We start from the raw sequence: 143,548 nt of genomic DNA, 5'->3' as shown, positions 1-143,548 counted from the left end.
CACTTGCATGTTTCAAAACACGCATATCAGACCAAAGGACAGCACACTCTGCAGGACAGATTTATATAACATTTGTAAGATATGGCGGTCAACATTAAAATGGTTCAGTTTGCTTTAAAAAAACATTCTCTGTTGCAATTTCTTTATCTTTGCAAAGGCACTGTCATTGAATTCCAGTTTATTTCAATTCCCAGTTACATATGTGTTCAGAAGTGAAGCCAAATCCAAACTGGCTTCCCTTGACACTTTTTTTTGGTGTGCCAAGACCATTCACAGTTGAGCTCACTAAGTTTAGCTCAATGCTGATTGGATATTATTTTATATATTTGTTTAAATCAAGGGAGCAGTGTTGCCAGGTCAAGCAAACATTTCTAGCCCAATGACTACTCAAAACCCGCCCACAAAGCCTGAAAACTAGCCCAATTTTTTTTTCTGCAGCAAGAGAGGAGTTGACACATTTAGCTAATAAACCCTTTTTCCATAAGGTTATGAAGCAAATTATGAAGGAATATCAACGTCACTTGTGAAGATGTGTCACGCCCTGACTCTGGGGACTCGTATTTGTTGAGTCAGGGTGTGTATTTTCTGTGTGGTATGTTCTATGTTGTATTTTCTAGGTTTAGATCTAGATCGTCTAGATCTATGTTGGCTGGTGTGGTTCCCAATCAGAGGCAGCTGTCGCTCGTTGTGTCTGATTGGGGCCAATACTTAGGTAGCCTATTGGCACTAGTGGGTTGTGGGATCTTGTTCCGTGTTAAGGTATGTTGTGTTGTGCTGCCTTGGACTTCACGTTTCGTTTTGTTTGTTATTTTGTCGTTGTGTTTAATATTTAATAAACATGTACGCATATCATGCTGCGCCTTGGTCCGTCCCGTTCATGAACGAGCGTGACAGAAGATCCCACCAAACGAGGACCAAGCAGCGTGCCCAGGAGGAGTCCTCACGGGAAGAGGAGTGCCGACGACGGAGACCCGAGAGGCAACCCCAATAATGTTTTTTTGGGGGGGGGCACACTGGGTGGATGACGAGGCTACAGGAGGCTAAAAGGGAGAAGGAAAGTGTAGAGGCATGGCGAGAGGAGCTGGTTAGGCAGCAGAAGGAGCGGGGGGTTAATAAAGGAACCCAGTCCCGCTCCTCGCACCAAGCAAGTGGTGCGTGTCGCCAGTCCGGTCCGGCCCGTTCCTGCTCCCGCACTAAGCCAGTGGTGCGCGTCGCCAGCCCGGTCCGGCCTGTTCCTGTCCCTCGCACCAAGCCAGTGGTGCGCGTCGCTAGCCCGGCCCGGCCTGTTCCTGCCCCTCGCACCAAGCCAGTGGTGCGTGTCGCCAGCCCGGTCCGGCCTGTTCCTGTCCCTCGCACCAAGCCAGTGGTGCGCGTCGCCAGCCCGGCCCGGCCTGTTCCTGTCCCTCGCACCAAGCCAGTGGTGCGCGTCGCCAGCCCGGTCTGGCCTGTTCCTCGCACCAAGCCAGTGGTGCGCGTTGCCAGCCCGGCCCGGCCTGTTCCTGCCCCTCGCACCAAGCCAGTGGTGCGCGTCGCCAGCCCGGCCCGGCCTGTTCCTGTCCCTCGCACCAAGCCAGTGGTGCACGTCGACCAGCCCGGCCCGGCCTGTTCCTGCCCCTCGCACCAAGCCAGTGGTGCGCGTCACCAGCCCGGTCCGGCCTGTTCCTGCCCCTCGCACCAAGCCAGTGGTGCGCGTCGCCAGCCCGGCCCGGCCTGTTCCTGCCCCTCGCACCAAGCCAGTGGTGCGCGTCGCCAGCCCGGCCCGGCCTGTTCCTGCCCCTCGCACCAAGCCAGTGGTGCGCGTCGCCAGCCCGGCCCGGCCTGTTCCTGCCCCTCGCACCAAGACAGTGGTGCGCGTCGCCAGAACCAAGCCAGTGGTGCGTGTGTCCAGTCCGGCACGGCCCGTGCCTGTTCCACCAGTGCCTGGTCCGGCACCGGTCAGCTGCTCCACTCCGGAGCCAGAGCAGTCCGCTCCACCGGTGCCCAGTTCAGCTCCGGTCAGCTGCTCCACTCCGGAGCCAGAGCAATCCACTTCACCGGGGTCCAGTCCAGCTCCGGTTAGCAGCTCCACTCCGGAGCCAGAGCAGTCCGTTCCACCGGTGCTTGATCCAGCTCCGGTCAGCTGCTCCACTCCGGAGCCAGAGCAGTCCGCTCCACCGGGGTCCAGTCCAGATCCGGTCAGCGGCTCCACTCCGGAGCCAGAGCAGTCCGCTCCACCGGTGCCTAGTCCAGCTTCGGTCAGCGGCTCCAGTCCGGAGCCTGTGCAGTCCGCTCCACCGGTGCCCGGTCCAGCTCCGGGCTCCGGGCACCTGACTCTGGGGACTCGTATTTGGGGACTCGTATTTGTTGAGTCAGGGTGTGTATTTTCTGTGTGGTATGTTCTATGTTGTATTTTCTAGGTTTAGATCGTCTAGATCTATGTTGGCCGGTGTGGTTCCCAATCAGAGGCAGCTGTCACTCGTTGTCTCCGATTGGGGACCATACTTAGGTAGCCTATTGGCACTAGTGGGTTGTGGGATTTTGTTCCGTGTTAAGGTATGTTGTGTTGTGCTGCCTTGGACTTCACGTTTCATTTTGTTTGTCGTTGTGTTTAATATTTAATAAACATGTACGCATATCACGCTGCGCCTTGGTCCGTCCCGTTCATGAACGAACGTGACAAGATGTAAGAAGCAACAACATGAAAGTAAAATTCGGTTTTCCATTAAAAAAAAATGTATTGTGCACTAACTTGACTAATAAAGGAATTTGAATATGTTGCAAGAGAAAAGCTAATTTGCCCTAATTAAACTCGCCAGATGATTTTCCATCTATGGATGTCGATTTCACTTGTTTGACTGCTATGATTGTAAATAAATCCCTTATGCGCATAACTATAAATAAATCCAACAGGAGAGTTTGAGGGATGAAAGTTGGACATAGGATCTCAATCTCTGTGTAAGAAACGTTTGGACGAATTAGAAAATAATGTGAGGCTATTTTCTGGCAGTTGTGCCATTATTGTGTGGCAGATGTTAAAACTACAAACCGTTATAAATGGCCTATTTACGAGATTGACTTCAATAGGCATAGGCTAGGCCTACTGACTAAAATCTGGGTTTATGATTGTAATTAAACTTTGCCATGATTTGATTAGCTAGATGCAGGTAGCCTATAGCCCCTGATAGCCTACAGTAGCCTAGGTAAGAAGTCAAAAGAACGAGGCGATTTCGAGGTAAGAAGTGCTTCTGTTGCCCATTAGCCTGCTGGAATAGGCTACTGAGGATGTGGCGTAATTTTTTTTATATGAACTGAAAAGGCCTATGCTTGTCAACAACAGCCAGTGTTTTTTTTTTACCCGTAGCCTAATCTGATTGACTGTTACCTTCAATCTAATGCATTCTAACAACAGCTGATCGGCAATTGAGATAGAACTGTGACCATGTTCACAATTGATAGCTTCCAATTTCATTAACTAAACATGGCCATTAATAATTGCATAATAACACAAGGCTACAACAACAATAAACTGAAGTTATAGGCTATTTATTAAATCCGTCTGCCAGCCCCAGGTAGGCTACACAAGTGGCACAAATTGATTTGCAATGACTCCAGTGATAAAATCAATTCAACATATTTATTGTATCAAATGGTGGGCTACAGTAGCATACATAGGCATATAAATTAATAGGCTACTTAATGGCCAACAGATGTATCACTCTCCATATTACATTTCAGTTTCATTGTGGACTTTTCCCCATATCAGAAGCATGCAAGGGAGTTCCATAATTTCCATTTGAAATTTCCATTTGAGCAGTGCTCGAGACCTAAGAACTGAGCATGCGTAAAACTCTCCGCTTGATATGGTTTTCCATAAGCAAAGTCGACATTAGAAATCAGTTTAAACCACCCCCGAGCAAATTTATCTCATGCGCTCTAGAGCGCCTAAAGTCGTTTTTCTGTGCATTGTCGCCTTATTTCTTGATGTGCATCAGTTCTAGGGCGTTAATACGTTTTATGGAAAAAGGGTTGGAAATAGGTGTCTCCATAATGACAATCTAAATAGCCTACCTACAACTGGTAAAAAGTTATCATGACTTGCGCTCGTACTGGGGGTACCTCAATTACCTCGACTAACCGGTGCCCCGCACATTGACTCGGTACCGGTACCCCCTGTATATAGCCTCGCTATTGTTATTTTTACTGCTGCTCTTTAATTATTTGTTACTTTTATTTCGTATTATTTTATATTGGATGTTTTCTTTTCTTTTTTTCTTTTAAATTATTTCTTAAAACTGCATTGTTGGTTAAGGGCTTGTAAGTAAACATTTCACTGTAAGGTCTACACCTGTTGTATTCGGCGCATGTGACAAATACAATTTGATTTGATTTACTGCTACATCTCCTCTCACTCACATGACTCAGAAGTCTGCTGCAGTGCTGTCTTAACACACACACACACACCTATGGGAAGTGTTCAGGCCACAATTCAGCCTAGCCTAACATCTTCCTAGGGCCATAAGATACCGCCATGAATTAACATGGACTGTCAATGGAGACATGTTTTTTTTTAATGCCTCAAACTGCCAACACGTCACGTTCATGTCACGTGAGACGTACGTCATGTAATATCTTACGTTTCACCGAGTCGTGGCTGAACGTAGACATTAATAACATACAGCTGGCGGGTTATACACTGTATCGGCAGGATAGAACAGCAGCCTCTGGTAAGACAAGGGGTGGCGGTCTATGTATATTTGTAAACAACAGCTGGTGCACGATATCTAAGGAAGTGTCGAGGTTTTGCTCGCCTGAGGTAGAGTATCTCATGATAACCTGTAGATCACACTATCTACCAAGAGAGATTTCATCTACAGTGAGGGAAAAAAGTATTTGATCCCCTGCTGATTTTGTACGTTTGCCCACTGACAAAGAAATTATCAGTCTATAATTTTAATGGTAGGTTTATTTGAACAGTGAGAGACAGAATAAAAACAACAAAATCCCGGCCCGGCCTATTCCTGCCCCTCGCACCAAGCCAGTGGTGCGCGTCGCCAGCCCGGCCCGGCCTGTTCCTGCCCCTCGCACCAAGACAGTGGTGCGCGTCGCCAGAACCAAGCCAGTTGTGAGTGTGCCCAGTCCGGCACGGCCCGTGCCTGTTCCACCAGTGCCTGGTCCGGCACCGGTCAGCTGCTCCACTCCGGCGCCAGAGCAGTCCGCTCCACCGGTGCCCAGTTCAGCTCCGGTCAGCTGCTCCACTCCGGAGCCAGAGCAATCCACTTCACCGGGGTCCAGTCCAGCTCCGGTTAGCAGCTCCACTCCGGAGCCAGAGCAGTCCGTTCCACCGGTGCTTGATCCAGCTCCGGTCAGCTGCTCCACTCCGGAGCCAGAGCAGTCCGCTCCACCGGGGTCCAGTCCAGATCCGGTCAGCGGCTCCACTCCGGAGCCAGAGCAGTCCGCTCCACCGGTGCCTAGTCCAGCTTCGGTCAGCGGCTCCAGTCCGGAGCCTGTGCAGTCCGCTCCACCGGTGCCCGGTCCAGCTCCGGTCAGCGGCTCCAGTCCAGACCCAGACGTCAGCCCCTCTCCAGGTTCGGGGTCTCCCACACCAGGGTCCAGACAGGGCTTGGTACTTCGTGGGAGGAAGGAGAGGGAAAGCAGCACGCCGAGGTCCAGACCAGACCAGGGGCGCAACAGGGAGGCGGAGAGTATCAGTCTATAATTTTAATGGTAGGTTTATTTGAACAGTGAGAGACAGAATAAAAACAACAAAATCCATGTCAAAAATGTTATAAATTGATTTAAATTTTAATGAGGAAAATAAGTATTTAACCCCCTCTCAATCAGAAAGATTTCTGGCTCCCAAGTGTCTTTTATACAGGTAACGAGCTGAGATTAGGAGCACACTCTTAAAGGGAGTGCTCCTAATCTCAGCTTGTTACCTGTATAAAAGACACCTGTCCACAGAAGCAATCAATCAATCAGATTCCAAACTCTCCACCATGGCCAAGAGCAAAGAGCTCTCCAAGGATGTCAGGGACAAGATTGTAGACCTACACAAGGCTGGAATGGGCTACAAGACCATCGCCAAGCATCTTGGTGAGAAGGTGACAACAGTTGGTGCGATTATTCGCAAATGGAAGAAACACAAAATAACTGTCAATCTCCCTCGGCCTGGGGCTCCATGCAAGATCTCACCTCGTGGAGTTGCAATGATCATGAGAACGGTAAGGAATCAGCCCAGAACTACACAGGAGGATCTTGTCAATGATCTCAAGGCAGCTGGGACCATAGTCACCAAGAAAACAATTGGTAACACACTACGCCGTGAAGGACTGAAATCCTGCAGCGCCCGCAAGGTCCCCCTGCTCAAGAAAGCACATATACAGGCCCGTCTGAAGCTTGCCAATGAACATCTGAATGATTCAGAGGAGAACTGGGTGAAAGTGTTGTGGTCAGATGAGACCAAAATCGAGCTCTTTGGCATCAACTCAACTCGCCGTGTTTGGAGGAGGAGGAATGCTGCCTATGACCTCAAGAACACCATCCCCACCGTCAAACATGGAGGTGGAAACATTATGCTTTGGGGGTGTTTTTCTGCTAAGGGGACAGGACAACTTCACCGCATCAAAGGGACGATGGACGGGGCCATGTACCATCAAATCTTGGGTGAGAACCTCCTTCCCTCAGCCAGGGCATTGAAAATGGGTCGTGGATGGGTATTCCAGCATGACAATGACCCAAAACACACGGCCAAGGCAACAAAGGAGTGGCTCAAGAAGAAGCACATTAAGGTCCTGGAGTGGCCTAGCCAGTCTCCAGACCTTAATCCCATAGAAAATCTGTGGAGGGAGCTGAAGGTTTGAGTTGCCAAACGTCAGCCTCGAAACCTTAATGACTTGGAGAAGATCTGCAAAGAGGAGTGGGAAAGAATCCCTCCTGAGATGTGTGCAAACCTGGTGGCCAACTACAAGAAACGTCTGACCTCTGTGATTGCCAACAAGTCATGTTTTGCAGAGGGGTCAAATACTTATTTCCCTCATTAAAATGCAAATCAATTTATAACATTTTTGACATGCGTTTTTCTGGATTTTTGTTGTTGTTATTCTGTCTCTCACTGTTCAAATAAACCTACCATTAAAATTATAGACTGATAATTTCTTTGTCAGTGGGCAAACGTACAAAATCAGCAGGGGATCAAATACTTTTTTCCCTCACTGTATATTCTTCGTAGCTGTCTATTTACCACCACAAACCGATGTAGGCACTAAGACCGCACTCAATGAACTGTAAACGGCTATAAGCAAACAGGAAAACGCTCATCCAGAGGCAGTTCTCCTAGTGGCCGGGGACTTTAATGCAGGGAAACTTCAATCCGTTTTACCTCATTTCTACCAGAGTGTTAAATGTGCAACCAGAGGGAAAAAAACTATAGACTACCTTTACTCCACACACAGAGACGCATACAAAGCCCTCCCTCGCCCTCCATTTGGCAAATATGACCATAATTATATTCTCCTGATTCCTGCTTACAAGCAAAAACTAAAGCAGGAAGCACCAGTGACTCGGTCAATAAAAAAGTGGTCAGATGAAGCAGATGCTAAGCTACAGGACTGTTTTGCTAGCACAGACTGGAATATGTTCCGGGATTCTTCCGATGGCATTGTGGAGTACACCACATCAGTCACTGGCTTCATCAATAAGTGCATCAATGACGTCGTCCCCACACTGACTGTACGTACATACCCCAACCAGAAGCCATGGATTACAGGCTTCAGCCGCACTGAGCTAAAGGCTAGAGCTGCCGCTTTCAAGGAGCGGGACTAACCCGGAAGCTTATAAGAAATCCTGCTATGCCCTCCGACAAACCATCAAACATGCAAAGCGTCAATACAGGACTAAGATCGAATCGTATTACACCGGCTCCGATGCTCGTCGGATGTGGCAGGGCTTGCAAACTATTACAGACTACAAAGAAAAGCACAGCCGCGAGCTGCCCAGTGACACGAGCCTACCAGACGAGCTAAATTACTTCTACCCTAGACCCAATTAAAATGTGCATACCGCCCCAATAGATCCACAGATGATGCAATCTCTATTGCGCTCCACTCTTCCCTTTCACACGTGGACAAAAGGAACACCTATGTGAGAATGCTATTCATTGACTACAGCTCAGTGTTCAACACCATAGTGCCCTCAAAGCTCATCAATAAGCTAAGGACACTGGGACTAAACACCTCCCTCTGCAACTGGATCCTGGACTTCCTGACGGGCCGCCCCCAGGTGGTGAGGGTAAGTAACAACACATCCGCCACGCTGATCCTCAACACGGGGGCCCCTCAGGGGTGTGTGCTCAGTCCCCTCCTGTACTCCCTGTTCACTCATGACTGCATGGCCAGGAACAACTCCAACACGATCATTAAGTTTGTCGATGACACAACAGTGGTAGGCCTGATCACCGACAACGACGAGACAGCCTATAGGAAGGAGGTAAGAGACATGGCCGTGTGGTGCCAGGACAACAACCTCTCCCTCAACGTGATCAAGACAAAGGAGATGATTGCGGACTACAGGAAAAAGAAGAGGACGAGCACACCCCCATTCTCATCGACGGGGCTGTAGTGGAGCAGGTTGAGAGCTTCAAGTTCCTTGGTGTCCATATCACCAACAAACTAACATGGTCCAAGCACACCAAGACAGTCGTGAAGAGGGCACAACAAAACCTATTCCCCATAAGGAGACTTAAAAGATTTGGCATGGGTCCCCAGATCCTCAAAAGGTTCTACAGCTGCACCATCGAGAGCATCCTGACTGGTTGCATCACTATTCAGCCTCCGACCGCAAGGCACTACAGAGGGTAGTGCGTACGGCCCAGTACATCACTGAGGCCAAGCTTCCTGCCATCCAGGACCTCTATAGCAGATGGTGTCAGAGGAAGGCCCTAAAAATTGTCAAAGACTCCAGCCACCCTAGTCATAGACTGTTCTCTGCCACCGCATGGCAAGTGGTACCGGAGCGCCAAGTCTAGGTCCAAGAGGCTTCTAAACAACTTCTACCCCCAAGCCATAAGACTCCTGAACATCTAATCAAATGACTACCCAGACTATTTGCATTGCTGAGACGTCACGTGTCAGTTTGTTGTAAGTTTATTATGAAAGATCTCACCATGAACGCCTTAAAAACGTCTACATGACATCTAGTGTACATGATTTTGTACAAAATATTTTTCATTGCCAGAGTAATCTAAACAATTTAATTTATCGATTTAGCTAATATCGGCATATCACCTCAATAAGAGCACCTCCTCCCAGCTGGCCACTGCACTGAGGCTAGGAAACACTGTCACCACCGATAAATCTACGATAATCGAGAGCATTTTGCTATGGCTGGCCATGCTTTCCACCTGGCTACCCCTACCCCACCAGCTCTGCACCCTCCACCAGCTCTGCACCCTCCGCTGCAACTTGCCCATGCCCCCCGCTTCTCCTTCACCCAAATTCAGACAGCTGATGTTCTGAAAGAGCTGCAAAATCTGGATCCCTAGAAATCAGCTGGGCTAGACAATCTGGACCCTTTCTTTCTAAAATTAGCCACCGAAATTGTCGCAACCCCTATTACTAGCCTGTTCAACCTCTCTTTCGTATCGTCTGAGATCCCCAGAGATTGGAAAGCTGCCGCAGTCATCCCCCTCTTCAAAGGGGGTGACACTCTAGATTCAAACTGTTACAGGCCTATATCCATCCTGCCTTTCGAAAGTATTTGAAAGCCAAGTTAACAAACAGCTCACCGACTATTTCGAATCCCACCGTACCTTCTCCGCTATGCAATCTGGTTTCCGAGCTGGTCATGGGTGCACCTCAGCCACGCTCAAGGTCCTAAACGATATTATAACCGCGATCGATAAAAGACTGTGCAGCCGTCTTCATCGACCTGGCCAAGGCTTTCGACTCTGTCAATCACCGCATTCTTATTGGCAGACTAAATAGCCTTGGTTTCGCAAATGACTGCCTCGCCTGGTTCACCAACTACTTCTCAGATAGAGTTCAATGTGTCAAGTCGGAGGGCCTGTTGTCTGGACCTCTGGCAGTCTCTATGGGGGTGCCACAGGGTTCAATTCTCGGGCCGACTCTATTCTCTGTGTATATCAATGATGTCGCTCTTGCTGCTGGTGACTCTCAGATCCACCTCTACGCAGACGACACCATTTTGTATACATCTGGCCCTTCATTAGACACTGTGTTAACAAATCTCCAAACGAGCTTCAATGCCATACAACACTCCTTCCGTAGCCTCCAACTGCTCTTAAACACTAGTAAAACTAAATGCATGCTCTTCAATCGAACGCTGCTTGCACCAGCCTGCCAGACTAGAATCACTACTCTCGGTGGGTCTGACTTAGAATATGTGGACAACTATAAATACCTAGGTGTCTGGTTAGACCGTAAACTCTCCTTCCAGACTCACATTAAGCATCTCCAATCCAAAGTTAAATCTAGAATCGGCTTCCTATTTCACAACAAAGCCTCCTTCACTCTTCACACTGCTGCCAAACATGCCCTCGTAAAACTGACTATCCTACCGATCCTTGACTTCGGCGATGTCATTTACAAAATAGCCTCCAACACTCTACTCAGCAAATTGGATGTAGTCTATCACAGTGCCATCCGTTTTGTCACCAAAGCCCCATATACTACCCACCATTGTGACCTGTACGCTCTCGTTGGCTGGCCCTCACTACATATTCGTCGCCAAACCCACTGGCTCCAGGTCATCTATAAATCACTGCTAGGCAAATCCCTGCCTTATCTTTGTTCATTGGTCACCATAGCAACACCCACCCATAGTATGCGCTCCAGCAGGTATATCTCACTGGTCATCCCCAAAGCCAACACCTCCTTTGGCCGGCATTCCTTCCAGTTCTCTGCTGCCAATGACTGGAACAAACTGCAAAAATCTCTGAAGCTGGAGACACTTATCTCCCTCACTAACTTTAAGCATCAGTTGTCAGAGCAGCTTACCGATCACTGCACCTGTACACAGCCCATCTGTAATTAGCCCACCGAACTACCTCATCCCCATATTGTTATTTATTTTGCTAATTTGCACCCCAGTTTCTCTATTTGCACATCATCTTCTGCACATCTATCACTCCAGTGTTAATACTAAATTGTAATTATTTTGCACTATGGCCTATTTATTGCCTTACCTCCATAACTTACTACATTTGCACACACTGTATATAGATTTTCTATTGTGTTTTTGACTGTACGTTTTGTTTATTCCATATGTAACTCTGTGTTGTTTTTATCGCACTGCTTTGCTTTATCTTGGCCAGGTCGCAGTTGTAAATGAGAACTTGTTCTCAACTGGCTTACCTGGTTAAATAAAGGTGAAAAATAAATAAAATAAAAAATAAATAAATATCCGGCTAGTTGATTTGCAGCCAGCCACCATTACTGTGTAGATATGCCTATTTCTCAAATCAATATGGACACAAGGGCTTCTTTGTTGGAGGGAGCCCTATTCGGGGATAAGAGATAGCCTAGGTCTCTTTTGATCACAGATCATGACAAAGTCTGAACATTTAAGCTATATTTTTAATTGATTTAGCCCTTTAAAAAAAAAAGATTTTTATATATTCTCTTTCTTTTTAAAATCTTTTTTTAAACCTTTATTTAACTAGGCAAGTCAGTTAAGAACAAATTCTTATTTAAAATGACGGCCTACACCGGCCAAACCCGGACGATGCTGGGTCAATTGTGCGCTGCCCTATGGGACTCCCAATCACGGCCGGTTGTAATACAGCCTGAAATCGAACCAGGGGGTCTGTAGTGACGCCTCAAGCACTGAGATGCAGTGCCTTAGACCGCTGCGCCACTCGGGAGCCCAATATTTAGCCCAATATTGCCTACAGATTTGATACACATGTAGCCCTATATTTAATCTGGATTTGACAAACAATAGCCTGACTAGGATCCTTTGACTTCTCCCCGCGCCATATGTGTTCCCAATCAGGCTAAATGTAGTCCTATTTGTATTTTTATTTGTATTTATTACGGATCCCCATTAGCGGCTGCCAAGGCAGCAGCTACTCTTCCTGGGGTTCAACCACAATTTACATACAATAAAACAATACATAACACAACACCTTATTAAACACTACTCTACCATAACATATTTACAATACAAAATCAATAATACAGCAAAATAACAATATTAAAATGTGTGTGTGTGTAGAGTGTGTGTGTTAGCATGTGTTTGCGAATGCTGTGTGTGTGCCTGTGTGTGTGTGTGTCTCTTCACAGTCCGCGCTGTTCCATAAAGTGTTGTTTAATTAGTTTTTTAAATCTTATTTTACTGCTTGACTGAGTTACATGATGTGGAATAGAGTTCCATGTAGTCATGGCTCTATGTAGTACTACTTCTAAATGACTAAAATGTAAAAATGGTTGGTAACAGGTTAATTGGTCGGCTATTTGAGCCAGTAAAGGGGGCTTTACTATTCTTGGGTAGCGGAATGACTTTTGCTTCCCTCCAAGCATGGGGTAACACACATTCTAGTAGGCTTAAATTGAAAATATGGCAAATAGGAGTGGCAATATCGTCCGCTATTATGCTCAGTAATTTTCCATCCAAGTTGTCAGACCCCAGTGGCTTGTCATTGTTAATAGACAATAATTTATTCACCTCTTCCACACTCACTTTACGGAATTCAAAATTACAATGCTTGTCTTTCATAATTTGGTCAGATATACTTGGATGTGTAGTGTCAGCAATTGTTGCTGGCATTTCATGCCTAAGTTTGCTAATATTGTGAATGAAAAAAAATACACTGCTCAAAAAAATAAAGGGAACACTTAAACAACACAATGTAACTCCAAGTCAATCACACTTCTGTGAAATCAAACTGTCCACTTAGGAAGCAACACTGATCGACAATAAATTTCACATGCTGTTGTGCAAATGGAATAGACAACAGGTGGAAATTATAGGCAATTAGCAAGACACCCCCAATAAAGGACTGGTTTTGCAGTTGGTGACCACAGACCACTTCTCAGTTCCTATGCTTCCTGGCTGATGTTTTGGTCACTTTTGAATGCTGGTGGTGCTTTTACTCTAGTGGTAGCATGAGACAGAGTCTACAACCCACCCAAGTGGCTCAGATAGTGCAGCTCATCCAGGATGGCACATCAATGCGAGCTGTGGCAAGAAGGTTTGCTGTGTCTGTCAGCGTAGTGTCCAGAGCATGGAGGCGCTACCAGGAGACAGGCCAGTACATCAGGAGATGTGGAGGAGGCCGTAGGAGGGCAACAACCCAGCAGCAGGACTGCTACCTCCGCCTTTGTGCAAGGAGGAGCAGGAGGAGCACTGCCAGAGCCCTGCAAAATGACCTCCAGCAGGCCACAAATGTGCATGTGTCTGCTCAAACGGTCAGAAACAGACTCCATGAGGGTGGTATGAGGGCCCGACGTCCACAGGTGGGGGTTGTGCTTACAGCCCAACACCGTGCAGGACGTTTGGCATTTGCCAGAGAACACCAAGATTGGAAAATTCGCCACTGGCGCCCTGTGCTCTTCACAGATGAAAGCAGGTTCACACTGAGCACGTGACAGACGTGACAGAGTCTGGAGACGCCGTGGAGAACGTTCTGCTGCCTGCAACATCCTCCAGCATGACCGGTTTGGTGGTGGGTCAGTCATGGTGTGGGGTGGCATTTCTTTGGGGGGCCGCACAGCCCTCCATGTGCTCGCCAGAGGTAGCCTGACTACCATTAGGTAACGAGATGAGATCCTCAGACCCCTTGTGAGACCATATGCTGGTGCGGTTGGCCCTGGGTTCCTCCTAATGCAAGACAATGCTAGACCTCATGTGGCTGGAGTGTGTCAGCAGTTCCTGCAAGAGGAAGGCATTGATGCTATGGACTGGCCCGCCCGTTCCCCAGACCTGAATCCAATTGAGCACATCTGGGACATCAAGTCTCGCTCCATCCACCAACGTCACGTTGCACCACAGACTGTCCAGGAGTTGGTGGATGCTTTAGTCCAGGTCTGGGAGGAGATCCCTCAGGAGACCATCCGCCACCTCATCAGGAGCATGCCCAGGCGTTGTAGGGAGGTCATACAGGCACGTGGAGGCCACACACACTACTGAGCCTCATTTTGACTTGTTTTAAGGACATTACATCAAAGTTGGATCAGCCTGTAGTGTGGTTTTCCACTTTAATTTTGAGGGTGACTCCAAATCCAGACCTCCATGGGTTGATACATTTGATTTCCATTGATCATTTTTGTGTGATTTTGTTGTCAGCACATTCAACTATGTAAAGAAAAAAGTATTTAATAAGATTATTTCATTCATTCAGATCTAGGATGTGTTATTTTAGTGTTCCCTTAATTTTTTTGAGCAGTGTATTAAAGTAGTTGGCAATACCAGTTGGTTTTGTGATGAATGAGCCATCTGATTCAATGGATGATGGAGCTGAGTTTGTATTTTTTCCCAAAATGTCATTTAAGGTGCTCCAAAGCTTTTTACTATCATTCTTTATGTAATTTATCCTTGTTTCATAGTGTTGTTTCTTCTTCTTTTTATTCAGTTTAGTCACATGATTTCTCAATTTGCAATACGTTTGCCAATCGGTTGTGCAACCAGACTTATTTGCCTTTCCTTTTGCCTCATCCCTATCAACCATACAATTTTTCAATTCCTCACCAATCCACAGGGATTATTATTTGCACTATACACATAGCATATTCTTGGGTACCACCTTGACATTTCTGATCTGCTTGCCTCAATAAATGAATGCTAGAACATTGGTTGCCAGGATTAGCTATTTGTATTTAGTCTCTTAATAATTGTTCATTATAGTCATACTGAGTCCGTGATGCAATGATTCGCTATCTTGCTAGATCCTCCAGAGACGCACATGGCCTGTTGCATTTATTCACATAATAATGGAGTCAGATTGATAAATGTAGTTTATTATTATATTTAACATAATTTCTACATAATGGTTGGATATTTTCCATCAAACTATTGGGATTTCCACCAATGTACACTACTGCTTTATACCTGACCACATTTTTAAGGTTACGCCTAGGCCTATTCCTTGTAAAGATTAGCACGCATAGAAGGCTACTTTGCCTGCTTGCAAATGTGTGCTAAAAGTGGGGATGTTTCATAGTATTTCTGATTATCTTAACTCACCACCACCAACAAGCAATTTTTTTTTTTACAGAAAACCATGGAACCACCCTTGCAATATAGGCCTAAAAGGATTCTTCTGCTGTCCCTTAAGGAGAACCCTTTTTGGTTCCAGGTAGAACCGCTTCTGTGCCTAGGTAGAACCCTTTAAGGGTTCCATTCCACAGAGGGTTTTACATGGAACCCAAAAGGGTTCTTACTGGAACCAAAAATGGTTCTCATTTGGTGACAGCCAAATAACCTTTTGTACTTGTTGAGCTGAATCTCAGGAGTGAGTCAAAGAACTACACTTCCCAGAGTGCACCAGCAGCAGCAAACCGGCTGCTTGTCACCTGATCAATCATTTTCACTGATTTGGGGCACCTGTGAAGGCATGGCAGGGCTCAGTCATTCAGAAGAACAAACTTCAGAGAGAAGACTCCAAGTTAACTCACAGGTTCAGTCCAAAGACGCCAATGGTAAAAGGCTTAAATGGTTAATTCATTTAAGTTATTTAAATGTTTAAACTAATTTAAGTTCATTAAAATGTTTAATTAAAATGGTAACTTTTTGTTCTGTCTTTAAAGGTTTACAACCTAATTTACTGGCTAATTTACTGGACAGACCAATCAACTGAAAGCAAACTAAAAATAAAAAAGATTGAGTCAGAAATTTGAGTTGTCCCTGTGTCCTTTGGATGGTGAACAAGAGGAGGACATGACAGTTGTAAACAACGCGGAGTGGCCTGGCCCTGAGGATAAACGGCTTCAGATCCAGAAATAAGCTGTTGACGCAGAGGAAGTCAAGATGGCGGAAGATGTCCTGGGGAAGTCGGTCCAGCAGCTCAAAAAGGAGAGGACCACTGCAAAAAGCAGCTTCACCAGACAAGCCAACTTCATTTCAAGAGGAGCAAGCAGCATGCTTCAAGTGGAGTTAAAGGAGGAATTCGCTAAGCTTTCAGATTGTTTCAGAAAGATGTTCGATGCCAACGATGACTACAGGATTGGACTGGAGGCTGACATGACTGAGGATAAGGAACCAGGTCTTAATAAACAGCAAGAGTCTGACATTGATAGATCTGTAAATGAAGGTGAAACAAAGTTGGCGGAGATAAGAGACATTGTTCAAACAAACCTGTGGTCGAGGTATGGAAGGAGTGAACTTCTTGTGGCAATCCTGGAAGCAGAAAAAGCCAATGATAAAGCGGCTGATGTACCTGTGGAAAGTGCCAATTTGGAGGGCTATGAAGTGCACCTCGCTCTCTTGGACAAGAGAATAAAAGAGGCCATCTCAGCAATGTCAACATGGGAGCGATGGATCCCTGTAGAATTAAAGGACGAATTAGATGGAAGAGTCGAGGACGTAAGAGCATTCTACTACAGGCTTGAGTTAAGGAGACCTGAATTTGCCACTGCACGGACGATCAATGAGCAAGGCACAGGAGGGAAACTACTACCCCAACCGGCAACATCCACACCAATAGTGAGAATCAAGCCAATCTCTCTACCTATCTTCAATGGAAGCAAGAGAGAATATCACAGATGGAGGAAAGACTGGGAAAGGCTGCAAAAGCAGGGAGAGCCATCCGGATCAACTGAAGTTAAGAAAATTCAACTCCTGGAGAGTGTGGATGACAAAATCTCAAAAGACCTCAGACTTTCAACCTACCCCACTGCCGATGACATGTTCAGAGTCCTGGAGAACAGGTATGGCAACAAGTCAACCATCATAGTGGAAATCCTGGAAGAGCTGGAGAAGATGCCACATGTGAAAGGGAACCAACCAAGAAAGGTAATTGATCTCATACAGTCAGTGGAGAAGGCTCTAGCAGATCTCACAGAGTTAGGAAACTCTGGAGCCATAAATAACCCACTGGTAATTAGATCCATTGAAAGCAAGTTGCCTGACTTCATTAAAAGAGACTGGGTGATGTTCATGGTTGAACCCAGAAACAATGTCACATCAGACAACCACTTTGTCATGCTCTTGAAGTTCCTGAAAAGTCAAGAAGAAATACTAGAGAGACTCGAACAGCTCAGAACTGTGGAGAAGGTGGAAAAATCAGATCGTTTGGACAAGAAGTATGACAGAAAGATTGCCTCAACAAAAACCACAAAGAAAGAAGAGCTTGATGAGGTATGTGGTGATAGTGGGCACAACAACAAAATCTTCTTCTGTAGAAAGTTCAAAAGACTTAAGCTACCTGAAAAGAAAACTGTATTGAGAAAGCTGGGAGCATGCAGAAAATGTCTCGGATGCCATGATGAAGATGGATACTGCAGAGACACTTTCCTATGCAGAAACAAAGACTGTAAAAGGGAAGGTGGTGCCCCAGACCCCATTTTTTCCTCTGCCCAAAAGGAGAAGTCAAAAGAGGGGAAGAGAGAAAGAGTGGAAAAGACGGCAAAGGTGAAAGCAAGCTAACGGAGGAACAAGAGGAGATCTTGTCTGAACTTTCCAAGGAAATGGCAGATCGATGCAGAAAGGCTTTCACCAACACCAACAAAACCGCAGTGACACTCGATGCTTCAGGCCAGTCTGAGCTACCGCAGAGAAATGGGCTCTCTGAACTTCCTGTCATCATGATGTTGATGCAAGTCACGGCAAACTCAGGGCAGAAGATTGGGACTTTAATTGACCTTGCTTCAGACACAAACTACATTACCCATAAGGCTGCTGAAAGACTGAGGTTAAGACATGAGAAGATAACTTTAGTTGTGCATGGGGTTGGTGGTATGACCATGGAGGTGAACACACAAAGGTATCTCCTCAAAGTCAGAGTCAAGACACCTAAAGGGACAGAGAGAGCTCATGAAATGGTCTGCTACGGCTTGGATGAAATCGCCAGAGTGCATCAAGTAATTGAACCTGAGAAGTTGAAAAAATTATTCCCAGAAGTCAAACTTACAGAATTGGAAAGGCCAGAAGAGGTTGAACTTCTCATTAGCCACCGAGAGGGAAGACTCGCTCCCCAGAGGGTAAAAATCATCGGAGATCTTGTCTTGTGGGAGGGTCCATTGGGGAAAACAGTGGGTGGAGCACATCCCGACTTATTTGAAGAAGTGGAGGTTGCAGCATATGAGTCTAAAACACACTTCGCTTGCTCCATGAGGACAGCAGCTGTCAAATATCAAGAAATCACAAGTCCAACAACTGACACAGCCCAGCTACAGCAGGAGGATGTGACTCAGACCAAATTTACAGCTGCCAGTAACCGTGAGTTCCTTGAATGGTGGCACTGGGACAGCATCGGAGCTGCATGTGAGCCAAGATGTGGAGGATGCCGATGTGGAAACTGTCCACCAGGAGGAAAGGAAATGACCCTGGCAGAGGAGAGGGAACTGGAGATCATTAAAGAAGGCCTCACCTACAAGAAGGGGGATGCTCACACACCGGCTCCACATTGGGATGCAAAGTATCCTTGGATGGTAGATCAGTCGCATATGCTACCCAGATCCATGAAATGGTCGAGCGAGGCGCAGCCATAAAACTCACCAACAAAATCATGGACGGGTGGAACGGACCAGTGTGGTACGTAAGCCACCTGGTGGCACCAAACCCTCATTCGGTGACAACACCGGTTCGTATTGTATGGAATAGTAGCCAGAAATACAAAGGCGTGGGTATGAATGATCTTCTTCTGAAGGGACCAGACGTTCTCAACCCTATAAGAGCTGTCTTGCTGAGGTTCAGAGAAGGGATGTATGCATCTCTAGGAGACATCAAAAAGATATACAACTCTGTATGGCTGGAGGAGCGTGAGATGCATCTTCACAGGTTCCTCTGGAGGGACAGCCCAGATGAAGAGATAAGTGAATATGCAATAACCAGAGTCAACATTGGGGACAGACCTGCTGGTTGCATTGCTCAGTTGGCTATGAGGGAAACAGCACGCCTGCCCAAATTTCTTCACTTGGAGGATGAGCGCAGAGTCATTGAAGAGGACAGTTATGTGGATGACCTCTTAACCTCCCAAAATGACCTGAATAAACTTGACAAAATCACAGCAAATGTCGAAGAGATCTTGAAAGCTGGAGGGTTCTTCCTCAAACCATGGGTCCGGTCAGGGCAAAGTGGGAGGCAAGGAATGGAGATGGAGGTTCTAACAAAGACACAAAGTAAAACCTTAATTCTTCCAAATCAAATGAGGGACGAAGACAACAAAGCCTTGGGTATCGGCTACCAAATGGATGAAGACAAGCTCTACATGTTAACCTCAGTTAACTTTTCCAAAAGGAAAAAGAAGATGAGAGTTGGAAAAAATCTTCTCAAGGAGGAGGTGAGAACTGAGACACCTAACCCACTGACTAGGAGGGCTCTCTTAAGCCAAGTGGCTGGACTGTACGACCCAATTGGCTTAGTTACACCTGCCAAACAGAAGGGAGCAATTCTTGTTCGAAAAGCATTCCAAGAGGGAGGGGGTGGGAAACTAACCCAACAAACCTGGGACCAACCTCTCTCAGAAAGCCTCAGAGAAGAAGCCATCCAGCTTTTTGAAGAATATGTGCAGCTTGGAGAGGTGAAATTCCACAGGAGCCTCACACCAGCTGGCTGGGAAGGGAAACCTTGGGGCATCACATTCTCTGATGGAAGTGTCAAAACCTATGGAGCTGTGATGTACTTAAGATGGGAGACAAGTCAAGGCACTAAAGTTCGATTCGTTGTATCAAAAGCCAAGCTGACACCCCTGCATCAGAAGGGAGAAGCTGTAAAAGCTGAGATCTGTGGTGCTGTCTTCGCAGCCAGGATCAGGAAGTATGTGGAAAAGCATGCTCGAATGAAGATCGAGAGATGGTTCCATCTACTTGACAGTCAAACGGACTTGGGAGCCATTCAAAAAGTCAGTTATGGGTACAAAACCTTCTTTGCAAATAGAGTGGGTGAAATCCAGAAGGCTGGACAAGTGCAAGACTGGTGGTGGATCCGTGGGGATCTAAACATAGCTGACATCATAACAAGAGGGGGTGCTCCTGAAGATTTTAAGGAGAATTCCACATGGCAAAATGGACCAGAGTTCCTAAAATGGCCAGTGGAGGAGTGGCCTATAAAATCAGCTGGAGAGGTTGCAGCTCATGCCAGGGAGAGTGTAAACAAGCTCCAGAGGAAGGCATTCTCATGTGCATTAACAAGAGCTCAAGCAAGAAGTAGTCAGCAGAAAGAAGACCTACAAGGCACTCAGGAAAGTCCAAAGAGTGAAACTCAAGAGGGAATACCTGTGGTAAACACAACTCTTCTTTGAAGGAAGCCCACTGGCTGGGTTAAAGATCTTGTGGAAGTAAGAAGATTCAGTAGCCTGTCCAAACTGGTGAGAGTCGTTGCCTGGGTTTGTCTAGCAGCCAAGCAGTGGCTGAAGAGGAAGGGCCGGGCCCCTAAACAGGCAAAGAGGGAGGTAAGATCACCCAAGCAAGCTGTGCTGACTGTCAAAGAACATGAAGATGCACTCAAATACCTTTTCCTCGCAGCTCAAGAAGGTACATATTTTTCAGACACAACTCTAAGCAGACTGACAGTGTACAAAGATGTGAACTCTGGGCTGCTAGTTTGTGGAGGCAGAATTCAGACATTCAACGAAGATAAGACAGCAGTGCCAGTTTTACCCTTTAAAGCATGGGTGTCTACACTGCTGGCACAAGAATCCCACAAAGCAAACCACGAGGGAGTGGCGGGTACCCTTCTCCGGATGAGGAAGAAAGCCTGGGTAATAAAAGGCCGTAGACTTGCCAAGAAAATGGTTGACAGCTGTGTGGTCTGCAGGAAAAACAAGGCAAAACAGTGTCAACAAATCATGGCTGACCTGCCTCTAGAGCGAACAGGCCCAGCTGCACCTTTTGAATTCACCACCATGGACCTGTTCGGCCCTTATGAAGTGAAAGATGAGGTCAAGAAGAGAACTAGACTCAAAGTATGGGGAATAGTCTTCTGCTGCATGGCTTCCCGAGCCATACACACTGAAGTGGTGAGTGACATGTCATCTGAAGGATTCCTGCTAGCCTATCAAAGGTTCACTTCACTGAGAGGACACCCCAGGAAACTCTGGTCAGACCCTGGCACTAACTTTGTGGGAGCCAAACCTGCACTTAAAAAATTCCTTAACCAACTAAACAAGTCTGAACTTGAAAACACAGCTGCCAAGCATGGTACAGAATGGTCATGGAAGATCCACCCTGCAGACTCTCCCCATAGGAATGGTGCCGCAGAGGCAGCTGTCAAAGTAGTGAAGTGGGCGTTGAGCAACCTTGGTGGAGATGGTGTTTTCACGTGGGGAGAATTCCAAACTTTTCTCTTCATGGCAGCCAACCTTGCTAATGAGAGACCCATCGATGCAAGAACTCAAAGCAGAGAAGACTGTGTAGAGTACATCACCCCGAATTCTCTGCTTTTAGGACGTACCAATCCAAAGGGAGACCCTGGAGATTTCCAGTTTGATGGCTACCCTTACAAAATACTTAAACATATTCAAGCAGAGTTAAGCCATTTCTGGAAGAAGTGGAGCCAATTGGCTGGACCTAATCTGTTCATAAGGAACAAATGGCACACCAAAGAGCGAAATGTTGCTGTTGGAGATGTGGTCTGGTTGGCTGACCAAAACGCCCTAAGAGGACAGTACAAGCTGGCTAGAGTGGTCGGTGTCAATGCTGACAGCAAAGGCATCGTAAGAGATGTGCTTGTGAAGACTTTTCCCAGCTATCCTGTTCACATCACAAAGTCAAACAGCAAAAAAGGGCCCACAGGAGCAAACGGTGAAAGAACGAAGAGACTTCAAAACTAAAATCCCAGCCACAATTCTTCATAGAGATGTCAGACGCCTTGTCATTCTACTTCCCATTGAAGAACAAACAGAGGTGTGAAGGGCTTGTGTGACCTCTCTGGATTTGAAAAAACCAGGAGCTCAAGTGGGAGGTGTTGAGCTGAATCTCAGGAGTGAGTCAAAGAACTACACTTCCCAGAGTGCACCAGCAGCAGCAAACCGGCTGCTTGTCACCTGATCAATCATTTTCACTGATTTGGGGCACATGTGAAGGCATGGCAGGGCTCAGTCATTCAGAAGAACAAACTTCAGAGAGAAGACTCCAAGTTAACTCACAGGTTTAGTCCAAAGACACCAATGGTAAAAGGCTTAAATGGTTAATTCATTTAAATTATTTAGAATGTTTATTTAAAATTGTAACTTTTTGTTCTGTCTTTAAAGGTTTACAACCTAATTTACTGGCTAATTTACTGGACAGACCAATCAACTGAAAGCAAACTAAAAATAAAAAAGATTGAGTCAGAAATTTGAGTTGTTCCTGTGTCCTTTGGATGGTGAACAAGAGGAGGACTTGACAGTACTCAAATTCAACCTTTTCAGTTTACACCATTTCATTCTGTACTCAAACATCTGCCTGGTATTCAAGATATTATTGAAGATAACACGCAACATAGCACCATCACCTTTGAATGGTTTCGTCAACCTCTGATCAGACTTAAATAGCAGTGTTCCAAGAACCTCCACCAGGGGTGACTGTAGCATCCTCAAACAGACAAAAAAAAGAGACAAGAGGGCACCCCACACTCATTTTAGATCCCAAGGGGTCTTTATTTTCATATGCTCTCACTCACATCACTATCTCTGCCATCTTCCATTTATGGCATTTCAACATTGACAGAGAGGGGCACATAATAATAATATAATCACACTCATGTCTTTTCTTCAAGCTCCATTCACACACACACACACACACCTGTAGTATCTTATTTACATTCCTCACATTTTAGGGGTCCAGCTGAGGCCTTGGATGGATCATGTTGCAATGAGATGGGCACAGGGGTATGCATGTACAGTCCTTTTCAGTGTGGTGGCAAATTAGTTGAACAGGAGAAGAGGATGTGGTTGCTTGTGGAGGGAGAGCAGTGGGGGTGGTGGGTTGAACAGCTGCAGTGAAGCTGATTGGTTGCTCTGGTTCATCACATCTTCTTGACCAAAAGTAAGATAGATTTAGAAATTAGTTAGACATTGCCATAGTTCAACAGCTGAAAAGCATTCAATCCCACGCAGTTTCTGTCTTTGGGCTACCATAATATATATATGGTATCGTCTTGTCATGACTTCTAAAAACATCCTCTTACTGTATGTTCCCAGAGACAGCAAGACATTCAGTATTCACTGAATTAAGTAACCTACCTATCCCCATTTACAATTTAATTAATTCATGAAATAAATTATTCTATAGCACATTCAATAACGTTATTATTGTAGACTATAGGCTACTCTTGTATGTACCTAATACAATACCGTAATCATTGAATATAGTAGCGTACCCATCCACATTTACAATATCATTTGTCAATTAGATAAATAATACTAGCACATAGTTACATTATTCTAGAATAGGCTACTCCTGTATCCACACTATAATAGGATACAGTTATGATTTCATTGGTCTTGTCAGGCATGATTTTCGGTCTTAAATCGAAGTTGTATGTTTTGCCTCGTTTCCCTTCTTCAGGGAAAATAAGTTATCCATCCCTCATTCAATTCAGTTCGGGTGTGAATGTGTAGGCCTACTGACAGTGGGAAAATAAACCCATAGCTCCAGCACACAATGGCATATAGGGGTAGTGTATTACAATGTAGAATATTGTATACAGTGCCTTCGGAAAGTATTCAGACCCCTTGACTTTTTCCACATTTTGTTACGTTACAGCCTTATTCTAAATTGGATTAAATAAAACAAATTCCTCAATCTACACTCAATACACCATAATTACAAAGCGAAAACAGGTTTTTTTTAGACATTTTTTGACATTTATTAAAAAGAAAAAACAGAAACCTTATTTACAGAAGTATTCAGAGCCTTTGCTATGAGACTCGAAAAATGTAGCTCAGGTCCATTCTGTTTCCATTGATCATCCTTGAGATGTTTCTACAACTTGATTGGAGTCCACCTGTGGTAAATTCAATTGATTGGACATACACCTGTCTATATAAGGTCCCACAGTTGACAGTGCATGTCAGAGCAAAAACCAAGCCATGAGGTCGAAGGAATTGTCCGTAGAGCTCCGAGACAAGATTGTGTCGAGGCACAGATCTGGGGAAGGTACCAAAAAATGTCTGCAGCATTGAAGGTCCGACTGCGTCATTGTGCAAAATAGTATGCAGCATCATCTAGATATGTGTGCAACAAAAGTTAAACATTCACCTTCTGCTACCATTTCTGTCAACCCATTTACGCATACAGTTTGACACATACGTTCGATAAATCCAACGTATGCACCACACAGAACGCACTGCAACTGCCTCTGCAATGCAATGCTGCAAGACAAACGCAGCGTTCCATTGGAAATGAATGTACTTCTGGTGTAGCAAAACGCAATGACACAGTTGGTGTGTTCAAAGCGTAAGGCGTTGGTATTACATCATGTCAGTCAGACGTTCAATGGTAGGCGACAGCTACTATTGCCTAGGCTGAATTCTGGCCTGAATAACTCCCCATACACACCCCTCCCCCTCCCAGTGTTGCCATGTTCATGGTTTTCCTTCCAAATTGGGCTACTTTGAAAACGATGTCGCGGGTGAAAATGTATTGGCCGTGGGTGGCGGGGTTTTGGGCTACTTCTAAATTGCACCTCGGCCGCCATGGCATTTCTCTTTAAAAAAAAAATATATATATTGCACAGTGACCTGCTGCTGCTGACTATCAGGCAGTGAGCAGGCTGTTACTGAGTGAGTGAGTGAGTGAGTGAATGAGTGAGTGAGTGAGTGAGTGAACGGTGGAGAGCTGGAGGGGTGTGTGTGCATTGAGACCACTGGTTGAGAGTGCTGCAGCAGAGGCAGCTGAGTCACAGAGACAGAGCAGCACGCGCACACGTCGTGACAACTTTTTACCAGTCGTAGGTAGGCTCAGTGGTTATTTTGGCATTAATATGTGTCACATATCAGTTTACAAACAACGTAAAAAAATTAATGAATCATTTAGTTAATAAAGCCGCATACAAACATGGTCTCTTTTTTGCTTTCTTGAGTAAGGCAGCTCCAAAATGCAGGTGCTTCAGCCTCGCTCAGTGTTTTCTGTGGTGGTGGGGCAGCCAGCGGAAAATACTGAGCGTAGGTGTTGGTAATCTTCTCTAGTTGTGCCGTGATTGGCACAGTGTTCAGTCACTCATGGGGACACTACGTCACCGCCAAGTCTAAGGGTAGAGCTAAAAAATTCAAGCCCCTTGGGTGCTGCCATAGAGTTACATTAGAAGCGCCCATCCAAGAAGGCTCAAGGTCATTGGCCACAGATAAAATGACGTCAAATCACGTTATATCTCCAGTAGCTTTGATTGGACTTTCAAAATCTTAGCTGGCAGTCATCATCATGAATCAAGTCAACAATCTACTGGCAAATCCTTTTTAATCCTGGTCATATGAAGAGAAATAATGAAGAGAAATAATAGATAAAACGTATCGATGCTCATCGGCCATTGGACATAAACATTACACAACAAGTTGGAAATTGAAAATTCAACAATGAGTGGTTTAGAAGAAATCAGTGGCTAACTGCAAGCACTGCAAAGCAATCACTAGCCTGCTATTCAGTGGAGTGGCTGTGTGGTCCCAAATCAGGGATTAAGGGTCTCTTTTCCAAGTTTAAAATGATAAACATTCAACATTGGCCATGCTGTCAATGAAGCATGATTTGTGCCGCGCTCAAAACAACTGTTAATTCGGGACTGCGAAAACTTGACTTCAGTGAGTTCAAGACAACTGGGAACTCGGGAAAAACGAGCTCCGACTGGGAAAATATGTTTTGAACGGTCATCCAACTCGGAATTGTAAATCTGTAACTCGGGCCTCTTTCTAGAGCTACGACCTGAAGATCACTGACGTCATCATGATTCAACCTTGTTTTTTTCAGAGTTCTCAGTTTATATTTACACTTTAGACATTTAGCAGACACTCTTATCCAGAGCGACTTACAGTTAGTTGTCTTGAAAGCACCATAAAATCAGAGAATGCCAGACTTTGATGACAAAATTTGCCCACGAAGGACCGCCGTACCACCTTCATGTTCAAGTGAGCACAGCACAACAAGGTCCAAAAATTTCTTGTATGCTGCTGCATAAATTATGTAATATGCCAGGAAGATATGTACAGTGAAGGGAAAAAAGTATTTGATCCCCTGCTGATTTTGTACGTTTGCCCACTGACAAAGAAATGATCAGTCTATAATTTTAATGGTAGGTTTATTTGAACAGTGAGAGACAGAATAACAACAACAAAATCCAGAAAAACATGTCAAAAATGTTATAAATTGATTTGCATTTTAATGAGGGAAATAAGTATTTGACCCCCTCTCAATCAGAAAAATTTCTGGCTCCCAGGTGTCTTTTATACAGGTAACGAGCTGAGATTAGGAGCACACTCTTAAAGGGAGTGCTCCTAATCTCAGCTTGTTACCTGTATAAAATACACCTGTCCACAGAAGCAATCAATCAATCAGAGTCCAAACTCTCCACCATGGCCAAGACCAAAGAGCTCTCCAAGGATGTCAGGGACAAAATTGTAGACCTACACAAGGCTGGAATGGGCTACAAGACCATCGCCAAGCAGCTTGGTGAGAAGGTGACAACAGTTGGTGCGATTATTCGCAAATGGAAGAAACACAAAATAACTGTCAATCTCCCTCGGCTCGGGGCTCCATGCAAGATCTCACCTCGTGGAGTTGCAATGATCATGAGAACGGTGAGGAATCAGCCCAGAACTACACGGGAGGATCTTGTCAATGATCTCAAGGCAGCTGGGACCATAGTCACCAAGAAAACTACGCCGTGAAGGACTGAAATCCTGCAGCGCCCGCAAGGTCCCCCTGCTCAAGAAAGCACATATACAGGCCCGTCTGAAGCTTGCCAATGAACATCTGAATGATTCAGAGGAGAACTGGGTGAAAGTGTTGTGGTCAGATGAGACCAAAATCGAGCTCTTTGGCATCAACTTAACTCGCCGTGTTTGGAGGAGGAGGAATGCTGCCTATGACCCCAAGAACACCATCCGCACCGTCAAACATGGAGGTGGAAACATTATGCTTTGGGGGTGTTTTTCTGCTAAGGGGACAGGACAACTTCACCGCATCAAAAGGGACAATGGACGGGGCCATGTACCATCAAATCTTGGGTGAGAACCTCCTTCCCTCAGCCAGGGCATTGAAAATGGGTCGTGGATGGGTATTCCAGCATGACAATGACCCAAAACACACGGCCAAGGCAACAAAGGAGTGGCTCAAGAAGAAGCACATTAAGGTCCTGGAGTGGCCTAGCCAGTCTCCAGACCTTAATCCCATAGAAAATCTGTGGAGGGAGCTGAAGGTTCGAGTTGCCAAACGTCAGCCTCGAAACCTTAATGACTTGGAGAAGATCTGCAAAGAGGAGTGGGACAAAATCCCTCCTGAGATGTGTGCAAACCTGGTGGCCAACTACAAGAAACGTCTGACCTCGGTGATTGCCAACAAGGGTTTTGCCACCAAGTACTAAGTCATGTTTTGCAGAGGGGTCAAATACTTATTTCCCTCATTAAAATGCAAATAAATGTATAACATTTTTGACATGCGTTTTTCTGGATTTTTGTTGTTATTCTGTCTCTCACTGTTCAAATAAACCTACCATTAAAATTAGACTGATCATGTCTTTGTCAGTGGGCAAACGTACAAAATCAGCATGGGATCAAATACTTTCTTCCCTCACTGTATACTGTAACTAAGAAAGTAATACTACGTGTATGTTGTTTAGTAAGCTGTTAGTAGCCCATGTGCCTCACCCTAATCATTTGGTCTATTTTCCCCTCTTAATTTCGCCTACTGTTCTGACTTGGTGGTGCACATGTAGCCTATAACCTGTTTTAGAGAAATGTAATCATCAAATATTGTAAGAGCTTTCATTGTCTGCTTGTATGCCCCCTTTATTTATCCTACGGTTCTGACTTGGTGTACAGGGAGAACACTGTAAGAACGGCCCATGTTCTGAATTCTGTCACTGTACATTTCAAAAGTGATAAACAAATAGTTATATTGACTACGTCCGTCCTGGCTCGCTCATTAATGTCTTAATCGAAATTACGGATTGCCTCTTATCCGCTTGTCTTCCCCTTATGCCATAGTTTGTACATCTCAATTGTCAGTAGAAACCACATTTGTTTAAGCAAGTCAGCCATATCAGCTATGTTTTTTTTAAAGGCAGTAAATGAGGCTGAATGAACTGTTTCGCTGCCAGACAAGGCTCCGCTGATAGCCAGGTGTAGCAGTGGTAAGGTGTTGGGACTGCTGTTGGGAAAGCTTTATGTAGGCCCTTACAGTTTGTGGGCACCGTTTGTCACTGTTATAGTGGAATTAATGTATTGTTTAGTGTTGTGTTGTGTAGTGGCTTTGCTGGCATGCATCCCACAGTTTTTGTTTTTTTGTTTGCCCCACCAAGATTTACACGCTAAAATCACCACTGGGTAGGCTATTTAGATTAGTCATTATGGAGACACCCTTTTTCCATAAAACATATTAATGTGCTAGAACTGATAACAGCGACAAAGCATTGGAAAACGACTTCAGGCGCACTAGAGGTCTTTAGATACATTCGCTCAGAGGTGGTTTAAAGTAAACTGCATTCTAATGTTGACTTTCCTTATGGATAACCATGCTCAGTTCTAGGGTCTGGGGCGCTGCGCGAGTGGAAATTTGAAATGGAAGTTATAGAACTCCCTCGCGTGCTTGTGTTATGGGAAAATGTCCACAATGAAAAGCACATTAAATGTGGAGACTGATATGCTTTTCGAGATCCCCTGCCTAACTTTCATCACTCAAACTCTCCTGACGGATTTATCTATAGTTATGCACATGCGCAAACTGGCTTTATTTACAATTATAAACTGGGTGGTTTGAGCCCTGAATGCTGATTGGTTGAAAGCCTTGGTATATCAGACGTGTACCAACGAAATGACAAAAACATACTTTTTACTGTTCTAATTATGTTGGTAACCAGTTTATAATGGCAATAAGGCAACTCAGGGGTTTGTGGTATATGGCCAATATACCACGGCTAAGGGCTGTTCTTTGTGGTATATGGCCAATATACCACGGCTAAGGGCTGTTCTTTGTGGTATATGGTCAACGTACCACGACTAAGGGCTATGTCCTAAGAACAGCCCTTAGCCGTGGTATATTGGCCATATACCACACCTCCTCGGGCCTTATTGCTTAATCATAGCAGTCAAAACAAGTTAAATCGACATCCATTGCTGGAAAATTATCTGGAGAGTTTAAATAAGGGTGATTTATCTTTTCTCTTGCGACATTCTTAAACTTGCAAGAATTGTTATTTTGATAGAAAACCGAATTTTGCTTCTTAGCCTACGTCGTCAAAAATGATGGCGATATTCCTTCTTAATTCGCTTGATAACGTTATGGAAAAAGGGTTTATTGGATAAATGTGATAACTCTTGCTGCGCAAAACTTATGGGCAGGGTTTTCAGAGGTCATTGAGGCTAAACATTTTTGCTAGACCTGGCCACCCTGCCCCCACTCTCACTCACTCAGCAACTGGCTGCCTCACTGCCTGATAGTCAGCAGCAGGTCACAGTGAAATATATATTTTAAGGAAAATGCCATGGCGGCCGTGGTGCAATTTAGAAGTAGCCCAAAAACCTGCAACCAATACAAATGCCTGGCTTCAAACTGAAGCTGGAATGACAGCAAACTAGCTGCATTTCATGTTTATCTAATGACATTTTTCTTTGTATATTTCCATAAAAATTATGCTGATTCATGATTTCAACTGGCTGAGAAAAGCTGCCAGCCTGTCTCTCTCGTCCCGACTCGTTCATTACCATAGGACAGCTGGAGATCGAATTTCAATATTGAAACAATGTTGCAAATGTTGGAGAGACAGACAGCAAGGTTATTACAAATCTCCGCTATTGAAAACCAAATGCTAGTCTTAAAAAAATGGGAGATAATGTCTAGTTGCTTTTTACAGTGTAGATCTGGTATATAAATTGTCTGGATGAACAGATGAGACATTGGATTACCCAGTCAGATGCAACAGAGTAAATAGGCATTTCAACGTCATAGATTTAGCCGGTGGTAACTTGTGGATTATAAACTGGGTGGTTCGAGCCCTGAATGTCTCATCGGGCTCGTGCAGTGGAGGAGAACTTTGTGGGCTATACTCAGCCTTGTCTCAGGGTAGTAGGTTGGTGGTCTGTTGATATCCCTCTGGTGGTGTGGGGGCTGTGCTTTGGCAAAGTGGGTGGGGTTATATCCTGCCTGGTTGGCCCTGTACGGGGGTATCGTCGGATGGGGCCACAGTGTCTCCCGACCCCACTGTCTCAGCCTCCAGTATCTATGCTGCAACAGTCTATGTGCCGGGGGGCTAGGGTCAGTCTGTTATATCTGGTGTTATTCTCTCGTCTTATCCGGTGTCCTGTGTGAATTTAAGTATGCTCCCTCTAATTCTCTCTCACTCTCTCCCTCCCCTCCCGGAGGACCTGAGCCCTCAGGACTACCTGGCCTCAGAACTACCTGGCCTGAGGAGTAAATGTCATTTGGCTTTTCATAGCCGGACATTTAGAGGTTGAAATAGCAGGTGCGGTAGAGAGAGTTGAAAACAGCAGGTCTGGGACAAGGTAGCACGTCCGGTGAACAGGTCAGGGTTCCATAGCCACAGGCAGAAGAGTGGAAACTGGAGCAGCAGCACGACCAGGTGGACTGGGGACAGCAAGGAGTCAGGTACCTGGCTCTGGCTATGGAACCCTGACCTGTTTACCGGACGTGCTACCTTGTCCCAGACCTGCTGTTTTCAACTCTCTCTCTCTACCACACCTGCTATTTCAACCTCTAAATGTCCGGTTCTGAAAAGCCAAGTGACATTTACTCCTGATGTACTGACCTGTTGCAACCTCTACAACAACTGTGATTATTATTTGACCCTGCTGGTCATCTATGAAGGTTTGAACATCTTGGAGAAAAATCTGGCCTTAATGGCCATGTACTGTTATAATCTCCACCCGGGACACAGCCAGAAGGGGACTGGCCACCCCTCAGAGCCTGGTTCCTCTCTAGGTTTCTTCCTAGGTTTTTGCCTTTCTAGAGAGTTTTTCCTAGCCACTGTGCTTCTACATCTGCATTGCTTGCTCTTTGGGTTTTTAGGCTGGGTTTCTGTATAGCACTTTGTGACATCTGCTGATGTAAAAAGGGCTTTATAAATACATTTGATTGATTGATTTGATTGAATGCTGATTGGCTGAAAGCCGTGGTATATCAGACCGTATAACTCAGGTATGACAAAGCATTTATTTTTACTGCTCTAATTACATTGGTAACCAGTTTATAATAGCAATAAGGCACCTCGTGGATTTGTGGTATATGGCCAATATACCATGGCTAAGGGCTGTATCCAGGCACTCTGCGTTGCGTCGTGCTTAAGAACAACCCTTAGCCGTAGCATATTGGCCATATACCACACATTTACATTTACATTTTAGTCATTTAGCAGACGCTCTTATCCAGAGCGACTTACAGTTAGTGAATGCATTCATGTTTTTTTGTAGTTTTTTTCATACTGGCCCCCCGTGGGAAACGAACCCACATCCCTGCCGGCCAAACCCTCCCCTACCTTGGACGACGCTGGACCAATTGTGCGTCGCCCATGGGTCTCCCGGTCGCGGCCGGCTGCGACAGAGCCTGGACTCGAACCAGGATCTCTAGTGGCACAGCTAGCACACACCTAGGGCAGTGGCAGTCATTACATTTTGTCAGCTGGTGATTGTCAAGCGAATAACTGCCGGTCTCACGGAAATTGACAGTTAATTAACAAACAGATTTAGCATCTCCTGGCTTCCACGCATAGCCTACAATTAATATGGCTGTGGGCTACACTAGTTCATTTGCTTAGAATTCCGTGGCATTATTTTATAGTATGAAGAATACAACATAGCTGAATAAAATAGAAAGGATATTTTCTCCAAACGATTTGAGTGAATCACACATGCGGCTAACCTGTGTGGAGCGGTTAACAAAGAAACAGGTACTCCTATATGCTTAATTTAGTTATATATGTAATTTTAGTTGTGATACAAAAATTGGCCTATATGTATAGATTTTTTATACATTCTAAGGCTGCATGATGCGACTAATGTTGCATGAAAGGCATGGGCTCTGCTTTGTTTTTTTGCACAGGCTGCACATACTTCATCAGTCTCTAATTCACAATTTGACAAGCACTTGATAATGCCTCAAATTTCCCGGCGGCATCCCCTTTGTGTGGCCGTAATGCCCCCTAAAATAATCCATGCCTTTAGTGGCCAGTGGCCGTTGTGCCCTTGGGCTGAATATAATAATTATAATTCCTTTCTCCCGGCTGCGTGCTCCGAAGCATCTCTCACTCACATGGCTCCCTCAGATATCTAAATTCTTATTAGCCAAAGCCCGTCACTTGATCGGGTCCTTCTCACAGGCTACAAGTGAAGACAGACACATCGGGGACGCAACTGCGCGCGTCCTTATCGAATTCCGAGGCGCATATTGAAGATGTTGGAAGAACTGTCCATATTTACTTTTCGTCAGCCAACAAGATGAGTAGGCCTAACGAACTGCAAAAGAACTAGCCTATGTCAGTCTACTATCCCCCATAGTACAAAAGTTGACCTATTCTGTGTGAGAAACAAATATTACAAACATAGTCTGGGACAGTTGTGGGATGCGATAGATCCCAAATTAATACAACCACTAGCTTCAAAAAACTGATGCAACAGATCAGAACATTTAGCTTAAAATGTTGATAAACTATTAGGCTTTTTATTCACATTATAAGCGCAGCAATGAGCACACGGCAGTAGGCTTTAATCGCGAATGATCCAAAATACAATCAATTAGCGGGAAAATACTATTCTCAAAAGTGACCACAAATGCGATTATGCATGTAATGCTTTATATTATCAAATCAAATTTGATTTGTCACATGCGCCAAATACAACAGGTGTAGACCTTACCGTGAATTGCTTACTTACAAGCCCTTAACCAACAATGCAGTTAAATAGAGTTAAGAAAATATTTACTAAATAAAATAAAGTAAAAAATAACAATAAAATAACAATAACAAGGCTATATACAGGGGGTACCGGTACAGAGTCATTGTGAGGGGGTACAGGTTAGTCGAGGTCATTTGTAGGTAGGGGTAAAGTGACTATGCATAGTTAATAAACAACGAGTAGCAGCAGTGTAAAAACAAAGGGGGGGGGGGGTGTCAATGTAAATAGTCCGGGTGGCCATTTGATTAATTGTTCAGCAGTCTTATGGCTTGGGGGTAGAAGCTGTTAAGGAGCCTTTTGGACTTGTCGCTCCGGTACCGCTTGCCGTGACTGGAGTCTTTGACAATTTTTTGGGCCTCTCTCTGACACCGCCTAATATATAGGTCTTGGATGGCAGGAAGCTTGGCCCCAGTGATGTACTGGGCCATACGCACTACACTCTGTAGCACCTTACGGTCGGATGCCGAGCAGTTGCCATACCAGGTGGTGATGCATCCGGTCAGGATGCTCTCGATGGTGCAGCTGTAGAACTTTTTGAGGATCTGGGGACCCATGCCAAATCTTTTCAGTCTCCTGAGGAGGAAAAGGTGTTGTCGTGCCCTCTTCACGACTGTCTTGGTGTGTTTGGACCATGATAGTTTGTTGGTGATGTTGACACCAAGGAACTTGAAGCTCGCAACCTGCTCCACTACAGCCCCGTCGATGTGAATGGGGTTGTGTTCGGCCCTCCTTTTCCTGTAGTCCACGATCAGCTCCTTTGTCTTGCTCACGTTAAGGGAGAGGTTGTTGTCCTGGCACCACACTCCCTATAGGCTGTCTCATCGTTGTCGGTGATCAGGCCTACCACTGTTGTGTCGTGAGCAAACTTAATGATGGTGTTGGAGTCGTGCTTGGCTACGCAGTCGTGAGTGAACAGGGAGTACAGGAGGGGACTAAGCACGCACCCCTGAGGGCCCCCCGTGTTGAGGAGCTTTCTCACAAAGGTGTTCCTTTTGTCCAGATGGGAAAGGGCAGTGTGGAGTGTGATTAAGATTGCGTCATCTGTGGATCTGTTGGGGTGGTATGGGAATTGGAGTGGGCCTACGGTTTCTGGGATGATGGCGTTGATGTGAGCCATGACCAGCCTTTCAAAGCACTTCATGGCTACAGACATGAATGCTACGGGGCGGTAGACATTTTGGTTACCTTCGCTTAATTGGGCACAGGGACTATGGTGGTCTGCTTGAAACATGTAGGTATTACTGAATCAGTCAGGGAGAGGTTGAAAATGTCAGTGAAGACGCATGCTCTGAGTACACGTCCTGGTAATCCTTCTGGCCCCGTGGCCTTGTGAATGTTGACCTGTTTAAAAGGTCTTGCTCACATCGGCTATGGAGAGCGTGATCACACAGTCGTCCAGAACAGCTGGTGCTCTCATGCATGCTTCAGTGTTGCTTTCCTCGAAGCGAGCATAAAAGGCATTTAGCTCGTCTGGTAGGCTCGCATCACTGGGCAGCTCGCAGCTGGGTTTCCCTTTGTAGTCCAACTTCAGACGGGCCTGTATATGTGCTTTCTTGAGCAGGGGGACCTTGCGGGCGCTGCAGGATTTCAGTCCTTCACGGCGTAGTGTGTTACCAATTGTTTTCTTGGTGACTATGGTCCCAGCTGCCTTGAGCCTTCTTCACCGTTCTCATGATCATTGCAACTCCACGAGGTGAGATCTTGCATGGAGCCCCAGGCCGAGGGAGATTGACAGTTATTTTGTGTTTCTTCCATTTGCGAATAATCGCACCAACTGTTGTCACCTTCTCACCAAGCTGCTTGGCGATTGTCTTGTAGCCCATTCCAGCCTTGTGTAGGTCTACAATCTTGTCCCTGACATCCTTGGAGAGCTCTTTGGTCTTGGCCATGGTGGAGAGTTTGGAATCTGATTGATTGATTGCTTCTGTGGACAGGTGTCTTTTATACAGGTAACAAGCTGAGATTAGGAGCACTCCCTTTAAGAGTGTGCTCCTAATCTCAGCTCGTTACCTGTATAAAAGACACCTGGGAGCCAGAAATCTTTCTGATTGAGAGGGGGTGAAATACTTATTTCCCTCACTGTAAGTGATAAGCTAATATTGTCACCCACCAGACTATTCTTGATTTAATCTTGTGTTTACATATACTAAATTATATATATATTGTGATGTCACGAGAGGCTGTGTCCTGGAGGGACGTTACATCCCCCTGAGGTGGCTGCAAACCCAGACAGCTATGGCTCCATCTGCTGGTATGGTCGGGAACTCCACCCCTCTATGGCCAATCTTCCCACGCAGCTGAAACAAATGAGGAGCTGATGAGCTGAAGGTTGGGGAAGGGAAGAGACACAGTCTCCAACCTGGGCTCTCTGGAGGACAAGAGTGCTGCACGTCCACTTCCATGAGGAATATACGGATTTGGAGATACTTACCTTTGGGAAATACTCACCTTTGGATATATGCACCTGTGGAAATACGTGAGAGACATTTGGAAGGACTTTTTGCTGGGTTGGCCACTAGCTGCAACGTGGACTACAGTAAGGCTGGGGAAAAGTTATCTGAGCGAGTGAGAATTATGACTTTGGATGTGGAAGAGACATCCCTGAACTGTTAACCCTTAAAGAGCCACAAGAGAACAGAATTTTGTTATATTTTCGTTAATTTCCCAAGACCTATAATAAAATCCTTGTTTTGTTTGAACCTTGTCTCCTTGCACTACTTGAGCAACCCCGCTGAAAGCTGTGTAGCCTCTCGTGACGTCACAGATGGTGGAGAATACAGGCACGCTCAAGCGTTAATAGTGCATGTCAGAGGAGGATACCGAAGGTTTGATCACCCAGTTTTCCAAGTTGGCCGTAGGCTCCCCGCCGACTGAAATGGAGGACATATTGAAAGCCCTTGTTGCTGGCCAGCAAGCCAAGATGCAAGCAAACGTGGCTCTCTTGGAGGAGCAAAAGAAAGCCAACCTTCTGAAGGCAGAGGAATTGCAGTTGCAGAGACAGAGGGTGGTCCAAAATACCCGCCCAATAAAGGCAAGTGACTTTATATCTAAGATGGGAGCTACCGATGACATTGAGGCATACCTGCATGCATTTGAGGCCACGGCCACTAGGGAAGCCTGGCCCAAGCAACAGTGGGTTGGTCTGTTAGCCCCCTTTCTAACCGGGGAATCGCTGAATGCTGTCCGGGACCTGGGCCCTGACCAGGTTACTGACTATGATGCCCTGAAGTCTGAGATCCTCAGCAGATATGGACTCACAAAGTTTGGTATGGCCCAGCGCTTTCACAGCTGGACCTTCCAACCAGACCAACCTCCTCGGGCGCAGATGCATGAACTTGTCCGAATCGCAAGGAAATGGCTGGATCCGCAGAGGAATACAGCAGCGGCGGTGGTGGAGGCCGTTGTGGTGGATCGTTACCTACGCGCCCCTGCCTTATGAGGCAAAACGGTTCATCAGTCAACAGGCCTTGACCACGGCTGATCTGACCGTGGAAGCTGTGGAAAAGTACCAGGCCACAGCGGAGATGCTGAATGCTTCCCGAAAAGACCCCAGGAGTGCGGCCCCACCACAAATGGGAAGAACCCGTCCAAAGGACCCCAAGGTCTCGAACCCAGCCACGTCAGGACTTATCCCGGCTCCAGGGGAGCCAGAAACCAGGCGGGTCCAAGAAGAGTACACCAGGAGGGGGAAACTCGACAGTGTTACCGGTGTGGGGAGATGGGACATATCTCCTGGCAGTGTGGGAAACCAGCCGATGAACCTATGCCCCCTGCGGAGTCCTCCAGCTCAGCACCCACACACCGTTTTGCCTCGCTCTTGGGAGTCGTAGATGGCGGCCCAGATCGACCCCCCCACCTGCCCGGTAACTGTGAATCACCATGATGTGGAGGCCTTACTGGATTCTGGTAGCCGGGCCACCCTGGTGCGTAAGGATTTGGTGGGCCCAACGTGTCTGACCCCGGGGAAAGTCCTCCCAGTTTCCTGTGTCCATGGGGACACCAGAGAATACCCCATTACTGAACTTACAATGACCAGCACACGGGGAACCATACACACGACGGCGGGGGTGGTTGATTCCCTCCCCGTCCCTGTCCTAATTGGACGAGACTGCCCAGCCTTTTACCCACTCTGGAGAGAGTCTCAGGAGAGGATAACCCGAGTACCTCGGAAACGGAGAGGCAAGACTCATCCTGGGAAGGCTCCGGTGCAATCCTCCGAGTTACTCACTCCCGCCCGGGCTCTGATAGGGATGGCAGGTGCCCCGACCGACACCGAGACTGGTCCGGATACGGGAGAAGAGAACGCAGCCCAGGAAAGTGCTCCGTTCTCCAGTGAAGAAGACGTCCCAGGCACCCAAGAGCTTCCCCCTCTCACAGGCCAGTATGGTACGGCTCAATTACAAGATCCTACTCTTGCAAATGCCTTAAGAAATGTGCAGGTATTAGAAGGTGTAGTGTTAGGTGATAAGACAAACCCTACTTACCCCCATTTCGCAGTAAACCGGGGGTTAGTATATCAGATAGTCAAGAAAAATGATGAAGTGCATGAACAGCTCCTCGTGCCACAGCCCTATCGGGCCACAGTACTCAACCTAGCACACACACACCCGCTAGGGGCCCACTTGGGGGTAGAGAAGACTAAGGAAAGAATCATGCAACGTTTCTTTTGGCCAGGAGTACACAAAGAGATAGAGAACTACTGCCGTAGTTGCCCTGAGTGTCAGCAGGTTGCGCCAAAGCCCACATATAGAAACCCGCTCATTCCCTTGCCCATTATCGAAACTCCTTTTGAGAGGATTGGATTAGACATAGTCGGGCCCTTACCGAAAAGTTCCAGGGGACATCAATACATTCTGGTCATTCTGGACTATGCATCCCGGTACCCGGAGGCCATTCCGCTGAGGAAGGCTACATCCAGACAAATCGCCAAGGAGCTGTTCCGTCTCTCAACTAGTCTGGGAATCCCAAAAGAGATATTGACGGACCAAGGGACTCCATTCATGTCCAGGGTGATGAAAGAACTCTGTGCTTTACTGAAAATCAAACAGCTGAGAACCTCGGTCTACCACCCCCAGACAGATGGCCTAGTCGAACGTTTTAACAAAACACTAAAATCCATGCTGCGGAAAGCGGTAGGGGAAGATGGGCGCAACTGGGATCAGCTGTTACCCTACATATTATTTGCGGTGAGAGAGGTACCTCAGTCTTCTACTGGTTTTTCACCCTTTGAGCTCTTGCTTTCCTACAGACCCAGAGGACTGCTCGACATCGCCAAGGAGGCCTGGGAGGAGCAGCCATGCCAACAGCGGACACTGATCGACCATGTCGGGGCTATGAGGGAGAGAATGAAGGCCATCTATCCCATGATGCGGGAACACCTGGAGGCCAGTCAGCGGCAACAGCAAGCCTCCTACAACAGATCTGCTCAACCCAGGGAGTTTAAGCCGGGGGACAGAGTGCTGGTCCTGGTGCCAACCGTTGAGTGTAAATTCCTGGCAACCTGGCAAGGACCATATGAGGTCATTGAACGCATGGGAGAAGTAAACTACAAGGTGAGGCAACCAGATAAAAGAAAAACTGAGCAGATTTATCATGTTAACCTTTTAAAGAAGTGGCACGCCAGAGAGGCGCTGTTCAGCTGTCTACCCCCCACAGAGACCAAGGAACCGGCGCGAGAAGAGGTTCAGCTGGGTCCAAATCTGTCCCCACATCAACGACAGATGGCCCTGGAACTCGTGGAGCAGAACCAGGATGTCTTCTCCTCCCTTCCCGGTCACACAGAGGTGGTCCAACATGAGATCCGCACCATGCCTGGCCAAACGGTAAACCAGCGCCCGTACCGCGTGCCAGAGGCTCGTAAAGTGGTTATACAGAAGGAGGTAAGGAAGATGCGGGAGTTGGGAGTAATCGAAGAGTCCCACAGTGCCTGGGCAAGTCCCATCGTACTAGTTCCCAAGCCAGACGGTTCAGTACGATTTTGTAATGACTATCGAAAGTTGAATGAAGTGTCTGAATTTGATGCATACCCAATGCCTCGTGTCGATGATTTAATAGACTCCTTGGGGCATGCTCGTTTCCTAACCACTCTTGATCTCACAAAAGGCTACTGGCAGGTGCCCCTGACCCCGGCGTCTAAGGAGAAGACAGCCTTTGCCACCCCGGAGGGGCTCTACCAGTATACCCGACTTCCGTTTGGTCTCCACGGGGCACCTGCCACGTTCCAACGCCTGATGGATCGAGTCCTTGCGCCCCACAAGAGTGCACGCAGCGGCTTATTTGGATGATGTTGTTATACAAAGTCCGGATTGGGCCAGCCACATACCCCGGGTACAAGCGGTGCTGGATTCGCTCAGGGAAGCAGGGCTCACGGCAAACCCGAAGAAGTGCAAGCTGGCCTTCAGTGAGACAAACTACCTGGGGTACACCATTGGGCGGGGGTTGGTCAAACCACAGGAAGCCAAACTGCGGGCCATACAGGACTGGCCGCAGCCCATCACCAAGAAGCAAGTAAGGTCATTTTTGGGCCTCGCTGGCTACTATAGACGCTTTATTGCAGATTTTGCTACCATAGCTGCACCGTTGACGGAGCTGACGACCAAACGCCACTCACGAATGGTGAAGTGGAACCCTGCGGCGGAGGCGGCTTTCCTCAACCTGAAGCGAGCACTCTGCTCCAGTCCGATCCTGGTGGCACCAGACTTCAAGAAGGAATTCATTGTCCAAGCGGATGCTTCGGAGGTGGGACTGGGTGCTGTCCTCACCCAGGCACATGACGGTGAAGAACATCCCATTCTCTACCTAAGCAGAAAGTTACTTCCAAGAGAGAAGAACTATTCAACGGTGGAGAAAGAATGTCTGGCTGTAGTCTGGGCCCTGGAGTCCCTTCGGTTCTATCTCCTGGGCCGACGTTTCATGGTGGTATCTGATCACGCCCCTCTGCAGTGGATGGCCAAGAACAAGGAATCAAACAGTAGAGTAACCAGATGGTTTTTGAGCTTGCAACCGTTTAACTTTTCTGTTGTCCACAGGGCTGGCAAGCACCACGGCAATGCGGACGCCCTCTCCCGGCGTGATGCCTTCTTCGCTGCCTTTACCCACCGAGGACGTCGGTCCCGAGGAGGGGGATGTGTGATGTCACGAGAGGCTGTGTCCTGGAGGGACGTTACATCCCCCTGAGGTGGCTGCAAACCCAGACAGCTATGGCTCCATCTGCTGGTATGGTCGGGGAACTCCACCCCTCTATGGCCAATCTTCCCACGCAGCTGAAACAAATGAGGAGCTGATGAGCTGAAGGTTGGGGAAGGGAAGAGACACAGTCTCCAACCTGGGCTCTCTGGAGGACAAGAGTGCTGCACGTCCACTTCCATGAGGAATATACGGATTTGGAGATACTTACCTTTGGGAAATACTCACCTTTGGATATATGCACCTGTGGAAATACGTGAGAGACATTTGGAAGGACTTTTTGCTGGGTTGGCCACTAGCTGCAACGTGGACTACAGTAAGGCTGGGGAAAAGTTATCTGAGCGAGTGAGAATTATGACTTTGGATGTGGAAGAGACATCCCTGAACTGTTAACCCTTAAAGAGCCACAAGAGAACAGAATTTTGTTATATTTTCGTTAATTTCCCAAGACCTATAATAAAATCCTTGTTTTGTTTGAACCTTGTCTCCTTGCACTACTTGAGCAACCCCGCTGAAAGCTGTGTAGCCTCTCGTGACGTCACAATATATATATATATATATATATATATATTGTGATGTCACGAGAGGCTGTGTCCTGGAGGGACGTTACATCCCCCTGAGATGGCTGCAAACCCAGACAGCTATGGCTCCATCTGCTGGTATGGTCGGGAACTCCAACCCTCTATGGCCAATCTTCCCACGCAGCTGAAACCAATCAGGAGCTGATGAGCTGAAGGTTTGGTTGAAGGGAAGAGACACACTGGGGGTGAGTGGGTGGAAGAGAAGAGACACGGTCTCGAGGTTGGGTCTGGGAGAGACAGAATGGTGTTATAATTTCGTTAGTTGCCGAAGACCTTGAATAAAAATCCTTGTTTTGGTTGAACCTGGACTCCTTGCACTACTTGGGCAACCCCGCTGGAAGCGGTAGCCTCTCGTGGCATCACAGATGGTGGAGAATACGGGCAGTCTCAAGCGTTAATAGTGCATGTCAGAGGAGGATACCGAAGGTTTGATCACCCAGTTTTCCAAGTTGGCCGTAGGCTCCCCGCCGACTGAAATGGAGGACATATTGAAAGCCCTTGTTGCTGGCCAGCACGCCCAGATGCAAGCAAACGTGGCTCTCTTGGAGGAGCAAAAGGAAGCCAACCTTCTGAAGGCAGAGGAATTGCAGTTGCAGAGACAGAGGGTGGTCCAAAATACCCGCCCAATAAAGGCAAGTGACTTTATATCTAAGATGGGAGCTACCGATGACATTGAGGCATACCTGCATGCATTTGAGGCCACGGCCACTAGGGAAGCCTGGCCCAAGCAACAGTGGGTTGGTCTGTTAGCCCCCTTTCTAACCGGGGAAGCGCTGAATGCTGTCCGGGACCTGGGCCCCTGACCAGGTTACTGACTATGATGCCCTGAAGTCTGAGATCCTCAGCAGATATGGACTCACAAAGTTTGGTATGGCCCAGCGCTTTCACAGTTGGACCTTCCAACCAGACCAACCTCCTCGGGCGCAGATGCATGAACTTGTCCGAATCGCAAGGAAATGGCTGGATCCGCAGAGGAATACAGCAGCGGCGGTGGTGGAGGCCGTTGTGGTGGATCGTTACCTACGCGCCCTGCCTTATGAGGCAAAACGGTTCATCAGTCAACAGGCCTTGACCACGGCTGATCTGACCGTGGAAGCTGTGGAAAAGTACCAGGCCACAGCGGAGATGCTGAATGCTTCCCGAAAAGACCCCAGGAGTGCGGCCCCACCACAAATGGGAAGAACCCGTCCAAAGGACCCCAAGGTCTCGAACCCAGCCACGTCAGGACTTATCCCGGCTCCAGGGGGAGCCAGAAACCAGGCGGGTCCAAGAAGAGTACACCAGGAGGGGGAAACTCGACAGTGTTACCGGTGTGGGGGAGATGGGACATATCTCCTGGCAGTGTGGGAAACCAGCCGATGAACCTATGCCCACTGCGGAGTCCTCCAGCTCAGCACCCACACACCGTTTTGCCTCGCTCTTGGGAGTCGTAGATGGCGGCCCAGATCGACCCCCACCTGCCCGGTAACTGTGAATCACCATGATGTGGAGGCCTTACTGGATTCTGGTAGCCGGGCCACCCTGGTGCGTAAGGATTTGGTGGGCCCAACGTGTCTGACCCCGGGGAAAGTCCTCCCAGTTTCCTGTGTCCATGGGGACACCAGAGAATACCCCATTACTGAACTTACAATGACCAGCACACGGGGAACCATACACACGACGGCGGGGGTGGTTGATTCCCTCCCGTCCCTGTCCTAATTGGACGAGACTGCCCAGCCTTTTACCCACTCTGGAGAGAGTCTCAGGAGAGGATAACCCGAGTACCTCGGAAACGGAGAGGCAAGACTCATCCTGGGAAGGCTCCGGTGCAATCCTCCGAATTACTCACTCCCGCCCGGGCTCTGATAGGGATGGCAGGTGCCCAGACCGACACAGAGACGGAGCTACAGAATCTGGACAAAGAACTGTCTGGTCTGAAGGGGACCGCTGAGAGGTATCGTTTGTTAAAGCAACAGTTAGACATGAAGACAGAAGAGTTAGATATCCTCCAGGCTAAACTCCAACAGAGCTCCTTCCCTAAGCAACCGGAGGAGCTGGAGAGGCTGCGCAGGACCATCGAGGAGTGTGAGGAGACCCTGCGCAGTAGTAAGGAGGTCCAAAAGAAGGCAGAGGAGAAGTACAAGGTGTTGGAGAACAAGATGAAGAATGCGGAGGCAGAGAGAGAGAAGGAACTGAAAGCTGCTCAACAGAAGCTAAACTCTGCTAAAACCAAGGCTGATGCGTTCAGTAAGAAACTCAAGGAGAGACAACAGGAGGCTGAGTCCCTGGTCCTAGAGGTGGAGGAGTTGAAGAGAGAGCAGGCTGGCAAGCAACACGGCAATGCGGACGCCCTCTCCCGGCGTGATGCCTTCTTCGCTGCCTTTACCCGACGAGGACGTCGGTCCCGAGGAGGGGATGTGTGATGTCACGAGAGGCTGTGTCCTGGAGGGACGTTACATCCCCTGAGATGGCTGCAAACCCAGACAGCTATGGCTCCATCTGCTGGTATGGTCGGGAACTCCAACCCTCTATGGCCAATCTTCCCACGCAGCTGAAACCAATCAGGAGCTGATGAGCTGAAGGTTTGGTTGAAGGGAAGAGACACACTGGGGGTGAGTGGGTGGAAGAGAAGAGACACGGTCTCGAGGTTGGGTCTGGGAGAGACAGAATGGTGTTATAATTTCGTTAGTTGCCGAAGACCTTGAATAAAAATCCTTGTTTTGGTTGAACCTGGACTCCTTGCACTACTTGGGCAACCCCGCTGGAAGCGGTAGCCTCTCGTGGCATCACAATATATATATATATATATCAAAACTCTGTTTTCTCACGCAATTGCATAGCCTATAGAAATGTTGCGCAACATGAGCTCATGGGCTTTCATGAAGTGTTTGATTACATTTGCACTGATGTCAGCGTGATTAGATGGGTTTTGGGCTCCCGAGTGGCGCAGCGGTCTAAGGCACTGCATCTCAGTGCTTGAGGCATCACTACAGACCCCCTGGTTCGATTCCAGGCTGTATCACAACCGGCCGTGATTGGGAGTCCCATAGGGCGGCGCACAATTGGCCCAGCGTCGTCCGGGTTTGGCCGGTGTAGGCCATCCTTGTAAATAAGAATTTGTTCTTAACTGACTTGCCTAGTTAAATAAAGGTAAAATAAAATAAAAATAAAAAGATGGACAATAGAGTGCTGAGTACCAGGCAGATAGCAAGTTTGATAGGCTACTAATGACCATCAGCAGCATCATTGCTTGGAGAAGCCTAATTAACGTGACTAAATAGTCACGTGGAATTTGACTGCGGTCATCACTCGTAACTTCCGGTGTGGCGGTAATACGGTCGCCCTAACCACGCCCCCTCTGGCTTTATTGCTTAAATAGACACTGGCTGGAATGAGGTTTTAAGCAATCAGCATCCAGGATTATACCCACCCCCATTGTATAATTCAAATTATTTTCTCCGAGGCCAATTTTTTTTCCAGCCATTTATGTTAACATTTTATATTCACGCTCTGAGGTCATGACCCCAGCTAGCCAGGGGAAGCAAAGACAGGCTAAAACTGCTTCTCCAATAGAAATCCCCGATCACACTTGTAGGCGATGTCATGGAGAAGTTGGCTAGCTAAGCTCATGCGTAGAAACAGGTGATCGGGTCTAACGGTTGTCTCGCATGGAACTGCGCATGTGCAGGCCATCAAATCAAAGGCACTCCTTCGATATGAAGTTATTTTTGCCGAACATGAAAACGTGTCAGTGTCACTCTCACGAGGTTGGAGTGATAAGTTCAACTACTTAAGATATTGGATCAAATCTAGGTTGTTCATATAGATTGAGAAAATTAACTAAGGAAGAATTTTTCACTTCTCTTACTAACTTTTCAAACCCCAAACCCCGGGACAGTTAGTTTGGTCTGCTTCACAAGGGTTCCCGGGAAATCTTGCGATGTTGCGCCTCTGGGTTTAGAAACTCTGTGGGGTAAGTGCCGGTTGGCTTGTTTAGCTGTCCACGTGCTCTGACAGAGTTCCTGGAGCATTTTCGCGTGACACTGCGGTCTGTCAAGTGCGCACTGAGTCCCAGTAAGAAAGATGTGTGTGAGTAGATTTTGTTGAAAACAAAGGTTGGCCATTTTGGAGGCAGTCTCTAGTTCTTATTAGAAACTGGGTGGTTCGAACCCTGAATGCTGATTGGTTGACATCCGTGGTATATCAGACCATATACCATGGGTATGACAAAACATGTATTTTTACTGCTCTAATTACATTGGTAACCAGTTAATAAACAGCAATAAGGCACCTCTGGGTTTGTGGTATACTCCACATTGCGTCGTGCATAAGAACAGTCCTTAGCCATGGTATATTGGCCATATAATCTGGAGGCGAAAGAAATGCACACCTGTTTAGGCGATGTGCTGGCTAGCGGAGTAGAACACTTGAAAAAGAAAAAGGAGAGCCGCACACTCTAGCAGCTTAGATACAATAATTTAATAACTAAATGTTTCGACAGACAAGCGGTCTTCATTGGCCATATAACCACACCCCCTCCGACCTTGTTGCTTAAATCATACCTCAGTGATTGTTGTGTTCGTAACCAAGTGGGAAGTGGGAATTTACCACCATAGAGTTCGATTAGACTCTAGACGGATTAAACCCATTTTGGGACCACCCATACGTAAAAATGTATGCACACATGACTAAGCCGCTTTGGATAAAACCGTCTGCTAAATGGCATATTATATTATTATATTATTGCGGGCTTCACCATTTTAAAGAGCCACTGAACACGTCGATTGGCACGTGTGTTGTTCTGTTGCTCATTAGAAAAACAAGATTTCAGTCTTGGAGGTGTGTTTCCTGACCGATTCCGCACCTGGTTAATTATGCTTGTAACCCATGAAGCAATGTAGACGAGGAAGCCTATTTCACTTCCTCAAAATCCCCAGAATAAATCAAAGAAATCTGTAATTAATTTTGCAGTTTTTGCCGAGGATGTTTTAGTTGCACAATTTTACATCTAACTAAGGTGTTTGTTGCAGTATTTCTCAAGTTCAAAAACGCGCAACAAAGTCGGAGCTGCTGAGCAGGTCTGTCTCAATGTCTATGCTATTGGATAAAGCGCAATCAACGCAGCTCTTCACCCCATGTTTGTGGGCAAATGGACATAGTAATTTCAAAATCCAAACTTAATTTATCCGTTGTGATGCACGAATGTTCCAAACTCAGTTTTAGACTTGACTGACTTTATGACCAAAATTATCCTATTTACACTTTGTAGTCAATTTTGACACTAGAATCTAGAATGCCACATAGGAAGTTTTAAAATAGATTTGTTGCTTTTTAAAGTAGTCAACTGGGTGGGATTTCCTATGGGTGAAGGAAGTATCACGATTCCATCCGGGTCATCAGGAGAGATCAGCCAATTGATTTATATTCTTGAGCAAACATTCCATAACTGTATGTGGCAGTAAATCGCCATTCCTTGGCTCTATACCTGTTCAAACAACACAATCTAGATGGCAGTGTGCAACCTTTCAGTTTGTTTCCCAACTCATAGAAGTAGTAGAAGAAGAAAATGTACTACTTCAAAATGGAGATCGCCTCAATGGTGATTCCCGTTCGCGCACAGATTCCATAATGGGACATACAGTACCAGTCAAAAGTTTGGACACACCTACTCATTCAAGGGATTTTCTTTATTTTTACTATTTTCTACATTGTAGTGAAGACACCAAAACTATGAAATAACACACATGGAATCATGTAGTAACCCAAAAAGTGTTAAACAAATCCAAATATATTATAATGTTAGATTTCTCAAAGTAACCACCCTTTGCCTTGATGACAGCTTTGCACACTCTTGGCATTCTCTCAACCAGCTTCATGAGGAATGATTTTCCAACAGTCTTGAAGGAGTTCCCACATATGATGAGCACTTGTTGGCTGCTTTTCCTTCACTCTGCGGTCCAACTCATCCCAAACCATCTCAATTGGGTTGATTGTGGAGGCCAGGTCATCTGATGCAGCACTCCATCACTCTCCTTCTTGGTCAAATAGCCATTACAAAGCCTGGAGGTGTGTTTCAGGTCATTGTCCTGTTGAAAAACAAATGATAGTCCCACTAAGCACAAACCAGATGGGATGGCTATCGTTGCAGAATGCTGTGGCAGCCATGCTGGTTAAGTGCGCCTTGAATTCTAAATAAATCACAGACAGTGTCACCAGCAAAGCACCCCCACAGCATCACACCTCCTCCATGCTTCACTGTGGGAACCACACATGCGGAGATCATCCGTTCACCTACTCCGCGTCTCACAAAGACACGGCGGTTGGAACCAAAAATCTCAAATGTGGACTCATCAGACCAAAGGACAGATTTCCACCGGTCTAATGTCCATTGCTCGTGTTACTTGGCCCAAGCAAGTCCCTTCTTCTTATTGGTGTCCTTTAGTAGTGGTTTCTTTGCAGCAATTCGACCATGAAGGCCTGATTCACGCAGTCTCCTCTGAACAGTTGATGTTGAGATGTGTCTGTTACTTGAACTCTTTTTTTGGGCTGCAATCTGAGGTGCAGTTAACTCTAATGAACTTATCCTCTGCAGCAGAGGTAACTCTGGGTCTTCCTTTCCTGTAGCGGTCCTCATGAGAGCCAGTTTCATCATAGCGCTTGATGATTTTTGAGACTGCACTTGAAGAAACTTTCAAAGTTCTTGACATTTTCCGGATTGACTGACCTTCATGTCTTAAAGTAATGACGGACTGTCGTTTCTCTTTGCTTATTTGAGCTGTTCTTGCCATAATATGGACTTGGTCTTTTACCAAATGGGGCTATCTTCTGTATACCACCCCTACCTTGTCACAACACAACTGATTGGCTCAAACGCATTAATTCCACAAATTAACTTTTAACAAGGCACACCTGCATTCCAGGTGACTACCTCATGAAGCTGGTTGAGAGAATGACAAGATTGTGCAAAGCTTGTAATCCATGATAGTTCGCAAGCCCTGCCACATACGACGAGCGTCAGAGCCGGTGTAGTAGGATTCGATCTTAGTCCTGTATTGACGCTTTGCCTGTTTGATGGTTCGTCTGAGGGCGTAGCGGGATTTCTTATAATTGTCCGGATTAGTGTACCACTCCTTGAAAGCAGCAGCTCTAGCCTTTAGCTCAGTGCGGCTGTTGCCTGTTATCCATGGCTTCTGGTTGGGATATGTACGTACAGTCACTGTGGGGACAATGTCGTCGATGCACTTATTAATGAAGCCGGTGACTGATGTGGTATACTCCTCAATGCCATCGGATGAATCCCGGAACATATTCCAGTCTGTGCTAGCAAAACAGTCCTGTAGCTTAGCATCCGCTTCATTGGACCACTTCCATATTCAGCGCGTCACTGGTACTTCCTGTTTGAGTTTGTGCTTGTAAGCAGGAATCAGGAGGATAGTTATGGTCAAATTTGCCAAATGGAGGGCGAGGGAGAGCTTTGTACGCGTCTCTGTGTGTGGAGTAAAGCTGATCTAGAGTTTTTTTCCTCTAGTTGCACATGTGACATACTGGTCGAAATTAGGTAAAATGGATTTCAGTTGTCCTGCATTTAAGTCCCCGGCCACTAGGAGCGGTACCTCTGGATAAGCATTTTCTTGTTTGCTTATGGCTTTATACAGCTCGTTGAGTGCGGTCTTAGTGCCAGGATCGGTTTGTGGTGGTAAATAGACAGCTACGAAGAATATACAGTATCTCACAAATGTGAGTATACCCCTCACATTTTTGTCAATATTTGAGTATATCTTTTCATGTGACAACACTGAAGAAATGACACGTTGCTACAATGTAAAGTAGTGAGTGTACAGCTTGTATAACAGTGTAAATTTGCTGTCCCCTCAAAATAACAACACACAGCCATTAATGTCTAAACCGCTGGCAACAAAAGTGAGAACACCCCTAAGTGAACATTTCCAAATTGGGCCCAATTAGCCATTTTCCCTCCATGGTGTCATGTGACTCGTTAGTGTTACAAGGTCTCAGGTGTGAATGGGGAGCAGGTGTGTTCAACTTGGTGTCATCGCTCTCACACTCCCTCATACTGGTCACTGGAAGTTCAACATGGCACCTCATGGCAAAGAACTCTCTGAGGATCTGAAAAAAAGAATTGTTGCTCTACATAAAGATGGCCTGGGCTATAAGAAGATTGCCAAGATCCTGAAACTGAGCTGCAGCACGGTGGCCAAGACCATACAGCGGTTTAACAGGACAGGTTCCACTCAGAACAGGCCTCGCCATGGTCGACCAAAGAAGTTGAGTGCACGTGCTCAGCATCATATCCAGAGGTTGTCTTTGGGAAATAGACGTATGAGTGCTACCAGCATTGCTGCAGAGGTTGAAGGGGTGGGGGGTCAGCCTGTCAGTGCTCAGACCATACGCTGCACACTGCATCAAATTGGTCTGCATGGCTGTCGTCCCAGAAAGAAGCCTCTTCTAAAGATGATGCACAAGAAAGCCCGCAAACAGTTTGCTGAAGACAAGCAGACTAAGGACATGGATTACTGGAACCATGTCCTGTGGTCTGATGAGACCAAGATAAACTTATTTGGTTCAGATGGTGTCAAGCGTGTGTGGCGGCAACCAGGTGAGGAGTACAAAGACAAGTGTGTCTTGCCTACAGTCAAGCATGGTGGTGGGAGTGTCATGGTCTGGGGCTGCATGAGTGCTGCCGGCACTGCGGAGCTACAGTTCATTGAGGGAACCATGAATGCCAACATGTACTGTGACATACTGAAGCAGAGCATGATCCCCTCCCTTCGGAGACTGGGCCGCAGGGCAGTATTCCAACATGATAACGACCCCAAACACACATCCAAGACGACCACTGCCTTGCTAAAGAACCTGAGGGTAAAGGTGATGGACTAGCCAAGCATGTCTCCAGACTTAAACCCTATTGAGCATCTGTGGGGCATCCTCAAACGGAAGGTGGAGGAGTGCAAGGTCTCTAACATCCACCAGCTCCGTGATGTCGTCATGGAGGAGTGGAAGAGGACTCCAGTGGCAACCTGTGAAGCTCTGGTGAACTCCATGCCCAAGAGGGTTAAGGCAGTGCTGGAAAATGATGGTGGCCACACAAAATATTGACACTTCGGGCCCAATTTGGACATTTTCACTTAGGGGTGTACTCACTTTTGTTGCCAGCGGTTTAGACATTAATGGCTGTGTGTTGTGTTATTTTGAGGGGACAGCAAATGTACACTGTTATACAAGCTGTACACTCACTACTTTACATTCTAGCAAAGTGTCATTTCTTCAGTGTTGTCACATGAAACGATATACTCAAATATTTAAAAAAATGTGAAATATGAAACTCTTGGTAAATAGTTTGGTCTACAGCTTACCATGAGGTACTCTAACTCAGGCGTGCAAAACCTCGATACTTCCATAATATTAAAGATTGCGCACCAGCTGTTGTTGACAAAGAGACACACACCACCCCCCCGATCTTACCGGAGGCTGCTGTTCTGTCTTGCCGATGCACTGAAAACCCAGCAACTGTATATTATAGATGTCCTTGTTCAGCCACAACTCTGTGAAACATAGGATATTACGGTTTTTAATGTCCCGTTGATAGGATAGTTTCAAATGTGATTGCACGTTCGCCAGTAGAACGGAGGGTAAAGGTGGATTATCCACTCACCAACGCAGGCTTGCCATGCATCCGGCTCTTCGACCTCTGCAACGTTGTCTCCTCTTCATACAAATGACGGGGATTTGGGCCTGGTCCGGGAGGAGCAGTATATCCTTTGTGTCAGACTCATTAAAGAAAACATCCTTGTCCAGTTCGAGGTGAGTAATCGCTGTTCTGATGTCCAGAAGCTCTTTTCGGTCATAAGAAACGATGGCAGAAACATTATGTACAAAAAAAGTAACAAAGAGAGCAAGAAAACACAAAATAGCACAATTGGTAAGGAGCCCGTAAAATGGCTGCCGTCCCCTCCGGCGCCATACGAGGATGTAAAGGCGTTTTTTCCCAAAGTTGACGAAATACCATGTGCGTCCACTTATATCAGTGCATTCGTAACAACCTAAGCATCACTAAACTAAGATTAGATCAAATAAACCTCATGTAGAAAATTAACAATTAGATTTATTTCGACACTCATTTACCTCCATACAAAAATTGCTCAATTCGTGGGTTTATTTTTTTGTGGACAGATTTTGGGCAGAGTAAAACCTCTCGCTTCGCCTCTTCCTCTCTGATACGACAGAGGTGTGCAAGACATGTGGGGGAAGGTGTAGTGGGAGATGACTGGTTGGTAGATTAAGCCGATTAAGCCAATGCCTATCGCGCCGGGAGTTTCACGTCTTTGTTATTGGCTAACGAAGGCCTAATTTGATGCATTGGTCCACCAGACCTTCCGTGCATTTGGGTGGAAGTGTCAGGGAACGAGATTATTTATATAGTGCACTACTTTTGACCAGGGTGCTATTTGGGATGCGACCTTAGTGAATCATACCATAAGTCACATTGCACCACTAGAGGGTGCTTGAATAACAATGTACCTTGACTAAAATAGTTTCACAAACCTGTGGAATTGATCTATATAATTACTTTGCTCAACTACATTATGGCCAACACAAGGCCTGTCATATAGGGGAGTTTTCCCAGACACAGATTATGCCTAATCCTGGAATCAAAAGCATTTTCAATAGAAATTCTTGCTTGATCTTGAATTTTAGACCATCACTAGGCTTCCCCTGTGTCAGAGAAACTGCCCTATATTTAGTACTTCTTTGGTGGTGTTAAACGTTTTATTACCGTGGTTAGTGGACATTGAGGAGATAACATCAGTCCTTGTTGTATTGTCTGTCACTCACGCCAGCAGTTTCCCACTCCTCGCACAGGTCACCATATCACAGAGTCATCCAGGTTACTGTTAACAGAAGGAGAAAGGAAGGATGGAAAGAAAATAGATATTAGAACAGAGTAAGATACGGTGAAGGAAATCAATCAATAAAGCAACTAAAATGGAACCTTTCTTCATAAATTAGGCTAACCATTATCCTTGTAGGGGTAATGCACAGAGATCAGCGTTAGAGGTCACTTCACAGTTGTTTTATGAAAACAAAATCCCACAAGTTTTACACCTTTTAACACAATCTGTAGGGCTACCTACTCTATTGTTTTAGTTTTTACGTCACATGAGACCTTGTAAAATAAATGGTAGACTATAGCTGCAAGCCATGTTTTATTTTTAAAGTAATTTTGCTCTCATGGAATGTCCTGCACTACACAGGTATTTGCACATGAAAACGTCAGGGGGATGCATTTGCTCCTTTGTTTACATTTTTGTTATTTGATGGTATGCACACTTACAGTGTGGCTATAATATTCAAAGAACAATTTCTTTACTTCATGTTGACATTTTTTTAACTGTCATTTTCGATTCAACATTCGTTAAAACGTCACAATTTGTAGGATATTAGCCTGTGACCTATATTTCTCATCTGTTTGTGCATCAGTCCCTTTCCTGAATGTGTCTGCACATGGCCACGTTCAGTTGCAAAACGTTCTCGAACGTTGCAGATAGAAACTCAATGAATAGGGCCGATGTGATTCCTTATTCTACATGTCGGATTATAGGCATGTTTGTTCTACATACCATATTTCTATCTGAACGTTCCAAACGTTGCGCCCTGCTGAACACAAACCTGGCTTTCACACTGCACAGTTCGAAAACGCGCACTTGGGAAAGAGCCTGGCCAAACATGGGGCCACGGAGCTGTTTTTTTATGTACGATTCCGGGCACTGATTGGCCACAACTTAACCCTCCCGTTGTCCTAGGGTCAAAATGACCCGCCACTGTGTTGAATCAACTTTATTTAATTTTTATATTTTTTGGATCATTTGTGAGAAGGAGGCAGTGATACTTTCTTTAAAGTCTCACTGCCTCCTTCTCACAAATGATCCCCAAAATATAAAAATTAAATAAAGTTGGTTCAACACAGTGGCGGGTCATTTTGACCCTAGGACAACGGGAGGGTTAAAACATTGGTCAAGACCTTAAAATGCGGGACTCTTAAGATGGGTGGGGAAACGTCCAACGCTCTCGCCAGGCGAAGCGGCACGGTCCTTGTGAATAGGCAACAGTGCGATACTTTACTTGTGTCTCAAAACATTGCTCAGTCAGATGTTATCCGCCGGTTCTTTCGATTAACGTATGTTCTTACTGGGATACAAATGCCTATTAGAGTCTTTACTGACATCTAGCGACCGAATACGGAACATTGCCCACGTTTGTATGTGTGCAAAATGCACACATCTACAGTACGTCAAATATTACCCTACACGAAAGTTTCGATTTTCTTTTTATATAGGCCTATGTGATCGCCATTAGTACTTACAGCGAACGGAGTTTTTTTTAAAAACAGTTTCTAATCATAGCGGTCAGGGTCGACACACTGGGATGCATTTTGCAATATGTAAAATAATCACCTATATTTCGTTTTTTTTTAATGTGTAGCTCACAAGCACTTTTCCCATTACTGAAAAAGCCACAAAATGCTACAATGATCTTGTCTATTTTCAATTAAACTCAATAAACACTTCAATGACATTTCAATAAACAGTCATTCTTACAGATTATTCCCTCAGTACTTATTCAAAGCCTACTTTGAGACATATTTGCTCTGGCAGCATTTAAGTATTTGGTTTATTTTTCTTATTCTAGTATTGTTAGTATTGTAAAGAATCACAGAGAATGGATTATATGGAAGTCATGGTCAAGGCCATAATTTTATCAATTTATCAGTTCTGCAATTAAATTAATTGCAGAACTGGCTGCAATTAATTTAAACTTCAACATTTATCAAAGCTCATCTTTTTAGTAAAGCATAAGAGCACCACAACATTACTGAGGATCTGGGCCTGTATTCATAAAGCGTGTTAGAGTAGTGGTGCTAATCTTGGATCAGTTACCCCCGGTCCATTTTGTGATCTAAAAGGCAAAACTGATCCTAAGCACACCTACTCTGGGTAAGTTGATACATGCACTAGATGTCCAAAAGTACGTGGACACCCCTTCAAATTAGTGGATTCAGCTATTTCAACCACACCAGTTGCTGACAGGTGTATTAAATCGAGCACACAGCCATGCAATCTCCATAAACAAAACATTGGCATTAGAATGTCCCACACTCAAGAGCTCAGTGACTTTCAACGTGGCAGCGTCATAGGATGCCACCTTTCCAACAAGTCAGTCCGTCAAATTTCTGCCCTTCTAGAGCTGCTCCGGTCAACTTTAAGTGCTGTTATTGTGAAGCGGAAACGTCTAGGAGCAACAACGGCTCAGTGGTACCACCGAATGCTGAATCGCGTAAATATCGTCTGTCCTCGATTGCAACACTCACTACCGAGTTCCAAACTGCCTCTGGAAGCAACGTCAGCACAATAACTAACTGTTCGTCGGGAGCTTCATGAAATGGGTTTCCATGGCCGAGCAGCCACACACAAGCCTAAGATCACCATGCGCAATGCCAAGCGTCGGCTGGAGTGGTGTAAACATCACCGCCATTGGACTCTGGAGAATTGGAAATGTGTTCTCTGGAGTGATGAATCACGCTTCATCTTGCAGTCAGACGGACAAATCTGGGTTTGGCGGATGCCAGGAGAACGCTACCTGCCCGAATGCATAGTGCCCCAACTGTAAAGTTTGGTGGATGAGGCATAAATGGTCTGGGGCTGTAATTCATGGTTCGGGCTAGGCCCCTTAGTTCCAGTGAAGGGAAATCTTAACGCTACAGCATACAATGACATTCTAGACAATTCTGTGCTTCCAACTTTGTGGCAACAGGTTGGGGAAGGCCCTTTCCTGTTTCAGCATGACAATGTCCCCGTGCACAAAGCAAGGTCCATACAGAAATGTTTTGTCAAGATCGAAGAACTTGACTGGCTTGCACAGAGCCCTGACCTCAACCCCATCGAACACCTTTGGGATTAATTGGAACGCCGACTACAAGCCAGGCCTAAACGCCCAACATCAGTGCCCGACCTCACTAATGCTCGTGGCTGAATGGAAGCATGTCCCCGCAGCAATGTTGCAATATCTAGCGGAAAGCCTTCCCAGAAGAGTGGAGGCTGTTATAGCACCAAAGGGGGGACCAACTCTATATTAATGGCCATGATTTTGGAATGAGATGTTCGACCAGCAGGTATCCACATACTTTTGGTCATGCAGTGTATGACCCCATGCCTATAGGTACTGTTTTTCTACAACTGAAGGTCGAAAGTATTTTCATGGAAGCATAGTGATGCAGGCTATGGTGATATACATCATCTCTAATAGTGAGCACTGGCAGCTAAAACTTTGACTTAAGGCCGGGCATAGTCTAGTCCTAATGTTTAGGTAACCTTAATTGAGGTCCTTCACTAAACATTCATTATTTAACATAGGCTATTGTTCACAAAAGTCTATCAACAGCAGATCCAGCTGTTTTTGCATGTACTTTTACTGTCTAAATTGATTGACAGACCATTCAGTTTAATTTAACCTGGGGCCATATGTATCAAGAGTCTGAGTCTCCTACTCTGAGATGCTTTATAAGGCCCCTGATCTAAAAGCCCATTAACCTGTCAATCTAACCATCATGTAAATAATGTACTAGCATTCATTATCGTTTGTTGTTTTATATCTTAGTTACAGGTCAGTGGAGGTTTGCACTGTCGTCACAGAATACTTAGTCTTCTACAGTGTTTCAAAACCATTTTGTAACAGGCACCAGCGGGCTATGGTCCTCCCCATTGAAACTAGTAGTTGAGAATATCAGTCATTAACTATCTGACGAAACGGTTGGCAACATCGTATGAACCTGTGCCGGTATTCATGAAGCTTCTCAGAGTATGAGTGTTGAAAATGGATCCTACATCAGCACACCTACTCAGACGCTTTATGAATACAGGCCCTAGTCTGAAATAACAAGGTCCTGCATGCAGAATAAATGCCTTGCAAAAACATGCCAGGTCTGACAAAAGTTTCATAATAGCGTTTTATTCTTTGGTGTTTACTGTTGTAATGCAATGATATGCTAATTCTTGCAACGTAAGATGTAGGCCCCAAGTGTTTCTAAGCTGACCTACAAGGTATGACCATGTTGGCTGAAGTTATACATGGTCACGAGCTAATCAAATCTAATTTCTAAACCGCCCATTCTAAGTAAATTAATTATGCAGCAGGTTGCATGGCAACAGATGTGAATCACTTAGGCTATTTGCTTCCTACAGTACAACAGGTGACTGAGCACACTGTTAGATTTTCGTTTAGTGCATGGGCATCAGGGTTGGGGTCAATTAGAATTTTAGTCAGTGAATCCAGGAAATTATTTGAATTTAAAATCCCACATTTGTTTTGTAACGTAAATACCATCTCCCTTTCAACTTATTGAGAAGTAATTGAAAATAGATCTCAATAATGCCATTAAAAAAAAAATATTATTGAATTGGAACTTCAGTTTACATCTTGAATTGACTGCCTTAAATTCAAATTGACCACAACCCCGATGGGCATCAACGTTATTGTGGAAGAGGTGATGATGGGAAAGAATCATGGTGGAAGAAGTAAAGGCAAACATGACTCAGGCAGCTGTGAGAGGCACCTTTATTACAGTCAGTACAAGTAAAAAGGTAGTTGAAGGCGGAAAGTGGAGTTTCTTGATCCAATTCCAAAATTAACTTATTTTCTTCTTTGTTGTTTAGGGGCAAAAAAAATACCCCCAAGCCCTGTTTTATTCCAATATTACCCCTGTGCTGGTCTCATCTTTCTCTGAGAAATTAGAAAAGTGATGACACAGCCAGTAAAGGGTTAAATCTTTCGCACTATGTACACTGAACAAAGTGTTGCTTAACAAATATAACATTCAAAATCATAACATTTATGGAATGTATCATCAGTTTCCCCCAGCTACACAAACGGATATTGTACTGTCGTGGTCAAAAGGTTTCAGAATGACACAAGTATTGGTCTTCACAAAGTTCGCTGCTTCAGTGTTACGAGATATTTTTGTCAGATATTACTGTGGTATACTGAAGTATAATTACAAGCATTCCATAAGTGTCAAAGGCTTTTATTGACAATGACATTAAGTTTATGCAAAGAGTCAATATTTGCAGTGTTGACCCTTCTTTTTCAAGACCTCTGCAATCCGCCCTGGCATGCTGTCAATTAACTTCTGGGCCACATCCTGACTGATGGCAGCCCATTCTTGCATAATCAATGCTTGGAGTTTGTCAGAATTTGTGGGTTTTTGTTTGTCCACCCGCCTCTTGAGGATCGACCACAAGTTCTCAATGGGATTAAGGTCTGGGGAGTTTCCTGGCCATGGACCCGAAATTTCAATGTTTTGTTCCCCGAGCCACTTAGTTATCACTTTTGCCTTATGGCAAGGTGCTCCATCATGCTGGAAAAGGCATTGGTCGTCACCAAACTGTTCTTGGATGGTTGGGAGAAGTTGCTCTCGGAGGATGTGTTGGTACCATTCTTTATTCATGGCTGTGTTCTTAGGCAAAATTGTGAGTGAGCCCACTCCCTTGGCTGAGAAGCAACCCCACACATGAATGGTCTCAGGATGCTTTACTGTTGGCATGACACAGGACTGATGGTAGCGCGCTCACCTTGACTTCTCCGGACAAGGCGTTTTCCGGATGCCCCAAACAATCGGAAAGGGGATTCATCAGAAAAAATGACTTTACCCCAGTCCTCAGCAGTCCAATCCCTGTACCTTTTGCAGAATATCAGTCTGTCCCTGATGTTTTTCCTGGAGAGAAGTGGCTTCTTCGCTGCCCTTCTTGACACCAGGCCATCCTCCAAAAGTCTTCGCCTCACTGTGCGTGCAGATGCAGTCAAACCTGCCTGCTGCCATTCCTGAGCAAGCTCTGCACTGGTGGTGCCCCGATCCCGCAGCTGAATCAACTTTAGGAGACGGTCCTGGCGCTTGCTGGACTTTCTTGGGCGCCCTGAAGCCTTCTTCACAACAATTGAACCTCTCTCCTTGAAGTTCTTGATGATCCGATAAATGGTTGATTTAGGTGCAATCTTACTAGCAGCAATATCCTTGCCTGTGAAGCCCTTTTTGTGCAAAGCAATGATGACGGCACGTGATTCCTTGCAGGTAACCATGGTTAACAGAGGAAGAACAATGATTTCAAGCACCACCCTCCTTTTAAAGCTTCCAGTCTGTTATTCTAACTCAATCAGCATGACAGAGTGATCTCTAGCTTTGTCCTCGTCAACACTCTCACCCGTGTTAACGAGAGAATCACTGACATGATGGCAGCAGGTCCTTTTGTGGCAGGGCTGAAATGCAGTGGAAATATTTTGGGGGGGGATTACGTTTATTTTCATGGCAAAGAGGGACTTTGCAATTAATTGCAATTCATCTGATCACGCTTCATGACATTCTGGAGTATATGCAAATGGCCATCATCAAAACTGAGGCAGCAGACTTTGTGAAAATTAGTATTTGTGTCATTCTCAAAACTTTTGACCATGACTGTAGAAGGAAATTACATAATATGAAGTTTGCATTCTCTTTGCGTCTACGTACATGAAATGTAGTGTACACAAAAAGAGACGACGTAGAAGTAATTATCCTGGCTAATGGGATTATGGTTAGGTCTTTTCAGTGTGAAAGTGGGCCTCAACTTTAATTGAAAAATGACAAGAGAAACATAGCAGTAACTACCCTTCTCTGACACTTAGGCCTACTTTGCAAAAGAATAACGTCTTAAAATGCAGTTTAAATAATGAACAGTAGTCTTCGATTTAGCTCACTCATTCTAACGCATGCACACAAGCATATTGCACGCTTAGAGCTAATTCTGGGGGGAAGATGAATTAAAGACTTAATGTTTTATATGAGAACAAATATGAGAACAAAAATCAAACTGAATTATATATCCACCTCATATTTTCTTTTATTCCGCTGTGTCTCCGTTGTTCAGGCCGACCTCTCCCTTCCCTCTTTCTCCAGATCCATGTCTTCACTAATCCTCTCTTTTACTCCTCCAATTGTACTCGTCTATTCCCCTCTTCCTCTCAGGCCTCTTAAACCTGCTTCTTTCCCAACTCATCTCTCCTCCACTTCTACCCTCCATGTGGCCCCCTGCCACAATTACATTCCGGTAGCCTAAAAACTGTAATTTGATGTCACCCAAGTCAGTTAACAAGTCAGAAGCGCGGAGGTAGGTGTGGTCTTTTGGGGGGAAAGAACGGACCACCTGGTCCCCCTCTGGGGTGTCCACCAAAAGGAGGACCTGGCCGTTTCCCCCTGAGCATGGGGCCGCAGAGGGTTGGGCGTGGGGGACCCCACGGGAGGCCTCTCAGGTGTGGATGGTGAGCTGGGTGGAGAGGACGGTGTGGAGGATGGGGACGCAGGGGCATGTGGTCAGGGTGGTGCAGGTCCATGTGAGGGTTTAGGGGGCGTCTGTGACCATATGGAGGGGAAGGGCTGCGTGGCGGGTAGTTATAGTAGTAAGGGTCTTCTGAGGGAGAGAGAGGGGGAGTGAGGCGCTCTCTGACTCTATAAGGATAATGAGGATTGTCTACAGGTAGATGGTGGAATTCATCTGGGTGATAATAGCGATCATCTGGGTGACGAGGGAGGCCGTGGGGGTGCAGACGGAAGTTGTCAAGGTGATTCAGGTCGTCAGGCTGACGGCGTAGATCGTCGGGGTGGCGGCAGAGGTCGTCAGGGTGACAACGGAAATCGTCAGGGTGATATGGGTCGTCAGGGTGACAACGGGGGTCATCGGCATGGCGATGAAGATCATCTGGGTGATAGGGGTGGCCCTCAGGGTGGAAAGCAGATTTGTGCTGGTGATCACTGATAATCACCGGACCGCCCAATGTACTGATGCCCGCCCTGTTATCCTCCATCTCAGGGTTTGGTGAGGGTCGCTCCACAGGCACCATCACTCCTTGCACCATGACAGACGCGGGCGGGCCCTGGTAGTCCTGTGGTGCGGCTGGTATTCCAGGGAAGGGCGGTGGAGGCAGCTGGGGAATGGGGGGCAGAGGGCTGGTGAGGAAGCTTGAAGGGTTGGCCCCCTGTTGGGAAAGCAGAGCGTGAGAATCCTTTGTTTGGTAGGGCTGCGTCTGCCCCTCCCCCTGGTATGCATACCGTCCTGACATTGGGTTTTTGCCATCTCCTGCCCCTGAGGCAGCCATCTCGTGGTTGCTGGGATGCAGGGCCTGTCCCTCTGGGTAGGGATTACCATACCATCCTCCTTCACTCACACTGAGGTTTGGCCCTGCCTGAGGCCCTCCTAGTGTGTTACTGGGTAACTCCTCTCCGAGGGTTGGGGCTGACACCTGTATCGTGATGGGCTGGTAATGGGCCAATCCAGACTCTCTGTGGGAAGGAGCTATTCCATGCATCTCTTCCTTCCCTCCATAAGGCAACTGGTGGTACCCCTGCCCATTCGGAGCACCTGGTTGTAGTCCTAAGTGGACATGAGGGTTGTTGGGATCCTGCCAGGCTTGGTTGTGGTAGGCAGTTGGAGACAGAGACAGGCTACCATCTGGTTGTTTAGGAACTCCCCCAGAAGAGACCTGACCTTGCTTGGCCAGGAAGGGCTCTGCTCCTCCCGGAGTGTCCAAGATCTCATCCAGGGTTGGGGTGCCTCCTGCGGCCTCGTCCCGCACCGGGGTGCCCTCCTGGGTCTCTTTACCCGCTAAAGGGCTGAGGTTGCTGCCTCCCGCTTGCATGGCCTCGCTAGTCAAGCCCAGGTTAAAGGCATTAAAGCCAGGGTTACCCTGCAGGAAGCTGTGGATCTTGGACTCCAGGCTGGAAGCAGAGGGCTTTTCTTCCTTCTCTTGCTCCAGGACCAGCCCTCTATGAGGGCCGATGTCTAGAGGCTGTTTGGGCTGGGTAAGGGACGCTGCCTGAGGGATGGTGGTGGTGTTCCCCACTGCAGGGGCTGATGGGGTCGGTTCGAGAGGAAAGCCTCGAGAGGGTACTGTAGGGGTGGAGGCGGAGGGAGGGAGCTTGCCTGTACTGGGGGAGTTTGAGGAGAGGTTTCCAGCTGGGCTGTTCAGAAGAGTGGAGAGGCCTAAGAGGGAGACAGAAAAAAAGAAGAGAGAAAAGGAAATGTGTTAAAATACTTGACAACTATGAATGGCGACCTCAATTGTACGAATCTGAATGATTTTCGCACAGTACAATAAAATAAGTGTTAACAGAGTAGAGATGTATACTCCCTGTCTGTCACCATTTTTGCTCCTCAATTAGCAACATTCTGTCAATTAGAAACAATGTTTCTTCACCCTCTAAATCAGTGCTCGTCTCGTACCCGTATACGGGTTGAAAATGGCAGATTTGGGCAATAATAAGCGCCTAAATTTGGAACGTAATGGCTGTACAGTAACATGACGTCAGAGCTCTGGCTCTGCGCTTCAGTGCTGTCTGAGTTTACATTTGAGTAATTTAGCAGATGCTATTATCCAGAGGGACTTACAGTAATGAGTGCATACATTTATCCTACTATTTCGTACTGGTCCCCCGTGGGAATCAAACCCACAACCCTGGCGTTGCAAGTGCCATGCTCTACCACATGGGACCATTATGACTGACAGCCGTTCTGAACTTGAGCACCGCGCGCGACAAGACGTTGCCCCCATCCCTCCCGGTAATTGGGCAACTTTTGCGAATGAGGGAAATGCTGTAAATTAAGATGACTCAATGTATTTTGAAAGATGAGACGTTGAGGATTACAATAAATATAACTTTGATGTCATACAACAAGCCAAACACCTGAGAGTCCAAATGTGCACTTTACATTTCCAAATCATAAAACTCATGTCATATACAGTGTCAATGTTTATGATCACTATGTTTTATGTACAGTTACAAGATGACATGGCTTCATGCCCTGGGTTGTCCTGAACAGAATGAGCCTGTTTGTTTATTGTGAAGAAAATTTGACGATGCACACGCACTTGAATGAACTCATGACTCCTTTCTTTGCACACCAAAATTACGATCTATTTCTCTGAATTGCCTTGTGAAAGCCTAACACTGTGAGATCATATTATTTAACTTAACTAGTCATGTTGGCAAAATAACAAGTTTTCAAATCATGCCCACCTGACCCAGATTGCGATTTATATTGGACCGTTTTTGGATTACGTAAACAACAGTAACTGTGTGATGGCGGGGATGAAAGGTTGTGTTCCAAACGAAACCCCTACAAGTGTGCCTGCTCTAGTTCCTCAACGGCACAGCTAGGAGAGAAAAAAAAAAAAAAAAAGTACCTTATAGTCTAAGACTCTTCTTTGAGTCATAAAAGTGCATTGAAATTGCTTAGGAACTGTGCACACTTTAGAGAGATGTGTGGCCACTTGGAGACACCAGTCAGTCATCTCACTCAAACCCTTATCATTTTTTGTCTTATGTTGCAGCTACCCCACATTTTCCAGATTCGTTATCAACAAATGCTGCGAAAAGTACAGTAAATGTAAAATGCACATAAAATCCACAGTGTAATGTTTGGCTTCAGTCTTGTCAGGTGAACTGTTGTGTACTCACCTTTGGTCTAATAATTGTATCATTCTCTCAAAACTGTTCCCTTTCAATTGCTACCAAGGTTATGCATATGCTTTTTATACAGTGGGGGAAAAAAGTACTTAGTCAGCCACCAATTGTGCAAGTTCTCCCACTTAAAAAGATGAGAGAGGCCTGTAATTTTCATCATAGGTACACGTCAACTATGACAGACAAAATGAGAATTTTTTTCTCCAGAAAATCACATTGTAGGATTTTTTATGAATTTATTTGCAAATTATGGTGGAAAATAAGTATTTGGTCAATAACAAAAGTTTCTCAATACTTTGTTATATACCCTTTGTTGGCAATGACACAGGTCAAACGTTTTCTGTAAGTCTTCACAAGGTTTTCACACACTGTTGCTGGTATTTTGGCCCATTCCTCCATGCAGATCTCCTCTAGAGCAGTGATGTTTTGGGGCTGTCGCTGGGCAACACGGACTTTCAACTCCCTCCAAAGGTTTTCTATGGGGTTGAGATCTGGAGACTGGCTAGGCCACTCCAGGACCTTGAAATGCTTCTTACGAAGCCACTCCTTCGTTGCCCGGGCGGTGTGTTTGGGATCATTGTCATGCTGAAAGACCCAGCCACGTTTCATCTTCAATGCCCTTGCTGATGGAAGGAGGTTTTCACTCAAAATCTCACGATACATGGCCCCATTCATTCTTTCCTTTACACGGATCAGTCGTCCTGGTCCCTTTGCAGAAAAACAGCCCCAAAGCATGATGTTTCCACCCCCATGTTTCACAGTAGGTATGGTGTTCTTTGGATGCAACTCAGCATTCTTTGTCCTCCAAACACGACGAGTTGAGTTTTTACCAAAAAGTTCTATTTTGGTTTCATCTGACCATATGACATTCTCCCAATCCTCTTCTGGATCATCCAAATGCACTCTAGCAAACTTCAGACGGACCTGGACATGTACTGGCTTAAGCAGGGGGACACGTCTGGCACTGCAGGATTTGAGTCCCTGGCGGCGTAGTGTGTTACTGATGGTAGGCTTTGTTACTTTGGTCCCAGCTCTCTGCAGGTCATTCACTAGGTCCCCCCCGTGTGGTTCTGGGATTTTTGCTCACCGTTTTTGTGATCATTTTGACCCCACGGGGTGAGATCTTGCGTGGAGCCCCAGATCGAGGGGAGATTATCAGTGGTCTTGTATGTCTTCCATTTCCTAATAATTGCTCCCACAGTTGATTTCTTCAAACCAAGCTGCTTACCTATTGCAGATTCAGTCTTCCCAGCCTGGTGCAGGTCTACAATTTTGTTTCTGGTGTCCTTTGACAGCTCTTTGGTCTTGGCCATAGTGGAGTTTGGAGTGTGACTGTTTGAGGTTGTGGACAGGTGTCTTTTATACTGATAACAAGTTCAAACAGGTGCCATTAATACAGATTTTACATTTACATTTTAGTCATTTAGCAGACGCTCTTATCCAGAGCGACTTACAGTTAGTGAATACATATATATATATTTTTCATACTGGTCCCCCGTGGGAATTGAACCCACAACCCTGGCGTTGCAAACGCCATGCTCTATCAACTGAGCTACATCCCTGCCGGCCATTCCCTCCCCTACCCTGGACAACGCTAGGCCAATTGTGCGCTGCCCATGAGTCTCCCGGTCGCGGCCGGCTGCGACAGAGCCTGGATACGAACCAGGATCTCTAGTGGCACAGCTAGCACTGCGATGCAGTGCCTTAGACCACTGCGCCACTCAGGAGACTAGTGGAGGACAGAGGAGCCTCTTAAAGAAGAAGTTACAGGTCTGTGAGAGCCAGAAATCTTGCTTGTTTGTAGGTGACCAAATACTTATTTTCCACCATAATTTGCAAATAAATTCATTAAAAATCCTACAATGTGATTTTCTGGATTTTCTTTTCTCAATTTGTCTGTCATAGTTGACGTGTACCTATGATGAAAATTACAGGCCTCTCTCATCTTTTTAAGTGGGAGAACTTGCACAATTGGTGGCTGACTAAATACTTTTTTCCCCCACTGTATTTCTTCTGTAAGAAACATTTCAATTTAGCCCTATCCATATCGGCCAATTCCCACGAGTGTAAAGGGTTAGAGGGCAACTAAACGCAATAACTAACTTCTCTGGTTGAACACAGCCTATGTGGCATCAATATTAGTCAGAAACATTTTTTCCATTGCCAAAATGTATCATAAAGTAAGTATAGGGCATTCAGAAAGTATTCAGACCCCTGGACTTTTTCCACATTGTTACGTTCCAGCCTTATTCTAAAATGGATGAAATCGTTTTTTCCCCCTCATCAATCTACATACAATACCCCATAATGACATAGCAAAAACAGGTTTTTAGAAATTTGCCAATTTATAAAAATTAAAACACTTAAATATCGCAGTTACATAAGTATTCAGAGCCTTTACTCAGTACTTTGTTGAAGTACCTTTGGCAGCGATTACAGCCTTGAGTCTTCTTGGGTATGACGCTACAAGCTTGGCACACCTGTATTTGGGGAGTTTCTCCCATTGTTCTCTGCAGATCCTCTCAAGCTCTGTCAGGTGGGACGGGGAGCGTCGCTGCACAGCTATTTTCAGGTCTCTGCAGAGATGTTCGATCGGGTTCAAGTCCGGGCTCTGGCTGGGCCACTCAAGGACATTCAGAGACTTCTCCCGAAGCTACTCCTGCGTTGTCTTGGCTGTGTGCTTAGGGTTGTTGTCCTGTTGGAAGGTGAACCTTCGCCCCAGTCTGAGGTCCTGAGCGCTCTAGAGCAGGTTTTCATCAAGGATCTCTCTTTACTTTGCTCCGTACATCTTTCCCTCGATCCTGACTAGTCTCCCAGTCCCTGCCACTGAAAAACATCCCCACAGCATGATGCTGCTACCACCATGCTTCACCGTAGGGATGGTGCCAGGTTTCCTCCAGACGTGACGCTTGGCATTCAGGCCAAAGAGTTCAATCTTGGTTTCATCAGACCAGATAATCTTGTTTTTCCTGGTCAGAGTCCTTTAAGTGCCTTTTGGCAAACTCCAAGCGGGCTGTTATGTGCCTTTTACTGAGGAGTGGCTTCCGTCTGGCCATTACCTTAAAAGGCCTGATTAGTGGAGCACTGCAGAGATAGTTGTCCTTCTGGAAGGTTCTCCCATCTCCACAGAGGAACTTTGGAGCTCTGTCAGAGTGACCATCAGGTTCTTGGTCACCTCCCTGACCAAGGCCCTTCTCCCCCGATTGCTCAGATTGGCCGGGTGGCCAGCTCTAGGAAGAGTCTTGGTGGTTCCAAACTTCTTCCATTCAAGAATGATGGAGGCCACTGTTCTTGTTGACCTTCAATGCTGCAGAAATGTTTTGATACCCTTCCCCAGATCTGTGCCTCGACACAATCCTGTCTCGGAGCTCTACAGACAATTCCTTCGACCTCATGGCTTGGTTTTTGCTCTGACATGCACTGTCAACTGTGGGACCTTATATAGACAGGTGGACTCCAATCAAGTTGTAGAAACATCAAGGATGATCAATGGAAACAGGATGCACCTGAACTAAATTTCATAGCAAAGGGTCTGAATACTTATGTAAATAAGGTATGTTTATTTTTCTTATACATTTGCAAAAATGTCTAAAAACCTGTTTTTGCTTTGTCATTATGGGGTATTGTGTGTAGATTAATGAGGGGAATTTAAAAAAAAATCCATTTTAGAATAAATGCTGTAACGTAACAAAATGTGGAAAAAGTCAAGGGGTCTGAATACTTTCTGAATGCACTGTACATTCCAAAACTTAGTTTTGTGAGATTTGTTGAAAGAACACTTGGCCCCTAAGCCCTTTATGGAGTGGCCACTTACAGTGCATTCAGAAAGTATTCATACCCCTTGACTTATTCCACATTTTGTTATGTTACAACCTGAATTCAAAATTGATTAAATATATGTTTTTTCTCTCACCCATCTACACACACACACACAATACCCCATAACGACAAAGTGAAAACATGTTTTTAGACATTTTTTGCAAATTTATAGAAAATGAAATACAGAAATATCTCATTTTACATAAGTATTCACACCCCTGAGACAAAACCATGTTAGAATCACCTTTGGCAGCGATTACAGCTGTGAGTCTTTCTGGGTAAGTCTCAAAGAGCTTTGCACACCTGGATTGTACAATAAAACTCTTCAAGCTCTGGTTGTTGATCATAGCTAGACAGCCATTTCCAAGTCTTGCCATAGATTTTCAAGTTGATTTAAGTCAAAACTAACTAGGCCACTCAGAAACATTCAATGTCATCTCGGTAAGCAACTCCAGTGTATATTTGGCCAAGTGTTTTAGGTTATTGTCCTGCTGAAAGGTGAATTTGTCTCCCAGTGTGTTGGAAAGCAGACAACCAGGTTTTCCTTCCTTCTTTTGCTGTGCTTAGCTCTATTCCGTTTATTTTTATCCAAAAAAAAACTTGCCGATTACAAGCATACCCATAACGTGATGCAGCCACCATCATGCTTGAAAATATGAAGAGTGGTTCTCAGTGATGTGTTGGATTTGCCCCAAACATGACGCTTTTTTTATTCAGGACAAAAAGTTAATTGCTTTGCAGTTTTACTTTAGTGCCTTATTGCAAACAGGATGCATGTTTTGGAATATTTGTATTCTGTACAGGCTTCCTTCATATCACTCTGTCATTTAGGTTAGTATTGTGGAGTAACTACAATGTTGTTGATCCATCCTCAGTTTTCTCCTATCACAGCCATTAAACTATGTAACTGTTTTAAAGTCACTATTGGCCTCATGGTGAAATCCCTGAGCGGTTTCCTTCCTCTCCTGAAACTGAGTTAGGAAGGACGCCTGTATCTTTGTAGTGACTGGGTGTATTGATACACCATCCAAATTAATTAATAACTTCACCATGCTCAAAGGAATATTCAATGTCTGCTTTTTTTGTACCCATCTACCATTAGGTGCCCTTCTTTGCGAGGCATTGGGAAACCTCCCTGGTCTTTGTGGTTGAATCATTTTTTAAATTCACTGCTCGACTGAGGGACCTTAGAGATAATTGTATGTGTGGGGTACAGTGATGAGGTAATCATTAAAAAATCATGTTAAACACTATTATTGCACACAGAGTGAGTCCATGCAACTTATTATGTGACTTGTTAAGCAAATGTTTACTCCTGAACTTATTTAGGCTTGCCATAACAAACGGGTTGAATACGTATTAACTCAAGATATTTCAGCTTTTCATTTTTAATTAACTTGTAAACATTTCTAAAAACATAATTCCACTTTGACATTATTCAGGCTGTATCAACAAAATGTGGAAAAAGTGAAGGGGTGTGAATACTTTCTGAAGGCACTGTAGAGGTGCAGGAATTCAAGCAGTAGACAATGTGAGGTGCTGGTACTTAGTTCTATGACCTGCCCAAGTCAAGCACGGAGTCTGCCACTGTTTTGGGCAAAATTAGAATTGAGACGATGCACACTTACTTGTATCCCATCTGCCACTTATTATTCCAAAATCTAAAATTCAAAACCCATTTGCAAGCATCTTGTGTCCCACCGCGACCCGTTTTGTAACATGATTTGCTATGAAACAGTGCCAGACAGATGCATACTCTGGTAATAGATAGTAGCAGCAGACTCTATAATCTGCAGTGCACTACTAGTTTTCATGCCATTTTTTTACTTAATACTGCACCAAACACCTTAGCTAGATGTAAAGTTGTGCGACTAAAATCTCCTCGGCAAAAAAGTCCAAATGAATTACTGATTTATTTATTCTGACTGTTTTGAGGAAGTGGTAGGCTAGTGACTAGGTTGTTGCTACGGTATCTCAAGAGCTACAAACATCAGTAAATGCCAGGGTATGATAACACACTCACATCGAACCACACCCCCAAGACCGAAATCTTGTTTTTCTTAATGAGCAACAGAAAGACATGGGGAATCGATGAGTTCAGTCGCTCTTTAACGTTTGCTCTACCCCACAGTTTCTCACCCTGTAGTCCGCTGGCCTGCCCCTGGGTTTTGGACAGCGCACTGAGGAGCGCCTCAGGAGTCATGTCCACTTTGGACAGGACGCTGGCCAGAGGGCTGGCTACCTGGGGGGCTACTGGGGCGGTCTTGGCAGGAGAGGAGGGGCAGACCAAAGAACCACCTGGACTCACTCCTGGAGAGGGAGGAAAAAACTGATTTAAATTTAAATCTGCCATTTATTATCCTCTCATGAGGTAGTGGAATATGTATTGTTGATGATCACTGTGACGGAACCTTGTTAATGACCAGCAGACTGAATAGTTGGTAAATGCTCCAAATAATGGCTTCTCACTGCTACACTGACTTCACAAAGTGTAACAATGTAATAGTAATGTAATAGAATGTTATGGTGATGTCACAATCAACAGGATGTTTTGAGGATGTAACAGTAGCTAAAGGAACAATACTAGGCTACAAGTGACATAAGAATAACAGTGTTGATGATGTGGCCAACTGCCTCAGGGTCAATTCTGAATTAAGTAGTGAATTGAATTTCAATTCAATTATTGTATTACATTTTAATTGACCACACCCCACAGAAAACACAATTTGAATTGAATTTGAATGAAAGGAAATAGAATATAATTACATTCAAATAGGTAACGGCTATTTATACTGAACAAAAATATAAAAACGCAACATGCAACAATTTCAAAGATTTTGCTGAGTTATAGTTCATATAAGCAAATCAGTCAATTGAAAGAAATTCTTTAGGCCCTAATCTATGGATTTCACATGACGCAGACATGTGTGGGCCTGGGAGGGCACAAGTTCATCCACTGGGGAGCCAGGCCCAGCTAATCAGTATGAGTGTCGTCGTCACCCCCCCCGCTCACTAACAGGGATATAAACAAATGTGTGCACAACATGAGAGAAATAAGCTTTTTGTGCCTATGGAACATTTCTGGGATATTTTATTTCAGCTCCTGAAACCAGCACTTCACATGTTGCGTTTATGTTTTTGTACAGTGTAAATGGCTATTATTTATCTGTACATACATCTCTATACATAATGTATGGTAGCCAATACTATGTATAACATATGCTTGAACCATTTCATTTTCAACTCATTCTCCTAAAACAAGAATGTTAGGAGAATGTTATTAAATTATTTTTCCAGAATGCATTAGATTAAATCAAACACTCCAGAACAACCTAACATCTCATGACAAAAGCACACAAAAATACTGTTTGACATCTATGAGTTATAATCAAGCTAATATTTGAAATGGTATCTGTATTTTTTAAGTATTAACTGACAGATGCTTTTGGTAAAAGATTTGTCAAAGGAATGAGACTCATGTTTCACGTCTTAGTTGAATTTCTTTTAATTTCTTTTAATTAAATTCTACTTCTAATTCAAATTAAAGAAACATTCTGCTTCCTGTGTGGTGTGTCTTATTTATATTGGAATTTTAATTCAAGGGTTGAATTGAGTAAAATTCTGAAATTCTGAATTGACCCCAACCTTGGACTGCCTCCTTCATGATGCAACATCAGAATAACAGTGTTGATGATGTAATGGTGCCTTTATGATGTGTCATCAGAATAACCGTGCTGTTGATGCAATAGTGGCTGCCTGCCTTTATGATGTCACAATAGCTGAAGTTTCTCACCTGGTTTCTTCATGACAGAGGTGATGCTGCTGAGGATAGAGCTAATTTTACCCATGTCCACATTGGCGAGGTTGCCTGACAGGTTGGTTGTAGGGGTCACAGGGGCCATGAGAGCTGGGGAGGGTGTGGCCTGTGGGACAGGCTTTACCTCTGTGGCCAGCGGCAACTGTGTGACAACAGGCACAGGAATGGGGTCTGGAGATGGGATGGGACTTTCAACTCGCTCCTCAACTGTAAAAACAGAGGAAATGTACAATTGAAACAGCTAAGTTGAAACACAATAGAGTCTTATAGCTATAATGAAGCACATAAAAGTAATACATCCTGTCCCTTAACCCCCTGCACCCCATCCCTGCTCTGCATCACATGCCACTCCCCCTCACCTATGATACTGATGCTCTCTGCCTCCTCCTCATCCGAGAGCTCCATGTCCTCCACGTCGCGGTTGTCTGACTCCCCGACGGTGAAGCCCTGCTTGGGGGAGCCACCAGGGGAGGACAGGGGGCTGGGTGCTTCCCCCAGAGTGATGTCCGCCTCATCATCCATGGCCAGGCCATCCAAGTCGGCGTCTGGGCCAGCCAGGCCATGGAAGGGGGACTCTGAGCCATTGGGGGAGGGGGCGTCCATCGAGGGCGAGGGGATGGGCGACTCGTCCAGGTCTGGTAAGGTGGCCTTGAGGCTGTCCAGCTTACGCTTGAGGTGGGACACCCGGTTGGCAAACGTCTTGTAGGCCTTAAATAGAAGTAAAAAAAGAACACATGGTCAATTATTTTTCCAAATCTATGCAACTCAAGTCTTACTACTAAAGCCCACCACTAAAACCAAAGAGAACCGCTTTCAACCTTTCACAACAGATGCAAAGGCATTACGGACACTATCTAGTTCAGCTACTCACATTGGCGACTATCTTGACCTCCTTATACTGCATCTCGTAGAAAATGTCTGCGTTGCCAAGAGCATCCAACAGAGGGGGCCCTCCTTTGATCTGCCGGTCAAGGAAGGCCACAAACTCCTTTAGCTTCGCACTGCCGTCCTCAAAGTCCTTGGAGTGCCTCTTTCCCCCTGCCTTATCTGAAGGGGTGGTTGATTTGGAGAGAGAAATAATAAAGAAGACTTGGTCAGACTAAAAACAAGCCTCATCTCCTCCTAGGTCAGAGGGGCCAAGTTTTTTTTTTTCTTTCTGAGCAGTAAGAGATGCCTCATGCCTTTTCCAGTTCCTGGGCCAATGCTCATTGACAACACTGCAGGAGGATGTGGGCCCTGGTCAAAAGTTGTACACTATATAGGGAATAAGATGCAATTTGGGACACAGACAGGGTCAATGCTCATGGACGACTTTGCAGGACGTTGTGTGTTAGCCAAAACCTTGTTACCTTTCAGTCTCTTGAGGACCTCGGTGCTGCAGACGTCCACCCTCATGCCTGCCAGCTGTTTCTCCTTTAGCTCCACCTCCTCCACAGAGCTGTGGTACTTACAGAGGTGATCGATGAACACTTGGGGCTGCATGACAGGACACAGTCAGAGAGCCACACCACAGGACATGGCAATAATTAGGGTTAAGTTCAACTCAACATACTAGCTTTGAAGTACAACCATTTACATTAAGTATTTACAGTTCTCATAGTATAGTAGTTACAGTTAATTTGGTATGTTTTGGTCATTTCTCGAGAGAATATGCAGTAAGACATTTTCTGAATATACACTACCGTTCAAAAGTTTGGGGTCACTTAGACATTTCCTTGTTTTCTATGAAAACATACATGAAATGAGTTAGAATAGGAAATATAGCAAAATGAATAGGCAATGTAGTCAATGAAAAGGTTAGAAATAATGATTTTCAATTTGTTGAGGTAATCTGAAGAGATTTCACCCCATGCTTCCTGAAGCACCTCCCACAAATTGGATTGGCTTGATGGGCACTTCTTACGTACCATACGGTCAAGCTGCTTCCACAACAGCACAATAGCGTTGAGATCCGGTGACTGTGCTGGCCACTCCATTATAGACAGAATACCAGCTGACTGCTTCTTCCCTAAATAGTTCTTGCATAGTTTGGAGCTGTGCTTTGGGTCATTGTCCTGTTGTAGGAGGAAATTGGCTCCAATCAAGTGCCGTCCACAGGGTATTTCGTGGTAGCCTTCCTTCTTCAAGATCCCTTTTACCCTGTACAAATCTCCCACTTTACCACCACCAAAGCACCCCCAGACCATCACATTGCCTCCACCATGCTTGACAGATGGCATCAAGCACTCCTCCAGCATCTTTTCATTTGGTCTGTGTCTCACAAATGTTCTTCTTTGTGATCCAAACACCTCAAACTTCTATTCGTCTGTCTAACACTTTTTTTCCAATCTTTCTCTGTCCAGTGTCTGTGTTCTTTTGCCCATCTTTTATTTGTATTGGTCAGTCTAAATAATATGGCTTTTTCTTTGCAACTCTGGTCAGCATCCCGGAGTTGCCTCTTCAGTGTTGACGTTGAGACTGGTGTTTTGCGGGTACTATTTAATGAAGCTGCCAGTTGAGGACATGTGAGACGTCTGTTTCTCAAACTAGACATTCTAATGTATTTGTCCTCTTGCTCAGTTGTGCACCGGGGCCTCCCACTCCTCTTTCTATTCTGGTTCGAGCCAGTTTGCGCTGTTCTGTGAAGGGAGTAGTACACAGCTTTGTACGAGATCTTCAGTTTCTTGGCAATTTCTCGCATGGAATAGCTTTAATTTCTCAGAACAAGAATAGACTGACGAGTTTCAGAAGAAAGTTACTTGTTTCTGGCCATTTTGAGCCTGTAATTGAACCCACAATTGCTGATGCTCCAGATACTCAACTAGTCTCAAGAAGGCCAGTTTTATTGCTTCTTTAAATCAGCACAACAGTTTTCAGCTGTGCTAACATAATTGCAAAAGGGTTTTCTAATGATCAATTAGCCTTTTAAAATGATAAACTTGGAAACACAATGTGCCATTGGAACACAGGACTGATGGTTGCTGATAATGGGCCTCTGTACGCCTATGTAGATAGTCCATAAAATATCAGCCGTTTCCAGCTACAATACCCATTTACAACATTAACAATGTCTACACTGTATTTCTGATCAATTTGATGTTATTTTAATGGACAAAAAAAAAGCTTTTCTTTCGGAAACAAGGACATTTCTAAGTGACCCCAAACTTTTGAACGGTAGTGTACGATTGAGATAAAAACAAAAAGCTAAAACAGTGCAGAAAATATAATCTATCCTAAACAGTTGGTAGTGGACACTTACGACAAATTCAGCTACAATCTTAGATTGAAGAGCAGCTTTAGGGTCGACTGGAGCTGAAATTACAAAAACTTTGTCATGGACATTTCTTAACACAACACACAAGCACTGAACAGAACAGCTCAAATCCATACAATTAAACATGAAGTAAAACAATAAACATGATGCCTCATTATCTTGACATTTGTACAATTTCGAAAGATACTTCCCATGATATTTAAAACATGCAGTATATCACAGTGAACTCTGCTGGTGGTACATGGTTGGAACTGATTCACTCACCTTTAGGTGTCTCTAAAGCAGCAGGTGACTCCTCTTTGACCAGACTGGCCCTCAGCTCAGCTATGAGCTCATCTGTGTACACGCTCCTCTCCTCCCAGATGGTTAATATCCTGTCCACTGACTTCATCACCTTAGAGTCTCCCACATTACTGCAGGACAGCAGACAGAAAAGTTAACTACTGACATGTCACTGATGTGTAAAGTGACAGAGTAGCCCTGACGACAAGATCAAACTCCCCTTATTTCAACAACGAGGTACTGGGTCGGAACGCCCTTTTCCTCCAGAACACCCCGATTCCTTCGGGGCATGGATTCTACAAGGTGTCAGAAACATTCCACAGTGATGTTGGACCATGCTGACGCGATGACATCACCCAGTTGCTGCAGATAGAGAGAATGGCGCCGGAGGGGATGGCTGCCGTTTTACGGGCTCCTAACCAATTGTGCTATTATTTTTATTTTATGTTTTCGTAGTTTGTAACTTTTTTTTTTACATTATGTTTCTGCCACCGTCTCTTACCACCGAAAAGAGCTTCTGGACATCAGAACAGCGATTACTCACCTCGGACTGGACAAAGATTTTTTCTTTAATGAATCAGAGGCGAAAGATTTACGGCTCCTCCCGGACCAGGCCCAAATCCCCATCATTCGCATGAAGAGGAGACGCCGATACAGGGGCCGCAAATCCGGGTGCTTGGTGAGAATTTGTCGTACTGGCGAACACTCCGTTCGAGACTAGCTGTTCGCTGCTCTGGCACCCCAATGGTGGAACAAGCTCCCTCACGACGCCAGGACAGCGGAGTCACTCACCACCTTCCGGAGACATTTGAAACCCCACCTCTTTAAGGAACACCTGGGATAGGATAAAGTAATCCTTCTACCCCCCCCCCCCCAAAAAAAAAAATGTATAATTGTAAAGTGGTTATCCCACTGGCTATAGGGTGAATGCACCAATTTGTAGTCGCTCTGGATAAGAGCGTCTGCTAAATGACGTAAATGTGCCCTTGAGCAAGGCACTTAACCCTAATTGCTCCTGTAAGTCGCACTGGATAAGAGCGTCTGCTAAATGACTAAAATGTAAATGTAAATGTAATAAAAAAACTGTAATATCTTATGTTTCACAGAGTCTTGGCTGAACGAGGACATGGATAATATATACAGTTGGCTGGGTTTTCCGTGCATCGGCAAGACAGAACAACCACCTCCGGTAAGAAGAGGGGTGATGGTCTGTGTACATTTGTCAATAACAGCTGGTGCGCGATCTCTAATATTAAGGAAGTCTCAAGGTTTTAAATCGCTTGAGATGGAGTACCTCATGATAAGCTGTAGACCACACTATTTACCAAGAGAGTTTATCTATATTTTTGGTAGCTGTCTATTTACCACCACAAACCGATGCAGGCACTAAGACCGCACTCAACTAGCTGTATAAGGCCATAAGCAAACAAGAGAACGCTCACCCAGAAGCGGCGCTCCTAGTGGCCAGGGCCTTTAATGCAGGAGGATTAAAAGATCTCCCTCGCCCTCCATTTGACAAATCTGACCATATTTCTATCCTCATAACTCCTGCTTACAAAGCAAAAACTCAAGCAGGAAGTACAAGTGACTCGCGCAAAAAGGAAGTGGTCAGATGACGCAGATGCTGAAGCTACAGGACTGTTTTGCTAGCACAGACTGGAATATGTTCCAAGATTCATCCGATGGCATTGAGGAGTATACCACGTCAGTCACCGGCTTCATCAATAACTGCATCGACAACATCGTCCCCACAGTGGCCACACTGAGCTAAAGGCTAGAGCTGCCGCTTTCAAGGAGCGGGACACTAATCCGGACGCTTATAAGAAATACCACCATGCCCTCCGACGAACCATCAAACAGGCAAAGCTTCAATAAAGGACTAAGATTGAATCCTACTACACCAGCTCTGCCGCTCGTCAGATGTGGCAGGGCTTGAAAACTATTATGGATTACAAAGGGAAATCCAGCCACGAGCTGCCCAGTGACGCGAGCCTACCAGACGAGCTAAATGCCTTCTATGCTCGTTTCGGGGGAAGCAATACTGAACCATGCATGAGAGCACCAGCTGTTCCATATGATTGCGTGATAATGCTCTCGTAGCCGACTTGAGTAAGACCTTTAAACAGGTTAACATTCACAAGGCCGCAAGGCCAGACGGATTACCAGGACGCGTACTCACGAGCATGTGCTGACCAACTGACAAGTGTCTTCACTGACATTTTCAACCTCTCCCTGACCGATTCTGTAATACCTATAGTTGAAGTCGGAAGTTTACATACACCTTAGCCAAATACATTTAAACTCAGTTTTTCACAATTCCTGACATTTAACCCTAGTACAAAATCCCTGTCTTAGGTCAGTTAGGATCACCACTTTATTTTAAGAATGTGAAATGTCAGAATAATAGTAGAGAGAATTATTTATTTCAGCTTTTATTTCTTTCATCACATTTACATACACTCAATTAGTATTTGGTAGCATTGCCTTTAAATTCTTTAACTTGGGTCAAACGTTTCAGGTAGCCTTCCACAAGCTTCCCACAATAAGTTGGGTGAATTTTGGCCCATGTTGCTTCATATCCACATAATTTTCCTTCCTCATGATGCCAGCTATTTTGTGAAGTGCACCAGATCCTCCTGCAGCAAAGCACCCCCACAGCATGATGCTGCCACCCCCATGCTTCATGGTTGGGATGGTGTTCTTCGGGTTGCAAGTCCCCCCTTTTTCCTCCAAACATAACGATGGTCATTATGGCCAAACAGTTCTATTTTTTAATTTTTTTATCAGATCAGAGGACATTTCTCCAAAAAGTACAAGCTTTGTCCCCATGTGCAGTTGCAAACCGTAGTCTGGCTTTTTAAAGGTGGTTTTGGAGCAGCCGTCATACCGCTCAGGAAGGAGCGGAGTTCTGTCTCCTAGAGATGAACGTACTTTGGTGCGAAAAGTGCAAATCAATCCCAGAACAACAGCAAAGGACCTTGTGAAGATGCTGGAGGAAACAGGTACAAAAGTATCTATATCCACAGTAAAACAAGTCCTATATCGACAAAACCTGAAAGGCCACTGCTCCAAAACCACCATAAAAAAGCCACACTACGGTTTGCAACTGCACATGGGGACAAAGCTTGTACTTTTTGGAGAAATGTCCTCTGGTCTGATGAAACAAAAATAGAACTGTTTGGCCATAATGACCATCGTTATGTTTGGAGGAAAAAGGGGGGGCTTGCAAGCCGAAGAACACCATCCCAACCGTGAAGCATGGTGGTGGCAGCATCATGCTGTGGGGGTGCTTTGCTGCAGGAGGGACTGGTGCACTTCACAAAATAGATGGCATTATGAGGAATGAAAATTATGTGGATATATTGAAGCAACATCTCAAGACATCAGTCAGGAAGTTAAAGCTTGGTCGCAAATGGGTCTTCCAAATGGACAATGACCCCAAGCATACTTACAAAGTTGTGGCAAAATGGCTTAAGGAAAACAAATTCAAGGTATTGGAGTGGCCATCACAAAGCCCTGACCTCAATTTGTGGGCAGAACTGAAAAAGCTCGTGCGAGCAAGGAGGCCTACAAACCTGACTCAGTTACATCAGCTCTGTCAGGAGGAATGGGCCAAAATTCACCCAACTTATTGTGGGAAGTTTGTGGAAGGCTACCCGAAACATTTGACCCAAGTTAAAGAATTTAAAGGCAATGCTACCAAATACTAATTGAGTGTATGTAAACTTCTGACCCACTGGGAATGTGATGAAATAAATAAAAGCTGAAAGAATTAAAAGCTGAAATAAATAATTCTCTCTACTATTATTCTGACATTTCACATTCTTAAAATAAAGTGGGGATCCTAACTGACCTAAAACAGGGAATTTTTACTAGGATTAAATGTCAGGAATTGTGAAAAACTGAGTTTAAATGTATTTGGCTAAGGTGTACAGTGGGGGAAAAAAGTATTTAGTCAGCCACCAATTGTGCAAGTTCTCCCACTTAAAAAGATGAGAGAGGCCTGTAATTTTCATCATAGGTACACGTCAACTATGACAGACAAAATGAGGAAAACAAATCCAGAAAATCACATTGTAGGATTTTTTATGAATTTATTTGCAAATTATGGTGGAAAATAAGTATTTGGTCAATAACAAAAGTTTCTCAATACTTTGTTATATACCCTTTGTTGGCAATGACACAGGTCAAACGTTTTCTGTAAGTCTTCACAAGGTTTTAACACACTGTTGCTGGTATTTTGGCCCATTCCTCCATGCAGATCTCCTCTAGAGCAGTGATGTTTTGGGGCTGTCGCTGGGCAACATGGACTTTCAACTCCCTCCAAAGATTTTCTATGGGGTTGAGATCTGGAGATTGGCTAGGCCACTCCAGGACCTTGAGATGCTTCTTACGAAGCCACTCCTTCGTTGCCCGGGCGGTCTGTTTGGGATCATTGTCATGCTGAAAGACCCAGCCACGTTTCATCTTCAATGCCCTTGCTGATGGAAGGAGGTTTTCACTCAAAATCTCACGATACATGGCCCCATTCATTCTTTCCTTTACACGGATCAGTCGTCCTGGTCCCTTTGCAGAAAAACAGCCCCAAAGCATGATGTTTCCACCCCCATGCTTCACAGTAGGTATGGTGTTCTTTGGATGCAACTCAGCATTCTTTGTCCTCCAAACACGACGAGTTGAGTTTTTACCAAAAAGTTATATTTTGGTTTCATCTGACCATATGACATTCTCCCAATCCTCTTCTGGATCATCCAAATGCACTCTAGCAAACTTCAGACGGGCCTGGACATGTACTGGCTTAAGCAGGGGGACACGTCTGGCACTGCAGGATTTGAGTCCCTGGCGGCGTAGTGTGTTACTGATGGTAGGCTTTGTTACTTTGGTCCCAGCTCTCTGCAGGTCATTCACTAGGTCCCCCCGTGTGGTTCTGGGATTTCTGCTCACCGTTCTTGTGATAATTTTGACCCCAAGGGGGGGAGATCTTGCGTGGAGCCCCAGATCGAGGGAGATTATCAGTGGTATTGTATGTCTTCCATTTACTAATAATTGCTCCCACAGTTGATTTCTTCAAACCAAGCTGCTTACCTATTGCAGATTCAGTCTTCCCAGCCTGGTGCAGGTCTACAATTTTGTTTCTGGTGTCCTTTGACAGCTCTTTGGTCTTGGCCATAGTGGAGTTTGGAGTGTGACTGTTTGAGGTTGTGGACAGGTGTCTTTTATACTGATAACAAGTTCAAACAGGTGCCATTAATACAGGTAACGAGTGGAGGACAGAGGAGTCTCTTAAAGAAGAAGTTACAGGTCTGTGAGAGACAGAAATCTTGCTTGTTTGTAGGTGACCAAATACTTATTTTCCACCATAATTTGCAAATAAATTCATTAAAAATCCTACAATGTGATTTTCCTGATTTTTTTTTCTCATTTTGTCTGTCATAGTTGACGTGTACCTATGATGAAAATTACAGGCCTCTCTCATCTTTTTAAGTGGGAGAACTTGCACAATTGGTGGCTGACTAAATACTTTTTTTCCCCACTGTATATCTTACCTATCATATGAACATCCTTTTCTGACTCAAATACGATTCCCTCAATGTTGCTCTGAAGTCCAAAATTGCTTTTGAATTCTGCCACATGGAAATAAATGTATTTCCTGTTACCAATTCATTTACGGTTTATATGCCTTCAGTTTTCCATGTGGACAAATTAGTGACCGGCTGGCTTGATCTTATGCAGCAAAATTTGAAACTGTGTTTTTTACATTGGATAAAAGTAGAGACTCAGAGCTAGAAAATGGTATATCATACACTACAGTTGAGGAACAATGGGAAAGCAATTCTGCTTTGAAAGTTGATAAACGTGTAACCTCACTTTTGAGAAGATGGCTCACTCTGACCATTTTACTCACCCTAGCAGAGCTGGTTAGGCTGTTTTTATGTTATCCAGAGCGTTGGTGACGGCAACTGTGCTGCTGGCAACAATTTAATTACGCTTTTTTTGCCAACGTTTACTGACATTGGCCATATTCAACGGGTGTTGAGCGTTCGTAAATTCGTCAGTTATTCTGCACTCTGGCACAGTCAGACGAGAGTGCTCTGAAATCGGAGTAGATAGCCAGAGCGAATTTACCAGCTACGTCTATCGACAGTTGTCGCAGTGACATCATAAACATTCTATGAAATAGTTACTTGCATAGTGGAGTCTTTGTTTAGACAAGTAGCTAGCTAGCTAGCTAAACTATGAACCATAATCCCAACTCATAACGTTACTACCCTGCATGAATCTGCAGGTAGCTAACCAACCAGGTTCAATGTTAGCTAGCTAACATTAGGCTATAACTAGCAATGCAAATGGCTCTGAGATACGAATATTACTACACAGATCATACACGTAACGTTAGCTAGCTAGCCAGCTAATGTTAGCTAGCTAGCTAACAGTACACTTTACCTTGAAATCAAAACGACTTTCTGACAAAATTAGAAACGTGTAATATCTGAAAATGTAGCTAGCTAGACTCTCTTACCCGTATACATGGATCGACGCTTCTCCCTCTCTGTCATGGATGCCATGGTTGCCCTTAGTTTGAAGATGTAATCCGGAGACAGGTGTTTTATAAAACAGCCTTCTGTGTGTTGTCTTCTTGACTCAGTCTGCATTTTGCAATCAAACGGCAGATATTTTCTCCATCTCCTTAGAAATCATTCCACTGATTTCAAAACTGTCCTCCAGAAAGTGGCGAGCAACACTTACTTACTACGTGATATCTTTCAAAAAAGCTGCGTTAGAAGGATTACCTACACATACTGACCAGCTCATATTATAGACAGAAGCGTGCTACATGGCAGACCAATCCAAACTCATCTCTCGACATGTCCAGCCCACTCATTATCTCAGCCAATCATGGCTAGCGGGAAGGTTGCTGTCTTTTTCCATGGCTAAACCAACTAGGCTCCTAATTTAACCATTTTATTTGTATTTACAGCTGGCATACAAGTTTGTTATTAAGGCACATGAAAGTTCACGTTCCAGAAGGCATTTATTCCCAAAAACACATTTTGATTTTAAAAATGTGTTTACGTTCAAATGGCGCTCCTGTGAAGTAATGACGCGCGACATACGCCTAGTTTCCTGAAACGAGTCACATTTATCGCTGAATTCTGAAAAGCTATCCAAGGATTGTTCCGTAGGGTTGTGTTTTTAGGGAGTGATATTGGTTCTTGTAGAATACGTTTCATTTTCTTCCATATTGTTATAGTGTTAACTATGAAGTTGTTAATGTTCTTAGCTTTATCCTTTGAAAATAGACACGTAAAAAGATTCTGGGGATGAGCATGATCATTTTCATTATGTACCCATTGTTCCACTTTAGTGCATTTAACTATATGTTTAACTATATTAACTAAAAGCCTTGGGTAGCAAGTTGATAGAATTTCAAGTCTGGAAGGTTAAAACCACCCTCAGACTTAGGAAGATGTAAAACGTTCCTTTTTATTCTATGAATTTTACTTGCCCATATAACGTCTTATGACCAAGTATACTTTTTTTTTTCATGTCTTCCGTGGGGTAATTGTTATTACCGAAAATAAATACACAAAACTTTGGGAGCCATGCCATTCTGAAGAGGTTTATTGTACCTGTTAGATTTATGGAAAGATTGTTCCATATAATTAGACCTGCTTTCATATTGTTGAGTAATGGAATAAAGTTAACTTAAAGGATACTTATAGATCGTGAGTAATAATTTATTTATCCTATTGCCTTCATTTCCGTTTTTTCCCACATGAATTTTAAATCCTGAGATTTTTGTGTTTTTAGAAAATATGTTAAGCAAAGGGGGCATATTTACCAATACTGATGTTACGTTTGGGTCCTGTCTAATTCTTCCTGCTATCAGTTCAATTACCAGTGCAAACAGGGGGGAGATGGGACATCCCTGTCTTGTGCCCCTTTCTAAAGCAATTTCATCAGATAATATATTATTTGTGTATATTTTTGCTTTAGGACATGTATATAATATCTTTATTACATTTATTATTTCAGCTGGAAAGTTGAAGGCTTCCAAAGTTTTGAATAGAAAAGGCCATTCAAGACGGTCGAAAGCCTTTGACATCAACAGCCATTATTGATAAATCTATATCTTGTTTTTTTGCGTATTGTATTAAACTGAAACATGTTTTTGTATTTGTAAGTGTATTTTTAATATATGTATCAAGTCTGGTGAGAGTTTTGCCATTTTATTGCTTATAAGCTTATGGAGTCTATAAAATCAGCAGGGGACTATCCAGATTTTCCTGGTTTTAATATAACTTAAATAACTGTTTGATACATGGAACTAGGAAGTACTGAATTGAATGACGTGTGTTGTCATTTGTGTAAATAGGGGCGCTACTTTGTCCCAAAATGTTGAATAGAATTCTATGGGAAAGCCATCCATTCCTGGTGCTTTTCTACGTGCAAATGTTTTAACAGTATCTAATATTTATTTTTGGGTGATCTCTGTTTTTAGTTCTTTTTTGTCTGCTGATAATTGCTTCAGAGTTGTTGAGTCTCAGAAGGCTATAGGATCCGTCCAACTGTTGTTTAATTCTGATTTATATACTGTGATGTCACGAGAGGCTGTGTCCTGGAGGGACGTTACATCCCCCTGAGATGGCTGCAAACCCAGACAGCTATGGCTCCATCTGCTGGTATGGTCGGGAACTCCAACCCTCTATGGCCAATCTTCCCACGCAGCTGAAACCAATCAGGAGCGGATGAGCTGAAGGTTTGTTGAAGGGAAGAGACACGGTCTCCAAGCTGGGCTCTCTGGAGGACAAGAGTGCTGCACGTCCACTTCCATGAGGAATATAAGGATTTGGAGATACTTACCTTTGGGAAATACTCACCTTTGGATATATGCACCTGTGGAAATACGTGAGAGACATTTGGAAGGACTTTTTGCTGGGTTGGCCACTAGCTGCAACGTGGACTACAGTAAGGCTGGGGAAAAGTTATCTGAGCGAGTGAGAATTATGATTTTGGATGTGGAAGAGACATCCCTGAACTGTTAACCCTTAAAGAGCCACAAGAGAACAGAAGTTTGTTATATTTTCGTTAATTTCCCAAGACCTATAATAAAATCCTTGTTTTGTTTGAACCTTGTCTCCTTGCACTACTTGAGCAATCCCGCTGAAAGCTGTGTAGCCTCTCGTGACGTCACAGATGGTGGAGAATACGGGCACGCTCAAGCGTTAATAGTGCATGTCAGAGGAGGATACCGAAGGTTTGATCACCCAGTTTTCCAAGTTGGCCGTAGGCTCCCCGCCCGACTGAAATGGAGGACATATTGAAAGCCCTTGTTGCTGGCCAGCAAGCCCAGATGCAAGCAAACGTGGCTCTCTTGGAGGAGCAAAAGAAAGCCAACCTTCTGAAGGCAGAGGAATTGCAGTTGCAGAGACAGAGGGTGGTCCAAAATACCCGCCCAATAAAGGCAAGTGACTTTATATCTAAGATGGGAGCTACCGATGACATTGAGGCATACCTGCATGCATTTGAGGCCACGGCCACTAGGGAAGCCTGGCCCAAGCAACAGTGGGTTGGTCTGTTAGCCCCCTTTCTAACCGGGGAATCGCTGAATGCTGTCCGGGACCTGGGCCCTGACCAGGTTACTGACTATGATGCCCTGAAGTCTGAGATCCTCAGCAGATATGGACTCACAAAGTTTGGTATGGCCCAGCGCTTTCACAGCTGGACCTTCCAACCAGACCAACCTCCTCGGGCGCAGATGCATGAACTTGTCCGAATCGCAAGGAAATGGCTGGATCCGCAGAGGAATACAGCAGCGGCGGTGGTGGAGGCCGTTGTGGTGGATCGTTACCTACGCGCCCTGCCTTATGAGGCAAAACGGTTCATCAGTCAACAGGCCTTGACCACGGCTGATCTGACCGTGGAAGCTGTGGAAAAGTACCAGGCCACAGCGGAGATGCTGAATGCTTCCCGAAAAGACCCCAGGAGTGCGGCCCCACCACAAATGGGAAGAACCCGTCCAAAGGACCCCAAGGTCTCGAACCCAGCCACGTCAGGACTTATCCCGGCTCCAGGGGGAGCCAGAAACCAGGCGGGTCAAGAAGAGTATACCAGGAGGGGGAAACTCGACAGTGTTACCGGTGTGGGGAGATGGGACATATCTCCTGGCAGTGTGGGAAACCAGCCGAGGAACCTATGCCCACTGCGGAGTCCTCCAGCTCAGCACCCACACACCGTTTTGCCTCGCTCTTGGGAGTCGTAGATGGCGGCCCAGATCGACCCCCCACCTGCCCGGTAACTGTGAATCACCATGATGTGGAGGCCTTACTGGATTCTGGTAGCCGGGCCACCCTGGTGCGTAAGGATTTGGTGGGCCCAACGTGTCTGACCCCGGGGAAAGTCCTCCCAGTTTCCTGTGTCCATGGGGACACCAGAGAATACCCCATTACTGAACTTACAATGACCAGCACACGGGGAACCATACACACGACGGCGGGGGTGGTTGATTCCCTCCCCGTCCCTGTCCTAATTGGACGAGACTGCCCAGCCCTTTTACCCACTCTGGAGAGAGTCTCAGGAGAGGATAACCCGAGTACCTCGGAAACGGAGAGGCAAGACTCATCCTGGGAAGGCTCCGGTGCAATCCTCCGAATTACTCACTCCCGCCCGGGCTCTGATAGGGATGGCAGGTGCCCAGACCGACACAGAGACGGAGCTACAGAATCTGGACAAAGAACTGTCTGGTCTGAAGGGGACCGCTGAGAGGTATCGTTTGTTAAAGCAACAGTTAGACATGAAGACAGAAGAGTTAGATATCCTCCAGGCTAACTCCAACAGAGCTCCTTCCCTAAGCAACAGGAGGAGCTGGAGAGGCTGCGCAGGACCATCGAGGAGTGTGAGGAGACCCTGCGCAGGAGTAAGGAGGTCCAGAAGAAGGCAGAGGAGAAGTACAAGGTGTTGGAGAACAAGATGAAGAATGCGGAGGCAGAGAGAGAGAAGGAACTGAAAGCTGCTCAACAGAAGCTAAACTCTGCTAAAACCAAGGCTGATGCGTTCAGTAAGAAACTCAAGGAGAGACAACAGGAGGCTGAGTCCCTGGTCCTAGAGTTGGAGGAGTTGAAGAGAGAGCAGTCTGGCAAGCACCACGGCAATGCGGACGCCCTCTCCCGGCGTGATGCCTTCTTCGCTGCCTTTACCCCGACGAGGACGTCGGTCCCGAGGGAGGGGGATGTGTGATGTCACGAGAGGCTGTGTCCTGGAGGGACGTTACATCCCCCTGAGATGGCTGCAAACCCAGACAGCTATGGCTCCATCTGCTGGTATGGTCGGGAACTCCAACCCTCTATGGCCAATCTTCCCACGCAGCTGAAACCAATCAGGAGCGGATGAGCTGAAGGTTTGTTGAAGGGAAGAGACACGGTCTCCAAGCTGGGCTCTCTGGAGGACAAGAGTGCTGCACGTCCACTTCCATGAGGAATATAAGGATTTGGAGATACTTACCTTTGGGAAATACTCACCTTTGGATATATGCACCTGTGGAAATACGTGAGAGACATTTGGAAGGACTTTTTGCTGGGTTGGCCACTAGCTGCAACGTGGACTACAGTAAGGCTGGGGAAAAGTTATCTGAGCGAGTGAGAATTATGATTTTGGATGTGGAAGAGACATCCCTGAACTGTTAACCCTTAAAGAGCCACAAGAGAACAGAAGTTTGTTATATTTTCGTTAATTTCCCAAGACCTATAATAAAATCCTTGTTTTGTTTGAACCTTGTCTCCTTGCACTACTTGAGCAATCCCGCTGAAAGCTGTGTAGCCTCTCGTGACGTCACAATACATTTTCATAGAAGCTTTTAAAATAGTCTTTATTCACGTTGTTTCTAATTACTGCATTTGTATCTTTATCTTATAACTGGTTAAGCGTCTATTCGTTTTGTGAGAGCTGCGAGATATTTAGCAGGTTTATTTGCCATTAAGTAGTAAGCTTTATTTGAGTTTAACCTGTAGTTGTTGGCTCTCTTCAAAAGTAAAATATCTTATATCTGCTTAAGTTCAGACATTTTATTTTATTCTATTTCTATTGGTGTAATTAAGCATGATACCGGAGAATGATATATCATGACTTTTGGGAGGCCCCGGTGCACAGCTGAGCAAGAGGACAAATACATTAGTGTCTAATTTGAGAAACAGGCGCCTCACAGGTCCTCAACTGGCAGCTTCATTAAATAGTGAAGAGGCCGACTCCGGGATGCTTAATCTTTTATTTTTATTGGCCAGTCTGAGATATGGCTTTTTCTTTGCAACTCTGCCTAGGTCAGTATCCCGGAGTCGCCTCTTCAGTGTTGACGTTGAGACTGGTGTTTTGTGGGTACTATTTATTGAAGCTGCCAGTTGAGGACCTGTGAGTCGTCTGTTTCTCAAACTAGACACTAATGTATTTGTCCTCTTGCTCAGCTGTGCACCGGGGCCTCCCACTCTTTCTATTCTGGTTAGAGCCAGTTTGCGCTGTTCTGTGAAGGGAGTAGTACACAGCGTTGTACGAGATCTTCAGTTTCTTGGCAATTTCTCACATGGAATAGCCTTCATTTCTCAGAACAAGAATAGACTGACGAGTTTCAGAAGAAAGTGACTTGTTTCTGGCCATTTTGAGCCTGTAATCGAACCTACAATTGCTGATGCTCCAGATACTCAACTAGTCCAGTTTTATTGCTTCTTTAATCAGCACAACAGTTTTCAGCTGTGCTAACATAATTGCAAAAGGGTTTTCTAATGATCAATTAGCCTTTTAAAATGATAAACTTGGATTAGCAAACACAACATGCCATTGAAACACAGGACTGATGGTTGCTGATAATGGGCCTCTGTACGCCTATGTAGATATTCCATTTTTTTAAAATGTATCAGCCGTTTCCAGCTACAATAGCCATTTACAACATTAACAATGTCTATACTGTATTTCTGATCAATTTGATGTTATTTTAATGGACAAAAAAATAGCTTTTCTTTCAAAAACAAGGACATTTCTAAGTGACCCCAAACTTTTGAACGGTAGTGTATATGGCAAGCCATGGCAACGTGACTCACTGTCTGTAGGAACTATCCATTTTCGTGAGCGGGGTTGGTGTACCTAATAAACTTATTTTGACCAGAGCTCCATGGGCCCGGGTCAAAAGTAGTGAACTATAAAGGGAACAGGAATAGGATGCCATTTGGGGACACAGACATTGACTTGTATGGTGGATAAACAAAAGCATTGTAGACGTTAGCTCTGCCCCTGACCGCGTGGTTTTCTCCGGGGTGAAGTTTCCCATAGGTACAGATCTATGTTCTGCTCACCCTCCCCCAATCCTAACCTTAACCATTAGTGGGTGAAATGCTAAACCGACCCATTATCAGCATCTAGGGGCCACAAACTAACACAGTGCGTGATTTACTCACTTGACCAGCTGGAAGGCCTCTGGGAGCACGTCGGTGAAGGCAGTACGGTAGACAATGGCATTTTTCCTCTTACAGTTCTGAATGACATCGTTGGCGAGGAAGAACAAATTGAGCCGGTGAGAAGCCTCAGCTGCCAGGAGAAAAAAGCAGGAAAAAGAGGGAGGGAGAGAAAGAATAGTTGAATTGAAAACCTAAGTGGTGGAACTGTTAAAAAAATCGAGCATGTATTACACACACAAATACCATACAACTTCCTATTTGTCTAGCCTTTCAGTACCCGACACTGCCACTACTACAGCATTAGGTTTATATACACTACCAGTCAAAGGTTTGGACACACCTACTCATTCAAGGGTTTTTCTTTATTTTTACTATTTTTTGCATTGTAGAATAATAGTGAAGACATCAAAACTATGAAATAACACATATGGAATCATGTAGTAACCAAAAAATAGTTACAATATATTTTGATTTGTTTATCTTTGAGATTCTTCAAATAGTCACCCTTTGCCTTGATGACAGCTATGCACACTCTTGGCATTCTCTCAACCCGCTTCATGAGGTAGTCACCTGGAATGCATTTCAATTAACAGGTGTGCCTTCTTAAAAGTTAATTTGTGGAAATTCTTTCCTTCTTAATGCGTTTGGCCCAATCACTTGTGTTGTGACAAGGTAAGGGGGGTTTACAGAAGATTTACCAAATAGGGCTAAGACCAAGTCCATATTATGGCAAGAACAGCTCAAATAAGCAAAGAGAAATGACAGTCCATCATTACTTTAAGACATGAAGGCCAGTCAATACGGAACATTTCAAGAACTTTGAACGTTTCTTCAAGTGCAGTCGCAAAAACCATCAAGCGCTATGATGAAACTGGCTCTCATGAGGACCACCACAGGAATGGAAGACCCACACTCTTAGCATTCTGCTGCAGAGGATAAGTTCATTAGAGTTACCAGCCTCAGAAATTGCAGCCCAAATAAATGCTTCAGAGTTCAAGTCACAGACAAATCTCAACATCAACTGTTTGGAGGGGACTGTGTGAATCAGGCATTCATGGTCGAATTCTTGCAAAGAAACCACTACCAAAGGGCACCAATAAGAAGAAGAGACTTGCTTGGGCCAGGAAATACAAACAATGGACATTAGACCGGTGGAAATTTGTCCTATGGTCTGGAGTCCAAATTTGAGATTTTTGGTTCCAACCGCCGTGTCTTTGTGAGACGCGGTGTGGGTGAACGGATTATCTCTGCATGTGTAGTTCCCACCGTAAAGCATGGAGGAGGAGGTGTTATGGTGTGGGGGTGCTTTGCTGGTGACACTGTCTGTGATTTATTTAGAATTCAAGGCACACTTAACCAGCATGGCTACCACAGCATTCTGCAGCGATACGCCATCCCATCTGGTTTGGGCTTAGTGGGACTATAATTTGTTTTTCAACAGGACAATAACCCAACACACCTCCAGGCTGTGTAAGGGCTATTTTACCAAGAAGGAGAGTGATGGAGTGCTGCATCAGATGACCTGGCCTCCACAATCCCCTGACCTCAACCCAATTGAGATTATTTGGGATGAGTGGGACGGCAGAGTGAAGGAAAAGCAGCCAACAATTGCTCAGCATATGTGGGAACTCCGTCAAGACTGTTGGAAAAGCATTCCTCATGAAGCTGGTTGAGAATGCCAAGAGTGTGCAAAGTTGTCATCAAGGCAAAGGGTGGCTACTTTGAAGAATCTCAAATATAAAATATATTTTAATTTGTTTAACAGTTTCTTGGGTTACTACATGATTCCATATGTGTTATTTCATAGTTTTGATGTCTTCACTATTATTCTACAATGTAGAAAATAGTTTTAAAAAATAAAGAAAAACCCTTGAATGAGTAGGGGGTGTCCAAACTTTTGACTGGTACTATACAGTGGGGAAAAAAAGTATTTAGTCAGCCACCAATTGTGCAAGTTCTCCCACTTAAAAAGATGAGAGAGGCCTGTAATTTTCATCATAGGTACACGTCAACTATGACAGACAAATTGAGATTTTTTTTCCAGAAAATCACATTGTAGGATTTTTAATTTATTTATTTGCAAATTATGGTGGAAAATAAGTATTTGGTCACCTACAAACAAGCAATATTTCTGGCTCTCACAGACCTGTAACTTCTTCTTTAAGAGGCTCCTCTGTCCTCCACTTGTTACCTGTATTAATGGCAACTGTTTGAACTTGTTATCAGTATAAAAGACACCTGTCCACAACCTCAAACAGTCACACTCCAAACTCCACTATGGCCAAGACCAAAGAGATGTCAAAGGACACCAGAAACAAAATTGTAGACCTGCACCAGGCTGGGAAGACTGAATCTGCAATAGGTAAGCAGCTTGGTTTAAAGAAATCAACTGTGGGAGCAATTATTAGGAAATGGAAGACATACAAGACCACTGATAATCTCCCTCGATCTGGGGCTCCACGCAACATCTCACCCCGTGGGGTCAAAATGATCACAAGAACGGTGAGCAAAAATCCCAGAACCACACGGGGGGACCTAGTGAATGACCTGCAGAGAGCTGGGACCAAAGTAACAAAGCCTACCATCAGTAACACACTACGCCGCCAGGGACTCAAATCCTGCAGTGCCAGACGTGTCCCCCTGCTTAAGCCAGTACATGTCCAGGCCCGTCTGAAGTTTGCTAGAGTGCATTTGGATGATCCAGAAGAGGATTGGGAGAATGTCATATGGTCAGATGAAACCAAAATATAACTTTTTGGTAAAAACTCAACTCGTCGTGTTTGGAGGACAAAGAATGCTGAGTTGCATCCAAAGAACACCATACCTACTGTGAAGCATGGGGGTGGAAACATCATGCTTTGGGGCTGTTTTTTTGCAAAGGGACCAGGACGACTGATCCGTGTAAAGGAAAGAATGAATGGGGCCATGTATCGTGAGATTTTGAGTGAAAACCTCCTTCCATCAGCAAGGGCATTGAAGATGAAACGTGGCTGGGTCTTTCAGCATGACAATGATCCCAAACACACCGCCCGGGCAACGAAGGAGTGGCTTCGTAAGAAGCATTTCAAGGTCCTGGAGTGGCCTAGCCAGTCTCCAGATCTCAACCCCATAGAAAATCTTTGGAGGGAGTTGAAAGTCCTGTTGCCCAGCGACAGCCCCAAAATATCACTGCTCTAGAGGAGATCTGCATGGAGGAATGGGCCAAAATACCAGCAACAGTGTGTGAAAACCTTGTGAAGACTTACAGAAAACGTTTGACCTGTGTCATTGCCAACAAAGGGTATATAACAAAGTATTGAGAAACTTTTGTTATTGACCAAATACTTATTTTCCACCATAATTTGCAAATAAATTCATAAAACATCCTACAATGTGATTTTCTGGATTTTTTCTTCTCATTTTGTCTGTCATAGTTGACGTGTACCTATGATGAAAATTACAGGCCTCTCTCATCTTTTTAAGTGGGAGAACTTGCACAATTGGTGGCTGACTAAATACTTTTTTTCCCCACTGTAGCTAACTGCCAAAATAAAGGTAACACCAAGATAAAGTCTCTTAATAGGCGTTGGGCCACCACGAGCTGCCAGAACAGCTTTAATGAGCCTTGTCATAGATTCTACAAGTGTCTGGAACTCTATTGGAGGGATGCGGCGCCATTCTTCCACGAGAAATTCCATAATTTTGTGTTTTGTTGATAGTGGTGGAAAACACTGTCCTTATATGGAAAAATATGTAAAAAGATTTAGACCGATTGGTCGAAAGAACAGGCGACTCTCGGTCGAACAAAATTATTTTGTTGTTGGGGACAGCCCTAATATTATTGCATAACACTGACCCACTCCCACATTATAAAAAGAGGGCTCGTAATTCCAACCAATAACTGCACACTTACTGCATAATATGGTTCAATCAAGCCACACGTGAAACTTTTTCCCTCAGCGCATGTGTGACAAATTGGACAAAATCATTGCATATTGCCATACAAAATGCCTGAATTGACGCAGCAAAATCAAGCATTTTTGCCCGCACATATCACAAACAATCTCTGCGAAATCCTGGAGGGACTGTTTAGAATCGCGGCAAAGTTGGTTCCTGTTTCAGTCACTCTTTGGCCACGATCGCGTGGGTAAAAAAAAAAAAAAAAAAACATAATGATTGGTTGACAAATGGTGCCTCCCACAATGCAGGTCATGGCTGCATGGTGCAGTTGGTGAGAAGCAACTGCAGCGACTTGAAGGCAACTTAATAAAAAACTGCATGACCTTTGATCACATGATTTTTTTGTAAAGCTCATGTAGTAGTCGCAAGTTGGAAAAATTTTATACCCATAATGCAACACACTTTGAAAGGCGGTGATCAACGATGGTCCGCTTGAACCCGCCCAGTAACTTCAGCTATTGTCACATTATAAAGCCAGGCTGTTAGCCACTAGTGTGGGGGGGAATTGATAGTTACATATCGGAAATTATTTTTGACGATATATCGTCTCATTTCGCAATATTATTTTTGCGCTAGTTGGCTGTACCTGCACCAAACTCCAGTATTTTTCCTTCATAGTTTGTTCCCTATTTTATTTTTAAATAGGGAGCCAATTTGTTTTCAGGACTTATTTCCATGACTGATCAAAACTAGTTTACTTATGCTCTCTCTTGTCCCTCTGCAGCAGACATATGGTGAGCAATATGTTTGGACCATGGAATCGCAATATAATCACAGTATCGTATCATGAGGTCCCTGGCAAATCCCAGCCTTATTAGCTACTATGACATCATCAACACTGTTATTCTCAGAGATCCTATAGGTCGTTATCAATAAAAAGTCACAATAAGGTGCAGAACGTTCGATTTGTCTGCTGGGGGGCAAGGAGACCCCCAGCTCCGCTAAAACCATTGACAACTGCATGCCATTTTCAAGGGACTGTTAAATAAAGGTTAACTATTTGTTTGTAATATCACCTCTTGAAGAGCATAGTCAGAACTACAAATTTCCGATTATTCCATGCAAAACAACTGCGCACATTTAGCTCTATCAGAGTTATAGAGCAAGTAACTACATGCTTTTCTTAAAGTTGTCTCCTCCCCTTTGTCTCCACTGATTGAAGTGGATTTAACAACTGACATCAATAAGGGATCATAGCTTTCAACTGGATTCACCTGGTCAGTCTATGTCATGGAAAGTGCAGGTGTTCTTAATGCTTTGTACACTCAGTGTATAGTGGTGGTGACAGTAGTCATAGTGACAACTTTACCAGGCCGAAAACTTGCCGATGTCAAGCTCTTTCCAAAAGCCTAACCTCTGATGAAGCAAGCTAAATGACACACGTTTGCTTAGCTAGATAATGTCTGAGGGTTTTCACTCATCCCTTGTACTTGATTGACTAATTAAGGTCACTAATTAGTAAAGAACTCCCCACACCTGGTTGTGTAGGGCTTAATTGAAAGGAAAAAACTAAAACCTGCAGACACTAGGCCCTCCATTGAATGAGTTTGACACCCCTGCACTACAACATCACCAACACAGTTGTTCGAATGTCATATATAGGGTAAAGAGGTAGGCAGTTAGCCACCATTAGCCTACATAATAAAGACGGTTATTCTGATGTCACCATATAGACAGACACTAACTGTAAGAAGGTTTCAGGCCTACATCGGGCGAGTTCGTTTTGCATGGCCCGGTGCCCCGGGTGGGCGAAATCTGTACATTTTAGATCATCAGTCCTTAAGTGAAGTCTCCACCCACCCGGGGAACCGGGCCATGAAAAATGAACTCGCCCTTAAGGCCTACATCATTTAGGCCTACATCATACAATTTTCAAGCATAGCATACATCAGCTTCTGGTGCTGAAAGGCAGGGGCTCACACTACAGCACCAGCAAACAGTCATGGTTACTAAAAAACTCAGAGAGCTCCAAGGCAATCACAAAAACATACTGGTACTTATCTAAGCCTGGGTGAACAGACTTGATTCCCTGCTGATCAAGTAGTAAGAACAGGCATACTAACCCAACACTGTCCTCTTCCTCAGGCAATAGGCATAAACCAACAAGTGTAATTAGTAGACTATGCATTTTAGAGTAAGAGAACAACCACTTGTTCCTAAACTAGGTCCATAAAGGCATAATGTAAACGGGCCCCTTCACCAAGCTGCATGGCAATACACCTTTAGTACATCTCGGCTGTTGCTTGGCTCTTCAGCGTAGCCTACGAATGATCACTCAGTGTAATAAAAGCCCATCACTGTCGATTGAGGTTCTATCAGCATTTGTTTTAAAACAACGCACACAGAATAAGCCTAACTAGGCTACTCCCGAGTGGCGCAGTGGTCTAAGGCACTGCAACGCTGTGCCACTAGAGATCCTGGTTCAAATCCAGGCTCTGTCGTAGCAGGCCGCGACCGGGAGACCCATGGGGCGGCTCAGAATTGGCCCAGCGTCGTCCAGGGTAGGGGAGGGAATGGCCGGCAGGGATGTAGCTCAGTTGGTAGAGCATGGCGTTTGCAACGCCAGGGTTGTGGGTTCAATTCCCATGGGGGGATATGAAAAAAATAATGTATGCACTCACTAACTGTAAGTCGCTCTGGATAAGAGCGTCTGCTAAATGACTAAAATGTCAATGTATAACACAGCAATGAAAGTCAGGGAGGGACTGCTGTTCACATCTGACGCTGCAAACACAGGGCCTGCCGCCTGACTGAATATTCAATCATTTAATTTGAGTGATACTTGAATACAGTGCATGTGTAGTGTACTTCTGAGCATGAATATACAGTGGGGGAAAAAAGTATTTAGTCAGCCACCAATTGTGCAAGTTCTCCCACTTAAAAAGATGAGAGAGGCCTGTAATTTTCATCATAGGTACACGTCAACTATGACAGACAAAATGAGGGAAAAAAATCCAGAAAATCACATTGTAGGATTTTTAATGAATTTATTTGCAAAATATGGTGGAAAATAAGTATTTGGTCAATAACAAAAGTTTCTCAATACTTTGTTATATACCCTTTGTTGGCAATGACACAGGTCAAACGTTTTCTGTAAGTCTTCACAAGGTTTTCACACACTGTTGCTGGTATTTTGGCCCATTCCTCCATGCAGATCTCCTCTAGAGCAGTGATGTTTTGGGGCTGTCGCTGGGCAACACAGACTTTCAACTCCCTCCAAAGATTTTCTATGGGGTTGAGATCTGGAGACTGGCTAGGCCACTCCAAGACCTTGAAATGCTTCTTACGAAGCCACTCCTTCGTTGCCCGGGCGGTCTGTTTGGGATCATTGTCATGCTGAAAGTCCCAGCCACATTTCATCTTCAATGCCCTTGCTGATGGATGGAGGTTTTCACTCAAAATCTCATGATACATGGCCCCATTCATTCTTTCCTTTACACGGATCAGTCGTCCTGGTCCCTTTGCAGAAAAACAGCCCCAAAGCATGATGTTTCCACCCCCATGCTTCACAGTAGGTATGGTGTTCTTTGGATGCAACTCAGCATTCTTTGTCCTCCAAACACGACGAGTTGAGTTTTTACCAAAAAGTTATATTTGGGTTTCATCTGACCATATGACATTCTCCCAATCCTCTTCTGGATCATCCAAATGCACTCTAGCAAACTTCAGACGGGCCTGGACATGTACTGGCTTAAGCAGGGGGACACGTCTTGCACTGCAGGATTTGAGTCCCTGGCGGCGTAGTGTGTTACTGATGGTAGGCTTTGTTACTTTGGTCCCAGCTCTCTGCAGGTCATTCACTAGGTCCCCCCGTGTGGTTCTGGGATTTTTGCTCACCGTTCTTGTGATCATTTTGACCCCACGGGTGAGATCTTGCGTGGAGCCCCAGATCGAGGGAGATTATCAGTGGTCTTGTATGTCTTCCATTTCCTAATAATTGCTCCCACAGTTGATTTCTTCAAACCAAGCTGCTTACCTATTGCAGATTCAGTCTTCCCAGCCTGGTGCAGGTCTACAATTTTGTTTCTGGTGTCCTTTGACAGCTCTTTGGTCTTGGCCATAGTGGAGTTTGGAGTGTGACTGTTTGAGGTTGTGGACAGGTGTCTTTTATACTGTTAACAAGTTCAAACAGGTGCCATTAATACAGGTAACGGGTGGAGGACAGAGGAGCATCTTAAAGAAGAAGTTACAGGGCTGTGAGAGCCAGAAATCTTGCTTCTTTGTAGGTGACCAAATACTTATTTTCCACCATAATTTGCAAATAAATTCATTAAAAATCCTACAATGTGATTTTCTGGATAATTTTTTCTCAATTTGTCTGTCATAGTTGACGTGTACCTATGATGAAAATTACAGGCCTCTCATCTTTTTAAGTGGGAGAACTTGCACAATTGGTGGCTGACTAAATACTTTTTTCCCCCCACTGTAAGTCATAAAAACATTGACAGAGGTACGGTAATGTGGACAAATATAAAGCATAATGACCCAATCCATCCATTGGATCCTTCACAACCACAACCAACATGTTTCAATATTATGAGGTGTGTAATTGTTTTTTCCCCCCAGGCTTTCACAAGTAGTACTTTCTCTACTCTCACTCCCCCCTCTCTCTCACCACAATCACTGCATTTCCCACTCATGGAAAATTACCTTAAAAAGGGGTAATCTGCAGTTGTTACATCCATTTTGAGACTCATAAATTCATTATATGTAGGCCTACCCATTGATTCTTGAATAATATAACCTATAAATGCTTCATGAGCTTAGTTCAACTGTCATACCCCATTAGAACCCAATATATAAGCTTCAATGTTTATAAATGTAAACAAACACTATACATCTTCAAAACATGGATGAAACTATCATTTTGAAATCATGGATGGTTAGTCCTTGCATCCATAGCTTTGTCTATGAATTTGAGAGTGGTTACATTTCTCCATCCCCATCTCTCAGCTTTTTACCAAAACATAGGTGTGGAGATTGCTTTGTTACTGTTTCAACTGCTCATTGGCCCTTTAAAGACTAAAACATGAGCAGCATCAAACAGTAATTTACAGTTAGGCATACTTTAGTAGTACTACAACAATCACATACAGTTTCTAAAACACAGCACATATTGACAATATCAATATGGACTACCAAAGCTCATTAACAAAAAATTCAGAGGAAAGCATATAGAGTACCACAGTATGAGTCATAATACCTAACCGCCGTTAAACCTCATCGAAGAAGAAGTCATAATACCCATAAAACCTAGCGGTTAAACAGGAAAATGGTTCCAATCGTTTTTTCACCATTAATTTTTCCCATAGGGATTTTAGAAACATTTCAAATGAAGGCTATGTTTCGTGTAGGCTTAACCTGTCGTGACGTTTTGATAACCATGTACATTTCTCTAGGACAAGGTGACTTTTATCAATATATTCGCCTGTATTTGAAAAAATTCAAAGCTAATTAGCTGCTAATGTGGCTATCATAAAGAACTCCAAATGCCATGATGATCTGGACAAGACTGCCGAATCGAGGCAAAGGTAAGAATCTCTGGATTAACTATCTAATGTTAGCTAAATGTAGTAATGAATAAGTTGGCTAAATTTCTTTAAATGTACCTGTTAACAAAGGTGCCAGCTTGAGATGATGTGCAGGAGCTTGCAGGGATTTGTAGTTTTGCATTATGTCTACTTTGATGATAATTAGCATTTTCGAATCTGAGAGTAAATAGAGCAGAATATATTGATAAAAGTAACCTTGTCTGAGAGATTTACATGGTTATTAAAACGTTACGCCAGGGTAAGCCTACACGAAACACAGCCCTTATTTTAAGTGTTTCTAAAATCCCCTATGGGAAAAATTAATGGTGGAAAAAACGATTTGAACCATTTCCCTGTTTGACCGCTAGGCTTTAAGGGTATTATGATCATCTACATCTACGTCATTTAGCAGACGCTCTTATTTACATTTACATTTACATTTTAGTCATTTAGCAGACGCTCTTATCCAGAGCGACTTACAGTTAGTGAATTCATATATATATATTTTTTTATACTGGCCCCCCGTGGGAATCGAACCCACAACCCTGGCGTTGCAAACGCCATGCTCTATCAACTGAGCTACATCCCTGCCGGCCATTCCCTCCCCTACCCTGGACGACGCTGGGCCAATTGTGCGCCGCCCATGAGTCTCCCGGTCGCGGCCGGCTGCGACAGAGCCTGGATTCGAACCAGGATCTCTAGTGGCACAGTTAGCACTGCGATGCAGTGCCTTAGACCACTGCGCCACTATCTTATCCAGAGCGACTTACAGGAGCAATTAGGGTTAAGTGCCTTGCTTAAGGGCACATCGACAGATTTTTCACCTAGTCGGCTCGGGGATTAGAACCAGCGACCTTTCGGTTACTGGCACAACGCTCTTAACCACTAAGCTATGATACCGCCACTGTGGGGCTCTATAGCAGCAGATCATCTTTCAGTTTCTGGGAGAACACAATACATTCAGGAATCTTCAATTATCAGCAATAATAATTGCCAGTATCATACACAAGCATTATACACTTCCTATAGGCTTACAAGTGGCGCAGCGGTCTAAGGCACTGCAATCTCAGTGCATGAGGCGTCACTTTAGACCCCCTGGTTCGATTCCAGGCTGTATCACAACCGGCCATGATTGGGTCCCATAGGGCGGCGCACAATTGGCCCAGCGTCGTCCGGGTTTGGCCGGTGTAGGCCGTCATTGTAAATAAGAATTTGTTCTTAACTGACTTGCCTAGTTAAATAAAGGTACAAATAAAATAAACAACTGAAGCTCCCCAAAATGAGAGGTAATTTCCTGAGGTTAGCCTACTCATGTCTGCTCCTCACACATTCCTATTTTTAGTGTGTAATAACTACTATGTAGTTACCGGTAAGTAACAATAAGATAAATAACTTTAACTAGTGTTTGACTTGTTACGTTACCACTTAGCCTAGCTACATGTTTACAAAAGTTACTAACTAGTTAGCCATTTCTCGAGCTAGTTAACATGTATCTTGATTATCTTACTGTTTTGGACACATCTACTAAGTCAAACTGATTATGTGATTCTAATTTCATCCCATCCAGATCAATAAGACCAGAATAAGGTAGTTTCCCGAGTGGCGCAGTGGTCTAAGGCACTGCATCGCAGTGCTAGCTGTGCCACTAGAGATCCTGGTTCGAATCCAGGCTCTGTCATAGCCGTCCGCGACCGGGAGACCCATGGGGTGGTGCACAATTGGCCCAGGGTAGGGGAGGGAATGGCCGGCAGGGATGTAGCTCAGTTGGTAGAGCATGGCGTTTGCAACGCCAGGGTTGTGGGTTCGATTCCCACGGGGGGCCAGTATGAAAAAAATAAAAAAAATAATGTATGCACTCACTAACTGTAAGTCGCTCTGGATAAGACTAAATTTAGCAGGGTGTTAAACCAAGGATGGTAATGGCTTCAAGGAACGTGCTAGTCTGAACAGGAAAACCTGTTCCAGAGTGGAACTCTGTTATAGCTAACAGCTTTGCACTAACGTGCGGAGACATTTGTTAGTTAGATGTCAACAGCTAGTAGTGATAGCATTGTCTTGCTGGGACTCGAAGTCCTAACTATCAAGGCAGCATTTAGCTAGCTTGCTAACAAGTACTCCGTTTTGCGTTAACTAACGTTATCAAACAAACTAGCTTTTGTTTCACATGACATCTTGTGCACCAATGTCACGAACACACACCTGTTACTCTTGCTAACTATATAGTTTTAACAATCGCTAACCATAGCTGCATACGTTAACATAAGTAGCTAGCAAACAGGTCTCTAGCTAAAGTTGGCTAAGTTAGCAAGCCAAGGCAACGAGCGCTCAGCTAGCCAGGCAAACCAGCTAACATTAGCAACTCACATTTCCTCAACCATTTCATCCAGTAACGCACGATAAGACTGTGGTATTTCTTGTTCTCGATGCACCAATTTGATAGTCCTTGAATTGATTCCATTGTGTTCGACACTCCTTGAAACCGTCGGTCCAAAGTTGACTCTAGGGCCGCAGGCGAACCACGACTGTGGCCGCTTGACGCGCCAGATCCTGCAGCCATTTTCCAGGCCTTGCACTGCCAAGGTAGCTGGTTCTTGCGTGTCGCACGTTGTGATCAACCTAGTCAAGAGTGCACTTGTGCCGTATGGTGCCGCGCTGGCTGTACACATTAGTAAGTTGCTATTGTTTTAACAGTACATTCAGTTATTACTGTATTTGCTAACGATTATGTATATTATGTCCTTGGTTTTATTTAAACAATTTCAGCAACAAAGGAATGTATTGTGTTTCTGTCTTATTATAGAGTTGGTTGGTCGTTACTAGAAAAGTCATTCAAAACGGACGATTTAATGTGAATGTAGCGCCACTCTGTGGCTAAATAGCAACAGCTCAGCATGGCCTAGCACTTCATCTTCATTGAGGTTTAACGGCATTTGGCATCCAATAAATGTTGCATTACCGCCACCTACTAGACTGGAGTACAACTCCCTTACACTTTGCTTGAAAAAATAAATAAATAAACAAATACCCTACCATCTAACGCTACACTCACAAAAAATAAACAATAACACCACCCTACTCCACTATTTAAATCTATTTAGTCCTACCTCAGGCCAACAACCTGAAATAATGGGACAACACCACCTAACACACCCTGTAACTCTTCTGATGTCAAGTCTCGCACAACCAAATACCTCTCTGCAGCTGCCACCACAACCTCAGTTTTCTGCGACTTACGTTCCATCCCTGCAGTACAGTTGATAACCATTGCTATAAATGCTAAAAATCCAATCTTACTGAAACATATATCACTTATTGGCCTATCCCTCTGTACTGGTACAGATTTACTGCTCACACCACTCTTCTCATAATCCCTCCCCCTTGACCCATCTTCCTCTACTTTCTTCACTGCCTCAGCATATGACAACTTCTGCACTACTCTAATCCTGGAAACCTCAACCTGCCTCTCTCGCACGGGACATTTCTGATCCCCAGCCCCATGGGCACCCCTACAATTAACACATACCACTACTTTCCCCAATGCTACACATTCCTTTGTCTCATGCCCTTCTGCACACTTCTCACACCTAGGAACCTCCCTCCTACACACTGTTGCCACATGCCCATAAACTTGACACCTGTAACAACGTAATGTATTTGGCACAAAAGCTCGTACAGGATAACTTATTAGTATCCTATCCTATATATAAAGTATCCTAACATCACTTTGTCAGGCAAAGACTCAACTATCAAAACTCAAAAGAACAGACAATGACTCTTCTGTTTCACCACTCACGCCACCCTGTCTGCGTCGCACCAAACGATGAGCATCACAAACACCGGGAATCTTCCCCTTCAGTTGGTCAACTTTCACATTTACTGCTACCCCAGTAATCACTCCTTTCAATGGCACCCTTTTCTTGATCGCAAAACAATTCACATCTCTTGCCCCCATTCGTTTAACACGGAGCGCCTGCTCCCTCTGACCAGCAGAAACATAAACAATTATCACAAGACCACTTCTGGTTACCCTCACTGATTCCACAGCACCCAACTCTGTTTTCACCCACCCTGAAACCACAAATGGATCAGCCAAAAGGCAAGGGTCCACTTTTTCCAAAAACTTCACTCCTACTGTCCTAGACTCATCTTTATCCTGACTCTCGGTGCAAGCCTCGGGCTCTGAGAACTTCACCACACCTACCACCTCCGATACTTCGCACTCATTCACTTTCATTTCTCCTCCTGTCTTCAGCTCACTCTGTTTATACTTTCTACCATTCTTCTTTAACAAACCATCTCCCTTTTTTCTGCCATTTTTAACCGACTCAAGCTCACCGTCTTCCTCCCTGTCTCTCTTAGACCTCCTCTGCCTCTCTTTTTCCCTCCATATTCCAAGTAACCATCTCCTTATGATAATACTGCCATACATCTTGATCTTGCCTTCTCAAGGGACACCATTTAACCAGCTGTCACAATCTCCGTACAATCAGCCGGCCTCATGGCCTGTCACTATAACCATGCTGTAACTAAAACCGTACACAGGTCTTTTCTCTTTTTTTTTTTGCTAAACTCTTGCGTCCTCTCTCCTCTAATCTCACCTCTTTTTGAAAAAGGTCAACGGTATTCAAGGAGAGGTGGCAAGGAGAGGGAACATGGACGAAAATGCTTAGGCTAGGAATGGAGCTAGGAAGGGAAAGGAGGAAAGGAAAAGGAGCTAGTATAGGTAATAGTATCCATTTTTAGTGAATGGCCACTTTTAGTGACAGGCCATACTATAGGACTACAGCTGGATACTTAAGCAATAAGGACCGAGGGGGTGTGGTATATGGCCAACATACTATAGCACGGCTAAGGGCTGTTATTAGGCACGACGCAATGCGAAGTGCCTGGATACAGCCCTTAGCCATGGTATAATGGCCATATACCACAAACCCCCAAGGTGCCTTATTGCTATTATCAACTGGTTACCAACATAATTAGAACAGTAGAAATACATGTTCTGTCATACTCTTGGTATACCACAGCTTTCAGCCAATCAGCATTCAGGGCTCCAACCAGGTGGTTTATAATATAGATTTGCTCTGGCTTTAAAGGGCCTATCCACAGTTGAAACAATATATACAGTGGTTGTATACATTTACAATGTTTACAAACATTGGAGTAAAACAAGCTTATATTTTAGATTCCGATGGGGTGTGACAATTGAACTAAGCTCATGGGGCATTTAAAAGTTATATTGTTCAAGAATCAATGGGGTATACATAATTAATTTATCAATCCAAAAAGAAAATGTAGCATCTGCAGATTGCCCCTTTAATCCATTGTTAGGATGAGTACAGGTGGCTGACATCATCCTCTGAAAAAAGTAGGACAAGTACAGGTGACTGACAGCTTGACACCAGTCACCTGTACTCATCCTAACAATGGAATAAAGCTTGAGCAAATAAGAAATTAATCTCTGCCTTATTTGTTGAGTGCGCCAACTAATTTCTGCCTCAAATTACCAGTAGTCCCTTTGGAAGTTTTTCTTGGTAAGCCATTCTGTTGGATTTTTGTCATTGTTGTCGAGCATCCCTTCTTTCTTGCTGTAGCCTGGAGGCCTACCTGAACTCTCATGTAGCATGGCCACAGTCAATTCAATCACTTCAGATGTTCAGGGAAACAATTTGAATTTATGTGGCAGATGTCAAGTTCTGATGAACCAAAACGTTACTTTGTTTTAGCAAAAAGGTACAATTTATCAAAAACAATTTAGGTCTCAAACAATTATATATAAAATATGAAGCACAAGTACATTGTGTGTAACCAAAACACAATTATATTATGCCCAACCCAAAAATGTGATTGAGGGTATTGAGTTAAAGGTAGGAAGAGAGGAGGCAAAGGAAATTGATTGAATAAAGGAAGACAACATAAAACAGCGAAGTATCCTTCTCAGCCCAACCATTTGTCCTCTTTTGATAAAAGAGAACATGTGCAAAACATAGGCCAGGCCCTCCATACACCAAAAACATCACATGAAATTGCAATATTTCCTCAAGGGAAATATCGAAATAAACAACTTCACAACAGGCTGATGTTTGAACAACTTTTAGGAAGGGTTGTGCATTGTCTCAACACAGTTACCTGTATTTACTACTGCAGTGATCGCTCTATTGTCCTCGACCTGGGCCTTTCCTTGGCATGGTTAAGAACAATAACACATACTACCAGTATGGTAATCACCCCCAAGCCATAAGACTGCTACATAGTCAATTAATGGCACCCAAATTATCTGCACTGACTATCTTGCACTGACCCTACGCACACTCACTAGAGTATATATACAAACACACACACACTGCATTGACACTCCCAGTCAAAACCCCACGCACATTCACAAAATGTTGATTTGATTTTGATCATGTGATGTTTCGATTGTCCTGTATTAGGCTTAACTGTTGTTTAAGAAATACAATCTTAAAGTCGGTAGATCAAATCATTACCCAGCTATTCTTTGTTTCCTGCCTACTCCCATCTAGGTAGTTACAACTCAAGAGAGACTCTCTGAAAGTAGCCAGGGATAAAGAGTCATTCAACATGAATGATATTTGCTAAGCAAAAACATTGTGGTTCAAATACCCAATGGCCTAATGAAAGGTTTTATGTATTTTCTCCCAATCCAATAGAAACACTCCTAGAAGATTCAAAATTATTTGTGTTTTGCGTCATCACAATAGTAACATTTATCAATAAGGTACAATTTCCGTTGTTATCGAATGTAAAATACTCATGTGCACAACAGTTTTGCCAATGACGTAATCCTCCAAATGTTTTTCTTTTCACACCATAGAAAACCTGACATCAAATGTATCAAAAAATAAAGGATGATAAATATATTCTATCAAAGAAATCATGTTAGAAAGCATTAAGCCAATTAATATGTAATCCCTGGCTCTAGTCTGCATCCAGGTTTTTCAAGCAGACCCTTTCGAACAGACCTATTTTATGAGTAATACCTTAAATCTAACAGTTATGTCTCCTCTCGTAGTTCTTAGTGGTTGCTGTCATTACAGTTGTATGCTACTGGGGTAGTTAGTATTCACTGAGGTGGATTTAGTCAATAGTTACATTCAACTGTGGCTAACAGACTCTGCAGATTGTGTAATAAAAGCAATGGTTTTGTTGCCACTTGTTGGCAGAGGTTTAGTGCCAGTTGTATGGCATGGTTTACAATCAATCAGGTGGTATAGAAAGCCTTATACCTTCAGCTGCCTTTTTCACGGTCCCCTGTGCTGCATCAGCTAAAGGATTAACAGGTTATTGTAATGTTTTTCATTGTATTGTCCATTGTAGTGTTTTAAGCTTTACTACTATTGATAACTTTATCATAACTAACTGAGTTGATGTTGTGGTCCTTTGTAGCTCAGCTGGTAGAGCACGGCGCTTGTAACGCCAAGGTAGTGGGTTCGATCCCTGGGACCACCCATACACAAATGTATGCACGCATGACTGTAAATCGCATTGGATAAAAGCGTCTGCTAAATGGCATATTATTATTATGTTAGGTTAAAAGGTATTCCATAAATCTTGAGCGATGTTCTTTTCTTTTATATTTCTGCATAGTGTATTTCATGTGATTGTATGTCTATTTTTGTTGAAAATCTTCATTCATATCAGTAATCAGTATAAAAAAAGAACAAATTTGAAAAATGAAACCACTGCTTTATCACATCAACCATAAAAAAATATTCCCAAGTACATTTCGGTTTTAAAAAAAATAAATCACTCTCCAACACAGACAAAAGTGGACGAAAGATGGTCAAAAGGTGCAATGACTTCAGAGTTCAGTTTTATGTCCTCCACGCCGGCTCTTGTTTAATAGACCTCCGTAATGTGGGGATAGACTGACTCCTCCTTTGGGTTTCCACTGATGTAATATCTGTCTCTATCTTCACTGTGCCAGGCCCGCTGTGGCACCTCCGTGGCTGATGTCCATGGAGGGAGAGCTGATGTGAGTGAAAGACCAGGAGGGTGGAGGAGACACGGCTGTCTTGTGTGGCTGGGCTACCACATGCAGAGCAAGGTGAAATGTCAAGCCTCTTATTTCCCTTTCTTCTCCTGCTGACAGTCAGACATGACGGGTTATAGGTATCTGTGCTCAAAGGGCTAGAGTTTCGTGAGGTCATTTCCTGGTAGTTGTCCTCGCACTGCAGGCGCTTGCAGCTGGGTGGGGCGGCATTGGGGAAGTCAGAGTCCAACCAGCTAAGCTTGCGCTTCTGATGGAGCAAGAGTGAAGAAAAACAAATGAGATACAAGTCTTACTTATAGACTGCTGTGAGAATCATTATGACAATGATATATTAAACAGCGATAACTAGAGCAGTAAGAGACCCACCTTGACTGGCATGCACAGCTGATTTTGGTGCCATCGTGGAGGAAGACTGGGTGTGGGGTTCTGGGTGGCAGCGACAGGGGTCACATGGGGGAACCACATCTTCAGCATCATCTCTACCTGCAGGAGGGTGCGGAGGAATTTTTTTCTGTGGAAAGAGAGGAGTACTGTCATTAATAATATTTTACAACATTAAGCATTTAAAGTAAATTTGTAACTACACCATAAATTACTGTTTGCTTGATTACTTGCTATACACAAGATGGTTTGGTTTGCTTACCCCATGTCAGGTTTCTGAAGAATACCCAGGATCCTCTGGAGTCTGTCGATGGCAACGCTCGACTGGAAACTGCTAAGACCTCTCTCAAATCTCCCCGTCTTGAGTCCATTCAGAAGCTCCAACAGGGGTCTGATAAACCTTTGCAGCTCTGAACACTAGGAGAGAAAAGGGAAACAGAAAACATTAATATCCACTGTCTGATAATGTTCCTGGAATGCGAGAATCATTAACTCAGTATATTCAAATCAGTCAAACAACAAAACTCACTTTCTGAGCGAAGGCCAAGTCTCCTTGCGTGGTCTCCTCTGTGCTTTCCTCTGTGCTTCCCTTTGTGCTTAACGTAGCACTGCCAGGGGAAGCCACCATGGATGGGTAGGTGGTGGTGTGGGGAAAGCATTCCGCTTTTGCACTCCCAGCCATGGACCAGTGTAACCTAGGGGCTGCCTTGCCACCCCTGGCCAGGGAGAAGGGTACTGAGCAGTTCTTGCCACCCCCTGAGCTATCTCCCTCACTTTCGGAGGTGAAGATATCAATGTCTGCCTCGTCCTCTGTCACGTCGCTCTCACTGAGGAGGAAGCTGGGGGTGGAGGAGCGGGAGTCGTAGGTTGGCCATTTGGTAGACATGCTCAACAAATGCATCCCTAGAGAAAGAGAGAGAGAAGTCAGTCACAAGGAATATCAGCAATATCTCAGTAACTGATGTAGAGATAATGGTGACCTAGGCATTAGAACAAGTGCTGCATGTAGTAAAAACACTTTAACACAATGACAGGCATTTCTATATCACAATTTAAATAAAAACTATTAATAAAAAACAATAACAATGCAAATTCAGGGTTTTCACATCATGTGCCAGAAAACTAGTAGGTGTGTCCCCTAATAAATATTCAAGGAATGCTGTTAGTCACTGATGTTGGTACAAACTCCACCAGCTGTTGTTTTGTTATCCATGTGAACATGTGCTGTGTGGGGGTGTGACGCACACGGTCCTGTGGCGTTTGACTGTATGGCTCTAGGATTTTATGTCAGCTATTAGTTACATTTCAAACATCTGATCTGACCATTTTAACATCAAACTAATTGACTATCCTGAAACAAAATGACAGCGGCTGCATTATACACTACATTGTTTCACGCATTATAATGTTGTGAATGTTCATTGAATGCTTCTCATAAACTCCCTATGAGTTTACTTCAATTTGAGTCTATACTGTATGAAACGCTTACATTATATATATATATACACAACATACATAGACAACTGTAACGACATTAACTGATTCCAGGTCGGTTTGAGGCGTTAGCCAAGATGGAAAGGAAAGGTGATCCTGAACCAGCGCATACTTAAAGCACAACCAATAATGATGAGACTTTTTGCTTAAATATTGTAACCAACAGCGCACGTTTGAAAGTTCAAAGCTAGTTAAAATAGAACTGGGAAACAAATATGTATAGAAAAACATAAGTTACAGTAGGCTATAGCCTACGATATATATATCTTACCTTTCAGTATGAAGCCGATGCGAAGACAATTCAATAAAACAGTCAAATGGATAACTAGTTTACTAACTAGTTGAATAACTGCTATTCCTTCTCCAATTGCAATTGTAAGAAGATCTTATTTTAAAAAACTAATGATAAACACTGATGTTGATGGCGCGCTATAGTTTTACGAGTCCTCTGTTCTCAACGTCTCAGTACTGTTTCCTCCTTTCCCTCGTTTTAGAGTCCGTTTACCTTTCAAAGTCCTCAGTACAGCGAGGGGCAACATGTGAATCGCTACCATGCGCTACACGTGCTGAACTGCGTGCTCGGCCGTGGTTGGTTAGCACATGGTACAAAGCGCTCTCATTGGTTGAGAATATAACCACTCAGTGACTCTATAAATACTGATTGGCCAGTAACTGTTACTCGTCATGCCTCTCTCACTGCACGTGTGAGACGTGTGGAGGGCTGTGGCTGTATACTACAGTAGTCAACAAGCGAAAACACGAGGCAGTAACCACACGGGTTAAACAGTGTGGCATTCTCCTAATGAAGGACTGACTAGTCACTAGAAGGTGCTAACGGTTTCGGACCACATGTGGAGAACACCGGACAACAACTGATGTCATCAACTAGGATCAGCTTGACGCACCAGAGCTATATGTATACTGGGACAATTCATAATTGGATTATGGTAGAGTTCTAGGCTGATGACCAACTACTAGACAGTAAATACAATTTTGTTCTAGTGGGGTAAGCATGCATATTCTGCATTTGTCCAAAACTGCCATGCATGTATTGCTCCCCAAAATGTATCATTTAGTGCAACTTTGTTAATTAGTGTAGATAAATTATTCCCTATAATAGCCATTTATTTCTATTTTTTGGATGATCCAACCATTCTTAAAACATGTATCATTTGATCTATAAATGTATGCACTCACTAACTGTAAGTCGTTCTGGATAAGAGCGTCTGCTAAAATGTATAAAATTTAAAACATATGCATATTGACGCCGCATTCACATTTCTTCACACTCTTCATATACGCTGCTGCTGCTCTCTGTTTATTATTGATTTATAGTCACTTTACCCCTACCTACAGTGAGGGAAAAAAGTATTTGATCCCCTGCTGATTTTGTATGTTTGCCCACTGACAAAGACATGATCAGTCTATAATTTTAATGGTAGGTTTATTTGAACAGTGAGAGACAGAATAACAACAACAAAATCCAGAAAAATGCATGTCAAAAATGTTATACATTGATTTGCATTTTAATGAGGGAAATAAGTATTTGACCCCCTCTCAATCAGAAGGATTTCTGGCTCCCAGGTGTCTTTTATACAGGTAACGAGCTGAGATTAGGAGCACACTCTTAAAGGGAGTGCTCCTAATCTCAGTTTGTTACCTGTATAAAAGACACCTGTCCACAGAAGCAATCAATCAATCAGATTCCAAACTCTCCACCATGGCTAAGACCAAAGAGCTCTCCAAGGATGTCAGGGACAAGATTGTAGACCTACACAAGGCTGGAATGGGCTACAAGACCATCGCCAAGCAGCTTGGTGAGAAGATGACAACAGTTGGTGCGATTATTCGCAAATGGAAGAAACACAAAATAACTGTCAATCTCCCTCGGCCTGGGGCTCCATGCAAGATCTCACCTCGTGGAGTTGCAATGATCATGAGAACGGTGAGGAATCAGCCCAGAACTACACGGGAGGATCTTGTCAATGATCTCAAGGCAGCTGGGACCATAGTCACCAAGAAAACAATTGGTAACACACTACGCCGTGAAGGACTGAAATCCTGCAGCGCCCGCAAGGTCCCCCTGCTTAAGAAAGCACATATACATGCCCGTCTGAAGTTTGTCAATGAACATCTGAATGATTCAGAGGAGAACTGGGTGAAAGTGTTGTGGTCAGATGAGACCAAAATCGAGCTCTTTGGCATCAACTTAACTCGCCGTGTTTGGAGGAGGAGGAATGCTGCCTATGACCCCAAGAACACCATCCCCACCGTCAAACATGGAGGTGGAAACATTATGCTTTGGGGGTGTTTTTCTGCTAAGGGGACAGGACAACTTCACCGCATCAAAGGGACGATGGACGGGGCCATGTACCAACAAATCTTGGGTGAGAACCTCCTTCCCTCAGCCAGGGCATTGAAAATGGGTCGTGGATGGGTATTCCAGCATGACAATGACCCAAAACACACGGCCAAGGCAACAAAGGAGTGGCTCAAGAAGAAGCACATTAAGGTCCTGGAGTGGCCTTGCCAGTCTCCAGACCTTAATCCCATAGAAAATCTGTGGAGGGAGCTGAAGGTTCGAGTTGCCAAACGTCAGCCTCGAAACCTTAATGACTTGGAGAAGATCTGCAAAGAGGAGTGGGACAAAATCCCTCCTGAGATGTGTGCAAACCTGGTGGCCAACTACAAGAAATGTCTGACCTCTGTGATTGCCAACAAGGGTTTTGCCACCAAGTACAATTCATAACATTTTTTACATGTGTTTTTCTGGATTTTTTTGTTGTTATTCTGTCTCTCACTGTTCAAATAAACCTACCATTAAAATTATAGACGGATCATTTCTTTGTCAGTGGGTAAACGTACAAAATCAGCAGGGGATCAAATACTTTTTTTCCCTCACTGTATATGTGCTTTCTTGAGCAGGGGGACCTTGCGGGCGCTGCAGGATTTCAGTCCTTCACGGCGTAGTGTGTTACCAATTGTTTTCTTGGTGACTATGGTCCCAGCTGCCTTGAGATCATTGACAAGATCCTCCCGTGTAGTTCTGGGCTGATTCCTCACCGTTCTCATGATCATTGCAACTCCACGAGGTGAGATCTTGCATGGAGCCCCGGGCCGAGGGAGATTGACAGTTCTTTTGTGTTTCTTCCATTTGCGAATAATCGCACCAACTGTTGTCACCTTCTCACCAAGATGCTTGGCGATGGTCTTGTAGCCCATTCCAGCCTTGTGTAGGTCTACAATCTTGTCCCTGACATCCTTGGAGAGTTCTTTGGTCTTGGCCATGGTGGAGAGTTTGGAATCTGATTGATTGATTGCTTCTGTGGACAGGTGTCTTTTATACAGGTAACAAGCTGAGATTAGGAGCACTCCCTTTAAGAGTGTGCTCCTAATCTCAGCTCGTTTCCTGTATAAAAGACACCTGGGAGCCAGAAATCTTTCTGATTGAGAGGGGGTCAAATACTTATTTCCCTCATTAAAATGCAAATCAATTTATAACATTTTTGACATGCGTTTTTCTGGATTCTTTTGTTGTTATTCTGTCTCTCACTGTTCAAATAAACCTACCATTAAAATTGTAGACAGATCATTTCTTTGTCAGTGGGCAAACGTACAAAATCAGCAGGGGATCAAATACTTTTTTCCCTCACTGTACATATTACATTTACATTTACGTCATTTAGCAGATGCTCTTATCCAGAGCGACTTACAAATAGGTGCATTTATTTTTTTATTTTTTTTATTTCACCTTTATTTAACCAGGTAAGCCAGTTGAGAACAAGTTCTCATTTACAACTGCGACCTGGCCAAGATAAAGCAAAGCAGTGCGATAAAAACAACAACACAGAGTTACATATGGGGTAAAACAAAACAAAGTCAAAAATACAACAGAAATAAATATATATACAGTGTGTGCAAATGTAGCAAGTTATGGAGGTAAGGCAATAAATAGGCTATAGTGCAAAATAATTACAATTAGTATTAACACTGGAATGATAGATGTGCAAGAGATGATGTGCAAATAGAGATACTGGGGTACAAATGAGCAAAATAAATAACAATATAGGGATGAGGTAGTTGGGCGGGCTAATTTCAGATGGGCTGTGTACAGGTGCAGTGATCGGTAAGGTGCTCTGACAACTGATGCTTAAAGTTAGTGAGGGAGATAAGTGTCTCCAGCTTCAGAGATTTTTGCAATTTGTTCCAGTCATTGGCAGCAGAGAACTGGAAGGAATGGCGGCCAAAGGAGGTGTTGGCTTTGGGGATGACCAGTGAGATATACCTGCTGGAGCGCATACTACGGGTGGGTGTTGCTATGGTGACCAATGAGCTAAGATAAGGCGGGGATTTGCCTAGCAGTGATTTATAGATGGCCTGGAGCCAGTGGGTTTGGCGACGAATATGTAGTGAGGACCAGCCAACAAGAGCGTACAGGTCACAGTGGTGGGTAGTATATGGGGCTTTGGAGACAAAACGGATGGCACTGTGATAGACTACATCCAATTTGCTGAGTAGAGTGTTGGTGGCTATTTTGTAAATGACATCGCCGAAGTCAAGGATCGGTAGGATAGTCAGTTTTACGAGGGCATCTTTGGCAGCATGAGTGAAGGAGGCTTTGTTGCGAAATAGGAAACCGATTCTAGATTTTACTTTGGATTGGAGATTCTTAATGTGAGTCTGGAAGGAGAGTTTACAGTCTAACCAGACACCTAGGTATTTGTAGTTGTCCACATAATCTAGGTCAGATCCGTCGAGAGTAGTGATTCTAGTCGGGTGGGCGGGTGCAAGCAGCGTTCGGTTGAAGAGCATGCATTTAGTTTTACTAGTGTTTAAGAGCAGTTGGAGGCTACTGAAGGAGTGTTGTATGGCATTGCATCTCGTTTGGAGGTTTGTTAACACAGTGTCCAATGAAGGGCCAGATGTATACAAAATGGTGTCGTCTGCGTAGAGGTGGATCTGAGAGTCACCAGCAGCAAGAGCGACGTCATTGATATACACAGAGAAAAGAATCGGCCCAAGAATTGAACCCTGTGGCACCCCCATAGAGACTGCCATAGGTCCAGACAACAGGCCCTCCGATTTGACACATTGAACACTATCAGAGAAGTAGTTGGTGAACCAGGCGAGGCAGTCATTTGAGAAACCAAGGCTATTTAGTCTGCCAATAAGAATGCGGTGGTTGACAGAGTCGAAAGCCTTGGCCAGGTCAATGAAAACGGCTGCACAGTACTGTCTATTATCGATCGCGGTTATAATATCGTTTAGGACCTTGAGCGTGGCTGAAGTGTACCCATGACCAGCTCGGAAACGGGATTGCATAGCGGAGAAGGTACGGTGGGATTCGAAATGGTCGGTGATCTGTTTGTTAACTTGGCTTTCAAAAACTTTTTGAAAGGCAGGGCAGGATGGATATGGGTCTGTAACAGTTTGGATCTAGAGTGTCACCCCCCTTTGAAGAGGGGGATGACCGCGGCAGCTTTCCAATCTCTGGGGATCTCAGACGTTACGAAAGAGAGGTTGAACAGGCTAGTAATAGGGGGTTGCGACAATTTGGCGGCTAGTTTTAGAAAGAAAGGGTCCAGATTGTCTAGCCCAGATGATTTGTAGGGGTCCAGATTTTGCAGCTCTTTCAGAACATCAGCTGTCTGGATTTGTGTGAAGGAGAAGCGGGGGGGCATGGGCAAGTTGCAGCGGAGGGTGCAGAGCTGGTGGCCGGGGTAGTGGTAGCCAGGTGGAAAGCATGGCCAGCCGTAGCAAAATGCTTGTTGAAATTCTCGATTATTGTAGATTTATCGGTGGTGATAGTGTTTCCTAGCCTCAGTGCAGTGGGCAGCTGGGAGGAAGTGCTCTTATTTTCCATGGACTTTACAGTGTCCCAAAACTTTTTGGAGTTAGTGCTACAGGATGCAAATTTCTGTTTGAAAAAGTTAGCCTTTGCTTTCCTAACTGCTTGTGTATATTGGTTCCTAACTTCCCTGAAAAGTTGCATATCGCGGGGGCTATTTGATGCTAATGCAGTACGCCACAGGATGTTTTTGTGCTGGTCAAGGGCAGTCAAGTCTGAGGAGAACCAGGGGCTATATCTGTTCTTAGTTCTGTATTTTTGAATGGGGCATGTTTATTTAAGATTGAGAGGAAATTACTTTTAAAGAACAACCAGGCATCCTCTACTGACGGAATGAGATCTATATCCATCCAGGATACCTGGGCCAGGTCAATTAGGAAGGCCTGCTCGCTGAAGTGTTTTTGGGAGCGTTTGACAGTGATGAGGGGTGGTCGTTTGACCGCGGACCCGTTACGGACGCAGGCAATAAGGCAGTGATCGCTGAGATCCTGGTTGAAGACAGCGGAGGTGTATTTAGAGGGTAAGTTGGTCAGGATGATATCTATGAGGGTACCCATGTTTACGGATTTAGGGTTGTACCTGGTAGGTTCGTTGATAATTTGTGTGAGATTGAGGGCATCTAGTTTAGATTGTAGGATGGCCGGGGTGTTAAGCATATCCCAATTTAGGTCACCAAGCAGTACGAACTCTGAGGATAGATGGGGGCAATCAATTCACATATGGTGTCCAGGGCACAGCTGGGGGCTGAGGGGGTCTGTAGCAAGCGGCAACAGTGAGAGATTTATTTCTGGAAAGGTGGATTTTTAGAAGTAGAAGCTCAAACTGTTTGGGCACAGACCTGGATAGTATGATAGAGCTCTGCAGGCTATCTCTACAGTAGATTGCAACTCCACCCCCTTTGGCAGTTCTATCTAGACGGAAAATGTTATAGTTGGGGATGGAAATTTCAGAATTTTTGGTGGCCTTCCTAAGCCAGGATTCAGACACTGCTAGAACATCAGGGTTGGCGGAGTGTGCTAACGCAGTGAATAACTCAAACTTAGGAAGGAGGCTTCTGATATTTACGTGCAGAAAACCAAGGCTTTTACGGTTACAGAAGTCAACAAATGATAGCTCCTGGGGAGTAGGAGTGATACTGGGGGCTGCAGGACCTGGGTTAGCCTCTACATCACCAGAGGAACAGATGAGGACTAGAATAAGGATACGACTAAAGGCTTTAAGAACTGGTCTTCTAGTGCGTTGGGTACATAGAATAAAGGGGGCAGTTCTCCGGGCGTTGTAGAAAAGATTCAGGGCATTATGTACAGAAAAGGATATGGAAGGATATGAGTACAGTTGAGGTAAACCTAAGCGTTGGGTAACAATGAAAGAGATAGCATCACTGGAGGCACCGATTGAGCCGGTCTCGGCGTGTATGGGGGGTGGAACAAAGGAACTATTTGAGGCAGTTTGAGAGGGACTAGGGGTTTTACAGTGAAATTGTATAATAAGAACTAACCCAAACAGCAATAGGCAAGGCATATTGACAAGGGAGAGAGGCATAAAGCAATCACAGGTGTTATTGAAGAGAGCTAAGACAACAACTGGTAATAGCGATAAAGTTTGGGCTGAGGCTAAACAGAATAAACAGGACAGGGTACCGTGTAAAGGAACAGTCCAGCAGGCATCAGCTGTGCAGCTGAGTGATCATAAGGTCCAGTGAACAGCAATATGTGAGTCCGAGAGCAGTTCAAATTGGTGCTTCAGCACAGCTAGCAGGGAGCACAGTTGTAGTTTGCGTGTGCTAGCGGGCGGGGCTAGCAGATGGATCTTCGTGGTCGTCGCAACGGGAAGCCTGTTGAAACCACATCAGACGATTTCGTCGGCAAACCAGTCGTGTTGGATCGGCGGGGCTCAGTGTCAACACTAGGAGGTCCCGTCCGGTTGACAGAGAGGTAGATAGCCGGGAGATGGGCCTGAGGCTAGCTCAAGGCTAACTGGTGCTTGCTATAGGGCAATGGTAATTAGCCAACAACAGGTTGCAGCTAGCTAGCTGGTTGCGATGATCCGGCGTTAGGGTCCAGTGATTCCGGCAGAAAGTCCGATAAGCTCTGGGTCGATAGCACGCTGTGCATACTGGCCGACGAATTGTCCAGGCTAGAGCTAGAGCTGGCTGGTGGATAGTGTAGGCCACGGACAATGGTGAAGACGCTAACGGTGACTAATAGCAAGTAGCCATTCAGTTGCAGCTACACTAGTTTCAGCTTAAGGTTATTGATGAAAGTTATAAAGAAATAATAGAATCCTTTCCACGTTGGGTGAGGCGGGTTGCAGGAAAGTATATTTAGTTAAAGAATGAAAAGTAAAAAATTGAGAAATATATACAAAATAGACAAAAAAAACTAGAAACGGGATATTTACACTAGGACAATGAATAAAACCGCGACCGCACTGCTACGCCATCTTGGAAACACATTCACCTTATAGCTAGTGGGATAACCACTTTACAATTTTTTTTATTTTTTTGGGGGGGGGGTGGGGTGGTGTAATGGGGGGGTTAGAAGGATTACTTTATCCTAGGAGATCTTCCTGGCCATTTCAGCATGGAGATCCTCTTGCAGTTCTTATAGTTCTCTCGCTGCCTCCGCCGACAGGGCTTCACGTAGTAGCGCTTTTGTTTCACTGTTTCGATAATTCCATCCACAGACAGCACTCTTAAGGGTGTAAAATAAGAGAGCAGATAGAAATGGGTTAGGAGAAGTAGGCCTATACCTGTATACTTTACAGGTAAAATGCTTTATTATTTGATATGTGTTACCCAATTTAAGTCTCATTAAAAGGCTTATAATATTAATCCACCTCCAAATCGCAGTTTTTTAGTTGGCATCATTATGCACTGATAATAAGACATAAGGGGGTCATATATGACTTAAAGTGGAACTGACAGCGTTTTAGCAACATTAAATCATATTGAAAACTGTTCATATACACCCTCAGGAAGAATATTACACTTTTTAAAAACATTTTCTGACAAGCAAGCACTTAGATATGGTAATTTCCACGGTTTCATGAATTCTTAGAATGTTTGGGAATGAAGTATAGTAAGGCCTTTGTGAAAATTCTATAGCAATATAAAGTGAGAAAGCGGCTGTGAGTTTGGACAATTAATAGACACTGCAGTAAATAAAACCTAATAAAGACATCTGTCTTGTCCAGGACCGGAGTCTACCCAGACCAGTGTGCCATAGCCAATCGGAGCTACAGTAGGCCTATATGGAAATGTGCCATTTGCCACAAGGGCCTGCCATCATTCACTTTGAAGTGGACTGTGTGTTTACAGGCAGTTGTAACAGCGTGACATTAGAATGCATTCGCCAAAAGCTACAAAATACACCTGAATGGATTTCTGTAAATATGTAAAGTCCTCTTATATTTGGGAACTTCACAGTCCTATTGATCAAACAACCGTGAAAAGCTAGGCTCTCTCCCCCTCAGTTGCCTAGCACATCAACAAGAACAACAACTAATGCTAGCCAGAGCGAGATGAGCTAAAATCTAACGAGGGAACATTAGATAAACCCTCTGAAACGTTTTCAGCTAGGTGACACAACGAAACACAACGAATTCACGAGCCAGACAAGCCTACTTGTTTTTACAAAAGAAACATGCAACTGTGACCCAAACTGGCCATTGTTTTATTTAAAAAAATATGGCCATTTATAATGTCCACTTATGTAAATAGGATGCAGTATATAGCATTTTAACATGTTAAAACAAAAGAAGAGATAAATAATATTTGTCCAGCCTTTGCTGCTATACTTGCAGATGTGCATAATATGCTGCGACCCTAATCAACAAGTATTTAACAACTCCAAATAACAAAAATGTAGCTATAGGCATTGTTGTAGTACACATATTGAGTGTCTCGGTCTTCTGTTGGTGTTGGATACATTTGTACTCGGTCTTGACTCGGTCTCGGACAGTGAGGACTCATCATTTCTTTCCAAGACCAGCCGAGACCAGCGGAGTAAAACACTCAAAATTATCAGTTTCCATTCAGTCAGCGCATAAAACTGCTTCGCCAGGCCAAATATATACACTCCTTTCTTGAAACATTAATATCTTAACAGCCTTTATGTCACGGTTTCGGCCGAGGCTGCCTCTCTTCCTTGCTCGGGCAGGCTTCGGCGTTCGTCGTCTCCGGAATACTAGCTGCCACCGTTGTATGTTTCTATGTTCGTTTGTTCTGGTCTGGTATTGTACACCTGTTATCGTTTAGTGTCATTAGTGTCCTATAAGTTCTAGTTGTGTTTGTCAGGTGTTGTGTGTGATTGTTTTCCTGTCTGTTGATGTTCGACTGTTTGGGACAGACGCTAGTTTACCGTCGCACTGTTGTTCGTGCGTAGTCGGGTTTTTGTATTTTACGCACTGTTGCGTATTGTGTACCTCCGGGTTAGTTTACCCGTGTATTTTTGTGCTTTGCCAGTAAAGTCAAGTTTGACTGAGCTCCTGTGTCCTGCACTTGATTCCACCACACCGTCGCATCAGAACCCTTGACAGAATCACACACCATTTCGAATGGAATCAGCAGGAGCCGCAGCAGCACAGGGAGACGTTGGAAGACAGGGTCCGGGAGCAGAATGACCAGATCCTGCGGATGGGGTCCGCCCTGCAGGAGGTGATCACCACCCTCCAACGCTGGGAGACCGAGGGACACCCCCAACGCCATCTTCCCTGCCCTCACCATCGGCAAGTCAGCCCATTCCCGCTCCGGAACCCCGAGGAGTTCGACTCTCGCTCCCGAGAGCCTACGATGGGACCGCTGCCGGGTGTCAGGGCTTCCTTCTCCAGGTGGAGCTTTACCTGGCCACCGTGCACACGGCGCCCTCGGGACTCGAGAGCGTGTCCGCCCTGATCTCCTGCCTTTCCGGCAAGGCGTTAGAATGGGCCAACGCCGAGTGGAGGAGAATAGACGCTACCACCATCACGTATGCTGAGTTCTCCCGCCGCTTCAGGGCGGTGTTTGACCATCCCCGGAGCGCGGCGGGGAGCGTCTGTTCTGCCTCCGGCAGGGAAGAGGAGTGCCCAGGAGTTCGCTTTGGAATTCCGTACTCTAGCGGCGGATGCAGGATGGAATGAGCGGGCCCTCATCGATCACTACCGCTGTAGTCTACGTGAGGGCGTCCGTAGGAGCTGGCCTGTCGGGACACCAGCCTCTCGTTCGACCAGTTAGTCGACATGTCCATCAGGCTGGATACCCTGCTAGCTACCCGCGGGACGTCCCGAGGGGGTCCGTCCATTTCACCCTCCAGCGCCTCCGAGCCGTGCCCCATGGAGCTCGGGGCGCTGGCGCTAGAGAGAGAGGGGGTCGGAGTACGAGGGGGTCCATCTCCTGCACCAACTGTGGTCGGGAGGACACACCGCGGCTAGGTGCTGGGGATGGCCTCCTAGGGGAGAAGACGACAGGCCCCGCACTGGGGAGTCCTTCCAGGTGAGTAGGCGCCCCACTCACCCAGAGCTCTCTGTTGCACACTTCTGTATACCTGTGCGTTTTCCACAGGTAGCACCTCATTCCCAGCATAAGGCGCTGGTAGATTCAGGCGCGGCTGGGAATTTTGTTGATAAGAAGTTTTGTTTAGCCTTAGGGATTCCCCTTCTCCCTGTTGACGTCCCCTTCCCCGTTCATGCCCTAGATAGCCGTCCGTTGGGTGCGGGCTTGATCAGGGAGGTCACGGCGCCACTTAGGATGTGTGCGCAGGAGGGTCATCAGGAGATGATCCAGCTATTTCTGATCGACTCGCCTGCGTATCCGGTGGTGCTGGGCATGCCCTGGTTGAGTACCCATAACCCGTCTATTTCATGGCAGGAGAGGGCTCTGATGGAGTGGTCTGCCCAGTGTGTGGGTCGATGTTTAGGCGTTTCCGTAGGGGCTACCTCGGTGGAGAGTCCAAACCAGGTGCCCGCATTGCACGTTCCCCCTGAGTATGTGGATTTGGCTATTGTGTTCAGTAAGTCGAGGGTGACGCAGTTGCCTCCCCATAGGCAGGGAGATTGTGCGATAGACCTCCAGGCAGGAGCTGCGCTCCCACGGAGCCATGTGTATCCTCTGTCTCAGGAGGAGAAGAGAGCTATGGAGACTTACATAGACGAATCTCTGAGACAAGGATACATACGGCCCTCCACTTCCCCTGCGTCCTCGAGTTTCTTTTTTGTGAAGAAAAAGGATGGTGGGTTACGCCCGTGCATTGATTACCGTGGTCTCAATCAGATCACGGTGAAGTACAGTTATCCACTCCCGCTGATTGCGACCATGACGGAGTCATTGCACGGGGTCATTCACTGAATTAGATCTCAGGAGCGCGTACAACTTGGTGCGCATTAGGGGGGGCGATGAATGGAAGACAGCCTTTAGTACCACCTCGGGCCATTACGAGTATCTTGTCATGCCATACGGGTTGATGAACGCTCCTTCAGTTTTCCAATCATTCGTGGATGAGATCTTCAGGGACATGCAGGGGCAGGGGGTGGTCGTGTACATAGATGACATTCTCGTGTACTCGTCTACCCGAGTCGAGCATGTGGCCCTGGTGCGCCGAGTGTTGCGGAGGCTGTTGGAGCACGACCTGTATGTCAAGGCAGAGAAGTGTCTGTTTTTCCAGGAGTCGGTCTCCTTTTTGGGTTATCAGTTGTCTGCGTCAGGGGTGAAGATGGAGGTAGACCGGGTGTCAGCCGTGCGTAATTGGCAAACGCCAACCACTGTGAAGGAGGTGCAGCAGTTTTTGGGGTTTGCGAATTACTACCGGAGGTTTATCCGGGGTTTTGGACAGGTGGCAGCTCCCATAACGTCTATTTTGAAGGGGGGTCCGGTGCGTCTGCAGTGGTCAGCCGAGGCGGACAGGGCGTTTGGGAGGCTGAAGGACCTGTTTACCTCGGCTCCGGTGCTGGCGCATCCGGATCCCTCTTTACCATTTCAGGTAGAGGTGGACGCGTCAGAGGCCGGTATAGGAGCCGTGCTTTCGCAACGGTCCGGCACGCCACCTAAACTCCGCCCCTGTGCTTTTTATTCCAAGAAGCTCAGTCCGGCGGAGCGAAATTATGACGTGGGGGACAGGGAGCTGTTAGCCGTGGTACAGGCCCTAAAGGTGTGAAGGCACTGGCTTGAGGGGGCTCAACACCCTTTCCTCATTTTGACGGACCACCGTAACCTGGAGTACATCTGGGCAGCGAGGAGACTGAACCCTCGCCAGGCGCGGTGGAATATGTTTTTGACCCGGTTCACATTTAAAATCACGTACATCCCTGGGTCACAGAACGGTAAGGCAGACGCACTGTCTCGGCGGTATGACACGGAGGAGAGGTCCGTGGAGCCCACTCCCATACTGCCGGAGTCTTGTCTGGTGGCACCGGTAGTGTGGGAGGTCGATGCTGAACTCGAGCGGGCGTTACGCACCGACCCTAGTCCACCTCAATGCCCGGAGGGTCGGAGGTACGTTCCGCTCGAGGTTCGGGATCGATTGATCTATTGGGCTCACCACGTCACCCTCCTCTGGACACCCTGGTATCGGCCGGACAGTGCACTGCCTTAGTACTAAGTACTGGTGGCCCACGTTGGCGAGGGATGTGAGGGTTTATGTTTCCTCCTGCTCGGTGTGCGCCCAGTGTAAGGCGCCTAGACATCTGCCTAGGGGTAAGTTACTACCCCTGCCCGTTCCACAACGACCATGGTCTCACCTCTCGGTGGATTTCATCACGGACCTTCCTCCTTCACAGGGGAATACCACTATACTGGTCGTTGTGGACCGGTTTTCTAAGGCCTGTCGTTTGCTCCCTATGCCGGGCCTTCCTACTGCCCTGCAGACCGCCGAAGCGCTATTCACCCATGTGTTCCGGCACTACGGGGTACCCGAGGATATTGTGTCTGATCGAGGTCCCCAATTTACCTCCAGAGTTTGGAGAGCTTTTATGGAGTGGTTGGGGGTCTCGGTGAGCCTCACCTCGGGTTACCACCCGGAGAGTAATGGGCAGGTGGAACGTGTGAACCAGGATGTGGGTAGGTTTCTTAGAACATACTGCCAGGACCGGCCGGAGGAGTGGGCAAGGTACGTTCCCTAGGCCGAAATGGCCCAGAATTCCCCTACGCCATTCCTCCACTAACCTAACCCCCTTTCCAATGTGTGTTAGGTTACCAGCCGGTTCTGGCACCTTGGCAGCAGAGCCAGATCGAGGCTCCTGCGGTGGATGAGTGGGTGCGGCGCTCGGAGGAGACATGGAACGCTGCACACGTCCACCTGCAGCGGGCCCTCCCCGTCGTCAAAAGGCGAGCGCCGATCTCCACCGCAGTGAGGACCGGTGTACGCACCTGGTGATCGAGTCTGGCTCTCTACCAGAAACCTGCCCCTCCGCCTGCCCTGTCAGAAACTGGGTCGGCGGTTTGTAGGGCCATTTAAAGTCCTGAGAAGATTGAACGAGGTGTGTTACAGATTACAACTACCTGTTGAATATAAAAGTATTAACCCCTCGTTCCATGTGTCTCTTCTCAGGCCGGTGGTAGCTGGCCCACTCCAAGAAAATGAGATCAGGGAGACTCCTCCGCCCCCATTGGACATCGAGGGGGCACCGGCGTACTCCGTGCGGTCCATCTTGGATTCGAGACGTCGGATGGGGGTCTCCAATATCTAGTGGAGTGGGAGGGGTACGGCCCAGAGGAACGGTGCTGGGTGCCGAGGAGAGACATTTTGGACCCGTCTCTCCTGACGGAATTCCATCGTGGTCACCCGACGCACCCTGCGCTGCGTCCTCCTGGTCGTCCCCGAGGCCGGAGTCGGCGTACGTCTGGAGCCGCGCGTCAAGGGGGGTACTGTCACGGTTTCGGCCGAGGCTGCCTCTCTTCCTTGCTCGGGCAGGCTTCGGCGTTCGTCGTCTCCGGAATACTAGCTGCCACCGTTGTATGTTTCTATGTTCGTTTGTTCTGGTCTGGTATTGTACACCTGTTATCGTTTAGTGTCATTAGTGTCCTATAAGTTCTAGTTGTGTTTGTCAGGTGTTGTGTGTGATTGTTTTCCTGTCTGTTGATGTTCGACTGTTTGGGACAGACGCTAGTTTACCGTCGCACTGTTGTTCGTGCGTAGTCGGGTTTTTGTATTTTACGCACTGTTGCGTATTGTGTACCTCTGGGTTAGTTTACCCGTGTATTTTTGTGCTTTGCCAGTAAAGTCAAGTTTGACTGAGCTCCTGTGTCCTGCACTTGATTCCACCACACCGTCGCATCAGAACCCTTGACACTTTATATCTATTATAGACATGTTTGCGCAGTGACGAACCTATAGGCCTTCAGTGTGTGACTGGTTCTTGATTCTGAAAGGACAGCATTAATCCCTACTGATGTGTATCAAAGTAGTGTAGTGGAGGTATACGACTTATCAATTATGTCGTACAATAGAAAAATCATGCACAAAGTAGCCTAGACAATCGCAAAGCACGTGAAATATATTCACATGCACGCTGCACACACAGCCTAGTTTCAGCCAAAAATCATCTGCAGGCAGCAAGAGTGGGTAGCTCTCAACTGGTTTAGTCCGAAGTGTTGGTTAGTAGGCTATTTGTCATCATGAGCTGTTTGCATCAGGGGCGTAGACATGGATGGGGTGGACAGGGGCCCACCCACTGGGGAGCCAGGCCCTGACAGGCCCACCCAATCAGATTAATGTGGTTTAAGCATTGTTGTAGACTTAGACCATCAAATGTTTGTCTTTTTCAATTAAAAAAATTGTGATTTTCACAGTGAAAATCTGAAAAACCAATAAGAAAACTTTTTTACCCCCTGTATATAGCCTCGTTATTGTTAATTTATTGTGTTACTTTTTATTTTATTTTTTTACTTTAGTTTATTTAGTAAATATTTTCTTAACTCTATTTCTTGAACTGCATTGTTGGTTAAGGGCTTGTAAGTAAGCATTTCACGGTAAGGTCTACACCTGTTGTATTTGGCGCATGTGACAAATAAAATAAAAATTGATTTGTGTGTCCTATTCGGCCCCGCGGGCCTTGTGTTTTGACATGTGCGCTAGCCTATTAGCCACGTTATGACTGACTTGTGATCATTGCCCGTGCTAGTTTGATTTTATTGACATTCCCAGCCTTAGTTACAGTTGTCATGGAAATTCAACACCAGGGACACCTGTAGTCAATATTAAATGAATCACCCTTTTTTATCACGTCCGAAGAGGTTCACAAACTCAATCCAAGCTTGATGAAAACTCTGAAAAGGGCATTCCCTTTCAGTCCTTATATACTGCTACACAAACATGTCATATACGCATGATTTACCTGATTTATTATTCATTATTAATGTTGGTTCCTGCATGTGACTGACTGATACCTCACAAGGCTTCTTCTCTCAAAGCTGGGACCTTGAAACTGAGATACTCCTTTTGGTTCCCAGAGCAATGTTCTGGGCGTACTGCCAATTGGTCTGAGGAGGAGGTCACAGTCACCTGCACGAACCAAGATAGATTGAGAGGAGATGCTGTGTACAATTCAAGGCTCTCTTCAGACAATACAATTTTCCCTCACACAGTCGTCGGTTTTGTTCAAAATGTTGAGTCATTGAAACTGAAACAGTGCATCCCGAATGGGTGGAGGCTGCAAACAATGTACCAGGCCAGCTGTGATTTACAACCAGATATTTTTTTGGACTACCAAGAAATGAATGTATTGGTGAATTATATGAATCATGCATTGAACTGCATCCATCTATTCTGCCAACAATGCCTTACTGTACGTCATGGAATTGAGTAAAATATAACCTATTTTTAAAACCTCTTATAAAATTGGTTTTGAAGCATAAACTGGGAATTGTATATTGTTGACTGATATTAAGATTGTCTGTTTGTTTCATATCTGCAAAGTAGTTAAAACCACTTTACCTAGTCTTAAAATGCAATGTATCAGAACAAGTTAAACCTGTAGGCTTTAGGTAAAATCCGAATTTCAAATATGCAGTCAGATAAGAGGGAACGGAGAGGCTTAGGGAAAGATAGGAAACAAGCAAAGGGAAGGAAAGCAGGAGAAATAGATAGAGTTAGGGTTGACTGAAAGCCCCTCCCAGATGGTAGAAATTCTGGGTGATACTGATTTGGTGAGTGTAAACACTGACCACGTTTACATGCACACCAATATCCCGTTATTATTCGAGATACTCAAGTATTCTGTTTTTGAGTTGACACATGTTAACATCATATCCCGTTTACAATAACCCAAAAAAGCTTGAATCCCCGTTCTGCGAAACCCAGAAAAGATGACTGGGATATTTGCTGATCTTAGACGGGATACTGTGGCATGTAAGCATCTTATCCCATTTACTGTTGTTTTTCACAGTCTGCTTAGGCGCAGTTTCGCATATCATGGGTGTTGTGTGATGAAGATTTTATGATGTTGAAATACTGTCTGCTTGCGTAACATCGTCAAAGATAACACATTACAAGCGCATTCGTATTTTCTCAAGAAATGTTGAAAGAAATAAATCATATTTCTCCACTCCTGTTCCAGAGACAACATTTACATTTGATGTATAATTTTACTGCAAGAAATACATAATTCTGCAGCCATGCAATCTCCATAGACAAACATTGGCAGTAGAATGGCTTTACTGAAGAGCTCAGTGACTTTCAACGTGGTACCGTCCTAGGATGCCATATTTCCAACAAGTCAGTTCGTCAAATTTCTGCCCTGCTAGAGCTGCCCCGGTCAACTGTAAGTGCTGTTATTGTGAAGTGGAAACGTCTAGGAGCAACAACGGCTCAGCCGCGAAGTGGTAGGCCACACAAGCTTACAGAACGGGACCGCCGAGTGCTGAAGCGCGTAGCGTGTAAAAATTGTCTGTCCTCGGTTGCAACACTCACTACCTTGGTCCAAACTGCCTCTGGAAGCAACGTCAGCACAACAACTGTTCATCGGGAGCTTCATGAAATGGGTTTCCATGGCCAAGCAGCCACACACAAGCCTAAGATCACCATGCGCAATGCAAAGCGTCGGCTGGAGTGGTGTAAAGCTCGCCACCATTGGACTCTGGAACAGCCGCAATTCATCAGGGAATTAACTCTACAAGGTGTCGGAAGCGTTCCACAGGGATGTTGGCCCATGTTGACTCCAATGCTTCCCATAGTTGTGTCAAGTAGGCTGGATGTCCTTTGGGTGGTTGACCATTCTTGATACAAAAGCGAAACTGTTGAGCGTGAAAAACCCAGCAGCGTTGCAGTTCTTGACACAAACCGGTGCGCCTGGGACCTACTACCATACCCCGTTCAAAGGCACTTACATCTTTTGTCTTGCCCATTCACCCTCTGAATGGCACACATACAGTGGGGGAAAAAAGTATTTAGTCAGCCACCAATTGTGCAAGTTCTCCCACTTAAAAAGATGAGAGAGGCCTGTAATTTTCATCATATGTACACTTCAACTATGACAGACAAATTGAGAAAAAAATATCCAGAATATCACATTGTAGGATTTTTTATGAATTTATTTGCAAATTATGGTGGAAAATAAGTATTTGGTCACCTACAAACAAGCAAGATTTCTGGCTCTCACAGACCTGCAACTTCTTCTTTAAGAGGCTCCTCTGTCCTCCACTCGTTACCTGTATTAATGGCACCTGTTTGAACTTGTTATCAGTATAAAAGACACCTGTCCACAACCTCAAACAGTCACACTCCAAACTCCACTATGGCCAAAACCAAAGAGCTGTCAAAGGACACCAGAAACAAAATTGTAGACCTGCACCAGGCTGGGAAGACTGAATCTGCAATAGGTAAGCAGCTTGGTTTGAAGAAATCAACTGTGGGAGCAATTATTAGGAAATGGAAGACATACAAGACCACTGATAATCTCCCTCGATCTGGGGCTCCATGCAACATCTCACCCCGTGTGGTCAAAATTATCACAAGAACGGTGAGCAAAAATCCCAGAACCACACAGGGGGACCTAGTGAATGACCTGCAGAGAGCTGGGACCAAAGTAACAAAGCCTACCATCAGTAACACACTACACCGCCACGGACTCAAATCCTGCAGTGCCAGACGTGTCCCCCTGCTTAAGCCAGTACATGTCCAGGCCCGTCTGAAGTTTGCTAGAGTGCATTTGGATGATCCAGAAGAGCATTGGGAGAATGTCATATGGTCAGATGAAACCAAAATAGAACTTTTTGGTAAAAACTCAACTCGTCGTGTTTGGAGGACAACGAATGCTGAGTTGCATCCAAAGAACACCATACCTACTGTGAAGCATGGGGGTGGAAACATCATGCTTTGGGGCTGTTTTTCTGCAAAGGGACCAGGACGACTGATCCGTGTAAAGGAAAGAATGAATGGGGCCATGTATCGTGAGATTTTGAGTGAAAACCTCCTTCCATCAGCAAGGGCATTGAAGATGAAACGTGGCTGGGTCTTTCAGCATGACAATGATCCCAAACACACCGCCCGGGCAACGAAGGAGTGGCTTCGTAAGAAGCATTTCAAGGTCCTGGAGTGGCCTAGCCAGTCTCCAGATCTCAACCCCATAGAAAATCTTTGGAGGGAGTTGAAAGTCCGTGTTGCCCAGCGACAGCCCCAAAACATCACTGCTCTAGAGGAGATCTGCATGGAGGAATGGGCCAAAATACCAGCAACAGTGTGTGAAAACCTTGTGAAGACTTACAGAAAACGTTTGACTTGTGTCATTGCCAACAAAGGGTATATAACAAAGTATTGAGAAACTTTTGTTATTGACCAAATACTTATTTTCCACCATAATTTGCAAATAAATAAATTACAAATCCTACAATGTGATATTCTGGAATTTTTTTCTCATTTTGTCTGTCATAGTTGACGTGTACCTATGATGAAAATTACAGGCCTCTCTCATCTTTTTAAGTGGGAGAACTTGCACAATTGGTGGCTGACTAAATACTTTTTTTCCCCACTGTACACAATCCATGTCTCAATTGTCTCGAGGCTTAGAAATCCTTATTTAACCTGTCTCCTCCCCTTCATCTACATTGATTAAAGTGGATTTAACAAGTGACATCAATAAGGGATTATAGCTTTCACCTGGATTCACCTGGTCAGTCAATGACATGGAAAGAGCAGGTGTCCTTAATGTTTTGTATACTCAGTGTATATATTTAAAAAAATTACGCAGTGACTGTGAGAGAGCGAGAAGCGGACCCCTTTGGTCATTAGTCTTTTAGTTAGTCCTTGGTGGGGCAGTATTTACAAAAAAACGCTGGTTGTCGTATCTGTCATGCTGCTATCAGGGTATCCCAACAAGAGATAAGAAGCCCACCTGCCTGCTCTGCCCCTTCAGTACTGTGACACCATATTGTCTTGAGCAGTAAAGCTGTTCCTTGACGACTCAATACTGTTAAATCTGCAAGCCTAAGTAAGAAGGTAGCTTTGCACGAGCCTTGACTTGTGCGAGCCACAACGGCTCATAGGAGCAGGAGCCCATCTCCTGTTACTGTAATGTGAGGCAGCTTCATGTACAAGTACCCCCCCCCCCGGACAGGACGCTAGTCTATCGCAGGGCCTTACCCCCAATCTATTACCAAATCAAATTGTATTTGTCACATGCGCCGAATACAACGGGTGTAGACTTAACCGTGAAATGCTTGCTTACGAGCCCTTCCCGGCGATGCAGAGTAAAAAATTATAATAAAAATAGTAACACAAGTAATAAAATACACAAGAATGAAACTATATACAGGGCGTACCAGTATCAGATCAATGTGCAGGGGTACGAGGTATTTGAGGTAGATATGTACATAATGTCCTTAATGCTGAGTGCCAAGCAGAGTCCCATTTTTACAGTCTTTGGTATGATGCGATCGAACTGTCCAACCTTCAAATCTCCGGAAGGACACTAACCACAAGGGCACTGAGTTGGTTATGCAAGCCATATGTAAAACTATTGCACATTTAGTTTTTCCATGTCAACTGGAAAATGAGAGGCATGCACAATTAATAATCACAAATTATTTTATTAAGGATATACTGTACTGAATCATTGGTGACCTGTGATAAAGACATTGTTCTCCAGGTAACAGTTGTTACCTGGAGAACAATGTCTTGTTCTTATTCTTGTTCTTAGAATCAGTGGTGTTCAACAAACAGGTTACTATCTACACAAATAGTTCAACTATTGTATGTTTCCTTGATGGGGCCTCCCGAGTGGCGCAGCGGTCTAAGGCACTGCATGGTAGTGCTAGAAGAGTCACTACAGATCCGGGTTCGATCCCGGGCTGTGTCGCAGCCGGCCGCGACCAGGAGACCCATGAGGCGGCGCACAATTGGCCCAGCGTCGTCCGAGTTAGGGGAGGGTTTGGCCGGCTGGGATGTCCTTGTCCCATCGTGCTTTAGCGACTCCTTGTGGCTGCCAAGCACATGCACGCTGACTTCAGTGTTTCCTCCAACACATTGGTGCGGCTGGCTTCCGGGTTAATCGGGCAGTGTGTCAAGAAGCAGTGCGGCTTGGCGGGGTCATGTTTCGGAGGACGCATGGCTCTCGACCTTCGCCTCTCCCGAGTCCGCACGGGAGTTGCAGTGATGGGACAAGACTGTAACTACTACCAATTGGATATCACGAAAAAGGGGTGAAAAATAATAATTAAAATACAACTTCATAAAGGTTTCCAACATATGATTGGCAGAACCTCATTGAAGAGCACTAACATTTCTGTATTGCTATTATTTTTGTAAAACATCTTACTGAACATGTGACTGACTAGTGGTAACAAAGTGGCACTGAAATTTTGACTGAACACTTCAAGCAGTTCAGCGACAATGGATAAGTCTGCCCTCCTCTCATCAGTACAGTTAGAAATGTTAGTAGTATCATTGGGGACAATATTCCTTCTCGGTTTCTATCAGCTATGGAGACAGGTCATCAGCCAGAACCACCTGTGAAAAAGGAGTACAAATTATGCAAAAAGGTTAGCATGGATGGAAACCTAAAACACAGATGATCAATGTACAATTCATGATAAGTGCACTAGTCACCATTCAATTCACCTATCCTACTGTTTCTTATTGTTCACAATAACTGTATGCTCCGGTTTAGTGCATGTTGTCATTACCAATCATTCATTCACTCAATTTACCCAAGTGTGGTCTTATTGAGTAGTTCAATGAGGTGTTATAGCACAGGTATGGATGACAATGTTCACACTGTTGCCCATTAGGCAAGAAAGAGGAACACTGAACTAGACTAACCAATTGTACAAATCCAATGCTCTTTAGACCATGAAGGGGAGTAGTTGAGTGCAGACCATTGGAAGAAAGGGGGTGGGGGGAGGGGATCAGGGCATCAAGCCATCCTTCAGCCATTTTGGTGCCCCTCCAGCCCTTGCTTCCTATGGGAGAGCTTTCTTACCTGTCTGATGGTGGGCAGCTTGGTCAGCAGCATCTGGAAGACAGGAGGGGGCCGTCTGCTTTGAGGAGCTGCTGGGTTTGCCCTGAAGGTTGGAACACAAAATAGATTAGTCGAAAGGCACACTGTCAGGTCTGGGGCAAATGAAATAATATAGAAAAGGCTTTTCTTCTAAAAAATAACTTTTGTAGCCTTCCAATCAGACAACAGGAACTCATAAGAATCACTGATTCCAGTCCATATCATAGATCATCTGCCCCCTTACAGAGTCTCTGGTACTGTCCCCTGTGGGATATAATAATTCAATACTGTAACGTTGACCATATTTATTGGCATGCAAACGAAAGCTTGACTTGCAATAAACAAAATGTCACGTACAAGAATTCAGTGGCAGAGGATCATGGGACTACAATATGAATAGAATGAGATGTTATTCTACTGTAGACACTACCATGCCGTAGAGTAGCCCTTATATTGAGGGAGTTTATTTAAGCTGGACTGGGGTGCACCGGGCTATGGCCCGTGACACAAATGTGTGAAAGCAGTGAGGGAGGAGCGCCCTGCTCAAATCGAACAGTAATCTGCGCCGCCAGGTCATATTGTCAACAAGACAACATGGTTCATCGTTCAGAAACATACAACATGTATTTTCCATTAAGTATATGTTAGAATTTTACTAGTTCTACTTGGGAAGGCAGATAAAGTACATATTTGTTTTTTTTACCAAGAACAAACAACACTTTGCATGTGTTCTTGACATGCATCACTTTGTTGAGACGACTTTGCCATGGGCTTTGAACAGGGCACCGGGCTTACGCCCGGGAGGCAGCCTGGTTTTCAAAACAATCCCTTTTCACCCAGTGCAATCGCCACCCACCCTGGCCAGCTTAATTGAATCCCCTCATTGTAATATCGCTATAGCCCTCAGCTACAGGAATAGGCGGATAGGTGGTTGAGAGAGCACATGAGGGCTACACCCCAATTCTCCACCCTTCTCTTATGGTGTGCACTTGCAAACTCCTCATCATGGAAGTATGCAAGTGCACACTTCGGGAGAAGAATCGGGACACAAATCAGCAACATGACAGCCCTTGAGCAAGGCACTTAACCCTAATTGCTCCTTTAAGTCGCTCTGGATAAGAGCGTCTGCTAAATGACTAAAATGTAAATGTAAATGTAAGTCCAACTCATTTGATTACTGCCTGTGAGGAGAAAGGTGTGACACAATGTGTCTTTGGATTGCACAATCACTGCCGATTCATGACTATGCTTGCAACCTCTGCCTCCTATCTATCCAAGTAGTAGTACCTAATATGGGATACTTACTTGTACATGTCCAACACATGCTCATTGCTCAGTGAAGATGCCCTCCAGTGTTGTCCGCCACAACTCTCCTGAAGCCACATTTGGAACTCCTAAACAGATAGACGGACACATAGACATGCTGACACAGAGACAGACAGAGCGAGAAAGAGACATGCACAGTGTGAGAGCTGGGCCCAAAAAAAAAAAACAAAGCAAAACAAAATGTTTTATTGTACATGTGACGTTACACTATACAGTGCTTTCGGAAAGTATTCAGACCCCTTCACTTTTCCACATTTTGTTACGTTACAGCCTTATTCTAAAATGGATTAAATTGTTTTTTCCCCCTCATCAATCTACACACAATACCCCATAACGACAAAGCAAAAACTGGTTTTTAGAAATGTTAGCAAATTTGAAATATCACATTTACATAAGTATTCAGACCCTTTACTCAGTACTTTGTTGAAGCACCTTAGGCAGCGATTACAGCCTCGTGTCTTCTTGGGTATGACGCTACAAGCTTGGCACACCTGTATTTGAGGATTTTCTCCCATTCTTCTCTGCAGATCCTCTCAAGCTCTGTCAGGTTGGATGGGGAGCGTCGCTGCACAGCTATTTTCAGGTATCTCCAGATATGTCCAATCGGGTTCAAGTCCGGGCTCTGGCTGGGCCACTCAAGGACATTCAGAGGCTTGTCCCGAAGCCTTTACAATGTGAGCTGGAGGCAGTATGCATTTTGAAAACATACTTAATTGTTTGAAACCTGAATGTTTTATTTCATATTATGAGGCATGTTGTACCTTGCTTCAAAGTAGCCTAATTAATCCAACCATTTCTACCATTCTGCGTGCCAGTTATGATTTTCATATGCGCATTTTCGTGGAACAGTTTCACGTCAATAATAACCGTTTTCGTTCATGTGGTTAATCATAAAAATCTGAATTTAAATGATAAAATTGAAACGTCAACTAATGTGAGATCACCGGCCTCTGACATATGGACATATTGATACGCCATGATCCATTGGCAGCTAAAGAAATTAGTGCATGTAACTGATAGCCTATAGGCCAATGCAGCTGTAGGCCTATAACATCCATTGCTCTTTCACCCCGAGGATTAGTGATTATTATCATTAAGGGGGAGATTGTTGGAAAGATTTTTCAAATAGCTAACTGTGAGGAACTATAGTTTTAATATATTATAATTTGCAATGGATGTAAAAGAAAATAAACACTTACCTACATTTCCACGCAGCCAGCCAGGTACTTCTATGCGTGCTCAGGCAGCGCACTCCTTCAACATGATCAGGACAAAGAAACCAGACACATGCTCATTGCTCACATGGAGCAATCTAAACAAAAGGCAATAAAAAAAATTGACAAATCTCGTAAATTATGCTTCTGAAATAAACCAAAACATATTTCTCACAAGTGTAGCAGGTTGTGAACTCTACAAACAACGTTTCCCCTCCGAGAATGAGAACGGTAAATGACTAATTAATACATGCATTAACAGAAATGTATGTAACCAAATTACGTGGATTAACGGTAAATGTACTACTGGTGACATATGGGAATGGATCCCCCAAAAAATCAAAGGGCAAACAATTAACAATGAATGCACAACAAATGGCAGGAGACAGCTGAGCCATTCTGGAGAGAGACTTGCAAATATCTTCACCACACACGCCTCCCCTTCCTCTTGTCTCAAATTGTTTAATTATAGCCTACTCAAGACATTATCTTCACACATATTTTAGATGCTTTTCACTGACAGCAGCAACTCAATCAGCTAGGCCTATTGCCGCACCACTGCCCAAATTGAGGGCTTCCCAAATAGGCATAGGCCTACGAGCTTGTGATTTGAAACAATCCACTTTTTTTTTTTAAAGAAGTTAATGATCCTCGATTCCTCTGTGGCTAAGTCATGCTTTCTGGTGAAGTATTTTTTATTATTTTTAAAAAAAAAATCTGTATAGACAGGAGTAGCCTAATTATATAATTTTGGCAAATGTATTTCCATTTACTTCCCTATTGGACCCACCACTATGCCATTTCGCTGTTGTTCTATTGGTTTTCATATCAACTTTCTTTCGTTGTCAAGAAGCCAAAGGCACAATCCTAGTCATGTTAGCAACCCATCCTAGTTGTTGCATCTTTAGATTCCCCCTCTAAGTTTCTAACAGAGATTCTTAGGGCTGTCCCCGACAAAAACCATGCCGAGTGGTTATCGAAAGGGAGAGAGCTGGAAAGATTTTTCAAATACATTGAGGAATTATTGTCATTCTCAATGGATGTAAAAACAGACTTTGTTTGCTTGCTGTTTTAGGTGAAGAAAACATTATTTTGAGAAGCTCCACAGCTCATTAATGGTGGTGCATTAAGCCAATCAGAAATACTATCAGATCCCCAAATGGGCACATTTATATGCCTACATCTGCGAGCAGACCAGGTAGGCGTCCTTACTCAACATTGTCAGGAGCACTCCAAACAAAATACTTTGACTAAATTGACAAAACTCGTAAATGGAATGAAATAAACCAAAACTTGTCTCTTACAAGTGTAGCATAGGTTATGCGCTCTGCAAACAACGTGTCCAAATCCACCAAATTATTTTTTTATCTTCAACATAGAAATGCTACCAAAAATAATTTACTGAAACTTGATACAAATGACGGGGTCACCCATGATTCACCAAACAATATTTTGAAAGAGGAAGTAAAGTGCTTTAAGCATATGTTTTCATTCCAGTCTCCTCATCTCCACTAACCGAAGCTAATTGTATGAATTTTTTTTCTATTAATAATGTAAAATTAACAGATGTACAGAAAGACTCATATGAAGGCTAAATTACAGAGGAGGAACTTCTTGATGCAATTAAAGCCTTTAAGTGTGGGAAAACTCCAGGGCTGGATGACATACCAGTGGAGGTATACCCAACCTTTTTTGATATACTCAGAGGACCATTATTAGCATGTTTTAACCACTCCTATATAAATGGTAGATTATCAGACACTCAACAAGAAGGTCTGATTTTAATTATTACTGAAACAGGATCCAAGTGGTAAATATAAAGATCAAGTCCATTTAAATAATTGGAGGCCTCTTACACTTCAGTGTTGTGATGCAAAAATTCTTGCAAAATGCTTAACACATAGAATTAAAAAGGTATTGTCGGATATTATACATCCTAATCAGACAGGTTTTTTACATGGACGATATATTGGAGAAAATATAAGACAAGTACTGGAAACAATAGAACACTGTGAAAAATCTGGGAAACCAGACCTGGTATTCATAGCTGACTTTGAAAAGGCCTTTGATAAAATACAACTGGTATATAAATGCCTGGAATATTTCAATTTTGGAGTATCTCTTACAAAATGGGTTAAAGTAATGTATAGCAAATTAGGTGTAAAATAGTAAATAATGGCTACTTCTCATAAAGTTTTTAACTGTCAAGAGGAGTAAAATATGGTTGTCCACTATTGGCATATCTATTTATTATTGCCATCGAAATGTTAGCTGTTAAAATCAGATCCAACAATAATATCAAGGGGTTAGAAATCCAGGGCTTAAAAACAAAGGTGTTGTTGTACGCTGATGATTGATGTTTTCTTTTAAATCCACAATTTGGATTCCTTCACAGCCTCATAGAGGATGTAGATACTTTTTCTAACCTCTTTGGATTAAAACCAAATCATGATAAATTGACTATATTACGTATTGGATCACAAAGAAATACAACTTTTACATTACCGTGTAGTTTACCAATAAAATGGTCTGACGGGGATGTGGACATACTCGGTATACATATCCCGAAAGAAAGAAATGATCTCAATCCAATAGATTTTAATAGAAAGTTAGCAAAAATAGATAAGATATTGCTACCATGGAAAGGAAAATAGCTGTCTATTTGTGGAAAAATCACCCTGATTAACTCTTTAGTCATATCCCAGTTTACCTATTTGCTTATGGTCTTGCCTACCCCTAGCGACCTGTTTTTTAAATTATATGAGCAAAAAATATTCAATTTAATTTGGAATGGCAAGCCAGACAAAATTAAAAGGGCTTATTTATATAATAAATATGAATTCGGAGGGCAGAAATTATTCAATATTAAAGCCTTAGACCTCTCACTAAAGGCGTCAGTCATACAAAAGTTATACTTAAATCCGAACTGGTTCTCTAGCAAATTAGTAAGAATGTCTCACCCCATGTTCAAGAATGGCCTTTTACCCTTTATTCAGATTACAACCTCTCACTTTCGGTTATTTGAAAAGGAAATCATCTCCAAAATATCGCTATTTTTAAGGGGGCCACAGCTGGGTTAACTAGCAGGACTGTGTTGAGTTGATAGGAGTGTTCTTAAGTGACATAATTGTTAAATTAGCCAGTTGCGGGCAACCAAAAGTCCAGATCCGTGGTACTGGGTTGATCGCTGTAGGACTGGTGAGGATAATGTATTGGACGAAAAACTAAAGTGCAGGTAATGCCTTGTGAGGGCGTCTAGCTTGGTGAAGTTCAATTATAACATGTAATGTTTTGAGGAAATGTTTTGATAAATGAGGTAAACAGGTATGCCCTGGGTTACTATTGTTAGATGTTATTGTGAGTGTTTGTGGTATTCTGTGAATGTGATATGAGAGTTATTGTGAGTGTAGAAATAAGTGTTAATCTTAAATTTGGATAATAAGATGTAGACATTTGCATAATAAGATGATTTAAATTTGGATAATACGTTTCGATATATAACGTTATTTTGGGGTTCCGTCCATCACTGCCCATCATAGAATATCATGGGGTGGTATTGAGTGCGGGATGTTATTTTAGAAAGTAGCGGTCGGTCTATAGCATTTCTGGGAGGCTGGACTGTACCGCGGTTTCTAGAGAGTCTAGAGAACCGTTGAGGATACGTGTGGAGCATTATTCCCATGAGTCGCTGGGCAGCGTCCGGGAAACCAACGTTTTGGGGTTCTGATGAAGAGCACATGGAGTGGTGGATGTGAGTACCTAAGATTTCTAACATTATATATAGATTCTGTGAAAATATGACAAATTGTATGTGTGTATAATCTATTACTACAGATTTGATGAGTAATCATGTAACGTATAATATTCATATACCAACTTGCGCACCCAAAGGTAGGTAGAAAAAATAAATAAAGGTTTTCTGAGTTGGTCCCGTTTTGGATCATTTGATAAAGATAAGGTTAAAGTATTAAATGACTGTCTACAAAGTCTGGGCAATAGTCTTAGAAACTGATTGGGGTATGTCCACTTTTGAAAGGTATGGGGAATTGACTTACCCTAACCGATGTAACTATAAAACGCTTATGGGATTTTCTCTGTCCGGGTACTACATTTAAAATAAAACTGCCCATAAGGCCAACAGCGAGTTGCAGTAATCAAGACGGGAGATGACAAGTGCCTGGATTAGGACCTGTGCCACTTCCTGTGTAAGGCAGGGTCGACGAACTTTAAGGCTATTTTCTGGTAATGGAGTCGTTATTATGTGCCAGATGTTAAGACTACAAACCATTGTAATTGGGTTATTTGCGGGCTTTACTTACATTTACATTTACATTTTCGGCATTTAGCAGACGCTCTTATTATTATTTTTTGGGTGGGGTAAGGGGGAGTAGAAGGATTACTTTATCCTATCCCAGGTATTCCTTAAAGATAGGCAATAGGCATAGGGTCTGTGTTACTGACTAAAATCTGGGTTTCTGATTGTAATTAAACTATTGGTATGGGTTGCTTAGCTAGATACAGCAGCCAGTGTTTGTTTTAAGATGTCAACTGAACGATTTAGCAGTTTGCTTAGCTCAAATTTAAAGACTCATTCATTCAACATTAACAGCGGGATGATTTCGAGGTCATATTTCTTTTGTGTGGTCTAATGGTTTGCTGGAGGAACCTACTGAGAATGGGGTTGTAATTTAAAACACTGAATTAATATGGAATGAATTGAATATACAGTGGGGAAAAAAAGTATTTAGTCAGCCACCAATTGTGCAAGTTCTCCCACTTAAAAAGATGAGAGAGGCCTGTAATTTTCATCATAGGTACACGTCAACTAAGACAGACAAAATGAGATTTTTTTTTCAAGAAAATCACATTGTAGGATTTTTAATGAATTTATTTGCAAATTATGGTGGAAAATAAGTATTTGGTCAATAACAAAAGTTTCTCAATACTTTGTTATATACCCTTTGTTGGCAATGACACAAGTCAAACGTTTTCTGTAAGTCTTCACAAGGTTTTCACACACTGTTGCTGGTATTTTGGCCCATTCCTCCATGCAGATCTCCTCTAGAGCAGTGATGTTTTGGGGCTGTCGCTGGGCAACACAGACTTTCAACTCCCTCCAAAGATTTTCTATGGGGGTTGAGATCTGGAGACTGGCTAGGCCACTCCAGGACCTTGAAATGCTTCTTACGAAGCCACTCCTTCGTTGCCCGGGCGGTGTGTTTGGGATCATTGTCATGCTGAAAGACCCAGCCACGTTTCATCTTCAATGCCCTTGCTGATGGAATGAGGTTTTCACTCAAAATCTCACGATACATGGCCCCATTCATTCTTTCCTTTACACGGATCAGTCGTCCTGGTCCCTTTGCAGAAAAACAGCCCCAAAGCATGATGTTTCCACCCCCATGCTTCACAGTAGGTATGGTGTTCTTTGGATGCAACTCGGCATTCTTTGTCCTCCAAACACGACAAGTTGAGTTTTTACCAAAAAGTTATATTTTGGTTTCATCTGACCATATGACATTCTCCCAATCCTCTTCTGGATCATCCAGATGCACTCTAGCAAACTTCAGACGGGCCTGGACATGTACTGGCTTAAGCAGGGGGACACGTCTGGCACTGCAGGATTTGAGTCCCTGGCGGCGTAGTGTGTTACTGATGGTAGGCTTTGTTACTTTGGTCCCAGCTCTCTGCAGGTCATTCACTAGGTCCCCCCGTGTGGTTCTGGGATTTTTGCTCACCGTTCTTGTGATCATTTTGACCCCACAGGGTGAGATCTTGCGTGGAGCCCCAGATCAAGGGAGATTATCAGTGGTCTTGTATGTCTTCCATTTCCTAATAATTGCTCCCACAGTTGATTTCTTCAAACCAAGCTGCTTATCTATTGCAGATTCAGTCTTTCCAGCCTGGTGCAGGTCTACAATTTTGTTTCTGGTGTCCTTTGACAGCTCTTTGGCCTTGGCCATAGTGGAGTTTGGAGTGTGACTGTTTGAGGTTGTGGACAGGTGTCTTTTATACTTATAACAAGTTCAAACAGGTGCCATTAATACAGGTAACGAGTGGAGGACAGAGGAGCCTCTTAAAGAAGAAGTTACAGGTCTGTGAGAGCCAGAAATCTTGCTTGTTTGTAGGTGACCAAATACTTATTTTCCACCATAATTTGCAAATAAATTCATTAAAAATCCTACAATGTGATTTTCTGGATTTTTTTCTCTCAATTTGTCTGTCATAGTTGACGTGTACCTATGATGAAAATTACAGGCCTCTCTCATCTTTTTAAGTGGGAGAACTTGCACAATTGGTGGCTGACTAAATACTTTTTTCCCCCACTGTATGCTTGTCAACAACAGCAAGTGTTTGTTTTATTACCTGTAGTCTACTAAGAAGGGACTGTTACCTATTTCTAATGCATTCTAATAATAGCGGATAGGCAAATGCGATAGAGCTGTGACCATGATCATAATTGATAACTAAACATGGGTATTAATTGCTGCATGAACAACAGCAATGAATTAAAGTTGTGGGCAGAAAGAGGCTCTAGTATTGTGAACTATTTTAGCTCCCATCTAAATGTATATTTTTCCTTATGAATTGTCTGATGTATAAATTTGGCGCATTACATGTTAATTTTAAAATAATGGACATTTAATAAGTGTGATGCAGCGTTTACCTTACGATAGAGGTAAACGCAGAACGTTGTTTGAGAATGGTTGTAATTTTTTTTCTACTGGACAGAATGGAAGAGTTTCCATGTTTTAGTCCACGGGTGTAAGTGACTGGTGCTCGCTGAACTTGAATGGGCTGTAAGGGACATAATGGGTTAAGTTTGGTGTAGTGGTATGACTAAGTTGAATGCGGAGATGTTCTTTGACAATTTCTAATTATTATTACTCAATTCTATAGTTTGGGTAACACCAGTGATTTAAGCATTTCATTTATGTCATTTAGCAGACGCTCTTATCCAGAGCGACTTACAAATTGGTACATTCACCTTATAGCCAGTGGGATAACCACTTTACCATATATATATATATATATTTTTTTTTTGGGGGGGGGGTTATTTTATCCTATCCCAGGTATTCCTTAAAGAGGTGGGGTTTCAAGTGTCTCCGGAAGGTGGTGAGTGACTCCGCCGTCCTGGCGTCGTGAGGGAGCTTGTTCCACCATTGGGGTGCCAGAGCAGCGAACAGTTTTGGCTGGGCTGAGCGGGAACTGTGCTTCCGCAGAGGTAGGGGGGCCAGCAGGCCAGAGGTGGATGAACGCAATGCCCTCGTTTGGGTGTAGGGACTGATCAGATCCTGAAGGTACGGAGGGCCGTTCCCCTCACAGCTCCATAGGCAAGCACCATGGTCTTGTAGCAGATGTGAGCTTCAACTGGAAGCCAGTGGAGTGTGTGGAGGAGCGGGGTGACGTGAGAGAACTTGGGAAGGTTGAACACCAGACGGGCTGCGGCATTCTGGATGAGTTGTAGGGGTTTAATGGTACAGACAGGGAGCCCAGCCAACAGAGAGTTGCAGTAATCCAGACGGGAGATGACAAGTGCCTGGATTAGGACCTGTGCCGCTTCCTGTGTAAGGCAGGGTCGTACTCTCCGAATGTTGTAGAGCATGAACCTACAGGATCGGGTCACCGCCTTGATGTTAGCGGAGAACGACAGGGTGTTGTCCAGGGTCACGCCAAGGCTTTTTGCACTCTGGGAGGAGGACACAACAGAGTTGTCAACTGTGATGGCTAGATCATGGAACGGGCAGTCCTTCCCCGGGAGGAAGAGCAGCTCCGTCTTGCCGAGGTTCAGCTTGAGGTGGTGATCCGTCATCCACACTGATATGTCTGCCAGACATGCAGATATGCGATTCGCCACCTGGTTATCAGAAGGGGGAAAGGAGAAGATTAGTTGTGTGTCGTCTGCGTAGCAATGATAAGAGAGGCCATGTGAGGATATGACAGAGCCAAGTGACTTGGTGTATAGCGAGAATAGGAGAGGGCCTAGAACTGAGCCCTGGGGGACACCAGTGGTGAGAGCACGTGGTGCGGAGACAGATTCTCGCCACGCCACTTGGTAGGAGCGACCTGTCAGGTTGGACAAGAGTGAGCCGCACCGGAGATGCCCAACTCGGAGAGGGTGGAGAGGAGGATCTGATGGTTCACAGTATCAAAGACAGCAGACAGGTCTAGAAGGACAAGAGCAGAGGAGAGAGAGTTAGCTTTAGCAGTGCGGAGAGCCTCCGTGACACAGAGAAGAGCAATCTCAGTTGAATGACCAGTCTTGAAACCTGACTGGTTTGGATCAAGAAGGTCATTCTGAGAGAGATAGCAAGAGAGTTGGCTAAAGACGGCACGCTCAAGAGTTTTGGAGAGAAAAGAAAGAAGGGATACTGGTCTGTAGTTGTTGACATCGGAGGGATCGAGTGTAGGTTTTTTGAGAAGGGGTGCAACTCTCGCTCTCTTGAAGACGGAAGGGACGTAGCCAGCGGTCAAGGATGAGTTGACGAGCGAGGTGAGGTAAGGGAGAAGGTCTCCGGAAATGGTCTGGAGAAGAGAGGAGGGGATAGGGTCAAGCGGGCAGGTTGTTGGGCGGCCGGCCGTCACAAGTCGCAAGATTTAATCTGGAGAGAGAGGGGAGAAAGAAGTCAAAGCATAGGATAGGGCAGTGTGAGCAGGACCAGAAGTGTCATTTGACTTAACAAACGAGGATCGGATGTCGTCAACCTTCTTTTCAAAATGGTTGACGAAGTCATCCACAGAGAGGGAGGGGGGGGGGGGGGGAGGATTCAGCAGGGAGGAGAAGTTGGCAAAGAGCTTCCTAGGGTTAGAGGCAGATGCTTGGAATTTAGAGTGGTAGAAAGTGGCTTTAGCAGAAGAAACTGTAGAGAGGAGGGAGTGAAAAGATGCCAGGTCCGCAGGGAGTCTAGTTTTCGTCCATATCCGCTCGGCTGCCCGGAGCCCTGTTCTGTGAGCTCGCAATGAGTCGTCAAGCCACGGAGCAGGAGGGGAGGACCGAGCCGGCCGGGAGGATAGGGGACATAGAGAGTCAAAGGATGCAGAAAGGGAGGAGAGGAGGGTTGAGGAGGCAGAATCAGGAGATTGGAGGGAGAAGGATTTAGCAGAGGGAAGAGATGATAGGATGGAAGAGGAGAGAGTAGCGGGAGAGAGAGAGCGAAGGTTGCGATGGCGCATTACCATCTGAGTAGGGGCAGAGTGAGTAGTGTTGGAGGAGAGTGAGAGAGAAAAGGATACAAAGTAGTGGTCGGAGACATGGAGGGGAGTTGCAGGGAGATTAGTAGAAGAACAGCATCTAGTAAAGATGAGGTCAAGCGTATTGCCTGCCTTGTGAGTAGGGGGGACGGTGAGAGGGTGAGGTCAAAAGAGGAGAGGAGTGGAAAGAAGGAGGCAGAGAGAAATGCGTCAAAGGTAGAAGTAGGGAGGTTAAAGTCACCCAGAACTGTGAGGGGTGAGCCATCCGCAGGAAAGGAACTTATCAAGGCATCAAGCTCATTGATAAACTCTCCAAGGGAACCTGGAGGGTTCTAAACCGATAATCTGTTTCCATTACGTGGAACAGTGTCAAGTAATTGATGTGGATTACAGTTAGTTTTGACTATTACGTTGATGAGACGGCACCAACTTGTTGAAGGTTCTAGATTTGTTAATCAACAGGTTTATATTTTTACTAAATCAATGCAACAGGTTACAATAATAAGATTACTGGAAAGGGGTTCTGGGTTTGTTTATTTTAGAAGGTGTTTGTTCTGCTTGATGGGACGTGATGTGTTTTAACTTTACTCTACAGGAAATTAGATTGGAGTTAATATTGTGAGCAATTGTTAGTAGAGTTTTAAAGAAGCAATTCTGTCAAGCGACAGCATTGGTGTTACCAAACCTAAAATGACCTTTTAAAATGTTTGTTCATGAACATGAGGGGCATTGTGGTAGTTACGGGAAAATCATGCTAAAATAAGAGAGACCAGCCAAATACGGGAGTGAATCGTTAGACTCGTTGGCGAGATAAATGTTACAATGTCTAAGGGTAGTACAGGCTACATAAAGGGTACATAAACATTGGGATGGAGTAAAACAAACAATTAATGTTTGGAGGGAGGACAGTGGACTTATCATTATCATGTTTTGTTTGTAATTAAAACTTTTGGGTTGCTGATTAAGATGTAGCATAGTCAATATTAACAAAATGTACACTTTCTCTTCCAGGAGTGGAGGGTGTCATTATCTCTCTCTTTGAAATGATTCCTGAGACTGTGGTCTGGGGAGCGCAGTTAGTGAAATTCGGCAGTTTTATAAGTAGAAAGGTATCCGGATTCGGTGGTAAATAGAGCTACCAAATTAAATAAGGCCATTTTTGTTTGTTTTTGCCCTATGGTTTGCAAATACCCATACACAACACATTTGTTATGAATATTTGTTAGTGTTTTTAATACAATGTCTGATTTATTGAGAGTGGTCTATTTCATTAGATTCTAGTGGGCACAGCATTTACATTTTTTGAAGTTTTTATTTTCTGAGTTTTAATTGAAAGCATGTGAATTATTTTGATAAGAAATGTATTGGAAACTTACTGTAACCATGGGAAAAGAAATGTATGAAATGTTTGACTGTTTTTAAATAATTAGTCTAATATAGAAAGAAGCACTTCTTTGAATGGTTTGAATGACCTCTGTCCTGACTTTCTAGTGTGGTTTGATCGCCCTCACTGGAAAGCCAAGAGACATTGGGTGATGATTTAATGGTCAGGTGTAATACTGATTTAAAGGTCATTTGTAATACTGATTTGAGGGTAATTTGTAATACTGATAATTATGAAGCAGTTTATAGTTCATAGCCATATTTGTGATTCAGTCCAGGGGGGAAGGAGAGGGCGTTGCCTTGAATAAGCGTAGGCTGTCTTAAGTCTATTTTCCTTTGACTGTATGGGTAAAACAATTTCTTTAAGGAGTTATTGTGGATTTGTTATTTTAAATTGTTTTATTTTTATATATCCAGTAGTAGTGTTGTTGTTTTTCTCACATTAATCACGATGTGAGTCATGTGTCAAAATGGGGGAGTTACCAGTCCTCTGAAGGTTTTTGGATTGAAGTTTTACACACATTGAGTGATATATAGAAGTGTATTGAGTGATATATGAAGGAGTGTATTGTTGTGTTGTTTGTTCTGTTTTGTTTCGATACAAATATCACCAGATTGGGTCTGCTGGATGATGGAGATTACTCCCTAAGGATTAGCGGTCTAACTTCCTGATCCTGTGACTCTGCGGTGAGGTCAACAGTGTGATAGGGGAGTATAAGCCAATTTGAAAAAATTGGTTCAACAGAATGCGTTGTTATTCTCTTTGACATTTGTCTTAGAAATTTGTATTAAGAATATTGGTAAAAGTAATAATTTGTCATACAGTCAATACTTTTCTGGATTTCCTGAATCAGAAATTAACTGAACTGAACTGTTCTGATCTGTCCTCTCTCGAGGTTATGGTGAAGATGACTACAGATGGTATCTAGCTGCATGGAAGGGATAATTTGGCCAAGAACGGTGTGAACCTCAAAACCCCCTCTAACCGGCTGAAGAAGAACATGGCATTCAGTATGGTGCTGCACCACTTCTGCCGAGAGACCTGACTCCGATCCAGAAACCTGTACACAGCATCCAATCGAAGCTATCAACTGCTTTTTCTCTCATGCCTTTCCTCTCAGGAGTGTGACAGGAGTCCACGTGTAGTAAGCATGGAGAGAGATCTGTTCCAAACTTCTCTCATGTTGCTGGTATACTGGTTGGCAAATGGACAAGACATAATAGGCGTTGTGGTGGGGCTCAGGTGAGACATTAGTCTGTCTGGGAAAATCTGATTATTCCTTAGACAATGAAATTGGGACATTATCATGGGCCATCCACTTTGAACTGTGAAGCTATCTGAAGAAGACAATGAAGAGACACCAGAAGAATGAGTGCCTGAAGGGGGGGTTGGTCAACTGTGCCCGTAATTGATTTAGGCTTGTCTAAGATTGTTTATTTTGGGGTATCAGGTTGATTGTGGAGGTCTATACACTGTTACATTTATAGTAATTTAGATTAAGAATGCATTAAGATACTGATCTGTAATTATATTCCTGATGAGAAAGTTAATACTAAAATTATAAGATGAATTATACTGTATGTTAATATAAATGTACATTCTGCCAGTGTCAATGTGTGCTAAGGTGAGGGTTTTAACTTTGAGTGATACGATTAATGTGAATCACTGAAGCATTGTAATTCTAAATTTGGGCTGGATAACTGAATGATTTAAAAAACGGACTAGT

The 143,548-nt window shown here is 44.6% G+C and overlaps 2 protein-coding genes across 3 annotated transcripts; both read right to left on the bottom strand.

The window, feature by feature from the left end:
* Positions 1-22,729: 22,729 nt before the first annotated feature.
* On the bottom strand, positions 22,730-99,354 carry LOC121586321 (regulation of nuclear pre-mRNA domain-containing protein 2). 2 transcript variants are annotated; one of them, XR_006003928.2, is made up of 12 exons: positions 98,936-99,354; positions 87,102-87,231; positions 73,645-73,793; positions 73,366-73,418; positions 71,477-71,603; positions 70,999-71,174; positions 70,487-70,835; positions 70,104-70,334; positions 68,450-68,620; positions 58,862-61,010; positions 51,725-51,839; positions 22,730-23,103 (listed from the first exon to the last, which is right to left on the bottom strand). XR_006003928.2 is itself a non-coding variant. In XM_041902921.2 (10 exons), exons 1-10 carry the CDS (start codon positions 99,126-99,128, stop codon positions 59,128-59,130), a joined length of 3,462 nt encoding a protein of 1,153 aa, XP_041758855.2. In that variant the 5' UTR covers positions 99,129-99,354; the 3' UTR covers positions 58,389-59,127. The 2 variants fall into 2 exon arrangements, 1 of the variants encoding a protein (XP_041758855.2); XM_041902921.2 differs by lacking the exons at positions 22,730-23,103; positions 51,725-51,839 and having other exon boundaries at positions 58,389-61,010.
* A 4,901-nt stretch (positions 99,355-104,255) lies between these two features.
* Positions 104,256-106,985, bottom strand: LOC121586319. The gene is made up of 5 exons (XM_041902920.2): positions 106,729-106,985; positions 105,493-105,866; positions 105,226-105,380; positions 104,949-105,093; positions 104,256-104,829 (listed from the first exon to the last, which is right to left on the bottom strand). Exons 2-5 carry the CDS (start codon positions 105,862-105,864, stop codon positions 104,404-104,406), a joined length of 1,098 nt encoding a protein of 365 aa, XP_041758854.1. The 5' UTR covers positions 105,865-105,866; positions 106,729-106,985; the 3' UTR covers positions 104,256-104,403.
* Between the last annotated feature and the right edge of the window lie 36,563 nt (positions 106,986-143,548).

Source organism: Coregonus clupeaformis, chromosome 17 (genome assembly GCF_020615455.1).
Source record: "Coregonus clupeaformis isolate EN_2021a chromosome 17, ASM2061545v1, whole genome shotgun sequence".
NCBI classification, from domain to species: domain Eukaryota; kingdom Metazoa; phylum Chordata; class Actinopteri; order Salmoniformes; family Salmonidae; genus Coregonus; species Coregonus clupeaformis.
The sequence above is the reverse complement of the archived record's forward strand: the minus strand, read 5'-3'. Positions and strand labels throughout refer to the sequence as shown.

Coding starts and splice junctions, on each gene's coding strand:
- LOC121586321 (XM_041902921.2), bottom strand. CDS start 99,128: ATGGCTGCAGGATCTGGCGCGTCAAGCGGCCACAGTCGTGGTTCGCCT. Junction 68,621..70,103: donor CTCTGTCATGAAGAAACCAG/GTGAGAAACTTC, acceptor CTCCCTCTCCAG/GAGTGAGTCCAGGTGGTTCT. Junction 61,011..68,449: donor GCAGGCCAGCGGACTACAGG/GTGAGAAACTGT, acceptor TCTCCCTCTTAG/GCCTCTCCACTCTTCTGAAC.
- LOC121586319 (XM_041902920.2), bottom strand. CDS start 105,864: ATGCATTTGTTGAGCATGTCTACCAAATGGCCAACCTACGACTCCCGC. Junction 105,381..105,492: donor ACTTGGCCTTCGCTCAGAAA/GTGAGTTTTGTT, acceptor TTTCTCTCCTAG/TGTTCAGAGCTGCAAAGGTT. Junction 105,094..105,225: donor CTTCAGAAACCTGACATGGG/GTAAGCAAACCA, acceptor CTCTTTCCACAG/AAAAAAATTCCTCCGCACCC.